Below are 121,032 nucleotides of genomic sequence, written 5' to 3' on the forward strand. Positions count from 1 at the left end.
AGTGTCCGGCAGTGGAGGATTTGAGCTCGGGAGCCCTGGGCCCTGGGTCCCGGTTCAAATCCCATCTCTGCCCCGCCATTGCCCTGCCTTCAGGAACCCCGTCGGGCCTGCGGGCTGTTACGAACGTTGATGTGTGTGCAGTGCCCGGAGCCTGGCCCAGGGCACGTTCAGGGTTACCCCTTGCTGTGGAGACTGTTTAAAAAGGGACTTGACGCAGAGAGTGCTTGGGGCTCGGCCTGGCGGCTGCTACCCTCACACCCAGCCTGCCTCCCTCTGCGGGGTCTGCTGCTGCCCGCCCACCTCCCTAGTGAGCCCCCGGCTGCATGGAGTTTAAGCTCCCGGCCTATAAACACGCGATCATGTTTCCCAGGCTTTGTCCTGTTACTTGCAGCCGCTCTCAGGCCCTGCACACTCCTCCCACCCTGAGTCCCAAGCCCCCCCTGATTCCCCCTGTCCCTCACCCATGCCTCAGTTTCCTCATCTGTGAGGTGGGAGAGGGGGGAGGTGGGCGAGAGACCAGCTGTCACCCCACAAACGGGCCTCACGCTGTGCTGGGCGATGGCGCAAACCCTTGATGGCGGGCCCCAGAAGACGCTGCTGATCCCCGCATCCTCCTCCACTCACTACCCGGCCCCCTACCTGGGACCCTCCCCCAGAACCCCCTCCCGCTCTCTGCTGTCCCCCTATCCCCCGGGTCTGACATTCCACACTATGGAACCCGGGACTTCACCCGCCATCTGGCGGGTGGACTGGGGCCAGGAAGGCTGGCAGAGGCAGGCCAGCCTGGGGGTTAGCTGCTCACGCGCCTCCACCTGCCTCGGTTTCTGCATCTGTAAAATGGGAACAGTAGTGCTCGCCCGCTCTTGCCGCTGTCCTTGTGGGGCCTGGCGCCCCCTCGTGCTCCCGAGGCTGTGTGACTGGCACTGCCATCGGTGAGAGACGGGAGGCAGCCCTGCCTTCTGCAGGTGCTGTCTGGCACCATGTTGGCTGTCAGCAGAGATGGAAAACCCACCGCCTCTGTCGCTGCCCACATGCAGCTACTTGGGTGGGGCGGCTGGGCACCTCTTGTGTCTTGTCACCCCTCTCCATGGAGGCCGGAGCGCGGGAGCACGGCTTCCAGCCCCACCTCTGAGCATCTCCTCACCACCCCTGCCCCACGCCCGGTGCTCGGGCCTGTGGCTCCCCCCAGACCTGCTCCCGCCGGGGCTCCAGCCCCAGACCTCCTGGGCCAGCCTGGCCCGTCACCTGCTGAGCTCTCCCTACTCCTGCCCCAGCACCTCAGGCTTTCTGGACAGGGCTGGGGGCCGGGGTCGGCCGGGCTTGGTATGGACCCCATCTCCACCACCCACGTGCTGCCCAGCCTTGGCCGAGCCGCCTGTCTTCTCATAGCCTCGGGCTCCCCCAGCCCGGAAAGACGGGGTCATGATGGAGATCAAGGAAGCGTGACTTACGGAGCGATCTCCAGGCACCCAGCCAGCATTTCGCCCGCATGACCTTGTTTTCCCTTCCCGATGTCGCCGTGACGTGGGCAACGCCTAGTGTTCATGGGCGATGGCGTTGCCAAGCACTGTTCCCAGCGCGTGAATCCATTTAATCCTTGGGACAATGCCGTGCGCGAGTGGCTAGCGTCATCCCGGTCACGCATCAGGGGACTGAGGCAGGGCGGCAGACTGACAGATCCGGGCAGGCGGGCTCCAGAGCACACGCCCTGAGCCCACGTGGGTGACATGACTTCTCAGGAGACCCGCAGAGGGGGAGTGGCTTGTCCACATAGGTGGGGCACAGCAGAACGGAGCTCAGGGTTGGGACAGTCCAAACCCTACACCTATGAAGCCGGGCACCTGGCTGAGCCTCTGCAGAGGGATTGACTGGGGGTTCCACTGACTGAGGGGAGGTCACTCCCCAGGAATCCGCAGGCTCCTCGTAAGGGCCCCGAGCCTTCCTGCTTGTGGTGGAAGTGAGCTGTGAGCAAAAGCCACCCCCCTACCCACTGGGGAGCTCCTTAACCATAGAGACTTGGGTTCATTCATCCATCCGCTTACCTACTGGCTCATCCTTCCACCCATCCACACACACACACACCATCCATCCGTCCACGCATCCGTCCATCACCCATCCACACACCTAAGCTCCCATCTGTCACCCGTTGCCCACGCTTCCTTCCATCTCTCCTCCCACTCACACGTCCGCCCAGCTACTCATCACTCCACCTCTGTGCATCTACTCACCCGTCCTTCCACCTGTTCGTCCGCTCTCCCTGCCTTTTTTCCTGCCTTCCTCCCGTCGCGCGTTCATCTCTTCATCTTGCCAGCCAGCCAGTGCCTCTTCTGTGTGAGACGCTGTGCTGGGCAGTGCTGAGAACTTGGGTAAATTGTCTACAGTCCCTCATATGCAGAACTTACTTACTCCCTAGGAAGGGCGTTTGACTTACAATTCAGCGTCACATGGTATGAGAAATGCCATAGCTGAGGCAGCATGAAGGGCCGTGATAGACCAGGGAAGCAGAGGACTCTGCTTAGGGATCAGGGAAGACTTGCTGGAAGAGGTGTCCTTTGAAGGATATTTGTATGAGTCAGGGCTCTCCAGAGGAACAGAATCACTAGAAAGTAGGGATAGAGAGAAAGATTTAAGAAATTGGCTCATGTGAGTATGGAAGCTGGCGAGCTCTCTATCTACAGAGTGGGCCAGCGGGCTGGAGTCCCAGGGAGAGACCGTTCAAGTGTGGAAACCATCTGCTGGAGAATTCCCACTGCTCAGTGGAGGTCAGTCTCTCTGTGCTCATCTGGTCTTCAACTGATTGGACGAGGCCCACCCACATAATGGAGGGCAATCTGCTTTACCCAAGGTCTGTTGATTTAAACGTGACTCTCATCCAGAAGCACCTAGAAGAACAGCTGGCCATATATTTGGGTACCATGGCCCAGCCAAACTGACCTAAAGTGAACCATTTCAGCACTCGACATGCAAAGGAACTGGGGTTTGAAGCACTCTAGGCGCTGAAAACGACTCTTCCATTGGCCCAGAGGTGGGGTGTGGCTTTGGGACAGTGGGCTCTGCTCAGGGTAGAGAATATGGGCACCGAGACCAGCAAGTAGGTGGTCCCATCCTGGCACCTAGGAGGGGGCAGGGGCTGAGTTCTGAAGCTGGAAAAGATTGAGGGCAGGAGGAGAAGGGGGCGACCAAGGGTGAGATAGTTCAACGGCATCACCGACTCAATGGACACGAGTCTGAGCAAACTCTGGGAGCTGGTGAAGGACAGGGAAGCCTGGCGGGCTGTAGTCCTTGGGGTCGCAGAGCTGGACGTGCCTGAACAACAAGAGGCAGATCTGGGGGATATAGGGTTGCTCAGATTTAGGGCAGGTTGCCCTGCCCCTCCATTCCCCTCCCCAACCCCATGCCCTGCCAGGCCCAAGCTGGATGTGGTGGGCAGGCCAGAGGGCCTGGCAGGCCGGGCTGCTCAGCTGCCACTTCCAGCTGCTCCGGCCTGGGGCCCCCGTGCCTGCTGTCTCCAAGAGGCAGCCCTGGCTGGGCTCCCCGTGCCCGCCTCGCTCTGATCTCGCTCTCACCCCCACCTCTGCGCCTCGACCCCTGGGCCTCCTCTGGTCTCTCCGCGTCCATGCCTGGCTGTGTCTGCCTCTCCTTCTCTCCCTCTGCCCATCCCTGAGATAGGCGGGGCAGACATCAGTGGCTCTCTGCCTCTCAGACATCCAAGCATCCCCAGGACAGAAACCAGCCTGGCAGAAGCATCTCAGAGACCACCCTGTCCAACAGCCGGGACTCCTGAGGCCTCTGCGTCCTGCCCAGCGTCGCTCACCAGTCTCAAGGGGGTAGGGAATGCCTCTCCCCACCCCCCACTGACCCCCTTCCCTCCAGCTCCTGCGGCAGCTAAACCTAGAAACAGCAGTTAAATCCCAGGCATGCAGGAGGGGCTGGTTGCCAAGGGCCAAGGACTCTGCTAGGTGAAAACTAGGCTCCTTGCAAGTCTTAGGGCAAGAGAACCACAGGCAGCCCGGGAGAGGTGGTCGGGGCGCTGCAGCCTGTGGGCCTCTGTCCCTCGGCCTTTGTGACCCTGACCACCCTTGGAGGCCAGGGCTGGGGCCTGGCTGGGACGTCACGACCCGGCCCCTCTCCGACCTGCAACGTCAGAGGCACGCCCACGCCCTGCACTTCTCTCTGCCTTGGACCCACAGTCTGCGGCCCAGGAACATGAAGCTCTAGCTGGGTGGCCTTGGGCAAGGCAGGCCCCCTCTTTGTAAGGACGGAGCCAAACCCCCTCCTGGGCAAAACTCTGGGGACCACCGGTGCCAAGTTCCTGGCATTAGTCTCCGTGTGCCTCGCTTTTCCTCATCTGTAAAATGGGGAGACTGGCACGTGCTTCCTGCTTTCCTAGAGGGGCTGTGAAATCGAGGGAGTCCGTGGTAGGAGTACCTCGAACAGTGATGCCGAGCGCGGGGGCCGTGGCCCTGATGCTGCTGTAATTCCTGCTCCTCCCCGACCCCGGGAGACACTGAAGAGGCTGATCCCATGTGTGTCCGCTCTGGAGAAACGTCTGATGCTCTGATCTCACCACCAGGGCCTCCCCACTGGGCAGGAGGCCTGGACGCTCGGCTTAGCTGTGGCTCGCTCCATGCCTCAGTTTCCCCCATCCGGGTCAGGATTGCATCCCAAAGCTTCTTCCAGCTCTGACATGATTCATATCTGGGAGATTCGGGCAGGAGTCTCAGCCCACCTATTAAACACGCATTGTTGGCCCCAGGAGTGGCAGCGGCAAGATCAGACCCAGGCTGTGTGACCTGATCCTCTCGGAGGTGGCAGGGAGGGTGGGCCTTGAATCGCCTCTCAATGGGTCGTTCTGAAGGCACTGGGGGCCTTGGGGGTGGAAGAAGACGGAGGCTTAAATAGACGAACCAACAGGATCGGGGTGGAGGGACCTTGGCACTTGGTGACGCTCCAGATAAAATTTCCCGCCGGGCCTGCTGCGGGCGGAGCCCCGAGCCGCCTCTGAGGGTGACCTGAATTGGCTCCTGGGCCCGGGTTCTGTCTGTGTCCAGGCAGCGCCTCCTGCCTGAGGCTCCCCTGGCAGAGGCCGCCGCTGACAGGATGCCGATGGCTGAGGGTCTGTGGTGGGCGGGTGGGTGGAGGGCCGTGGAAACTGAGAAGCCGCTGCCTGCCCCCAGGCCGTGGAGGGCGGAGGCAGAAGGGGAGGGGTTTCTCTGCCCTCAGCCTTGGGGCAATGTGCCTGAGCATCTGGGGCCTGAGCTCACTGACCCTGATGGTGTCCACGGCTGCGTCCCAGGGCCCGCCCAGTGCGGGGACCGTGCCAGCGGCCAGCGGCCCTGGGCACCAGCATGCCCACTGAGGCCTGGGCAGGGCTGTGCCCTCTGCTCAGATCAGAGGGGAGAGAGGTGGGCCGCCTTCCTGTGGGCACGCAAGGGTCAGGGGAGGAAACAGGTGCAGAGAGAGCGGGGCGGCCCAGCGTGGCACTGCCGGCACGCGCTGTCTGATGGAAGCCCTGTCTGCCGCGCCCTCTGCCCCCGTTCTCATCACCGCTGGCCCCTCACGGCTCCACCGAGCATCTGGCCCAGAGCAGGGGCCCCACGCATGTTTGAGGAACGAATGAATGATGAGCCAATTAATCAGTCTGGGAAAAACCGGAATAGAAGCACCTCAAGACCCTTTAAGATCAGACGCTCTGAACAAGGCTCAGGGCTCCCTCTGAGCACGTACCACGATGTCTGCGAAGTCTCAGTGGAGCTGGGTTCTGGGATGTTGGACTTGTGCTCTGAACCTGAAAGTGTTAGTCGCTCAGTCGTGTCCAACTCTTTGTGGCCCCATGGGCTGTAGCCTGCCAGACTCCTCTCTCCATGGAATTTTCCAGGTAAAAATACTGGAGTGTGTAGCTGTTTCCTTCTCCAGAGGATCTTCCCAACCCAGGGGTCGAACCTGGATCTCCTGTATTGCAGGCAGATTCTTTACTGTCTGAACCACCAGGGAGCAGGTACCATGATTATCCCCAAATTACAGGCGAGAAAACCAAGGCTTCAGGTGGAGTCTGCCTCAGGACGGGCTTCTTCGGCAATCTGGGCAGGAGGGGTCTTACGCAGCCAAACAGTGCCCCTGACTTGTGTGACTTGTGTGACTGGGATGGAGAGGGGCCCGTCAATGGGGTCGGGGCTGGGGTGGTTCCCCACTCTCTCTCCACTGTTCCAGTGAGCATCACGTCAAGGTTCCCTCTTGGCCACCTCCTGAGGGCTGAGATTGCCACAGGGCTTAGCCCGGCTGTGTGGTCTCTTCTGCTCAGGGAATTTTATATAAAGGACTCTGCTGAGCCCCATCATTTGGGACTCAGCAGGGGAGTTTCTGCCCCTTAGAAACGGACTATCGCCAGACAGACCCCTTAATCTCACTGAGCCTGCTTTCTCATCTGTGACATGAGAACCAAAAATCACATCCGTCTCAACCAGTGGGAGTGAAACAGGAACAGCTGTTTGAGTAAGAGCCTTTCCGCAGAGTTCTATACAGCAGTGAAGAAGGACTGTCCTGAGGTGCAGGTAGCAACTCGCTGAACCTCAGACACACACTGCGGAGGGAGAAGAGGCAAGCTCCAGGAGACAGAGCTCCTGCGGTCCTCTCTCTATAAAAACAGAAGACACAAGCACCCTTTGGTGTAACACAGACGCAAGTATTAACAGGTAAAGAGTAACAATACATTTGAACAAGAAACACCCAGTTCAAGACCTGGTTACCTCTGCGAAGGCCAAGAGGCGCCCAGAGGTGTGTGCTCAGCTTGCCTAGGGTGCCCGACGTCTCAGCGCCCGTTGTCCCGCCTGTGCCTCGTGCAGGCGAGTGACTCAGGAGGACTGGACCAGCACAGCGGCCAAGGAGAGGGAGAGCAGGGTGCTTCACTGCTCTATTTTGGCAGGCGTTGCTTCGCGGTTGCCTGAGCCTTTGGGCGCCTGGCCTGACCTCACTGAGCTCAGTCCTCTCGTCTGTGAAACAGGGACAGCCCCGCACGGAGGGTGGCACGGACTCGGTGCAGTCATGCCCCTAGGACCCTCGGGACGTTGCCTGCCTCGCCCAGGTGCCCGTTCAGCCCCAACGGCCTTGACCACTGCTTTCTCTGCAAATATGGGGCACAGAAGAGGGGAAAGCCTGTACAAGGCTGTAGGACTCAGGGCTCTGAAGCTGAGGCGGCCCCCAGGACCCCCCAGGAGCCCAGAGTCTCCGCAGCTCTCCCCGTGGAAGGAGGTCAGGCCTGAGGACATTTTGCTTCACTTCAATCCGCAAAAATCCCTTCCCATGTGACTCATGGGCCCCCATAATCGGTCATAAGGTTGACTGTAAGCACGGAGGCTGAGCCACACGACTCCACGCCACCCTCCTCCCATGGTGTGAAGCCCTGGGGGTGGGGGCGGTCTCCTGCCTGGTGGAGGACATGTCCACCAGCACATCCCAGAGAGCCAGGCCACAGGCACTGGGCCAGCATCTGCCTGGCCCCGGGCACCCACTTACAAGGCTCGGGAGTAAGTCTGGTTACAAGGACCTTAGCCAGTCCTTCCAGCCCTGAGCCTCAGTTTCCTCAGCTGTCAAATGGGGATACGGTTGTGTGCCCACGGCCATCAGATGATGGGTAGACATGGCTTGGCCAGAACCGAGCGACTTTACTGACCGTTAGTAACAATCTCAAGGGCATCTCCAGGCCCTGTCCCTGACTCAGGACCATACTGTGGAGCACCAGAGGTCTGTTTTGTCCACAGCTGGATCCCAGTGGCCAGCTCAGGCCATGGCACAGAGCGCAGCATGTGAACCATTGTGCTGGGGGCTGGGTGTCTCCGGGGGTGTGGGTCTGAGCCCCACATCTGCTCTGGCCCCTGTGTGACACTATCTATCCCCCACCTGCCCAGTTCTCCTGGACGTCAGAGCCAGCTCTCAAACGCCACCTCCTCCTAGGGCCCTCCCTGACTGCTGGGCCGGGAGCCTGCTCTCTCCTAGATCCTGCTGCCCTTAGTCCGAGGACTCCAGGCACATCAGCCACGTACGTGAGGCCCTTGCCAAGGAGGTTCTGTGTAGGGTTGGTAGCTCATTCATCCTGTGTGGCCCACAGGGCTTGCCCACCTAGCCTGCCCACCTCGTCCCTGCATGCCCAGGCCTAGCAAAGGGCCTGGCGCACACGGGCGTGACTGGACGGTGGGCGTCTAGGCAGAGGTTCTGCCCTGCTCATGGCAATCGATCACCCGTGTGCCTCCCAGGCGGGTTCCATGCTCTCCCCTCCTGACGGGAGCCCCTCCCACCACGCAGGGCTGTGCAACCCTGCAGGACATAGCAGAAAGGACAGTGCGAGGCTTCCGAGCTTGAGTCACCGTGGCTTCTCAGGGGCCACTTCCTCCAGGGTCGGCGGCCTGTGCAGAGGACCCGAGGCCTCTCGCCAGTGGCTGATACTGCCGGCCAGCCCTGTGGGTCGGCCACCAGGAGAGTAGGGCCTCCAGCCCTTGTCAAGCCTCCTGGTGACAGTGAGCTCATGAGTGAAAGCCCCCAAGGCCAGAATCACATGGCCAAGCCACTCCCTAATTCCTGGCTGACAGAAAACACGAGCTGTGACCCGTATTTGTTGATGACAGGGGTAATGTATAACAGTGATGGGTAACCAACCCAGGCAACCTCAGGCCAGAAGGATTCAGGAAGGCACCGCCCACAGGTCACGCAGGGGCCTGACCCTCACCCCTTGGGCCCCGAGCCAGGGAGGGGGGTGTGTGGTGTGAGCCTAGGGACGGGGGAGAATGTCTGTCTCAGGCACCATCTGGGAAATTTCCATCCCCAGGAGGCAGGTCTGACCCTTGTCAATGTGGTTTGTCCCTCTGGGGTGAAGTGAGTGGCGCTCCCCGAAAGCAGGGAGGCCTCTCTGGTGATTCCTGGTGTCTGCGGGGAGGGATGGGAGTATTAATAGTCAGAACCACTGCAAGGCCTTGCAGGGTAGCCAGTTCAGACTCTTGTTCTGGTTTTTGTTTGTTCTTTTCTTTTCTTTTGCAGCATCAAACCCCACAAGTCACTGTTGCCCCAAATTCAGGCACACCCACGTATGACTGGGACATCTTCTCTGCCAGGCCCCAGGCTGGGCACTGGGAGCTGGGCATGCAGAAGTATGCAAGCCACAGCCCCTGCCCTCTGGGAGTTCAGCCCAGACCGGCCCACGTGGGAGGCGGGGCTGCCAGCACCCCCAGGCCCTCCACTCCCACCCTGCAGCGCTGCTCAGCGCTGGGCTGTTGCCGTAGCCCCCTCGTCGGCCTCCCTGATCCATCCTTGCCCCCTACAGCCTCTTCTCCCAATAGAGCTCAGAGCTGTCCTTACAAACAGCGGATCAGACCACGTGACTCTCCTGCTCAAAACACTCCACTGACCCTGGTGGAAAACTTGCCTTAGCAGTGGGAAGTCCCGGGGCCATTGCCCAATCACCCAAGATCACAGTCAGGGGGACCACCTGCCCTCCGGGGATTCTGGGTGCGACGTGATGCCAGGGGCAGCTGCGAAGCCCTGACTCGGGGGGTGCTCGGCGTCTCGGCCACATGAGATTAGGATACATTAGCAGATACCATGAGGAGCCCGGCACTGCCGCTGTCCTGTACCCCTTACCCAGAGTCATCAGACACACCCCAAAGGCCCCCAGTGAGATGACAGGAAAGTGTGTTCCGCCCGGGGCTGAGGTCCCAGCCACACAGTACCTCCCGCAGGCACTAGGCTGAGCAGAAGCACGCCTGCCTGGGAACCACGTGATCTGGCCCCAGCTCCAGGGAGCTCCAGGACCCCCCAACCGCACAGTGAGGGATGGACCCGTGGCCTCCTCAGGTGGCATGGGATTGCTTGGAAAAACGGGGGGAGCCTTCTGGGATGGTGGGAATGTTCTCCCTCTAGACGTGAACACAGCCCCCAAGCCTCATCCTGGAGATTTGTTCATGAAGTGTGAGACAATGAACTTGAGCAAATCCCGGGACTTGGTGATGAACAGGGAGGCCTGGTGTGCTGCAGTCCATAGGGTCACAAAGAGTCGGATACGACTGAGCGACTGAATAACAATGATGAGTTCTTTCAGTTGCTCAGTCGTGTCTGACTCTTTGTGACCCCACCCACTGCAGCACGCTGGGCCTCCCTGTCCATCACCAACTTCTGGAGTTTACTCAGACTCATGTCCATTAAGTCAGTGATGCCATCCATCTCATCCTCTGTCATCCCCTTCTCCTCCTGCCTTCAATCTTTCCCAGCATCAGGGTCGTTTCCACTGAGTCAGTTCTTCGCATCAGGTGGCCAAAGTATTGGAGTTTCGGCTTCAACATCAGTCCTTCCAATGAATACCCAGGACTGATCTCCTTTAGGATGGACTGGTTGGATCTCCTCACAGTCCAAGGGACTCTGAAGAGTCTTCTCCAACACCACAGTTCAAACGCATTGATTCTTCGGTGCTCAGCTTTCCTTATAGTCCAACTCTCACATGCATACATGACCACTGGAAAAACAATAGCTTTGACTAGATAGACTTTTGTTGGCAAAGTCAGGTCTCCTTTTTAATATGCTTTCTAGGTTGGTTATAACTTTTCTTCCAAGGAGCAAGTGTCTTTTAGTTTCATGGCTGCAGTCACAATCTGCAGTGATTTTGGAGCCCAAGAAGATAAAGTCTGACACTGTTTCCATTGTTTCCCCATCTATTTGCCATGAAGTGATGGGACTGAATGCCATGATCTCAGGTTTTTGAATGCTGAGTTTTAAGCCAGCTTTTACTCTCCTCTTTCACTCTCAAGAGGCTCCTCAGTTCCTCTTCACTTTCTGCCATAAGGTTGGTGTCATCTGCGTATCTGAGATTATCGATATTTCTCCCAGCAATCTTGATTCCCGCTTGTGCTTCACGCAGCCTGACATTTTTGCATGATGTACTCTGCATATGAGTTAAATAAGCAGGGTGACAATATACAGCCTTGACGTACTCCTTTCCCGATTTGGAACCGGTCTGTTGTTCCATGTCTGGTTCTAACTGTTGCTTCTTGACCTGGATACAGATTTCTCAGGAGGCAGGTGGTCTGATATTCCCACCTCTTGAAAAGTTTTCCACAGGTTGTTGTGATCTACACAGTCAAAGGCTTTGGTGTAGTCAATAAAGCAGAAGTACATGTTTTTCCTGGAATTCTCTTGCTTTTTCTATGATCCAGTGGGTGTCAGCAATTTGATCTCTGGTTCCTCTGCCTTTTCTAAATCCAGCTTGAACATCTGGAAGTTCTCAGTGCATGTACTGTTGAACCCTGTCCTGGAGAATGTTGAGCATTTACTTTGCTAGCGTGTGAGATGAGTACAATTGTGAGGTAGTTTGAACATTCTTTGGCATTGCCCTTCTTTGGGATTGGAATGAAAGCTGACCTTTTCCAGTTCTGTGGCCACTGCTGAGTTTTCCATATTTGCAGGCATATTGAGTGCAGCACTTTAACAGCATCATCCTTAAGGATTTGAAATAGCTCAACTGGAATTCCATCACCTCCACTAGTTTTGTTTGCAGTGATGCTTCCTAAGGTTCACTTGACTTGAACAGCAACAGTAATGTGCAACAGACCCCAATCTCAAAGGGAATCTGATGAATAAATTTTTCACAAAGTCATGTGTCGGGGAAAACAGTTGGGAGACTGTCCCAGCTTAAAGAGATTGACCTGGTCGTCAAGTGCGACGTATACCCCTTCTCTAGACCTGGGTTCCAGGAACTTCCCGGCGGCCCAGTGGTTGAGACTCTGTGTTTCCAATGCAGGGGTTGCGGGTTCAGTCCCTCGTTGGGAAACAGATCCCACATGCTGCACAGTGCAGCCCAAATACAATAAAATAAATAAAAGGATCCTGGTTCTGGGAAAGAAAAGAGGAAGGAGGGAAGACCCAGCCACGTGGAATACCCGGGGGCAACTTGAGTGTGGATGGAGAATTGGTGGATCATTGTAATTTTCTCTTGTAATAATGGTGACATACTTATATGGAGCAAGGTCCTTGCTCTTAGGGGCCGCATGATCGAGTATTCAGAAGTCAGGAGACATGAAGTCCTCAACTTTTCTTCAAATTCTGAGCAGAAAAAAAAAAGGCACATGTATGTGAAGATAAGGAAAATATGCGAAAATATCAACAGAGGTTGAACTTAGGTGAAATATAGGCAAGCATCTATTCCATATTCTTTCAAGATGTCAAATTTTAGGACATTTTTATAATAAAAGTTAGGGGTGTGTGTGTGTGTATGTGTGTGTGTTAATCACTCGGTCATGTCTGACTCTTTGTGACCCCATGAACTGTAGCCGCCAGGCTCCTCGGTCCATGGGATTCTCCAGGTCACCATGCCCTCCTCCAGGGGATCTTCCCAACCCCGGGATCGAACCCGGGTCTCTTGCATTGCAGGCAGATTCTTTCCTGTCTGAGCCACCAGGGAAGCCCCAAAAGTTAAGGTTAGGATGCATAAAATCTAAAGCTCTGGTTGTGGTCCTGGGTCACCCAGCTCCTGCCATCCCTGACCTCACCCCGTCACTCTCCTCCTCACTGTCCCTACTCAAGCCACACACACATGTGCACACGCACGCATGCACACACATATGCACGCACGCACGTGCGTGCACACTGGCCCAGGACACACCGGGCTCCTTCCTGCCTGGGCCTTTGCACCAGCTGTCCCCTGTGCCTGGAACACCCCTCCCCTCGATTGCCACACGTCTGGCTCATGTCACTCAGGTCTCAGCTCTGATAGACCCCAGGAGGCTCAGTAGCTCAGTCCCTGTCCCAGGGACGCCAGCACCTTCTGACTGTCCACCGGCGGCGATGACACCATCCTCGGCATGTCAGAGGTGCCTTCCCTCATGGACACAGATGGCAGCTGCGGCTCCAGATAGCAAAGTGCCGTGAGAATCGAGAGGTGGGGCAGGGCCACGGCTGCCCACCTTGAACCATGAGGTGTCTCCCTCTCCACGAGGAAAACCTTTCCCCAAAGCCGCTCCGCAGCCTCTGTCTTACATCTCATCGGCTGGAAGCCGGTGGCTCACCCAGCCCGGACCCGACAGTGGCTGTGGGCAGAGGGAAGGCTGGGGCTTCCTCCCTCGAGAGCAGAGTCCTCCCAGCCAGAGCAGGTGGCTACCGCGAAGACCCCACGGGGGTGATCTTCCCACGAGTCTAGAACTTGGATATGACAACGCTCACCTCGCATCGGGGCCTTCTTTTCATTCTTCCAGCCAAGGGAGCAGCTGGTGGCCTCACGTCCCACTCTACAGATGGGTAGATGGAGGCTCAGAGAGGCACAAAGACCTACAGAGTCCTGGACGGTCCAACCCCAAATTCTCTGTACGTGGAGAGGCTGAGAGGACAGGGTGGGCAAAACGTCCGGGGTGTCCCCGGGGGCAAGGGGCGGAATTCCATGGGACTGGGAAACGCAGCAGGCTGCCCAAAGGGGGTGGCCCTCTGTGGCACCTGGAGAATGGAGGGGATTCGGCAGGGGCTACATGAAGCATCAGGTGGGGAGACCGGAGCAGCCAGGGTGAGGAGAATCCGAGCACGGGCACCTCTGGGCCCCGAGGATGGAGGGGACAGGCTGGGAGGGGCGGCTGGGTGTGACGCTCCTGGAGGACCGCCTGTTCCTTGTTCTGCAGGCGGCAGGGGACCACCAACAGTCCTGGGGGCCACGAGCCTAGCAGAGACAGCCCAGAGAGGACTGGAGGGGCGAGAGAGGGGCCAGGAGACCACAAGGACGATCGGGACCACTGCAGGGAAGGTCTTGGCTTCCTGGGTGCTGGGGCTGCGTCTGCCAAATAGCATCCGCAGTGCCCACACCCTGTGGGGCTCCTGTGAGGACTGAGGTCCTGGCAGCTCTCCGGGGCATCCCCCGCCCTGGGCCCTGTGCTGAGAACGGCGCTTGCTTCACCTCGAACCGAGTTCTGCAACTTCCTGTGAAAGTGAAAGTGTTAGTCGCTCAGTCGTGTGCGACTCTCTGTGACCCCCTGGACTGCAGTCCGCCAGCTCCTCTGTCCAAGGGATTCTCCAGGCAAGGACACTGCAGTGGGTTGCCATGCCCACCTCCAGGGGATCTTCCCGACCCAGGATTGAACTCTGCATCGCAGGCAGATTCTTTACCATCTGAGCCACCAGGGAAGCCCCCTGAGGGTCACATTATTTGAAAGGCCTCTTCCACAGCACACAGCTAGGGAGGGAGCCTGGCCACCGCGTCCTAGAAATCAGAGCATCTGTCCCAGCTGCCATGTGACCTCCTGCCTGAAGCACCACTGAGTCCGCCAGCCCAGCTCAAGGGCTCCTGGGACCTGCAGAGGCCTCCGATGACCTTGCCTCCCCTCCAGCCCAGCTCCGGGCAGCCCCTCAGGACCCCCAGCCTCATCTCCCGGCCCAGGGCTCCCTCCTGACAATGCCACCGCCCTAGGGATCTGAGCAGAGGGATCTGAGCCTCCTGGAGGCCAGAAGACTGGGCTCTGCGCCAGGCACCACCTGCCAAGCCCCGGGCACCGCAGTCCTGCCCTCAGGGCGACCTGCCCCCTGGAAGAAGCACCTGGAGTCGGTGAGCAGCTCCTTCCGCCATGACCGCCGTGGTATTGCAAGTCGTGGGAACGGGCGTCGGGTGCCGCTTCCCAGGGCAGAGCCCGCGCGGGCAGCGGCGGCCTCAGGTAAGCCTCTGGCCGGCGTCTCGCGGGCTTCGGCAGGTGCAGGACGTGGGGCTCCAGCTTCTCGGGTTCGCTCAGGGTCGGAGGCCCCCTGCGGCCTAGGCGCTCAGTCTCGGCTGCCTGACGGTCTCTGGTGAACAGCGAATCCCTCAGGGGCTCGCCGCCTGTGGCTCCTTGGGCCAAAATCCCACCGCCATCCCGCCCTCCCTGTGAGGGGGTGGGGGGTACAAGGGCTACAGAGAGGGCCAGCCTCTACGCACCCCCATCCCGGCCTCAAGGAGCTCGGGACTAAATGGTGCAAAATGTGCGGTGGTGAGACAGGGTGCTGAGCTCTGTCCCCTAATTCAGGAGGAGCCCTCGGCTTGGCCTGGGGAGCTGGGGGGCCGGCTGGACCCACGGAGGAGCTGCCCAAGCAAAGACGCAATAGTGGGAAAATCCAAAGGAAAGAGAAGCCTTCCGTGTGGCCGGTCGGAAGCGCCCAGTGCAGCCGGCAGGCTGTCCGGGGCAAGCGGCTAGGCTCTCTAGGTGAGAGCTTGAGGGCTGGACTGAGGGACTGGATCAGTTGGAGGACAGCAGGGAGCTGCTGAAGGTTGTTAGCAAGAAAGGGACGCGTGAGTTGGCTTTTTCCCTGGGGGCTACGGGAAGCCAGTGAGGAAGCTTCTGTGGAGGCCAGGCCTGCGTCAGGGACAGGCCTCCCGTGGACAACATCTCTCAGGGCGTGTGGGCCTGCAGGCAGGGGCTGACTGCGCGGGGTGTTGAAAGCCCCAGCAGAGATCAGGAAGAGGCCAAGGGAGGTGGGTGTTTCAGGACGGCCGGGCTCCGCCCCTCTCTGGTCCAGAGGCTCCCTGGTCTGCTCAGACCGCCACCCCCTTTCCCGATTGCTCTGGGATCCGGCTGCCAGGATTCCAGTCCCGCCCTGCTCCCCGGGGCCTGTCACACGGGGCGGATTGCTGGGCGGATTGCTTCATTTCCCTGTTGGCGCAGTGCCGATGACCGCAGCACCTGCCTCGCCGGGGCCGCCGTGGGGATTAAATACACTGATGCCATCAGAGAGCCGCGAATGGGGGCTGCGCTGGGGGGCGGGGGTGCTCTGGAGCCGCCCCCTCCCTCTCCCTCCCATCCCACCTCCCTGTCTCCACCCCACACCCCACCCGGCCCCATTTCCTCCTTCCCTCCTTCAAAACCAAAAACAAAACCTACGAGCCACTCACCCGGTCAGGTGTGTTTCATGAGAACGAGAGAGATCAAACACAGCTCCCAGGGGCTCTGCCAGCCGGGAAGAGCCTCTCACAGCCACGTGCTGACCCCTGGGCCGCCCGTCCATCAGGCCCCCGGCTCCTCCTCCAGAGAGCCTGATGCCCGCCCCCTGCTCCACAGTCCAGAGAGGTGCAGCCACCTGCCCAAGGTCACACAGCTTGTCAGTACGAGAACTGGGGCCGTCCGACCCCAGAGGCTGCGTGCCGGACCCCAGGGCTATGCGGGGCTGGGGGCAGGGCTAGCCCTGGAGGGCGTTTTCCCGAGAAAACCTCACCCATTCATCGGTTCATTCGTTCACTCACCCACGGTCTCTGTGTCTCCTCGCGGACCTCGTGTTCCTTGAAGATGTCAACTGTGCTGTTTACTTCTGTAGCCCCCAGATCCCTGGGGCTTGGAGGTGCTCCTCAGGGAAGGGGAGAAGTACGCACGTGAAGGAATATTTGGGGACAGGATGTGTCCACGCTGCAGGCCTTCACTTGCCCACCAGCTCACCCCCCTGGGCCACTGCATTCAGACTTCCGTTTCTTGCTCTCCATGGAAGCCCGTCCCCAGGGCCACCGGTGGCCGGGCTCCAGGTGGACACGTCCACTTGTCACTGTCAATCCTCATCCCTGGCTCCGTTAACCCCTCGTCCTTCATGGTTCACACGCTTCTCTCTGGGCTCCCAGGACGGGCCCTCTCCCCTTGATGCACCCGCTCATCTTGAGGCCCGTTTATGCGGTCCTCTTCCGAGAACCACCCCTTCCAGGCTGGGGTTCCCGTCTCTCTCAACATGCTCTCCAGAGTGTTTTGCTAGATTCCCTGGCATCTAAAGCACGGGTCGGTGAGAGTATGAAGGGTACCTGACGCCAAACCACCCTCAGGAGCCCCTCTGTAACCGAGACATGGAGAAGGTTACCAGGGGCAGGCGAGATGAAGCAGGTGGTAAAAATCAGCAAGTCCACAAGAGGCCGCCTCTTCTTTCTTTCACCGAATACTTTCGGCTCAGGGGCAGAAGCGCAGCACTTAGCGGGCGTCGTCTCTGTGGTGGGCACGGTCCAAAGTGTTCCTTGTTCCTTCCCAGGATTGGAACAGGGGGTAGTAGTTAGCTCTAGTTGCGTAACAAACATCCCCAAACTAAAGGGCTTAAAACACCAACAGCTTATTTGGCTCACAGTTTGGTGGGTTGGCAGTTTGGGCTCGGCTCAGCTGGGTGGTTCAGACTTAAACTGAAGAAAGTGGGGAAACCACCAGACCATGCAGGTGTGACCTAAATCAAATCCCTTACGATTATACAGCGGAAGTGAGAGAGCGCATTGACGGACTAGATCTGATAGAGTGCCTGATGAGCTATGGACAGGCTTTTTCACGTGGCAGGGGAGAGGTTCTGAGACAGCAAGAGCGGAAGGTGCAAGGCCCCTCACGAGGTCACTCCACCTCATCCTATTAGCACGAGCAGGTCCCAGGGCAGCCCCAAAGCAGGGGGTAGCAGCAGACCCCACCTGTTGATGGGGAGGATTTCAGAGAATCCAGGGCATTGCCCAGTCTGCTGTGGAGACAGCCTTCGTTTTCAAAGGAGGCTGGTGGGGATGGAGCCGCAGAGTGGACTCCAGCCCGCTGACCCTCCTGCACACCCAGGCCTCTGGGCCTCTGAGCTCGGGAAAGGCAGGCCCCACCAAAGAGGGTGCTCCAAGGGGTCCCAGGCAGGCCGGTGACAAGCAGGCGCTTGACTCAAGAGGAGGATTAAGGACACTAAATCCGTCCCCGCGGCTTGAAGGGTGGCCAAAGCAGCAGGGCACCGCTCCAGGGGCAGGCCTCCCAACCCGCTGCCTGGCTCCAGCCTTGGGGGCCCCTCCCTCTGGGAATCTGGGCAGCTGACATGTGCCAAGCCTCCGATGACAGGGGCCAAGGGGCCTGCCCAGACCAGCAGGGCACACAGGTGCCACCAAGAGCTCTCGGTGCTCCCCGAGTGTGTGTCCCGAGGGCCAAGGCACAGAAAAGCAGGGCTTCCGAGCCTGCCTGTGGGGAGTCCAGGGGGGTCAGGCCTCGGGCAGGCTCCTGCGCTCTGGGCCCAGGTCCCTCCTCCCTAATGTGGGGTAAAAGGTATGCTCACAGGGAGGGGACTAGGGTCAGAGAAGGCAAGCACGTCAAGTACTTCTCCCAGGCTGGGCCGCTGCAATGGTGTCCAGAAACGTTAGCCACCCACGGCTATAGCCCAGGGGCTTCCCTGCTGGCTTAGTGGTCAAGAATCTGCTTGCTGTGTAGGAGATGCAGGTGACGAAGGCTCGGTCCCTGGGTGGGGAAGGTCCCCTGGAGAAGGGAAAGGCTACCCACTCCAGTATCCTTGCCTGGAGAACTCCATGGGCAGAGGAGCCTGGTGGGCAACAGTCCATGGGATTGAAAAGAGTGCGCGACTGTGTGACTGAGCTGGCACACACACAGCTCTAGCCCAGGGCACTCAGTCCAAGTCCAAGAGTGGCTGGGGACATAAAAAGCCACGTGGTACCTATAGTACAAAGCATCTCCCCTGGGGGCTGGAGCAGCCCCCCCACCCATCAGATTGGCTTATCTCCACTAATGCCTGTCTATTCATAGCGCCTGGGTTCAGGTATCCAGATAGTTTCATAGAATTTCAGGTTTTCCCATGAAAAAACAGCCTGTTCCCCCCCACCCCCCATTTCATGTTTCAAAACATTGTTGGCTATGAGAAGTACAGATGAGAGGTCCTCTGGATCAGGGTAATAATTACTCAGCAGTTCTGCCCTGACTGCGTCTTAGAATGAGGTGGGGAGCAGGTTTTCTTCTTGCACCTCTCACCTGACTAAAGGAATCACATTTCAGGACTCTGATGCGTAGCCAGGCATGAAACATCCTCTTGAGATTATAAAACAGGGAAGGGGCTTTGCCGGTTTAGGAGGGTCAGGGGAGACTCCTCCAAAGCAGGGGGTAGCAGCAGACCCCACCTGTTGATGGGGAGGACTACAGAGAATCAAGGGCATTGCCCAGTCTGCTGTGGAGACAGCCTTCGTTTTACAAAGGACCAAGCTGATGGGGTAAGACAGGGGAAGGAGACGCTCCCCAGCAGGGACCGTGGGCGGCAGCATCCCTCGGCAGGGAGACACTAGACAGCAAGTCTTAAGGGAGTTAAGGGAGTGGAAAGGTCCCCAGGGGGCTGGAACAAGGCCAGCTGCCTCCTTGGGTTCTTTGGTGGGGTTCGGGGGGTGTTTTGAGACCAAGACCTCCCTGCAGGCAAAATCTGTGCAAAGAGGCTCTTTCTTCCCAGAGAAAAGGGAGCGGCAAGGCCGGGGAAGGAGAATAAATGAATATCAGCATGCGTCGGGGTCATATAGATCCAGTAACCACATGGCTTTTCAGCATTTTTACCTTTTAGGGTATTTTGGTGCCTTTTTGTTGAACTAAATACTTTGCCACTGTCCCTATAATGGTTGGAGCAAAGCGGTGGTCATGTAGGGAGTCTGGAGTCCGACCGCCTTTGACCCTTGGGACTCTGAGAAACCCAGGTGGAAAACCGCGGGACTGGGGCAGGCTGCTGGGTCCCTGGCTTCACTTCCTGTGCACCTTTGACCTGGGCAGAGTTTCCCGAACTTTGTCAGTTAGGGTTCCCTGTACAAGTTTTTCTTCGGCCACACAACTCATGGATAGAACTGTGTCCACAAAAAAGATATGTCGACATCCTGACCCCAGTACCTTACTCAGAAATAGAGTCTGTGCGGATGTCATCAAAATAAGATGAGGTCATTAGGGCGGCACGCATTAGGGTGGCCCTAATCCAAGTGACCGGGCTTCCCTGGTGGCTCAGCAGTAAAGAATCCGCCTGCCAGTGCAGGAGATGCAAGAGATACGCGTTCCATCCCTGGGTCGGGAAGATCCCCTGGAGAAGGAAACGGCAACCCACTCCAGGATCATTGCCTGGGAAATCCCACAGACAGAGGCGCCCGGCGGGCTTACAGTCCATGGGGTCGCAAAGAGTCGGCACAGCTTAGCAGATGAACAACAACAGTCTGAGTGACCGAGGTCCTGATGAGAAGAGGGAAATCTGACCGCAGAGGAGGGTGGCTGTGTGAACTCAGAGACGCACAGAGAGAAGGCCAGGTGACCCCAGAGGCAGAGGTCAGGGCGATTCAACGGCAAACCAAGATATGGCGAAGGAGGATGGAGACCACCAGAAGCTAGGAAGTGGCAAGGAAGAATTCTGCCCAGAGCCTCAGAGGGCGCACAGCCCTGCGGACACCTGGATCCCAGAGTTCCGGCCTCCAGAAACAGGAAGGGAAAAATGTTAGTGGTTTTAAGCCATCCAGTGAGTGGTGCTTCGTGACGGGAGCCCGAGGCGCTAACATACTCCCTAATTCATCGCTCAGTTAATTTCCCCCCTTCAAACAGACTCGTGTTTAAACAACTGGCACACATTTTGTTAAAAAGTAAATCTCCCACTGCTGCTATAAATGGAAGGCCACGCTCCTCTCCAGAAATAGAAGGCGCCTTAAACGTAAAGACAGTGGAAACCAGCTAGCGGAGCGCCGTGCAGTCGCCTGAAGGCTCTGATCTGGGGGCATCCTGGTTAGAAAGGAAGATGACCAGGTGAGGAAGGGCGCTGAAGCCACAGAAGCGCCCAGCAGAGACCACTCGACGTGTCAGAGGGAGGAAAGGAGGACGGAAGAGGGCAAGCTCCCTTACTGCCCGAAAACGTCTCACCCTGAGTCGTCTCCCAGCGCTCAGGATTCAGGAGTGGCCATCCATCGGCCCCCACCAAATCCACCCCCCTCTTATGTCCTGAGCAGCTCGAGGCCCAGAAAGCTTCAGTGATTGGCCCAAGGTCACACGGTGCTGGTGGGCAAGGCTGGACGTGAGCCGAGCTCCTAGGCGCTTTCCAGGAAATCACGCACGGGAGACTCCGTGGTCCCGTCCAGCGGTCCCAGGTCAGGCCTGGACTGCCACAGACCAAGCACAGTGACGAGGAGGAGGGCGGTAAACTCCGAGGGCCGAGCAGACAGACTCAGCCCGCCCTGAGCCCACAGCAGCCACGGCCGCTCGAAGGCCATGCAGACTCATCACCGCGCTTCAAGGCAGTCGGACGCTAGCACAGCTGGGCTCACGCCGAGGGCTATAATTCAAGTGACGATCACAGCCTCTTGCTTCCTGCTTCATGGGACTGTCCGTATGGAAAATCAGGGTCGGTGCAGACAGCTTTCCCGCTCCACACGTGTGCATGCTCAGGCGTGTCCAGCTCGTTGCGACCCCACGGACTGTAGCCCGCCAGACTTCTCTGACCGTGGGATTCTCCAGGCAAGCATGCTGGAGTGGGCTGCCATGCCTCTCTCTAGGGGAGCTTCCTGACCCAGGGACTGGACTGGCATCTCTTGGGTCTCCTGCGTTGGAAAGCGGGTTCTTACTAGTGCCCCCTGGGAAGCCCTGTGTTCCATGCAGCCACATGCTGAACAACGGCAAGCATGGGGCACATCCGCACGGGCATCTCCTTCCCCCTCATCTGGCCAGGGGCCACCCTCTTCCGCGTTCCCCCGCTACTCCTTGCCTCTTAGCTTCCACTGGCTGCTCTGGCCTGGGGGAGGGTTGGCAAGGCTTAGAACATAGAGTCTGATGCCCTCGAGTTCACACCCCAGCTCCACGGTGCGGCCTTGCGTAGGTGGCTCAGCGTCTCTGAGCCTCAGTTTCCTCATCCGGGAAATGGGTCCCTTCCTCCGAGGTCGTGTCTGTGAGCGTTTGGCTTGGCGCCTGCCACATGGCAGAAGCTCTGTAAACACTGGCTGTCTCCACCTGCCAGAGTGAGCGAGAGTCCTGCAACGGCCAAGGAGAGGCCCACACACAGGGCCGGCGTGCTCCAGTACCCCGGCCCCAAAGGCCCCCTCTCGGCCTCTCTCCCATCCATCCACCCGAGGGCGGAGAGGCCCGTGGTGTGCAGCAGGCCCAAAGTGGACAAGTGGGTTCTTTGAGGGGGTGCGAGTGTGGTTGAGCTGGCATGGGAGGTCGGGATGTCCACACAGGTCGTGTGCAAAGCTGCTCAATGGCGAGGGTGGAGCCAGGGGTAGCAGGAGGGGGGTGCGCTAGCCACGGCCGCAGGCGGAGGGTGGGTCCTCCCCTGCCCCCACTTGCGGGGTAGAACTCTGAGGAGACAGGAATTTTCACTCCAGCCTGGCCCCTGGGTCACCATGGCAATACAGCTGCTGGGGCATGGCAGCCTGGCGGGTAGCCTGGTGGTATCAGGACAGATGCTTGCGGGCCTCTGCCGGTGCGAGGGACGGCCTGGTGTCGTCTGGGTTTGCTTGGCTCCTGACCCTAGACGACAGGACATTCATCAGGTTAAGGGATGTCCTGGGCCCAAGGCTTTCCATGGGCTTCCCAGGTGGCGCTAGAGGTAAAGGACCCACCTGCCAATGCAGGCAGATGGAAGAAACGTGGGTTCAATCCCAGGTCAGGAAGATTCCCTGGAGGAGGGCATGCCAACCCACTCCAGTATTCTGGCCTGGAGAATCCCATGGACAGAGGAGCCTGATGGGGCTACAGTCCATGGGGTCGCAGAGGGTCGGGCATGACTGAAGCGACTTGGCACACAAGGCTTTCTGCACGCAAGTGGTGAAGACCAGGCTTAAAAGCAGCAGGTGGTGCACAAGCGCAAGCGACGATGACGCTGCTGGAGACCAGGCTCAGGGCCCACGTGGCAGCCACCGCTGCCTCGGGCTCTGCACTTGCGCGAGGAGGGCGCCAGCTTCTGTCCTCCTGCACGGCCTGGCTGGGTAACCTGGGCCTGTGTCCCCCTCCCACCCGCCAAAACGAGCCTCTCACGCCCGGTCAGGCCCCTGAGATCTGACCGGTAACCTCCTTTCTCACCGTCCCCAGCGCGGTGTGCTCGCTCGCTCACGCCAGCTGGTTTTGTCACCTTGACTTTGACCTTCACAGTAACCCCGGGAGGGACCCCAGCCCCATCCTCGTTTTACAGATGGAGAAAACTGCAGGTGTTAGGCGCTCAGTCTTGTCGAACTCTGTGCGACCCCACGGACTGCAGCCCGCCAAGCTCCTCTGTCCGTGGCGTTCTCCAGGCAGGGATACTGGAGCAGGTGGCCACACCCTCCTCCAGAGGATCTTCCTGAGCTAGGGATCAAACCTGGGTCTCCTGCATTGCAGGCAGATTCTTCACCATCTGAGCCACCAGGGAGAAACCAAGGCTAGTTTGGGACTGGTCCTTTGCCTAAGGTCACAGCTGGTAAGGGGCAGGGCCTAGAACCAAACACACATCTCTCTGAACCCCAGAGCCCACACGCCTGCCCTCCGGCCGGAAACCAGAGAGGAGAGAGGCCTTCTCGGCACCGCTGTGTGTCCTGGGACAAGCCGCTTGCCCTCTCTGAGCCTCCATCTCCCCAGAAGTGGCCACAGAGGGCACCTGGGGTCACCTAGAGCTGACGGGTTCTGAGATTCCAGGAGTGGAGCTGGGGCGGCCAGCACACCGGGGGCCCACCCCAGCTGGCTCAGACGACCAGTCCTGAGGACCCAATCAGGACAGCCTTGGATCAGGCCATAAGTGGGAACAAAACAGTCAGGGAGCTTGCCTCCTCGGCTTTGTTTATTGTCTGGGAGCTGGGAATATTTTGAATTGTTGTGTTTGGGGAGGGAGGGAAAAATAACCAAATATAAGAAGGCAGTCAGTGAGCGGCCCGGGCAGGAATGCAGAGGAATTAGGCCTGCCTGGGTATGTCTGGGAGACGGGGATGCTCCCAGAGGCCCAGCACCCTCTGTGGCAAGAATTCTCCACTCCGACAAGACGTCCAGATTGTCTGGACAATGTCAGTTAAAAAAAAGTCTCGTTTCCAATTAAATTAGGATTTTGGAGGGTGGGAGCCAGACAGGAAGGTTTTTAAGCTTCCTGGGTGAATTGGGAGGATGAGCACTGAGGCTGAGAGCCAGGGCCGCCCACAGCACCGCCCGTCCAAGGTCCGGGGGGTCACGATGGCTGGCCTGGCCCGGAATTCCAGGTTTGGGTGGGCTGGGCGGGGCCTGGGACTGGGCATTCCTCACAAGCTCCCGGGCACCGCTCCTGGTCTAGGTGGGGAGGGTCACCCTCTGGAAGCCTCCTCACTGTGCTCATGACTCCAAGTGTGGTCTGGGGAGCTGGGGCATGTGGGCTCGTCAGAAATTCAGAACCTCGCCCTGCTAGCGAAACTGCCTGTGAACCCGTCCCCAGGAGGCCGTGAGCCCCGCAGCTGAGCTGGCCGAGGCCACCGTGGCTAGCCCGTGGTGCCGTAGACAGGGAAACTGAGGCACAGAGAAGCAGGCCGTTAAGGACCCCTCGGGGGCTTGGATCTAGGTCTCTCTAGCGAGGGTCTCTCATGCAGGGTTGGCTGCAGAGTCTTCAAGACGGGTGCCGCGAGGGGCTTTAGCCCCAGCTCCACAAACAGTCAATTTTACAGCTTGTGGACCCGAATGTGTGGAAGGGTGGCCCGCTCAGGGGTGGCGGGGCGTCTGAGGGTGGCTCCGCCCCATTCGTTTGCTCAGCAGAGGCCTGGGGGCACACCCCGAGAACCGGGCCCCACTCTAGGCCTGAGACCCGGCAGACTTGGCTCCGCCACAAGAAGCAGGCAGCCTCGACGTGGAAGTGGATATGAGCAGATGGACATAAAAACCATCAAGGGGCACGACACGGTTCTCCAAGTTAGGGTGGACGTGTGACCCGGTCTTGAGGGAGGAGACGCTGGCCGGAAGGACAGGAAGGAGCCAGCCTGCGGAGGGCTGGGGTAAAGCCCTCTGCGAGGACAAGCGGCCAGCAAAGACCCTGAGCCTTCGCTTAGGGTTTGCAGGAGGCCTGGAGGGCTGTGTGGCTGGAGGGGGAGGAAGAGGCGCGAGACAGAGCTGGGGGTCTCAGAGGCCGCGGAGGCTGTGCTGCTGGGCCAGCCGGCCACGCGTGGGCTGCTTCGAGGGAGGAGGAACTCAGTGCGTCAGCGGCTCTAACTTCTGATTTTTTAAAAAATATGTTTAGTTCAGTTCAGTGGCTCAGTCGTGTCCAACTCTTTGCGACCCCGTGGACTGCACCATGCCAGGCCTCCCTGTCCATCACCAACCCCTGGAGTTCACTCAAACTCATGTCCAGGGAGGTGGTGAAGTTATCTACTTATTTATTTTTGCTGTGCTGGGTCCTCACTGCAGCACGGGCGTTTCTCTCGTTGCGGGTTCACGGCTCGCGGGCTGCAGAGCACACCCTCAACAGTTGTGGCGCCCGGGCTCGCTAGCGCTGCAGCTCGTGGAACCCTCCCAGATCGGGGATCAGGCTGGTGTCTCCTGCATCGGCAGGAGCGATTCTTCACCACCAAGCCACCAGGGAAGCCCTTCTTTTTTATTTTTATTGGAATATTCATCACACTGAGGGATAAGTTCAGACCCTACGTGTACAGCATGGGTGTCTGCAGAGGCAGACGCCCCCCGGGATGGGGGGGAGGGCATCACCAGATTGGGAGAGGGCAGCCTGCCAGCCCAAGACGTGGTCTTTCTGGCAACCCCTCCCTCACTCCAGGGGCCACCACTGCTCCTATTTCCAAGACCACAGCTTCACAGCACTGACCTAGAGTCCACGTGCATGGCCATTTAAATGGCAGTCTGTGGTGCCGGGTGTCTCTGCGACCTCCCCTCTAGTTTGGGGGTGTCAGGAGTGCCCCAGCAAGGTTTCCGTCTCGCATCCTCCTATGCGTGTCCCAGCCTTCGGCTTTCTCGGGAATAACGCTGCTGTTCACACGCTTGTACAGTCCTCTGCGGACCTCTGTTTCCTCTCTCTCTGGTCAGCGCCGCTGGCGGTGCTGGCAGTTCAGTTAAATGGATGTTTCACCTTCTGAGACATCGCTGAACTGTTCTCTGCAGCCTCTGTGGCATTCCTGCTCCCCACCACGCGGGGAGGGGAGTCCCGGACCCCTCTGGCTGCTCAGCGGAGAAGGGCTGGGCGGGAGGGCGATCGGGGAGGAAGCCTGAAGTCACCAGCAGAGGGGGCGGGGGAAAGGGTGGCCTGGCCTGGGGGGCTGGACAGCCGAGCTGCCGGGTGAGAACATGGGCGCACTGCCCCCTCCCTCGAAGGTCTGTCTGCCACACCAACACTCTCCCCTCCCCAGGGCAGACCTGCTGTTCCCACCAAGGGAGACAAGGAAGGGTGCCCCGGAGGCCTGCCACCCACAGCCCACAGCCCACAGCAAGGGCTTCCCAGGATGTGCCGGGCACGGCTGGGCACCTTTGCCTTCCTTCTGGGTGCTCCCAGTCTGGCTGAGATCCTGGTGGCGGGGAGGGCAAAGGGCAAAGCGCTCCGGGGGGGGGGGAAGGAACAGCATGGGGCAGGGAACTGCTCAGGCGAAGTCCAGGCCGTAGAGAAGCCCAGAGCGTGCAGGCGGGAGAGGGTCGGCGAGCGTCTGATTAACCAAAGGCTGGGCTCCGTGCCATCATCGCCCTGCACGCTCAAGTCTTCACTTACTCTTCAAGACAACCGGGCACAGGGGTTCTGCCCAGTCTGCTCTGATGGATCAGGAAGCCGAAGCAGAGAGGGGACACGATTCCCTCGGGGTCCCGCAGCCTGTGAGAGACAGAGCTGGGGCTTGACCGTGGGCCAGAGGAGGGTAGGCAGGCGGGAAGCCAATTCCCGAGGCTGCGATGTGCTGAGGAAGCCTCTGTGGTGCCACCATCTGTCCATCCACATCCAGAGACGTGGACACGGCTGCGCCCGGGAGAGAGGGACCAGGTTGGGGGCCGCTCGGCCGCTCCCCCACCATCCCTTCCTCTCCTCCGGGAATGAGGGGCACGGCAGCCCACCTCACGACCCTCGCGCTGGCCTGATGGCCCAGCATGGCTGGACCCCAGCAGTATCTCAACTCAGCCTGATACACGGATGAGACGGACCATTCCCTGGCTAGGAACGAAGGGTTTTGTTCAAAGCCCTGGATCGATTTGGCCTTATTATTGCCGGCTGCTGAGAGGGAAGCATTGGAGAACAGCCTTTTCAAAATCTCATCCAATCCCTTGGAGTCCAGGGCCTTCCGTGAGCTCTCCCCAGTCGATTTCCGTTCCTGGAATGGGAAGTTAGTCTCCAGGGAATTTCAGGCCAGAATGGGGCTTCCAAATGGAACCTCTGCCCGGGTTTCCTTGAAGGTCCCTCCTCCCGCCAACGTGTCCGCTTCCTTGGTGCTCACAGCCGGATCCCCGAGCCTCAGCTGCCCCCTGACTCCCCAGCCTCACACTCAGCCCTCCGCAGGGAACTGGCCCCTCGGGAGCCAGACCCCCTGTGAGGGGGAGGCCGACGCCTCTGAGCTCCAAGCGACCGTAGATAAGGGGCCCACGGTGGCTCCATCTTGCCACCTTTTCCAGAGAAGGCAGATGTTCCAGTTCGTAAAACTCTTGCAACTATTTGTTCACAGCAATTAACTCAAAATATTTTAAAGTCCAGTGGAGTCCAAGTCAGTGCAGACCTCCCCACCCCCAACCAAGTTTGAGACCTGTTGTCACAATGAGGCCAGACTCTGATCACCCCCTCAGGCCCAGACAACAGGCCCGCAGGCCCAAGGCCCACAGAATGCGGTGGGGCGGGGGGCACCTGAGGGGTGGACCCTGGGGGTCTCCAGGCTCCGGGTGGTCCTGCTTCGCCCTGGGTGGAGGTCGGAGCATTTCCCATCACCTTTCCGCCTCCGCTCCCCTCCCCCTCCCCCCCCTCCTCCCTCTGCCCTCTGGGGCTGGGTTGTGCCCAGCAGCCACTGAAGCCGCCCCCACCCGTCCACCCCAAAACCTTTCAGTTATGAGTGTGGCCTCTGGAACTAGGTGGCCTGGGTTTGAATTCTAGCTCTGCCTCCAGCCCCCTGGCAAGCGACTTCATTTCTCTGTGGCTCAGTTTTCCTTTCTGTAAAATGGGGGAGATCACTGGCGCCACCCTCACAGTGTGGTCTCGGGAGTCAGCAAGTTAAGATATTTAAATGCGTCTACAGTGCCCCGCAGGCAGTGGTGTGGCTCAGTGCCACCCAAGCGTTCCTTAGATAAACGCAACAAACATTTGTTGAGTACACTCTGTGTGCCGGGCCCAGGGCTTGACCAAGGCACACAGGACAAGGTCCTGTCCCTCAGGGAACGGGTGGGCCGGAGGGAGAAAGCAGGCGGTTGAAAGGGCCCCATCCGCGCTCCTGTGCCCATATGGGCTGCGCTACACTGACCCGCCCGGAAGTCAGCTGTCCCGACAGCCTTTCCAAACTGAAGCTCCGGACAGGCCACCGCCCAGCTCAGCGCCAGTGGCCCCCCAGCCCACGCTCACTGGCTCAGTCCAAGCTTCCTTGCAGCTCAATCCTCAACGCCACAGTCACCTCCCTGCACGGGGACCTGCCGCTGTGTGCAGTGACGGGGCTGCAGGGAGGCTTTGCGGGATGTCTGCTCCTTCCTTCAGCGCAGGGACAGCCCCGTGCACCCCAGGAGGGGAGCAGGGTGGGGACTCAGCTGCCCAGCCTCCAGACTTTGGTCTCCTCACCTGTAAAAGGGGTGCAGGTGCTCTGAACTCAAAGGAGAGAGCTGAGGGGGCCAAGAGTGGGCGCCACTCGGGGCGGCTGCCGTACTGCAAGGCACTGCCAGCCCCTGGGCGCTTCCTGGAGGAAGGGGCACCTGGGTCAGCAGAGGGGGTCAGGCAAGGCCTGGAGAAAGGCACGGGAAGTCAGGGGCCAGGGGCTGGCTGGGCTGGAGCTGGGGGGTGGGGGCAGCCTCTAGAAAGTCAAAATGGACAGCAGGGGCCTCAAAGAGCAGAGAGAGATCTGCCTTCTGGAGGGAGCTCCAGAGTGCCTCCAGGCGCTGGACTCGGGCTGGGCCAGGTCTGGTGTCAGGGGTGGCTCTCTGCGGGGCCCTTGTTTGGTATCTCTTCTCTCAACCTCGGTCTAAAAGGTTCTCTGCACACAGCCGCCCAGCTGCGGAGGCGGCCTGAGAGGTGAGCGGTCAGCGTTGGGCTCAGAGAGGGGAAGGGCAGGCTGGAAGCCACACAGCGCGGCCCTCAGGCTGGGCACGTGGTTTCTGCAGCCTGCCCATGCAAATAAGGACAAGAATAATGGCACATTCCCCATTTTCATTTAAAAATAGACACTTGCTTGGCACTTAAGTGCTGGGGAGCTGCTGTTCTGAGCCGTCTGCACTCTTCACCTCGGTCTTCCTGGCAGCCAGGGAAGATGTATCCCCAGATGTATCCCCGTCCCTCTTCCCCGTGTTCCCATTTGAGAGCTGAGGAAACTGAATTAAGAGAGGCAGCCTGAGCAGTGCCCTAAAGTCACGGATGCCCTAAGGTCAGCGAGCTGGGGCAAAGCCCAGAAGCCAGGGCGCTCTGTCCCAGGGTCACCCTGAGGCCCCCGGGAAGGAGGTGGGAGGGCAAAGTGGTCGCCCGGGTCTTTACTGGGGGGGTGGGGGGCATCCAGAGGCTCAGAGAACCTGAGAGGAAGCAGAGGCGTGGTTTGGACCCCACCGCTCTCTGGAAGCCCTGGCCGCATCCCCTGAGCCAGGTGGAGGGCTAGCTGTGGGCTTGGTGCTTCGCGCTGGGTTGGGCTCTCCGGCTCCTCATCGGAAGACCGGTGGAGGGGGCTGAAGACGCCCCTTCTTGGCCCCCCAACCCGCACCCCGCACCCCCGCCTCGCCCTCCTCGGCGTCAGGCGGTAACTAGGTGCCTCGAGCGGCGCGCTCCACTGCGGGGAGCAGGGACTGAGCGCTCGCCCGCCGCACGAGGCCGTGTGCGCGCGCTCGGCGAGCCCGGGGCTCTTTGTGTCCGAGCTCGAGCGCGCGTGCGTGTGCGGTGTGCGCCTGTGCGTGTGTGTGTGTGTGTGAGCGAGAGTGAGAGCGCGCGTGTGTCCCCCGTGGGGGCGTGGCCGGCGCCCCAGACCCGCCCCGGGCCCGCCCCCGGGCCCGCCCCCGGCCCGGCCAAGCTGGTATTTTTCCACCCAGCAGGATGGGTGATGCTGAGAGCTGCCTGCTCAGACAACAGACACGCGAGGTCAGGAAGAAGCCGCTTATAAATTACTGCTTCCTCCGCGCCGCCGCCAGCGCCGAGCTCCGGGTCCTGGCCGCAGCCCGGCTCGCTAGTCAGCGCCGAGCCCTGAGGACCGCGAGCTCCGAGATCGGGCCCCGCCGAGAGGGAGCCGGAAGAGCGGACCCCGCGGGCCAGAGATCGCGCCGGCGGGCAGTCCCTCGGCGCGCGGAAGCGAGCGCGGCCGAGCGCAGCGCCGTGGCCGCCCCAGGTACCGAGGGAGACGGAGCCGGGCGCGCGGAGCCCCCGCCTAGTCCCCGCGTCCCCCGCCAGCCCCGACCTCCTCCCCGCCCCCGGGGGTCCCCCAGTTCCACCAAGGGCGGGACGAAGGGTCCTTCGCCCCGTCCCCCAGCGGGGCTGTTATTGTTTCCCGGCGAAAGGGCTGGGGCGTCTCAGCAAGGAGCCAGGTGTGTGTGTGTGTGTGTGTGTGTGTGTGTGTGTGTGCGCGCGCGCGCTCCGGTGTCTCCATCTCACTGGGGGTCTGCAGATACCTCCGTGTCCCCGTGTGTGTCTGTCTGTGTGTTTCTAGGGGTGGCTGTTTCCCCGGGCACTCGCGTGTCCCCCTGTGTGTCTGCTGTTCCGTGCTCTGGGCAGTGCCTGTGAATGCTCGGGTATGTGTGTCTGTGATACCTGTGCGGCCGTGTCTTGGGATGCTGCCCTTGTGCCCCCTGGAGTGCGTCTGTGTGAACCTGTGTGTGTGTGTGACTGTATCTCTGAGTGCCTGGCTGTGCACGTGTGTGTCCCCAAGTGGGGCTTCTGTCTCTGGCTCCCCGTTGCGAACACTCGCGTGTCCTCGACTGTACCTGAGGGAGTGTCCCCGGGTGCCTGGAGGACCAAGCACCCAGTGCTGGTTCTCCAGGGCAGGGCCAAGCAGGTGGAGGTGACAGGGTGGAGCGGCTCCGAGGGTGCGGCGGGCAGGTGGCAGTGCCAACGTCCAGCCACCTGGAGCGGCAGGATGGAGGCCCCCAGGGACAGCCGGCGGGGCCAGCGGGACACATCCTTCTCGAGATCTCTCCCTTCCTGCTGGGGGTTCCTCTTTTGTGCTGGAGGCTCTGGTCCCCCTCCCACCTGGGGAAGTCAGAGGGAGGCTCTCAGGGGCCTTCGCCGGCTGCTGGCGGCCGAGGCTTCGTCCTGGACGGGAGGGGAACCTGTGGGCTGCCCTCCCGGGCACTCGGAGGGAGGTGTGTGCTGGGCTGGGCTATTTTGGTCACTGCTTGGGCTTTGCCAGATCCTGGCCTCCCCCAGGACCAGCCCCAGAGGCTTGGGAGGCAGCCCTGGCCCCCGTTTCCTGCCTGGGGAAATAAATCAGCTCAGTAACTGCCCGGACACTTGAACAGAGGGTCTTGGGGCTGAGGTTGAGTGGTACGTGGCTCCACTTGGACTTGGGAGAATCGGCCCCTGCTTTGGCACTGCTGCCGTTCAAATAAATGTCATGGGGGAGATCTTTTTTTAATTTCGTTTTAATTTTCTCTTGGCTGGAAAGGAGGGGAATCTCATCCAGAGACTCCCAGCCAGAAGGAGCTTATTTTTATGAGAGCGAGCGGGTGGTGGGCGCTTAGCAACCGGCTGCCTCCCTCTCGACCAGGGGGGCATCCGGGGAGTGTGGGGTGGGCACACAGCGAGCGGGCTGCTGTGGGGGTGCAGTGGGGGTGGAATTCCATCAGAATGGCGTGGAGTGACTGGCGGGCCCTGGAGGAGAACCCCCCGTAGCGTAGGAGTGGGAAACTGGCTAGAGGTCTTGGGCCTGGTGCAGTACCCCCTGCCCCTGTTGACCTTGGGCAGCCTTTTTGGGGGGCCTCAGTTTCCTCCTCTGTAAAATGGGTGGAGTAAACTGGTTAAGGGGTAATTGGAGAATGAGAGGCAGGAGCTTGTCCCCAGGGAGCCAAGTCCAAGGACTGCGCCTCTGTCTTAGCTGGCAGACGACCTTGGGTGATTTCCCCTGTCCACTCTGAACCTCAGCTTTGCAGTCCAGGCAGCAAGGACGCCAAGCCGGCCTCACGGCGTCCTTGAGGGGATTGAGGGAGATGAGGCTGAATAAGCCTGTGGTAAGCTGTAAAGCCGGGCTCGGCTTCGGAGCTGCCGATTAGAGGGTGTCACGAGGTCCTGGGTCACTGTGGTGTGTGGCAAGGGCCGAGTCTCGACCTCAGGCTCTTGTCCTCTGGGGCTGCCCTTGGACGACCTGTGGCGCAGCTTCGGGCGCCCTGCCCTGCCCCGCCCCGTCCTGCCCATCTCACCCTCAGGAGATCCGGCACCACCTGTGTAGTTGGAAGGCCCCAGTGAGTGGGCGGCGCCCATTTTACAGATGGGCAAACTGAGGGCTTCCCAGAGGACTTGGCCTCGATTGGACAGCGCCAGGGTCAGGCTTCAGAAGCATTCCCTCAGCCAGCCATGAGTCTGGGCTCTGTGGAGCTTTAGTCACTGCAGAGTTGAAATTGGACCAGCACCTGGGGAACATGAGGGACAAAGGTCCTCAGGGTTGGAGGGTGAGTGTGTGGGCCCCTCTGCAGCTTAATTCTGCCCCTAGTTACTCATTCTCCCTCCTCTGTGCCTCTCCGGGGGCCCCTCCTACCCCACTGCCAGCACCCCCCTCCCCACTGGCAGTGTAGGCTCTGAGGGTGGCATTTGCTCACTGTCTACCTGTCAGCTTGTCAAGGGATTCGGAACCCTGTCAGGCTTTATCTGAAGGCCTTTCCAAAGGTCCCGAAATGAGAAGACACTCGCGAGTCATTCAGCACGTTCCTGTATACAGGAAAGAGCTGGAAAATAAATGACAGAGGACACCTGGGGTGCAGCCAGGCTATAGCTGGGAGGGGTCCGAGTGGGAATCCAGGCTGGCCTTGGAACCCCAGGGTCAGCGGGCAGGTGTGGGCTGCCTCCCAACCTCTGCCAAAGGTCATCAGTGAGGTCTTCAGGGTCATGTCTCACTCCTCCGTGATGGCCAACTTATCTCGGCCAAAGTGAATTTACAGGTTCTCTGGGGAGGAGCCCTGTGTGCGGAAATTCCCGGCGGGGAGCGGAGGGGTGCTTTCAAGTGTGAGTGGGAGCTCTTTTCTTTTTTTTTAAACGTGCCTCATTTCTTTGGTCTGTTCTCACTGGGCTCTGGATTTGGAGTAGAATATTGGCCTTCAAAGAGCTCGCAGCCCAGAGAGAGGGAGCTTGGCAGGATGACCGCCCTTGGTGACCCCGCCGCCCGTGACTGCTCTCACTGGGTGTGAGACGCCAAGGGTGTAGGCAGGAGACGTTCCAGCTTCTCAGAGGAGGTGATGCCGGAGCTGGCAGAGGGACAGGGCGGGCTGGCATTCCAGGCAGGGGGGCATAGCAGGCGCAGAGGCACAGGGCAAGCAGTAGACAAGCCTCGCGGGGCACCCAGCTGGAGAGAGGAGTAGGAACCAGGCGGTGGAGCGCTGGGCACACGGGCAGTGGGGATAGAGAGAGCATCAGGCCGGGTTTAGGGGCAGCGGCGTAGAAGCCGGGTCAACCTGAGGGGGCAGGAGACCCTCACGGGGAGTTCGGGGACCAGGTAGAGGTCCGGGACCCAAGGTGGCCAGGCTACTGCTCGTCAGGGCATAAAAGCATTTTCCGTGCCAGCGAATCTTGCCTTGAGCTCTTGTCGTAAACACGGGGTGAAGGCCCGGACACACTGTTTAACAGGTACACAGGCCATTAACTGTGCCTCTGACCTCCTCAGAGCAGGTAGCCCTGGCGCCTGGGCTGGAGGGCATCCGCCCTGGACAAGGCATGGGTCAGGGCGTCCCTGCCCGCCTCACCTGCTCCAAGGCTTCGTTTGGAGACCATGGCTGAGGGGCAGGGGTTGGGGGAGGCAGGGAGAGGGCAGAGAGGATGGAAATTGCTCTTCTGTCTCTAAACACCAACTTGCAGATGAGAAATCGCCCAACACAAGCAAAGGGGAGGGGTGTGCAGGCAGGGGGGGGCGGGTCACCTTAACCGGAGTCTGGCAGCAGAATTAACCTGAGGGACTTGGTACACATTCAGGTTCCCAGGCCCCAAGTCCCCAGGGGATGGAGCCTGGGCATCGGTATGTTTCCAAGTTTTCAACTGTGGCTGTTTAAAAAAATCTATTAAAATCGAGATATGATTTGCATTCAGTGAAATGCAAAGATTCTGTTACGGTTTGTTGAGTCTTGTCAGATTGCTACACCTGTGTAGCCACCATTCAGGTCAAGCTGGAGAACATTTGCAGCTCCCTTGGAAAGTGGACGTGTGCCCTCCCGCTCCCGGAGACAACCAGTTTCTGATTTCCATCACTGTTAGGTTTGCCAGGCCTAGAGCCGGGTGGATTTATATGGTACCTACCCTTCTGTGTCTGGCTCCTCTCCGCTGGATGATTTAAGGTCCATCCGCGCTGTCGAGGGTGCCAGTGGTGCTGCTGAGGAGTGGACTGCTGCGGGGACGCCCCTCGGTTTGCTGTGTCCACTCTCCTGTGGAGGGACATTTGGCTTGTCTCCAGCCCAGGGTGGTTATGAATGAAGCTTTTATGAGCCCTTGTGTACAAGTCTCTTTGGGGGCATATATTTTCATTTCTCTAAGAGTGGAACGGCTGGGGCGTAGGGTAGATATTTGTTAACTTTATGAGAAACTGTCAAGAGGGGCTTTTAATTACAGAAACAGTAGAACTCAAGCAACGCAACACTGTACGAAGTAAAAGTGGTCCTTAAAGGTCCTTTTTTAAGAAGTGCAGTCTAGGCTTCAGTCTGTGCGTCTGGCTGACATTCTGTCTCGTCTCTGCCATCTACCCCCTCGTAGAATAACAGTGAGGCCTTTAAGAGTACACGTTGCCCTCTGCATGCAGCTTTGGCTGTACGCCTCAGATATCTAGATGGACGTGTATTCCTTCTAATCCCATTTTAGATCAGTGTTCGTTTCAGTTCTGCTTTCCCCTTGGACCCAGGGTTCGTCAGGACCTGTCTGGCGAGCTAGCTGCAGTTTTGTTTTGTCGTTAATGACAAGGCCATCATCCCGTTCTCGGTTCTGCCGTTTTCTCTATTCAAAGAGCAGACCGCTGTGGAGCCGACGCTCGTCCGAACATGCGGGCCTCCTGGCCATTCTGAACAGCTAGCCTGCCCCTGGGAGTCATTGACTGAGCCTGGCCTGTCTTATTCACCCCGAGTGCCTCCACTCAATGAATGAAATGCCCCCACCCGACGGCTTTGAACTTCCCTGAAAGTGGGCAGAGAAGCCGCCGAGGGCCGGAACCGATGCTTATTCAGCCCCGATGGGTCTTAAATCCCTTCCTGCATTTAAACCCTGTGCCCGACTCGGGGCTTCTCACCTCCATCTTCTGGAAAACTTCGTCCACCCTCAGAAAAGAGCCTTCTCGCCTGTCACACAGCTGGGACCTGGAAGGACAACCAGCGTCTCTGCCCCTCCTTCCACTGCACGGGCTTTTTTTTACTGCGCGTCTTCAAGGCGTCCGGCCTAGGAGAAAAGCCGGAGGGAGGGATGGTACATAGACCAGCCCCTGGGCTGAAGGTGCTCCCAGTCTAGGGAAAGAAGATCTGTATCAGAAAGGAGTTAATGAACAATCGCAGGGCGTTACTCCAGGGGCTAGGAACGCTAGGGAAGGTGGCTGGGGGTGTGGGGACTTTGGGGTCAGGGAGTTAAGCGGACCCCCCCCCCCACCCATTTAATGGATGGGGAGACTGAGGTCTGAAGGGAGCCTCCATCGGCAAGAGGCCCTTGTTCACACACTTGTGGTTCTGCCTGCTCCCTCACCAGCTTGGCCCTCAGCCTACCCTCCCTGAGCGGAGGCTGGGACGACGTCTCTGTGGGCTCCCTGGTGGGGACATTCTGCGCGTCTTCCCCTTCCCACCACTCTCCCCTCCGTACAGGATGGAAGAGCTGCAGCGGCGTCCCCGCAGAAAGTCCTTAACGCCACCAGGGTGCTGCTGCCTGCTGGGGGTGCAGAGTGCGGCTGGCCTTGGGTTTCAGCCGAGTCATGCTCCTTTGGGGCAGGGCTCAGGAAGGGGGCGGTCCTGAAGGCTCTGCCCTTCCGCCCCACGGCCAGTCGGCACTTGGAGACCCAGGGCCGCTCATGCCTGGTGGTGGACTCAGGCCTTGATCTTCAGAACAGCCGTTCTGTTACCCGATGGCACCTGGTGACTCCTCTCGGGGTGAACGCCACCCCAGCCCAAGACCGCAGCCTGCTCACCCAGATAATGCCTCCTGGGCTTCACTTTCATCTGTGGGGTTGCCAGGAAAGAGGGGGCTGGGGAGTGGGGGTGTCAGCTCTCACCAGCTCATCGCTGTCCGGCTCCCAGGCCGGCAGGGGCTCTCTAGTGCTTCGTGAAATCAGGTCCAAACTCCCCAGCCTGGCATTCAGGGCCTCACCTGATCTGGCTCCCATCCAGCACGTGTTCTCACCTGCTCCCGTATCTCAGCGCCCCGCGTGATCCGGCTGGTTTCTGCTCCTAGGCCCAGCCTTGGGCTCTCAGCCCACCCCATACCTCGACCCAAAAGGCCCTTCCTTCCTTCCTTCCCTCCTAAGTCCCACTCCCCCAGGGCCAGCTTTGAGGCCACCTGCTCCATGAAGGCTTCTTGCAGCCCCTTAATGATGCTGGCACATCATAAGCCCCCCCAAAAGATGATCCGCCTCCAGGTGGGCTTAATCTCGCCTTCCTCTGAGCCCCAGAGGACCTCTTCTCTGCCTGGAACCCAGACCTGCGAGGTCTTGCCTTTTATCCAGTCACCTGACCGAGGTCATGACAGGCTGCAGCGGCCATCGGTGCCCAGCACACAGATAACTGCTGCCTGAGTCCCTTTGTCCTGAAATAAGAGCCTGCAGTTTGACCGTCTGAGTGGGTCCAGGCTTGGAAATTACATCCACCCATCTCCATACATCCCTCCAACAAATGTTAGTTCCAGACCCTGTCCTGGGCCCCAGGCAGGTGGCAGGTGGACAGGGCAGACCAGCTCGAGCCCTCATGGGGCTGACCACAAGAGTTAAAGGACGTGTTAAAGGGCACCACAGCATCAGGGTTTGAGAGCCCTTGGCCACTGGCTTGCTATGTGACCTAGGCAAGCCCTTCCCATCTCTGATTCTAACCTGTAAGGAAGCGTCACTTCCAAAGGAAATGCCTGCTGAGTGAAGCTGGGAAGGACCCTTTTTTCTCTCTGTTGGGGAGCACACATCATCAGCACAGGGGTGGTGGTCCTGTGGGGCCCCCTATAAGGATTCAGCTGTGGTCCCATCGGTTTTCAGGATGTCCAAGCCCTCGCTCTGCAAGGGGCCACCTGATCTGGGGCCTAGAGTTCAGAGATGCTCTGTTCAGAGCTGTCGCAACAGGTCTTTAATGAAAAACTCTTCCTTGGGGGAAGAAAGTGGGGTTTTATTCCATCATTGGTAGAAGAGTATGTTGTTGTTCAGTTGCTAAGTCGTGACTGACTCTTTGCAATCCTATGGACTGCAGCCCACCAGGCTTCCCTGTCCTTCACTGTCTCCGGGAGCTTGCTCAAATTCACGTCCACTGAGTCAGTGATGCCATCCAACCATCTCATCCTCTGTCGTCCCCTTCTCCTCCTGCCTTCAATCTTTCCCAGCATCAGGGTCTTTTCCAACGAGTCGGCTCTTCACATCAGGGGGCCAAAGTATTGGAGCTTCAGCTTTCACCATCAGTCTTGAGAGTCTGTTGGACAGCGAGGAGATCACACCAGTCAAGCCAAAAGGAAATCAACCCTCAGTATTCTTGGTAGAAAAGTATAGGTCAGAATGAATCTTTAAAAAAAAAAAAAAAGCCCTGTCTTCCAGCCTCTGTCACTGGGGACTGAGCAGAATTTGTTGCTGCTTCCACTTCTCATCAATGGAAGTTGTGAGTTTGCAAAGATTGCATCCCAGGCCTGAAGAAAAGGGTACAAGTCACTGCAAGATGGTCTCCAAGGGGCAGCTCCAGGCTGCCTGTGTATTTTAAGTTGTTCACTCGGTTTTATAAAATCGAGCCAGTATTTTTTCAAGGTGGATATGTTTTTATTACCGCTGGCAGCTCAGTTTCTCTGAAGAGCCCCTCCGTCTCACCCAGCACACCCCTGGGACTCTGAAGCCTGCCCAGCCCACCGCCCCTTCCTAGGTGTAATCCAGCTGCTGGTGGGTCCCAGGCAGGTGGGAGCCTTCCTGCTGGATTCCTTCAGCAGGGCTGGCGGGGCGGCAAAGGGTAGAGGAACCCCCAGCCCTTTCAGGGGCCCCTTAGTGCTTTTGAGGGGGTGTTTCAAGGCTGGAACTGGAGGAATCCAGCCACCCCCACCCACCCGCCCACTTCCACCTGGGCACCATTCCATGGGTCCTGGGGGCAGGGTTGGGCCTGGCTGCAGCGGGCACCTCTCAGGGCAGCCTCCCTGCCAACTTCTGCTCTGACTGAGTCTGATCCACCTCCTTAAATGTAAAACATTCAACCTTCTGCAGAGAGGACCAGACAGCCAGTCTCTGCTGAAAGCCCCAAAGCTGAGACCTGGGATGCTGTTGCTGTGTTATTACCTAGGTTGAACCATGAGTTAAGGCTAGTGGTCCACTTGCTAAGCCTCAGGTCCCCTCCCCTCTCCTGAGCCATCCAGGGGCTTGTCATTCGTTGGGAGGCTGGGAGAACCCGGAGGATTTTTCTCCCCTCGCTTACCCTTTCATGACCTCTGACCCCTGCCTGCCATCCCCCAGGCCTCTGGGGGTTGTCATCTCTGCCCTGGGATGTTCCAACGACCGGGGGTGGTAGCTGAGCCCTGTGCCAGCGCTCAGACCCGGAAGGCGGAGGCTTCACTTGGGATCTTGTTAGAACGCCCCTTTCCCGGCAGGAGGACAAAGGTGGGGCCTGAGAATCTGCATTCCTCACCAGCTCCCAGGTGCTGGTGAGGCTGCTGATCTGGGGTGGGTGGGGTGGGCACGCTCCTCAAGCCAGGCCCTGGGCCTTATGAGAATCTGTCTCCCTAATCACCAGAGGCAGCTTCCTTCCCCTTTGCACATGGAAAGCGCAGGCCCCAGAGAGCGCAGGTAACTTGCCTGAGGTCCCGAAGCTGGGAGCTGGGAGCTGTGAGCCAGGCCAGGCCCTCTGGGCCAGTGCCACCTTGGAAAGGCGGTTAGCGGGGAAGCCGTGTTCTGATGAACAGTGTCCCTGGTCCAAAAGCCACAGGAGGCTTTTCAAGGCAGCCAAGTCGGATGTAAGTCAGGGAGAGCCAGGGCCAGCCAGGCTGCACGGTATGGGGTGCTGGCATGTGGCCTGGTCGGGGGAGAAGCCGGAGACGGGGTGCTCACAGCTCCTGGCAGACCAGCGTGGGGCCTGCCTGGAGCCCAGGGAGGCACCAGGTGGCATTTTCTGCCTCCTCGTTGTTTAGATAAATCCCAGGGTGGAGAGCTGACTAGAAGGGTCAGCAGTGGGACAGGCCAAAGCTGAGACCCGGTGCATCAGTCGTTTAAAGGCTGGCCTCTCCTTGCAATCGCAAGGGCGCTTTTCCTTAACTGGGGGTCTGCTTTGGGGACTGAAGGGTTATGGTCTCCTGCCTGGCTGGGCCTTCACTTTTGCACTGGGCACCTGCTCCAAGCAACTGGGAAGAGTGGAATAGATTTAAGGTCTGGGTCCTCGAAATGTGGTCACTGGCAGGAGCAATCTGAACTTCGAGGGGAGCCTGTTAGAATGCAGAACCTGGGACCCTGCCCCGAGCATCTCCACCCCAGCCCTGCTGACTCAGAACCTGGCGGGAGTGCCCAGTCCTCTGGGTTTTAACAAACCCTCCAGGCTTCACTTGGGAGAAGGGCTGATTTCTCTGTCTCCAGCCAAGTACCCGGGGGTCGGGGAGGGTCAGTCCTAACCTTTGCAACTGGCTAGAGTACCAAGGCTGCCAGGGGACCTCAGACATCATTTCCTCTGTGGGTCCCTTTTCTGATGGCCCGGGTGTCAGAGAGAGAAAGGGATATGTATAAACTCACACTGCAGTTTCAAGGCAGATGGAGTCTGGGATCCTAGGGCGGCAAGTGGTAGAAATCAGTTCACACATATTCTGACTCCTTTAAGGGAAGAGCCCAGAGTCACACTTCAGGTGTGGCTGGATCGAGGTGCTGAGAGAGGTCACGGGGCCCCGTTTCTTTCTCGTTTTTCTCTGTGCTCCGTGTCGCCCCTCTGGTGGCCCCACTCTCCCTGGGGTGCCCCCAGCTGCACAGTGTGTTGCCCACCCCCACCCCCGGCAGAGCCACCTCAGCCTAGAGAGAGCTTTCCTTTTTTCCCAGGGTTTTCCGCACAAGCCGCTGTCGTCCTTCTCAGCGTCCAGTCTTGGTCCTGTGCCTGTCCTGGAGTCAGTCATGCCAGCCCTCTGATGGGCTCAGTCCAGCTTGCATGCCCCCTCTGGAAGTAGGAGGTGGGCTTAGCCCACCCAGAACCCCGGGGGCTGAGAGGAGCGGGGTGGGGTGGTCTCCAGGGAGAACAGATGCAGGGAACAGACAGACCCAGAGAAAGGGGTCCAGGTGCCTGCACACTAGCTTGATGCAAAGGGGCTTGGTGCCATTTTTCCTCTTTTCCGAGCTGGGCTGACCTGCTAAGGTCTCACTTTGGACCCAGTTATCCTCCTCTGTGTCTGGTTCCTTGAGCATTGCACCTGTAATTGTACACTGAACATGCTACCTTCCTCGCCCCCTTTGCGTCTCTTCCCTGGGCATGGTCCTGGATAACAGCCGTGCCGTTTCCACCGCCCGCACCCGCTGCAGACATTACTAATCCACCCAGAGTTCACAGAGCCACGTGTCCACCCGGAGAAGGAAGCCTCGATGGCATCCTTGTCCGCCTTCGCCATGGGATTCCAGGCTCCAAGAGAGCGAGGCCCTCAGCTTTCTTATTCACTGCCGGGCTCCCAGGGCCTCCAACAGTGCCTCCCATGTAGTCGATGCTCGATAAATAACTGACTCGGCCTTCCTACGCCCAGTGCCCGGGACACAGCAGGGGCCCGTGTGAGCCTGTGGGGACGGGGGCCCCGTGGACTGCTGGAACCCAGCTCTGAGTCTGGGGAAGAGGCCCTACGGGCAGGGCTGCAGGTACAAAGAGGAAGTAAGTGCCGAGTCCTGGAGGCCTCTCTGCTCTAACAACCCCTCCCCACCCCGACCGCCCCCACTAATCCATTTTACTGCTCATCGAAGTGTGAGGCCTTCCTTGATAAGGAAGCACTTCCTGGTTTTCTGCATTTTTTTAATCCAGGAAACCTGGAGAGCCTTCCAGCACAGCTCTGCTGGTGAAATGAGAGGCAGACGTGATCCACCCCCACTTGCCTTGTTTCTCAAAGCGAGTCCCAAAGAACCGAAGGGGTCTATTTAAAAAAAAAAAAAAGTGTTGAGGGTCAGTCACATCTGGGGACCACTTGACTCAGCCCAGTTCAACAGGTGTCCCTGGAGCACTGAAGCTTATCCTCTAACCAGAGGATGAGTGTTATTAATACATTCTTCATCTAGACAGTCACTCACAGCCCTGGGCGCATGGCTGAGCCGGGGGGGCAGCTCGTGGGAGCGCAGGTTTTGGGGTTCGAGCTGGGGGTGGGGGTCGCTTACCCCTTCTCAGACAGCAAGAAGAGCCTTTCCCTCTCTTGACGGCTCCTCCCAGCTCTGCTTCCCGCCCCTGACTATTTTAGGGACCCTGCACCCGGGCGAGGGGTGTATGAGCGTGCGCCTGTGTGTGAACATGTGGTATGTGTGTGTGTGCACTCGTGTGTGTGTGTGTGTGTGTGTGGAAGCACCAAGTGCCCCCCGGATGTGGACGGGTTCCCAGGGCCTAGAGCAGTGCCTGGCATGGTAGACACTCAATAAGGAACTGACTCCGCGTTGCTGCCCCCAGCGCTGCGGGCTGGGTGGCCACGCGGGGAACAGACCCCAGGGTCCTGCGTGCCTCACAGCCTGACTAGACCTCTTCTTCCCTTCTCTGCTGCCTCTCCTCGCCACAGGTCCAGAGCAACAGAGCTTTGTGAGAAGCCTCCAAAACGTAAGTGGCGTCTGACCTCCCCGCGGTCGCGGTGTCTTGCCATGGGTGGCAGGGACCTGTGGGGGTGGCGGGGGGGTGGATTGCAAGATTCCAGATCGAAGTGCCAGGACCCTGTCCGCAGGTCAGCTGGGGATGGCGGGTCCACGGCCCAGCTTGGCCACCAGTGTGCGTTGGTGGCAGGGAGACGGCCCTGCAAAGCTGCTGTACGCTGATTCCAGAGTCCTGGCCCGGCTCCCTGCCTGGCTCCGCACCGGGCATGGAGGGGGCCCTCGCGGGGTCGATGCTGAGGTTCAGGGTCAGGCGCGTGTGAAAGGGGCTCCCAGCTAATGGGATGCTCGAGAAATCGGGCTGCCGTCCCAGGCATCTTTTCATTGCATTTTCTCTTTATTAAAAAAAAAGGAAAACCTTCAGGGAAGTTGCAAGAATGTTACAGTGAAGCCCTGTATGTCCTTCCATTGCATCTTCCCACTGGGAGCAGTTTCGTCCTGGGCTCCGTGGCTTTACCGTGAGCCGTGAAAACAGCCGCGTTTGCGTTTACTGGGGTTGCCTCTGCGGGGAGTTCTGGGTGGTGCGTTTTCCCTCTAATCCTTCCACCTGCCCTTCGTGAGAGCAAGGACTTTCGGTGCAAGCCCTCAGCGATCAGCCCTGGAGCATCTCACGTTGACACGGTTCTGTTATCTAATCGACGTTAATAGCGTTTTGCATTTTGCCAATTGTCTAGTGTGTACAGAACTCCCCCCCACCTCCACTCCAGTTCAGGGTCACAATAGGCTTTTTTTATTATTTCTTTTTTTTTATTGGAGGACAATTGCTTTATGGTGTTGCGTTGGCCTTTGCCGTATACCAGCATGAGTCAACCACAGGTATACCTATGTCCGGTCCCTCCGGAGTCAGCCTCCCGTTCCACCCCCACCCCACCCCTCTTAGAGCACCCCGCCCCTACCTGTCGCACAGCACTGGCTTGAGCACCGTGTGTCACACAGGGCGTCCCACTGGCCGTTTATTTTGCATGTGGTGAGGTGCATCTTTCCATGCTATTCTCTTAATTTGTCCTACCCTCCCCTTCCCCTGGGCTTCCCCTGTGGCTCAGCTGGTAAAGAGTCTGCCTGCAATGCGGGAGACCTGGGTTCGATCCCTGGGTTGGGAATATCCCCTGGAGAAAGGAAAGGCTACTCACTCCGGTACTCTGGCCTGGAGAAGGCCCAGAGAATTCCTGGAGTGCCGGGGTCCAGCCCCGGTGGATCCAGGGTGATTCGAAGGTGGGGACGGAGTCGGCGTCTTTGGAAAATTACATATTTAATCACAGATATAGAGAGATTGGAAATGGATAGTGCAGTAGGAAGATTAGTGGAGAAAAAGAGGCTGAATAACTTGGATTACGTGCAATAGCATCCATGCTCCAGATGGGAATTCAGCCAGAAAAACGGGAGCAAGAAAGAAGCGACATGGGGGAATCAGTCTTTCCGGAAACTGATCCGATTTCTTTATTTTTGGGTTTGCTTATATACCTTTTGTTACACATAGGGATGAATACAGAGTCACGCGGGGGTCAGCAGACCTGACCTTTATCAAAATCAGGTGCTTCACATAAATGTATAAAAAAAGGTCTTAGGGATATTACATCATCTTCTGGCCATGAGTGAGACCTGCTGACATTTTATGATCCTTTCTTTCTGATAACCAAAAAACTTATTTCTTCCAAGGGTGTTTTTTCTTAAACCAGGCACCACCCTCCAAATAAAGTTACATTCCTATGGGGTGAGGGTGTAGTGAGTTACAATCAAGAAAGGAATTTATTTAACCCAAGGTTAACATGATTAGTCTCAAAGGTTAATACTTATTTCTTCCTATATGCTTAAAGGTTAATACTTATTTCTTCCTATATGCTTAAAGGTTAATACTTATTTCTTCCTATATGCTAGTTATATTCATTATAAGTGTAGGGAACATGGAGATTTAGCAGCAAACATCAGCCCAACAAATGAAAATCCTTTCACCAATGCTCCCCTTAAGATCTATTTAGTCTGAAGATATGGTAAAGTTACATTTTTACATAGCAAGGACACAGTGATTTATAACAAAGCACAGTGATCTATTACAAAAGAGAAAATCCATTAACTCAAAAAGTCTAGTATTGCTAACATCAAAAACTACTATATTTCCTTTGCTATATTCCAAATACATTGATTAATATATTCCCAAGTGCCTAAGGGTATGGAGGCCTGGCGGCAATCATTGACTCAACAAGAAGAAAAAGCCCTATGCTAATTAAGACTCAAAATACTCCAAAACTCTCTGTGCTGTTTACGGTTGAGAGGTAGTAAACAATCATGTGCCTAGTGGCAGGAGTATGGATAATCCTGTCACACAAGCTAGTCTGTCAGCAGAGAGGTTTGACCTGAGACATCCTTGTCCCACCCAGAGCAGGGGATTAGCAACAATTATTGACACAACAAATGAAAAACCCTTCACCAATATAATTCCTAACCAACCCATTATACTAATAATTTCTAACTCCCCAAAAGAATTTGCCTTTAGTAAGTCTAAAACATCTCGTGCCTCTCAGGTTGGGAGGCTGTAAACAATCACATGTGGCCAGACAAACCTATACAGGCGGGCTAGATAACCTTCAGAGGAGTCCGTAAGCTGCAACACTCTTGTCACACCCAGGAATTTTTGTTGCCTTGGAGATGCACGTTTACTCCTTCTCCAAGAGAAACGGTTATGGGGGAGAGCCCCCCGTAAAGTCAGAGGTGTAGGAGAGAGCATAAAACAGACTGGTTTTGGGGTAGATGCTCGGGAACAGGGGGTTCCTGAGGCTTGATCACGCCTTTGCGTATGCCAAGCCTCCTTCCTCATGACCTTTGCCATGGGCGGAGTTCCTCACGCTGGCCCCCGGCACTGGAGAATCCCATGGACTGTGTAGTCCATGGGGTCACAGAGAGTCGGACACGACTGAGCGACTTTCACTTTCACTCTTTCTCCTTCCTCCGCTGTGCCCGCAAGCCTGTTTTCTACGTCTTCATCTCCCTTGCTGCCCTGCAAAACGTTCCTCAGTACCATCTTTCTAGATTCCAATGTGCACATTAATGTACGATATTTGTCTTTCTCTTTCTGACTGACTTTAGTAGTGCTTTTAATGTGTTTGTTAAAAGGGTTTGATGGGGGCAGGAACCTGACTGAAGCCACTTTTCTGCAGCTGCCTTCTAAGCCTTGATTTAAACATCCTCACTGTGTGTGTGTGTGTGTCCAGCTTGTTGTGACCCCACAGATTGGACCCTGCCAGCCTCCTCTGTGCATGGGATTCTCCAGGCAAGAATACTGGGGTGGGTTGCCATGCCCTTCCCCAGGGGATCTTCCCGACCCAGAGATCGAACCCAGGTCTCCCACACTGCAGGCAGATTCTTTACCATCTAAGCCACCAGGGAAGCCCCTAGGGTTTTTCAAAGAAGTCTTTGAGTCGTGACATTCAGTAAGAAGCACGCTTCTTGACAGGATGCGGCGAGTACTTACACACGCGTGAGACTGAAACCAGTTTCACAAAGTGATACGCGCAGCCTCCCCGTCTGCAGGACTCTCTTCTGTCCTGTTCGCCTTCTTAACAACCATCACCCTGACCCCCTCGGTTGATTTCATGACCCACTAGTACATCTTCATTTGGAATTTGAAAACCTGGCTTCCTAGGCAGAAATTTCTCCTGTGCATCGAGCTCCCCAGGGCTGGGTTTGGTTGACTGGGGTCACCTGGGAAGCCAGGACTGGGAGAAACGCCCGAAGACCCTTGGTGTATCCGATTGCACCCCGCCATCAAGCCCCCAGCCCTGGGTCTCTTACCACCGGCAGCCACGGGCCCTGGCCCCACCCAAGACCTGTCCTTCGTGGTTTGACTTCAGGTGCAGAGAGCCAGGCTGGCACATCCCTGGCGGCTCCGGACACCTCCCTGACCAGCTGCCAAGTGGCACGGAGCTGCCCCCGCTCTGGGTCAGCCTCCGGACTCATCACTGTCATAAACAGAAAGAGGAATCATCTCGAACATTTACGGAACTCTTTAGCAACGTTCGCTGTGCCTCCGAGGGTTTGAATGACAGTGGGTTTTCTCCCGCGGTGGCCCTGTGACGGGCACGGTGCTACCTTGCGTAGGGACAACCACCAAGCGCTGCGTGCCATCTCTGTGTCAGACTCCGCTGGCACCGCAGATGCCCGCGGCCCTCACAGTAACCGTGCGTGCCGTGGTGGTGCTCCACCCCACAGATGGGGAAACTGAGGCTCAGAGCGGTGGTCCGACTGCCCCTTCACCCCCAGGTCACACAGGACGTGAGCCCTGGTCAATCTGACTGGTGCCCACACCACCCAGCAGGGCCCTCCCCTGCCCGCTCCCCCAGGCTGAAGCAGACTCTGGTCCAGCCCTTCCCCCCTGAGGCCTCTCACTGGTTAATGAGTAGCCCAGAGCAGCCTGGAAGCCAGGTGCCTACCGCCCTGAAGCTGGAATGTGCATTCTGCTCCAGATAAAGACACTCTTGTGCAAGGGGCTTGGCCCTTAGAGGCAATCCACAGAGGCAGGCCACGTATTCCTCTCTTCCAAGGCTTGCTGATCCATCCACACTTGGTGGGAGCCCATTTGACAAGAGAGGCTTATCTGATGCCTCCTCTGAGCAGCCCTCCCGGTTTCGTCTTCCTGCTGGGTCTCCCTGGTCCCCAGACTGGCAGGGAACAGGGTTTGGAGGGCGGTGTCTTTACAGAACAGTTGCCTTCTCTGACATCTCAGCCCCGCTGGGTGTCTGGACTTCAGTTCCCACCTGAGAAAGGGGACGATGATCACTCAGAGGCCCCCACAGAGTCGAGGATGTGATCGATGTGTGTGTGTCTGTCGGCTGATCAGCAGACCCTGGGTTACTAATGAACCCACCAAAGGTAGTATTCCTGACCCGGAGGGCAGCCCGTGTGGTGGAAAGTCCATGGAGCTGGAGAGTCAGCCAGGCCGGGCTCAAATGCCAGCTCCAGCCCTGGCCAGCTGTGTGACCTCGGGGGCAGTCACTGGCCAAGCCTCTCAAAGCTTCCTCTTCCCCGCCCAGCTGTGAAATGGAGCAGTGAGAGCCCGGGAGGAGGAGACAGTGGAGAATCAGGGGAAATGACCAGTCCTGAGTCGGACACAACTGAGCCCAGGGGGTTCGGGAGGCTGGAGCTCCTAACAGAGTTGGTGCCAGCACCCAGAAGCATTTCTTATCTCCTCTCCCAGGTGGGATCCCTGAACAACACCCCGCCTCCGTCACCTGAAAATCAGATCCACCCTCTTGGGTGCCCCGGAATCTGAGGAAGGGGGAGTCTCTTTGGGCTTATCGTAAGAGTTCCCGTGGGCCTTCTCCACCTGCGCCTCCTCAACCACCCCCACCCCACCCCGCCCCAGCTTGTAAACTCTGACAGGGGTGGGGTGTCAGTACAGGCACCCGGCGATCACCCGCCAAAGGACTTGCTGCTTCGAAGGGCCTAGACAGAAACTTACTCGTCTGCCCTGACTATGTTGCACGCCTTTTAAAAAACTGAGATACCTTTGACATACAACAGTAGTGTGACTTTAAGGTGTACAGCGTCTTGATTGTGTCTGCTGCTTTTGCCCCATGAGCGTCACCGTAGCATTTAGTTAACACCGCCACTCCGTCACTTAATGATTTCTTCTGGTGTTGAGACGTTATATGCTTTTCATACAGAAGCTCAGAGAGCACAGAAAACTCGTAAGAAGAAAATCAAGTCCATCTCTAGTACTGCCATCCAGAGATAACCGACCTAACGGTGCGTTTATCAGCATGTGGGTAATGTACCTTATTTAAAATTTTCCAAACCGAGCTCTTAACGTGGCTCTTTAGGAGCCAGTGTCTCCCACGACACACCCACTGCCCCCTGCACACTATTTCTAGGAGTCTTTTGGGGTCTTGGATCTTCTATCTCCAGGGTTGGCAAACTTCTTAAAGGGTTGGCCAGGATGTGCTGTGGGCTTGGGGATCGTGTGCTCCCGCCTCTGCTCTTGCAGCTAGAACCCAGCCGACACAACAGGCAAAGGGTGGGTGGAGCTCTGTGCCAATAAAACTTTATTTACAAAAGCGGTGCTGAATCTGGCGGGGGCAGGAGGGGTGCAGTTTGCACACCCCCTGTTCTGGTTTGTTTTCATTTGTTTGGGTAACCTATCATTTCTTTAAGTAACCCCCTAGTGAGGAGAGACAGGCCATGTGCAGTTTCTTTCTTGAAAACTGCTCTGCTGTGAACACCTTTTTTTTGTTCTTCTATTTTTAATTGTGGTAAAATACACTTAACGTAAAGTCTGCAGCCCTAACCGCTTTAAGCCGACATTTCAGTCGTGTTAAGTCTGTTCACACTGTCGGCAGTCTCCAGAACTTTTCATCTCGCAAGACTGTAGGCAGCAGACATTTTGCACGTTGGTCTGGTCAGGAAATTGGAATGTCTAGCCTGAAGGGGCTGTGCATTTTTAAGATGCTGGCACTTGATGCCAAATTATTGACTCGCCAGAAACTACCCTACTGTCATCAGTGACAACCGCAGTCCTTGAGAGGTGGCACGTCCCTGGGGAATGTACCTTCAGGGTCTTAGGGGACAGAAGATTTAGACCAGTTCATCCCAGAGGAGGGGGCTTCCCTGGTAGCTCAGCTGGTAAAGAATCCGCCTGCAATGCAGGAGACCCCGGTTTGATTCCTGGGTCAGGAAGATCCCCTGGAGATGGGATTGGCTGCCTACTCCAGTATTCTTGGGCTTCCCTGCTGGCTCAGCTAGTAAAGAATCTGCCTGCAATGTAGGAGACCTGGGTTTGACGCCTGGTTGGAAATCTCCCCTGGAGAAGTTTATGGCTCCCCACTCCAGTATCCTGGCCTGGAGAATCCCACGGACTGTGTAGTCCATGGGGTCCCGAAGAGTCGGACACGACTGAGTGACTTTCACTTCCGCTCTCACTTTCATCCCAGAGGCGCTGCTCCCAGTCTACCAGCTTCCTTTTTCGGGGCAGAACATAAGAACTCAGGAAACAAAAACGCTGTGAATCCTAGACCTCCTCCTCCAAGGCTGATAAATACACTCTTTAGAGAGAGGAGAGATAGGTTTAAGACCTATTCTCACAGCGAGTCTGAGTGTAAATGTCTTCATATATATGAGATGGCACTGTGGTAAGGAAATCCAACCAGTCCATCCTAAAGGAGATCAGTCCTGAATGTTCATTGGAAGGACTGGTGTTGAAGCTGAAACTCCGGTACTTTGGTCACCTGATGCAAAGAACTGACTCATTGGAAAAGACCCTGATGCTGGAAAAGATTGAAGGCGGGAGAAGGGGACGACAGAGGAGGAGATGGTTGGATGGCATCACCGACTCAACAGACATGAGTTTGAGTAGACTCTGGCAGTTGGTGATGGACAGGGAGGCCTGGCGTGCTGCAGTCCATGGGTCACAAGGAATCGGACATGACTGAGCGACTGAACTGAACTGAACTAGTGGTAAAGAACCCGCCTGCCAATGCTAGGAGACGTAAGAAACGTGGGTTCAGTCTCTGGGTTGGGAAGATGCCCTGGAGGAGGGCACAGCAACCTATTCCAGTATTCTTGCCTGGAGAATCCCATGGACAGAGGAGCCTGGCAGGCTACCATCCATAAGGTGGCAAAGAGTTGGGCGTGACTGAAGCGACTTAGCACATACAGCACACTTGTATTTTAAAATATTTGTTGTATTTACTTGGCTGCACGGGTCTTAGTCATGGCGGTCAGGCTCAGGTGCTCCACAGCGTATGGAATTTTCCTGGACCAGGGATCTAACGCATATCCACTGTATCGCAAGACGGATTCTGAATCGCCGGAGCCCTTGTAAATGTCTTTTGGCCTCTGCCTTGCTGTGTGACCCAGGGCCTGTCGTTTAACCTCTCTGGGCCCCAGGGTCTTCAGTCAACATAGAGGTGATATAGAATCTCCCTTCTCCGGTTGTTGGGAGGATCAGGGGAGAAAAACCGGGAAAGTTCTCAGCACCGCAGCCCACGCAGGGCAGTGACTGCAAGTGGCACTTACTGTAACTGGTCCTCCTCTTGCGACTACTATTGTTGATACATCAGGGCAGGCTGAGCACATGGACAGTCGTGTGTGCAGCCTTTTGCAGTTCTCAGAAAGGCCTCCCACCTGTAATACTTGCGTTGTCATACCGCGTAGTTCTTACTGTCCCCATGCAGCAGGGGAGAAGACGTGGGGCTGAAGGCGGCGGTGGCCCGCTTGCGGTCAGCGCATTTCGGGACAGAGCCTGGGGTGAGCCACGGCTTCGGCTTCTAGTCGAAGTCAGAGCTGCTGGGAAGCCCCCGGACCTCGGGGTCTCAGGCTGAGAGGAGATTCCTTGGATGCATCTTCCCGTCTCAGCTCTGAGCCCCACCAGGGATCACACTGGGATTTCTTCCAGGAGAGAGCTGATTCCTTTAACATGTGCGGTTCTTCCCCCAGCAGCACCAAGCAGTTCAACGCCTGCTGAGCATCCCGCAGCGTGAGTCAGTACTGACGCTGCTCCGGTCGCTCAGTCGTGTCCGACTCTTTGTGGCCCCATGGACTGCAGCACGCCAGGCGCCCCTGTCCTTCACTGTCTCTTGGACTTGGCTCAAACTCCCGTGGTAGACGCTCAGATTGCCCAGGGAAGGGCTCAGTCCCACCAGACGCCCCCCCCACCAAAACACACACCCTTCAGCCTGAATGGCTAGGACTCCAAGGCTCCTACGACCCCCTCCTTGAGTTGGGTTAATTGGCTCCAACAGCTCAGCGACCTCAGAGAATCACCGTTTTCAGACTGAAGGTGTAACACAGGAAGCAGATGAGAGAGACCCACAGGCAAGGCGTGGGGAAAGCGCAGGGCTTCCATGCCCTCTCCGTGCCCTTTCTGTGTCCCCAAATCTCCCTGTGTTCACCAACCAGAAGCTCCCCAAACCCTGTCCTTTTGGGATTTTCTGGAGGCTTCATCACCTAAGCGTGATTGATTCCACCTCTAGCCCCTCCCCCCTCCCCAGGGCTGGGGGGTCGCGGGACTGAAAATTCCAGCCCTCTAATCACAGGCGGGTTCTCCTGGCAACCAGGCCCCCTTCTTTAGCCGCCTCCGAAGTCGCCTCATTAACATAACAAAAGACACCTTGATCGCTCTCACCACTTAGGAAATTCCTCGGGTTTTAGGAAGTCTCTGCTGGAACCTGGGATGAAGACCAACTTTATCTTTCCAATTATACATCGCAAGATCACAGAAGCTGAGGGGGCCTTTCAGACACCAGAGCCTCTCACCGCGGTGAAACCTGAGCAGTTTGTGGAAGATACCGTTTTCTGTTAGTCTGTGCTCAGCCAGCAGACAGCAAGTCCAGAAACCCAGGCTCCTAAAGCAAAATGGGCACCTCCCAGCCCCGGGCCCGGTCGGCCTGGCTCCCCAGGGGCAGTCCCGTCTAGCACCTCCTTTATTTACCCATTTGCTGGGAACCTCAGACAAGTCCCTCCCCTTCTCTGGGCCCTGGGCCTGCCCTGTAAGACTGGGGGTCTGGAATCACCTCCCTGGGGTAGCTGTGCTGAGCTTTGCTGGCGGACGTCAGCTCTGCCGTTTCAGAGCTGGTGGCCAAGTGTGAGGGGTCCCCCTCTGTGAGCGGGGTGTTCTCTGTGAGAGCTGAAAGCACGCTGCCCCTCGGGGTCTGCATCCTCAGGAAGGGGGCCGCCCCCACGGCAGCCTGGCCCGCCCTCCATGGGGCCTCATGTGGGGACCCCTCCCCTCCTCACCCCCCCAAGTCTCCCCCCACCCCTGCCTCTCCCCCTCCCCTGCCTCTCCCCCTCCCCTCTCCCCAGCTCTGAGAGTCCCCCGGGACCCAGGCTGCCTTGCTCAGGCCTGCCACAGTGAGGGCAATGCGGCTCTCAGGTATGTTTTCAGGGTCAAGTACCGTGAGCTTCTGCTTGTCTCGCCACCAGCTGATTCTTTCTGGCATCTGCCCGCCCCTGACCACCTTCCTACCCCGCCTTTCTCTCCTGTGTTAAGTCCCTGAGGCCCAGAGACACCTGGTTCCGATGAGGAATCCCAGGCTGAGTCCTGCTCAGTGGGAAGGAAGCCGTGATGGGTTAGTTATGTCTGTCGGGGGCGGGAGGGGAGAAGGCCTGCACGTGGGCCATCCGGACCCCTTTCGGAGCAGACACGTGCTTTGGAAAAACTAGGGGAAAAGACGGGAGGCTGAGAAGACTGGGAAAGGTCTCTGCAGCCACCGGACAAGAGGCTTCCTCTGGGTGGGAAGAAAGGACCAGGAGTGAGGAAGGTGGTGACCGTTGAGTCCCAAGTGGCACCATTCGTGTCTAGGTGGTTTTCAGACCAGCGGGCTCCCCCAGTGGCTCAGACAGTGAGGAATCCACCTGCAATGCAGGAGACCCAGGTTCGCTCCCTGGGTCGGGAAGATCCCCTGGAGGAGGGAATGGCCACCCACTCCAGTATTCTTGCCTGGAGAAGCCCATGGACGCAGGAGCCTGGCGGACCACAGTCCACGGGATCACAGAGAGTCCACACGACTGAGCGACTCACACTTCCGCTTTTCGCTCTTCCCGACCAGGCGCCCAGCATGTTTGATCCCGTATTTCCGGGGTCTCGTGTCTTGTGCTGTGTAATGAGTGGAGGTGGGCGATCACACATCAAGACCCTCCAGAGGAGGTCGCCAGATAAAAGGCAGGTGCATCTGAGGGGCACGGCACCCTGCCCAAGGTCACACAGCACGTTGACGTTGGCGTCTCCCCCTACCGCTGCTTGCTGGCTGTGCGACCTCAGGAGTGTCCCATCCCCCTTGTGAGTCTCCGTTGCCTCATCTGTCAAAGGGGGGCTGAGGTGGGGATGCCCACTGGGTGAACTGGCGCATGTAGGAGAAAGCAGCCCGGTGTGTTAAAAAAGTTGAGGTAATGATTTATCAGGGTGACTTCTGAGTACCGGCTGTGATAGAGGACACTCCAGCTTTCAGGATGGGGTTAGTCACACTAAATGGAGCAGACACAAGGTGATGTCTCTTGCTCTAAAAGAGACAGAAGGGGAAATGAGTGGAGTGTCCCAGGTGGCTGCTTCCAGGCACTGATTCCCGACACCCTGGACCCCCACGTGGCTGGGGCTGAGCGCGCCATGGCTGGGGACCCAGCCTGCAGGGCTTCTGGGGAGAAGGGTCCCCCTGACTTTATTAAATAAATTACTTTCATGTCAGATTCATAAGCATCATGACAAGTGCTGGGGATACAAATATAAGGAAGACATAGCGTCTGTGTTTTAGAATTTTACAGTCCAGTAGGTAAGCCTGTGCGAACATGTAAATTGCATTAAATATTGCTGGGGTTTTTTTCCCAGTTTTATTGAGACTAAACGACATCAGTGTATGAGTTTCAGACGTCCGGGGTCATGGCTTGATTTAGGCGTATTATGAAACAATTATGAAGATTGGTTCTCTTAACGTCCATCACTTTGTGTAGGTACATCAGCTCCCGACTTAAGGGCACAGAGAGGGGCAGACCTTTGTCTTCTCTTTGCCCCTTCTAGTCCATTTAAGAAATTTGCATGCTTTGCAAACCAGCTCTGCCGAGTCAGGGGAAGGCCCAGGTAAGAACGTGTTATGTCAGGGAAAGTTTGGGGAAAACCTGTAAGCATCTGAAAACTGAGAATTGAAAGTCTGCTCATTCAGTTGTCAGGAAGTGATGGACTTTTCCTGTGGGTCAGGGACCATGGTGGGCCTTGGGTCCCCAGAGATGAGCCTCGCTCTGCCTAGCTTAGGAACCGCCTGGCCAGCGGGGAGATGCTGCAAGTCAGGCGTCCATCGGCGGGGTCTCTTGAAGATGCTCGGGCACTCAAAGTTCAAAGAGCTTTCCCAGAAGCCTCGAGTGACAAAGCATGCCAGGTGGGCACAAGACAGGAAGGGTGTGCCTGGTGAGGAAGCCGCGCATGGAAGGGTCGGCTGAGTGTGACGTGGCATTCGAGACCCCGGGATCCTGGGGGCTGGGCGGCTGGGCTGCGTGTTCGGGGGGCCGGCAAGGAGCCGCATGGGTGATGGTCTCGCCTGGTGACCCCAAGGGCCCTGCTGGCTCTTTGCTCACTTTGGGGACCAGCCTGGATCCGATCCTTACTTAGTGTTCCCCGATGGCCCTTCAAGGTGGTGACTGTGGAGTTGTTTTCACAGCAGGCTTCTGCACAGAAAGAGAAACAGACAAGACCAGCCCTCACCCAGACCCGCTTGTAGGAGCCTCACTGGCATGGTCAGAGGTCCCAAGAGGAGACCACTCTGATGAGACATCTAACCTGGTTCTGCTGACTCACAGGGTTTTGGGATCGTGCAAAGTGCCTTGGGAGGGAATGGTGGTGCCAGGCGGGCTCGGCTCCTGGCTGGACATAGGACACCCGATGGAGAAAGTGTTTATTTGGTGTTTTCTCTGCCTGACAGACCAGCCCTGGGTGTTCACTGCTGCCTCTCCCAGCATTTCACTGGATGATGCTAATGAGGGGTGCAGTCCGTGTTTGCTGATTAGCTCCATGCAATGCAGGGACAAACTGTTTCTCCTGCGAACAGAGCCAGGCACACACTGAGGCACTTCCTGGTACCTGCCCTTGGGTAACGTGAGGTGACCCATTTTACAGATGGTGCAGCTGAGGCCCTGAGGGGAAGAGATGAGGCAGACTTGCAGCTGATCAGGGACAGAGTTGGGCTCCAGCTGAAGTCTCTGACAGTGGCTCAAAATAGGCAGAAGTAGAATGAGGCAAAGGGTGTTTGGGGAACAGAGTCTTATGGGCGGGGCTGGGGCGGGGGAGGCAGGAGGCTCACTCGTGGGGAATTCAGAGAACAAAGCTGGAGAGGCCACGTGGGTCTTTCCTCTCCACTGACCGTATATACACCTCGGCCAGCTGGGGGTCAGCAGGAACCGACTGATGGAACAGAGAGGTGAGTCAGGGAAAGGGGTCAACAGGTGTCTCAGGCATTAATAGCTCTGGCCCTGATCTCGGCTGTCCTTGCCCCTCCAGGAGTAAAAGGAGTCTTTGTCAGATGGCCCAGGCTCTGCACAGGGTGAATAAACTGAGTTCCGGACTGCAGTGCTTGGGACGCTTTGCGGGGGAGGGGAGAGGGTGAGCCTGCTCAGAGGAGGTGAGGGTGGTGCTCTCAGGGCTGAGATGCAGGCAGGTGGGGGGGCACCACGTCCAGAAAGGGTGAGGGCTAGCAGACAGCGCCCCTGCACACCCTCCTCTTCCTCTCTTCAGTTCACTGAGGTTAGCCCGTCCGCGGACCTTAGATCAGGACAGTCTGAGTTTAAAGGGTTAAAAGCTGTTGCTGGCCTGAGGGGCTGGTATTTCCCCAGCCCAGCAGGTGTACAGGATTAAATGGGAAGGTCCAGACTCAGCACCCTGCGAGGTTGTGGTCACTGCGATTCTGTGGTTGAGGCCACTGGGTCCTAGTCATGAAGACAGGTGTGACCTGGGCCCACTCAAGAGACCTGGATTTTAATCCTGTTGTTATTCAGTCGTTCAGTTGTGTCTGACTTTTTGTGACCCCGTGGACTGTAGCATGCCAGGCTTCCCTGTCCTTCACTGTCTCTCAGAGTTTGCTCAAACTCATGTCTGTTGAGTCGGTGATGCCATCCAACCATTTCATCCTCTGTTGCCCCCTTCTCCTCCTGCCTTCAATCTTTCCCAGCATCAGGGTCTTTTCCAATGAGTCAGCTTTTCGCATGAGGTGACCAAAGTATTGGAGCTTCAGCTTAAGCATCATTTCTTCCATTGAATATTCAGGTTCCTTTAGGATTGACTGGTTTGATCTCCTTGCAGCTCAAGGGACTCTCAAGAGTCTAACCCTAGTTCTAATCCTAGCTGGTGAATTTTCAAAATGACATCCCTACCTCTTACTGGCCTCAGTTTCCTTCTGTGTCAGGTGAAGAGGGGTCCCTCCTAAAATTCAAGATCATGGCCAGGAGATGCCCCAGAGCCCTGTGGTTGAGGACTCGGGGCCCTCAAGTCCTGCCTTCCCTGGCTGGGCAACCTGGTGAAATCGACCCATCTCTCTGAGCCACAGAGGTGGGTAAGATCCTTCATCCCATAGGGTGGTTGGTAAGGACCAGATAAAATACAGAACCCAGGTGCCAGGTGAAACCCCAGGCGCCCGGGAGCTCAGCCCAGGGAGCTGGTATTTCTCTCTGGAACTGACTGTGCAGCTGGAGGATTTTTTCCATACATTTGAGTCATTTCAACAGCGCATCTTCTTCTCTTAGGCTCTCTGAAAATGCTTTAAAGTCCCATTACCTTTGGACTGGCTATAGAAGAAAAGCGAGCAGCGATAATCAGTGAAAAGTGATTTAAAGAAGAAAAATATTTAGCATGATTTTTTAAAGTTACTGTTAGCTGGAATCATATCAAGTGCCCAGCAGTGCCAGACACATAATCAGTTCAGTTCAGTTCAATCACTCCGTCGTGTCCGACTCTTTGTGACCCCATGGACTGCAGCACACCAGGCTTCCCTGTTCATCACCAAATCCCGGAGCTTGCTCAAACTTGTGTCCGTTGAGTCAGTGATGCCATCCAACCACCTCATCCTCTGTCGTCCCCTTCTCCTCCTGCCTTCAATCTTTCCCAGCATCAGGGTTTCTTCTAGTGAGTCAGTTCTTTGCGTCAGGTGGCCAAAGTATTGGAGTTTCAGCTTCAACATCAGTCCTTCCAATGAACACCCAGGACTGATCTCCTTTAGGATGGACTAGTTGGATCTCCTTGCAGTCCAAGGGACTTTCAAGAGTCTTCTCCAACACCACAGTTCAAAAGCATCAATTCTTCGGTGCTCAGCTTTCTTTATAGTCCAACTCCCACATCCATACATGACTACTGGAAAAACCATAGCTTTGACTAGATGGACCTTTGTCAGCAAAGTCATGTCTCTGCTTTTTAATATGCTGTTTAGGTTGGTCATAACTTTTCTTCAAGGAGCAGGAGGCTTTTAATTTCATGGCTGCAGTCACCATCTGCAGTGATTTTGGAGCCCCCCCAAAATAAAGGCTCTCACTGTTTCCATTGTTTCCCCATCTATTTGCCATGAAGTGATGGGACCAGATACCATGATTGTAGTTTTTGAATGTTGAGTTTTAAGGCAGCTTTTTCACTCTCCTCTGTCATTTTCATTATGAGGCTCTTTAGTTCTTCTTCACTTTCTGCCATAAGGGTGGTGTCATCTGTGTATCTGAGGCTATTGATATTTCTCCCGGCAATCTTGATTCCAGCTTGTGCTTCATCCAGCCTGGCGTTTCTCATGATGTACTCTGCATATAAGTTAAATAAGCAGGGTGACAATATACAGGCTTAACATACTCCTTTCCCAATTTGGAATTGGTCGTTGTTCCATGTCCAGTTCTAACTATTGCTTCCTGACCTGCATACAGATTTCTCAGGAAGCAGGTCAACTGGTCTGGTAGTCCCATCTCTTGAAGAATTTTCCACAGTTTGTTGTGATCTACACAAAGGCTTTGGCATAGTCAATAAAGCAGAGATAGATGTTTTTCTGGAACTCTCTTGCTTTTTCTATGATCCAGAAGATGTTGGCAATTTGATCTCTGGTTCCTCTGCCTTTTCTAAATCCAGCTTGAATATCTGAAGTTCAGGGTTCACCTACTATCGAAGCCTGTCTTGGAAAATTTTAAGCATTACTCTGCTAGTGTGTGAGATGAGTGCAAGTGTGCCGTAGTTTGAGCATTCTTTGGCATTGCCCTTCTTTGGGACTGGAATGAAAACTGACCTTTTCCAGTCCTGTGGCCACTGCCGAGTTTTCCAAATTTGCTGGCATATTGAGTGCAGCACTTTAACAGCATCATCCTTTAGGATTTGAAATAGCTCAGCTGGAATTCCATCACCCCCACTAAGTTTGTTTGTAATGATGCTTCCTAAGGCCCACTTGACTTCACATTCCAGGATGTCTGGCTCTAGGTGACCGATCACACAACTGTTGTTATCTGGATCATGAAGATCCTTTTTGTATAGTTTTCCTGTGTGTTCTTGCCACCCCTTCTTAATATCTTCTGCTTCTGTTAGGTCCATACCATTTATGTCCTTTATTGTGCCCATCTTTGCATGAAATGTTCCTGTGGTATCTCTAATTCTCTTGAAGAGATCTCCAGTCTTTCCCATTGTATTGTTTTTCTCTATTTCTTTACATTGATCACTGAGGAAGGCTTTCTCATCTCTCCTTGCTGCTCTTTGGAACTCTGCATTCAGATGGGTATAGCTTTCTTTTTCTCCTTTGCCTTTAGCTTCTCTTCTTTTCTCAGCTATTTGTAAGGCCTCCTCAGACAACCATTTTGCCTTTTGCATTTCTTTTTCTTGGGGACGGTCTTGATCACTGCCTCCTGTACAATGTCACGAACCTCCGTCCATAGTTCTTCAGGCTCTCTGTCTATCAGATCTGATCCCTTGAATCTATTTCTCACTTCCACTATATAACCATAAGGGATTTGATTTAGGTCATACCTGAATGGTCTAGTGGTTTTCCCCACTTTCTTCAATTTCAGTCTGAATTTGGCAATAAGGAGTTCATGATCTGAGCCACAATCAGCTCCCAGTCTTGTTTTTGCTAACTGTATAGAGCTTTTCCATCTTTGGCTGCAAAGAATATAATCAATCTGATTTTGGTGTTGACCATCTGTTGATGTCCATGTGTAGAGTCTTCTCTTGTGTTGTTGGAAGAGGGCGTTTGCTATGACCAGTGCGTTCTCTTGGCAAAACTCTATTAGCCTTTGCCCTGCTTCATGTTGTACTCCAAGGCCAAATTTGCCTGTTACTCCAGGTATCTCTTGACTTCCTACTTTTGCATTCCAGTCCCCTATAATGAAAAGGACATCTTTTGGGGGTGTTAGTTCTAGAAGGTCTTGTAGATCTTGACACATAATATCAGCCACAATTATTGTTTCCAGGATGTCAGAACAGTTGGAATTAGCACAAAGGGTTGCTATGACAGTGCTTTTCCAGGGCCCTCATTCGCTGCTGCCTGGAAGAAGGCGGGTCGCTTGCCCTAGAGCATCCAGACGAGGGGAGGAAGAGGCCAGGATTACAGCTGAGGAATGACCACCTTATTCCACTGGAGATGGGCAGGGAGGGGATGGTCAGGGAAGTCTTCCTGGAGGAGGTGGCATTTTGAGGATGGAGAAGCGGTGATGTGCGTTCCAGGGCCTGGAATGAGCTATAGAAATGCACCAAGCTGTGACAGTCTGGAGCCTCACAGGTGATGCTGTACAGAGATGGTGAGTGCTGTGATGGAGGAGACCCCTCTGACCCTAGTTTTGCCAAGAGACGTTCCCAACTGGTGGCATTTTTCTGGAGCACGTAGTCTCCAGGCACCTCGGTGGTGCTGGAAGGGCCATTGTGACCTCACGAGCAGATATTCTGAGGCCTGGAGCCAAGGTGCCGGACATCTGTACCATCTCAGATTGCCGATGCGTCCTATTTTCCAGTGCCTTGGGTGAGTCAGCCACACATTTCCGCCTGCGTCTCTGTTTGCTCACAGAGCCTCTGTCCCCTTAGAGCCACGCTGGGCTGCCTTCTGTGGCCCAGGCTGGTGAGGGTTCCAGCAGCGGCAGTTGCCTCGGAGACGGTGTTCAGGGAGACTGCCTCGGAGGGGGAGCGAGGGACACATGTGGGAGGCCTCCGGGTCAGGTTCCAGCCCAGTGGTCCCACTGGGGGCCTGGCGGGAGCAGGGTCTTCCTCAGAGGCGTCCAGCTTGGAGCAGGCCATGGCCCCCCTGCCTGGGACTCACGCGGGTCACCCACCCCAGACCACCAGTGGGACCCTCTGTTTACCCACCTCCTCAGCCCAAATCCTTGCATGATGGAGCCTCTTGGCCCCTGAGCTGACCGCAGGTAGGTCACTGGGTGAAGAGGCAGGGCCTTCCCTTGGGGTCAGGTGCCTCTGTGGGACTCGGGCTCTGGAATTCCTGAGCCTAGGAAATGGGTCCCCGAATCAGTAAGGAGAGGAGCTGGTCCTGGTCCCCCAAACAGTAAGGGCTGGAGGGAAAGGGTGCTAGCTGTGCAGAGTGCAGAGCTGAAACTTGGGAGCCTGAAGCTGGTGCCCCCTGGACCTCAGTTTCCCCACCTGTAAAATGGGCACGCTAGGTCAGATGCTGCCACTGAGTTTCACAAACTAGTACATGTCAGGAGCCGAATTGGCACTAGGAATAGGAGTGGCCCACCCTCAGGCCAGCACACTTATTTCACTTCAGGGCAATTCTGTGGAAGTGACCATCTGCTCTTACCATAATGTTGTGAAAGAAACATGCTTTTAATCCCCACCTCCAGACAGCAAGGCGGTAGTGTCAGAAGGTGCTGTGTCTGAGAGCGAGTCCTGGGCACCCTTCCGTTGCAGGCCGGGCCTCCCACCGTGCCGTGGGCTGCAGGCGGCTCTGTCCCGGCTGCCCGGGCCTGACGTTGGGCAGCTCACAGTAGGAGCTCGGGACCACACCGGGGCCCGCGCCCTGCCTCACCTCCCTGCTGCCGGGCCCTTCCTTGAGGCCAGCCCCTCCGCTTCTGGCCTCAGCCTCCTCATCTTCGGGCAGCAGCTCCCAGGCTGACCTGTCTCTCAGTGTTGGCCAGAAGGGGGGTCTTGGATACCCAGGGACCTCCAGCTAAGACCCTTTAGGTTTCTAGGTTCTCAGGAGCTGAGGGATCACAGAATCTGATTTCTGCAGCTTCAGCCATCCTGAGGGACACCGGCGAGGCCACCTCTCCCTCGAGAAGATTTTCTTCTCAGCTGCCCAGGGTCTCCGACTGTGATCGGAGTGTGGAGGGGGCTGCTTGGGCCCCGTTTGAGTAGCTTGGTCTGCAGTTCCTGATGTGGTGGTCGGGCGATGCTGCAGCCCCTTTCTTTTCAGCAGCAAAGGCCGTGTCTGCTCTCGGTCGAGTTCAGACCCCTCCCCTGTGACATCTGCCTCCCCTGCTTGGCAGGCGCCCTCACCCCAGGGTCCAAAGGGTGCCGCCTGAGATGCACTCCAATCCCACCCCAGTACTAGGCCAGGAAGGTGAGGAGGTGTCCACAGCCAAGCTCAGATCCCAGGGAGCACCCACACAGGGCCCCTCAGTCCCACCTTCCACCTACGGAATGGAAGAGGAAGTTGGAAGCGGGGTGGTAGGTGATGCCCCGAGCCTCAGAGCTGGCTGGCCCTGGGCCTGGCTCCTCGGCGTATCTGTCAAATCCCCAGCAGGCCTGGGAGACAGCCCGCAGGGCCCTGGCCGTGAGTCTAGGCTGCCTCGGCTCTCAGGGAGGCTGTGGATGGCTTTGCTCACCGTCCTGACCACGTCCAGCACGCACGTGGTCCAGGTGCTGCTCTGAGCGGTCTGCACATACCTGCCGTTCATCTCAGCGGCCCTAAGAGGCAGGCCCCGCCGCTGCCCCCGTTCTACGTGTGGGTAAACTGAGGCACAGAGGGTGTGTCGACGCTATTTTCTGCTTCCCTGAGGGCAAGAGGGCTATGTGTGTGCACGTGTGTGGGGAGGGGCAGGGCACTGCTCCTCCAGGCGGGGTCTCCTGCTCGGAGGGTTTAAGCCACACCCTGGAGAGGGCAGGCCTTGCCTTGATCAAGCAGCTGTCAGAGGCCAGACTGGCCCCACAAGGCTCTGGGCTTGACTGGGGGAGAGGGCAGTGGCACCTGAGGGACTCGGGGTTCTTTCAGGCAGGCCCCACCTGCCGCCTCCACCTTGGAAAAAATGGCTGCCAGGGCGATGGCCAGAGGGGTCCCCAAGTCCTAGGCAGCGTGCCTTGCACGCCCTGTCCTCGGAGAAGCGGCCCAAGGTCCGCTCAGCTGGACTCTGCCCTTCACCAGGCCTCAAAGCCAGCTCCCAGCTTCCTGTGTGTGTGCCCCTCGCCCACATGGGGGGCTCTCGGAGGCTCGTGCCACCCCAGGACCCCATGTGCCCACTCAGCTCCCTGCCCCAGAGGCCCCAGCGATGACCTGCCGGCTCTCACCTGCAGCTCTCAGGCCCCTTTTCACTGAGCCAGCGGGCAACACGGAGCGCTGGCCTTGCCCTGGGCTCAGGCCCGGCTGCCTGCCACTCACTGGGTCATCTTGGGCCAGTCCTGGCTCCTCTCAGAGCCTCTGTTTCCTCCTCTGCAGGACGGGGCAGAAGTACCCGTTCCCCAGAACACGGTAAGGAGCGGTGCCAGTAGGAAATACCAGGTCTGGGGCAGATGGTGCTTGGGGTGGCCCAGGGCTGGCAGAGATGAGACCCAGCCCCCAGCTGCTCCGTCTGGCAGAGGAGATCACACACACGTGCAGAGGCTGAGTCCATTTCATAGGCTGCTTTTCTTTTGCATTTTCCCGAGAGCCTCCCAGTCCATTAGCACCGCTGTGCCTGGCCTCACATGATGCCAAGATTCACCTGGGGGCTGCTTCACCGGCTTTGAAGATTCAGTCACTAGGGGGGCCGGGGAGGTGCCTGCCTGTTCAGCCAGAGCCCCGGGTGCCGCCGACGTTCACACACCTGTGAGGGTTCCGGGCATCTGTTAGCCCTGCCCGAGAGCCCAGAGACATCACCCAGGGATGGCTGCACAGATTAGGAGGCCCATTTTACAGGAGAAGAAACTGAGGTTTCCTGAGAAGACCTTTGAACTTTGTCCAAAGCTGCACAGTTCTGAACAAGAGCCCAGTGCCTGGGGAATGTGGGTGTGGGGGCGGGGGAGGGTGACCCTGGCCAGAGGAGGGGAGGGAAAGAGTGGGATGGGCATGAAGGGCTTCCTGGAGGAGGTGACACTTGAGCCGGGTCTTTCAAGGCAGGTGGGATCCACCTGAACATGAGGGAACCCACAAGCAAAGTGCAGAGTGGAAGTGGGTATTGCTGGGGAGAACGAGGCGGCCCCCGGGATCCATGCAGGACCAGAGAGGGGAGGTACGGTGTCAGAGACTGGGGATGGGGCAAGTATAACAGGCCTTGGGTCCCGGTGGGGAAGTGTGGATAACAGTGAGTCCCCTGCGTACCGACCTGCCGGCTGCAGACCTCCACAGGGTCAAACGTGCGTTCGCACGTCTAGTCGCGTGAGTTGAGTTCACGCGTCTGGTGAACGTTGGCACAGGCGTGCATCCTTCACAAGCGGCCGTGCTCCCATGCCCTTTACGGCCCTGCACAGACCAGGCCGCCTTCGCCCCCCTCCACACCCATAGCTCTTCTTGCCCGTTGGCTCGGTGCCCACTCCTCTGTGCCAGCTGTTGCCCTGGGCTACTGTACCTTTCAGGGTACTGTACCGTAAGATTAAAAATCTCTCCTTTATTTTTTTTTTGTGTTTTTTTTTTTTTTTTTTTTTTTTATGCAGTATCTGTGTGAAAAGTATCACAGGCCTATTATAGTGTGGTTCCGTATAGCCCATTATGTTAGCTGTCTTCCTAGGCTAACCTCGTGGGACTCACGAACAAATTGGACTTGGGAACGCACTCTCAGAACTGAACTCCTTCATAGGCAGGGGACCTTGTTCTCCAAGCAGCTGGGAACCACCGATGGTTCTTGAGCTGAGGGCAACATGGCAGGCCGGGTTGTGGGGAGTCGGGGGTGGTCTGCCGGAAACAAGCTTGGCTAAGCCGGTTAGAACAGAGCTCCGGACACGCCTCTGGGGAGCCCCCAGTGGCCGGCGGGGAGCCTCGTCTTGGGGCGCTGTGTGAGCTGAGGCCTAAGGGGATTGCAGTGAAACGGTTGGGGCTGTGGCGGCTGTCTGTCTGGGCTGCCTGGGAGGTGGCTGGCACATGTGGGAAGGCCACAGGGGAGGGTCAGCCCTCCCTGGAGCCCGCCGCCGCCCGCCCCGGAGTGGATGCTAACGCTGACCTTCTCTTGTAGCCCAGCAGTAGCTGCTCACAGCCACCATCTTGTAGCCCTGGAAGTCGCCACCGCTGCCGCCGCTGCACCAACATTCGCCAACCTGACATTGTTAGACGCGAACGCGGTCCATCCAGGTTTGGAATAAGGCCCTCACCCTCTGCCTCTGGCCTCCACTGGATTGGGGCTGTGAGGAGCCCGTCTGTGTCTCCTGCGGCTGATCCGCTGTGGGTCCGGGGCCTCAGTTTCTCCATCTAGAAAGTGGGCTCGCTTTCACGCCTGCCACGACCCCTAAGGCCCCACCCGGAGCCTTCGACGTGTGTGCAGGGTCCTCCCGTGGGACCCCCAGCACTGGGGCAGACCCTCAGGGGGACCAGGGAGAACTCACTTCAGATCCTCTTCAGAACATGTTCAGAGAAGATACCGTTTAATGAAAATCGGTATCCTGCAGGCTTGGGGCTCATCCCTCAGTGAAAAGCAAAGCTTTGTGGGGTTCTGGCCCTTTGGGGGGGTCCTGTGCTCAGATGCTGGGGACACACCCCTCTCTGTCCCTAGCGGAGGGTGAGTGTGGCCCGTCCTCCCCTGTCCACGGCCCTGCCCGTGTCCTCAACACCTGCTCCTCGTGTTTTTTAGCTTTTATTTATTTTGGTTGCGCTGGGTCTTCGTTGCCGGGCGGGCTCCTCTCTAGCCCTGGCGAGTGGGGACTCCTCCCTGTTGCAGCTCCCGGGTTTCTCATCCTGGTGGCGTCTCTGTTTGCGGAGCACAGGCTCTGGGAGCACGGGCTTCGGTAGTGGTGGCACACAGGCTTCGGTTGCTCCAGGGTGTGTGGGATCTTCCCGGACTGGGGATTGAACTCGTGTTCCTGCCTTGGCAGGCGGATTCCTGTCCACCGCACCGCCAGGGACGTCCCTGAACGTCTGCTCTTGCCCTTTGCTCCGTCTTTGCTCCCTCACCCTCGTCGAGGCGGCCACACCGCTGCAAAGTGGGAGAGCTTTACTCCCGCACCGAGGGTCCCCCGCGTCCTGAGCCGCAAATGTTTCATCTGACAGATATCCGTGTTTGTCGAGCCTGGTGCTGCGTGCGGGGGAGCAGGCCCAGGGAGTGTGGGGCAGAGGCAACGTGGCCTGTGCCATCCGGGAAAGCGCCGGGGGGAGACCGGGGGTCCGCCAGGCCGTCGTCTGGGGAGGTTGCCTGCGGGTTACGCGGGGAGCAGTGTGCCGGGCCAAGGGAGCCGCAGGAGCCGAGGTGTGCAGGCTGTGCGGCTCAGAGGCCCTGGGCGTCCTGCTGGGGACTCTGGGTGCTGGGAAGTGGACGTGTCAGCTGCTCAGTCGTGTCCGACTCTTTGCGACCCCGTGGACTATATGAAGCCCACCAGGCTCCTCTGTCCATGAGCTTCTCCAGGCAAGGCATTCTGGAGTGGGTGGCCATTTCCTTCTCCAGGGGATCTTCCCCACCCAGGGTCCAAACTCACATCCCCTGCCCCGCAGGCAGATTCTTTACCATCTGAGCCTCCAGGGAAGCCCTGGGTGGTGGAGGATGCTCAAACGCGACTTCCAGGCCCAGGAAGTGAAAGCGCAGGCAGCCAGCCCCTTCCCTCTGCACTGGGGGCGGCCGTGCTAGTGGGCCACCCCCTCTGCCGAGCTGAATCGCGGGCTGTTTCATTCCCCGGGGAGCAGCCTCTCCTTGAAGTGAGGCAGAGGTGAAGTGTGGAGCTGGGCGAGGAGGAGAAACGTGATTCAAAGAGGCACAGTGAGGACGGGGAGCTTGTTTACAGACATGGGTGAGCTGGGAGTTGTCCACCCCTGCAGACGGCACGTGATAGCCATCCTTCACGCGGTGACGCTGAGGCTGATGGCCGTGACTTGCTTAAGGCCTTGCCACAAACACACGGCCCCGGTGGGTGTCCCCAGGGCTGTGACTTCCGGCAGAACCCTGGGGACGGAGTCGGGGTGGCCGGCTCTGAGTGGGCAGGGGGCCACAGGCGAGCCCTTAGCTGGCCCTGGTCTGTCTGTCTGTCCCCCCATCTGTGCAGAACCGGGGAGTGGCTATGTGCGCTCTTCGCTGGCAGGGCGAGATGCAGGCGGCTCTAGGGGTTCTTCCAGCTTGAAGGGGGAAGTTTTTTGAGAAAATGGAAACCGAGCCTTTGTTTTCTCTCGTCTCCTTTTCCGTGGCCTCCAGCAAGGATCTCTGGTTCAGCAGCGCCCGTTTAGGGATCGTGGTTGACCCGCTACACCCCGACTTCCGGCAGAGCCTGGGGCAGGGTGGGGGTGGGGGTGGGGTGCAGGGAGGCAGGCGGGGGAAAGAGTGACAGGCTTGTGGCGGGTGAGTCAGGGCCAGGAGGCCGTTGCCTGCTGACTCACCGCCCCCAGGCGCCAGGACAGGCCCCCCGTGCCCCTGTAGCAGCAGCGGCCTCCGCTTTACCCGAGCAGCAGTCACTGCCCGTCCTGGCAGTCTCCAGGGTGGCACTGGGGCCCGAGCCCCTCCACCCCACCCCCAGACAGACCCCTGCAGCCTGGCTGTTCCCGGAGCCCCGCCTTCCCCCAGGGGGTCCAGTCCAGCCGGCCACGGGTACTTGGAGGCTCGCTCGTAGCAGACACCAGACTGTGTCCTCCTTGACCACTGTTTCTGCGACATCATGACAAAATGAGCCCCCGCGTCCCTGGAGACTAGCATCCTGAGGGCAGGAAAGGTGGTCGGGCTCAGTCCTGGCGGGGCCCTTCCTGGAAGGGGTCCCGGGGAAGTGACATGTCCCTGGAACCTACAGATGGTGTAGGGTCCAGGCTAACCCTGGTTCTTGCCAGTCCCGTGAGCTTTACCCACCACGGAGGGGACAGCGGTCCAGCCTCACAAGGGTGAGTTCTCCCCTGGGTCCCCTGCGTTATGGCCCTTGGCCACGGGGCGGCAGTTCCAGCCGCCCACCCTTGGTTGGCCCCTGTTTGCAGAAGACGGTGTCAGCCTGTCTCAGCGGTGCTCCACTCGGCCCGAGGAGGCCGGCAGCTCTGGGGCTTGCGGGCTCGGGACTCAGGACCCCACTAGAAATTCCCTCCTGGGAGCATCTTACAGAGGAAAGCCCAGCACAAGCTCGAATCCCTCTCAGGGTGGGAGGGGGCCAGGCCATGTCCCTAGGGCAGCCCAAAGCTCTCTGCCCCGGGCAGTTCCACATTCCGACCTGGCCTTCACCATGCCCGGTGTGGCCCTCTCCACACACACCGTCCCTGCTCAGAGAACCCCGCTCACTCCCCGGATGTTTGCCACGCAGTTCCCAGCTTCGGTGCGGTTAAGGGCGCAGACCCTGAAGCCCATTGCTGTGTGACTTTGGGCAAGCAACTCTCTCTCTCTCTGAGCCTCATACCTTCATCCAGGCTCGTAAGAGGAATAGATGCCTTGGTTCCAGAAAGGGCTTAGCACAGGGCCTGCCCAGAGAGAGCCAGGCTTCAGGAAGCGTCTGCTGTTACAAAACCTCCCCTGCTCGGGGTGAAGGGGGCGGGCCCTAACTCCCCGTGTCCTCATCCTCCTGTCTGTCTTCTCTTCTGCAACCCAGGCCCCGTAGTAAATATTTACTCGTGTGTGTGGGTGTGTTTAGCGTCTGGGTCCCCTTCTGGAATGTCAGCTCCAGGGCTCACCTCCGGGCCCTGGGCCCTGAGCAGCGCCTGGCACCCAGTAGAGGAGGCGCTGGGTCAGTTTCCTCCCTGTTCGCCAGAGCTGCCCGCACTTCACTCCTCCCCAGACACTGTTTGGCCCGCAGAGCTGGACCTAGAACCAGCCCCGGCCCTCTTGACTCCTCGCCTACTGCCCGGCGCCCTGACTCAGCGGCCTCCAGGGCCAGTGCCTGGGGGCCCATGTTTGGGGCATGTTGGGTGCCCAGCGGCCCTTCCCCTCGAGGGCAGCGCTAGCTGTCCCGCCCCTGCCTGCCCGGCCGCAGAGAACGGCCTGCCCGCAGCGCCTTCCGCCCCCGCCCCCTGCAGGCCTGGTGATGGGGAAGAAGGCTGTACCTCGGGCCCACATCCTGCCTCCCCACCACCCCCGGCGTTGTCCTGGAGGCCAACCCTCTGCAGAACCAGCTCACCCTCGCCCACTTTTTCCTCTGCAAAGCACAGGTGGAGAAACACTACCCGCCCTACATACAGGCCTCTACCCTGTGCAGAGGCCGCCTTGTCCTGGGGTGGCACCGCTCGCCTGGAATCAGGGGCGACTCTTGGCCTGGCCTGGTGGCCCTGTGCCCCGGGCACCCCCCTCCCCACCCCCTCCGCCCTGTTCTGAGCCTCAGTTTCCCAATCTGTGAAATGGGGAGGCTCCGCAAGGCTGGGGACAAAGTCAGCACTCCTGTAGGTTGAAGGCTGAGGCTGAGCCAGTCTCGGGGTGCTCTCAGCAGCGTGGGGGATCTCCGGTGGGGTAGATGTGAGTCTCCGTGGTGGGTGGGGAGGGCCGTGCCCACAGACGCTGAGCCCAGGAGGTCACAAAGCCTGTCCCCGGGAGCTGCCGTGCTGAGAACAATTCTCCGGGCAGAACTCACTTTCACTAGGACCACAGAGTCCTCACTCATTGTTTCGACCTGGTTCCTGGCAGAACAATGCTGGGCTTCCTGGATGACCTCACGGGGGCGAGCCATCCGACCTCGGAGGCCGGGCCGGTCAGCATCTCCAGCCGAGCCTGTCCTGCCCTTCACCACGGCTGCCTTGGGTGACCAGGAACAGAGGTCTGACCAAAGAGGACAGACTGGGCGCCGGGCCCCCAACGGTGTGTTGTAGACATTGGAAGCTGTATGTGCACAAACGCCTCAGATTCACTACCTCTTGAGAATTTGGAGGGTCTGGCCCCAGTGGCCTCAGCCCCAAAAGCCTCGACTATGGTGGCTGAACTTGGGAACTGCCGTTTGGAGCCCAGACTCCCATATTCTGCAGGCCCTTTCCCCCTGGACCCCGTCCTTTGCCTGCCAGGTCCCCGGAGGCATTTGAGCCCCTGTCATGCTTGAGTTAGCCTGAGTTAGGAATGGATAACCAAGACAGAAGGATACAGACTACAGGATTCAAACAAACGATTGGATCTTTAAAAGGTGTAGCTCTTCATGGAAAAGAATTTTTTAAAACCCTTTAAAATTTATTTTCACTTTCTTTTCAAAAACAGCTATCCCTAGTATTGAAATAGTGCTCTCAGCACGCCTCTTGGTTTGTTCTGGCGCTTAGTTGTAAACATGCTCTAGGGCCAGGATGGTATGTATGCAGCGTACTTTAACTGATCCCAGGCCGTCTCATCACTGAGCCCATGGGGTCAGTGCTGAAAAGAGCCCCTTCAGAGCTTATCAGGGATGTTCAGGAGACTCTTCCTGTCTGCCAGAGGAAGCCTGCAGTCCGTGGCTCAGCTCGCCCCGCCCCAGCCTCTGAGCCGAGCCCTGTGACCCTGGGCGCTGACTGTTGCCCCAGTCCCCAGGCCTGGCCCCGTCAGTGTCTGTCCTGTGGCCCTCACTTCCCCGTTCGTCTTCACCTACTTCCCTAATCTGTCAGCCCGGCCCGGTCGCTTGAAGCCGGCCGTAAAAGCACCGGACCCGATTTCCCGTAGTGACCAATCCAGAGCGAGGGACCCGAAACAGCTGAGCGGCTGAGAACGTGGACTTGAGAGCCCAAAGGAGCCCTGGGGCCATGGGAGGCTCCGGCGGCCTCTCACTTGCTGTGTGACCCTGGGCGAGTAAGCTCACCACTCTGCGCCCAGTCAGCAGAAGGCACCCATGGATGGGGCCAACTCCGAAATGCTTGCAAAGCGCTTCGCACAGTGCTGGATAAATGTCCACGCTAGCAAGTGTGCGTGCCGCCAGCACCCCGCCAGTGGGGCTCCCTCTCTTTTCCTTTCCTTTGAACACTCAGGATGTCACATAAGGGAATAACGTGCCAGTGTGGCCAGATGTTCTCTTCAATAATGGCTAATATGTATTAATCACTTGTATGTCCAGGCACCGTGCACCCATGTTTGACAGGCGTCGTTCTGTTTGATCTCTATGAGGCGAGTTTTAGGTTTAACCCCCAGTGTTTTAACCAGTGCGGAAACTGAGACACAGAGAAGGCTGTTAGTTGCCCCAGGTCACACGGCTGGGTCGTGGCCTCTGTGAGTCCAGAACCGGGCTCTGGAGTGGTCGGGGGAACGAGGAAGGGAGAGAGCAGGCGGGACCCCTGCTCTGGAAAGGGCCGGCAGGGCGCCCAGTCGTGTGCTTCTTCCCACGGTTTCCCAGTGGGCTGGGGGCCGTGCAGCTGGCAGCTCCCGACCTGTGACATGAATGGCTCTGTGTCCAGCTCCCCACCTCGTTCTGCGGTCCTGGGAGTCGCTGGCCTAACCCCCCAGAGGTCAGGCCCAGAGATCAATCAGATAGCCTGGTTGTGCACTAGGCCCTCTTAGGGTGGGGGAAGTACCCCAAAAAGTAAAGAGAAGAAGTCCCCGCTCTCTTACTTGAAAAACCTGGTAGGGACTCCTGAGGGGTTAAGTCTGTGATAGCAGGTCAGGTCTGTGACCTGGCTCACTGTCCTTGACAGGAGAGAGCTGGGTGGGAGACTGTTTACTTGAGAAGGTTCCGATTCTGCAGGGAAAGGTGAGGCAGAGTTGAGGGGAGGGCCCACAGCAACATCTCAGTTCAAGATACAGCTGGCTGGCGCAGGGGCACTCGCGGTTGCCAGCCCCCTGCCAGCTCCGCAGACCTTTCCCCCTGGCTTCACTGTCCCTGTCGGCAAGCCTTGCAGAGGCCCCCGTAACCTTCGCCCCGGTGCCTCTAGCACCGGGCACACCAGCTGGGCACTCTGCCACCAGCCTCCTTCCACTCACTTCCCTGCTTGAGTCTCTACTCCCCATTAAGAAAACGGCCCTAAAAATTCCTGCTGCAGCGCTGAGGGTGTTTGAGGAAGGAATGCTGCTGCTGCTGCTGCTGAGTCGCTGCAGCCGTGTCCGACTCTGTGCGACCTCATTGACGGCAGCCCACCAGGCTCCCCTGTCCCTGGGATTCTCCAGGCAAGAACACTGGAGTGGGTTGCCATTTCCCTCTCCGATGTATGAAAGTGAAAAGTGAAAGTGAAGTCGCTCAGTCGTGTCCGACTCTTAGCGACCCCATGGACTGCAGCCTACCAGACTCCTCCATCCATGGGATTTTCCAGGCAAGAGTACTGGAGTGGGGTGCCATTGCCTTCTCCGGAGGAAGGAATAGAAAACTGTTTATAGGCAGCTCAGCCCAGACTTCAAGGACCCCAAAACCTGGTAGCTTGAAATTAGGAGGAAGCCAAGGAGCGTCTTGGAACCCCACAGCGTTGCTGGCGCAAGGTGAGATCTGAGCGCGTGCCGCAGCGGCCAAGGTGACGTGCAAATCCGTCTTCAGGTGCGTCTGGTTCTGGCTTCCACCCTGGCAACACGGGACTAGGAGCCTCATGTGGGAGTCTGGTCCCAAAGCCTCTGTGTTCGAGCGGATTCTCTGATCACTTGTAGCTGTAATGAGCAAAGAGGAAGCTCTTAAAATGGGGAATCATGTGTCACGGTCGCTGCAGAATAGCCCTGGGCCTGGCGCCAAGGGAAACAGCACTTGGCCGGCAAGGCGGCGGGCCGCCGGGCCGCCCGCAGAGCAGGCTCGCCCCCAAGTGCTTCCTGAAGCAGGGGGCGCGCTCTTGGCGGGTGACGAGCAGCAGTGAATGAGCCGCATGGCGAGTCTGCCAGGATGGACGGGCTGGACCGGCCAAGCGACGCTGAGGGCAGAGCTGAGGGCCCCGGAAAGCCGCAATTGCCGTCGTGCCCGGCTTCATGACCTCAGGAGCTTCGCTTGGCCTCTCTGGGCCCTGTTGATCTCGCCCTGTGTAGGCCCAGCGCCTTCCATACCCCAGGGGCAGTGGACCCCGTGATAGTTATAGTGGTGACGACGGCGGTAATACTGGCGTGCACGCTTGTGCGCAGTGCTGTCTGCCGCTTTGCAGCCGCATGGACTGTAGCCCGTTGCCCACCTGGCTCCTCTGTCTGCGGGGAGTCTCTAGGCAAGAATACTGGAGCGGTTTGCCATGTTCTCCTCTAGGGGCTCTTCCTGACCCAGGGATCGAACCTGCGTGTCTAATGTCTCCTGCGTTGGCAGGCAAATTCTTCACCATTGAGCCACCTGGGAAGCCCAGGAATACTGGCAGATAACTAGTGAAGGGGTATTTGCTCTGGGAACCCCCTTGTTCAGTCCTCACAGCATCCCTGTGAGGTGGCCACAGTTATCCCTCTTCACACTTTGACACACTGAGGACCCAGAGGGGTTGCGCAACTTGCCTGAGGTCACTCAGCTGGGAAATGGCCCTCAGCTTCCAGGCCAGGGCTCACGCTCTGATTCCTGCAGGGGCCAGGCTGCCTGCAGAGGGCCTGAGGCCTCCGTGCAGGGAGCCTGAGGCTGAGGAGTGGGCTGAACACAAAGCAGTTCCGTGGGGCCAGCGTCCCAGAGAAGGGGCCCATGCTGAGATCCAGTAGGCTGTGGCGGATGTCTTCTTCTGCTGGGAGAGACGGAGCGCTGGGTAGGAGGGCATTGGGATCTGAAAGTGCTTTGTGAGTTGCTTCCAGCTGGGGTTTTGAGAACAGAGTATAGGGGTGGGGTGGGCAGAGTAGCAGCAGGGGGGACCCAGGCGGAGGCTGCAGGGGATGTCCGTGGAGGGCTGTGGGGCCTGTGCCAGCTGGTTGCCGGGGTGATGGAGACACGTGGGTGGATGTCAGGAACGTACCGGAGGCCACATCTGTGGGTCGTGCTGCTGTGGGCTTCCACGGGTACGGGGCCGGTCGGACGCTCCAGAGGGGCTTGGAAGGAGCCTCCCCTCCAAGGGGGAGTCGGGGTTGCCTGCCCGCGGGTCTGACCTCGTCCGGGCATGTGTGCGTCTCGAGTAAAGCTTGGGCAGGGCTGGGCTGTGCGTTCCCGAAGGCCAGCGAGCTTGTGACGGGGCGGCCACAGATGGGGGGGCGTCCCTGAAGTACATCTCTGTGGACACCTTAGAAATGAGGAGTAGGGGCAACGCAGACACCAGGACATGACAGGCTCCTGGTTCAGCTACAGGCGTCAATAAGATGAGTTCCTGAGTGTGGGAAAGAGGGGCTGAAGTCTAATCTTACGTGGCACCAAAGAGCCTGGAGCCGAGGGGCTCAGGGAGCTTGTATTTTGCCCCCTGGCTCACGTTTCAGGGCTTCCCGGGGGGCGCTAGTGGTAAAGAACCCGCCTGCCAATGTAGGAGACATAAGAGACGCGGGTTTGATCCCTGGGTCGGGAAGATCCCCTGGAGGAGGGCATGGCAACCCACTCCAGTATTCTTGCCTGGGAAATCCCATGGACAGGAGCCTGGCAGGCTACGGTCCAGAGGGTTGCAAAGAGTTGAACACAACTGAACTGACTTTGCACGCACATGTTTCCCGAGGGTTCTCTAGGGCCAGAGGGGGCCATGGGCCTGGGCCCAGAGCGCAGAGCCAGGACTCAGGGTGGCTTTCGCAAGCGCCCACAGGCTGTATGAGCAGCCACCGGTCACCACCCCCTCCGCCTGGCTGACCTGGTGAAGCGCCTTCCGGCCCCAAGATCCAAGGAGAGCCTGAAAGGGCGGCACCAGCCCATCCTGATGAGGAGACTCCAGGGTCATTCCCTGGAAAACATCTCTACCAGGAGGGAGTGGAGTCCCACATCCTCCAATTATGCTGCCGTCCAGCCGGGCCACAATGGGCCCAGAGATAACCATCGGGGGCTGCAGAGCTCCGTGCTGGAACAATGCTGGCCGCTCGGGCTATTTTTACAGTAGCCGTGCGCTCGGCAGAACCCCGCGTCGCCCCAGGGGAGCAGGCGAAGAAAGGCCTGCGGATGCCCCGCCGTCTGTGCTCCGGGAGACAGAGGAAGGCCCGGTGAGCCGCTGGGCGGCTCCAGGAAGCCTTTTCTCGGTCTGCTCACTGCCAGATAGCGAAACAATCGGGGTCCCCCACCCCGAGCCAGGGAGAGGAAGGAGGCGTGGGGGAAGCGGGGATTCTGTGTGCTTGCGTGCCTCTCCTCCTCCGAGCACGGCCCCCGAGGGCCTGGCTGCAGGGGCCGGGGCCAGGGCCAGGCCAGCGTGCCCTCCTTGCCTCCCTTGGTCGTTGGCAGTTGTCACCTGGCCCGGCCGGACCTCCTTCAGGCCCCACGGTATCACAGGGTTGGGAAGCAGCAGAGTTGGGGGGTGCCACTGGGCCCCAGCTACCTGCGTACCTACTCTGGGAGCCAGCGACCCAGCCGTTCTTAGCTGACGACCTGTGCACCAGCTCAGGACACCCAGCCATGGGCAAGGCAGGTCCCGGCACCCTGCAGACTCTGTTCTAGTTGAGGAGGAGACTGTTAGCAAGGAAGCAACCAAGGCATTTTCAGCTCATGCCACTGTACCTCAGTGCAGACTCAGATGCCCCTGGACAGGTCCAGGTGGCAAGCTGCCCTGTGCACCAGGGCGATGGCCCCCTCTGGTCCAGCGGATGGCCGCCATAGGGGTGAGTCCAACGTGCGGTCCGCCTTCTGGTTTCTCCAGGAAACCTAGAAATCTCGGCTTTGCCCCGGAGTCTGAGAGTCAGCACTGGCCACCCTTTTGGCTCATAAAGGCAAGCAGCTGGCTCTGCATCAACACCCTCTGCCTTCATCCTTTTCATTCTGAAGTCAGGGAGACCGAAGCTCCCCGGTCTTCATGGTCCTCTGGCACATGGGGGTAGGAGGCACCTTCTCCTGCTGGGTGGGACCCGGATGCTGTTGCTCTCAAGGTCAAGCTGCCAGGAACACTGAGGACTTGGGGACCAGACGCAGTACAGAGAGGGGGTTGCCGCAGTGGCCGGTTGTAGACTTCTGGGATAAGGTCCGAGCAGGGGGCCACTGAGGGTGAGCATGAGCAGCTTAGAGGTTTGATAACCCTGGGCCCCCCCCCTTGCTGAACCCACAGGGCAATCAGCAGGCCGGGGCCTGGGTGGTCCAGGGGTTAGGGTGGACCCGAGCACAGATGACGAGGGCTGGACTCGTGGGAACTACCAGGAGTCCTTCCAGAGTCCTGTCCCGGCGCAAATCCCTGTCCTGATGCTGCAGGCATGCGACTGGCTAAGAAGACACCAGTGTATTTCATAAGCTCCCGTGGTCTGTATTTGATGGAAACCCTGTTTCCAAGTACTGAAACACATGCTTGGAAACACTGGAGCTTGAAAACATGCCAGCCTGAAGCTCCGTTCTTTAAAACCGTGAGGGGTGAGCACCTCCGCTGGGCCAGGGCCTGCCCCGCGGCACCAGTTTCTCTGCAAACCTGAGATTCGGAGACGATCTCTAGAGGATGCAGGCAGGCTGTGATCTGGAAGCGATGCTAGACCTGTGTGGAGGGTGTTGTGTTCTGCGGAGACACTGCCAGGGCTGGGTGGTTTTGCGCTCATCTCCCTGCAGGTGCAGAATGAGGGGGGTGGCATTCGGGGCTGGTGGATATGGGCCCCGGTGCTTCTGTTGGACAGGTGGCTAGGGGATGGCAGCTGTCGGTCCCCAGATCCTCAGGCTCCCGATCACCTGGGGTGGGGGGTCCGAGGGGGTGGACGGACAAGGGGGTGGCAGGCCCTCTGCCTCAGACCCAGCAGGTCAGAGGTGGCCCGCAGGGTCGTGCCAGGACGCGCAGCCTGCCCCTTACTGACGCATGTCGGGGTCTGCTCTTTCCGCCATAGAAAGCGAGGAGGAGGACATGGCCACCAAGGAGAAGCTGCAGTGTCTGAAAGATTTCCACAAGGACATCCTGAAGCCGTCCCCCGGGAAGAGCCCGGGCACCCGGCCGGAGGACGAGGCCGAGGGGAAGCCCCCGCAGCGGGAGAAGTGGGCCAGCAGGATCGACTTTGTGCTCTCTGTGGCCGGCGGCTTCGTCGGCTTGGGCAACGTCTGGCGTTTCCCCTACCTCTGCTACAAAAACGGTGGAGGTGAGCCTGGGCTGGGCAGAGGGCGGGCTGGAGGGGTTGCCGGGGCACAGCGAGGGGGCTCCCCCGCCCAGCGTTTCAGGCCTCCGCCTCGACCTCCCCCAGGTCAGCCTGCCTCCGCTCCCACCGCGATCCTCGGAGGCGGGAGATGAACGTGGCCGGGATGGCGTTCTATCAGAGCCTTCCTGTGTGAGCTCGAGCAGATTCCTTACCCTCCCCACCAGTTTACCATCTCTGAAGGCCGCCACAAGGCCAGGCTCAAGCCTCCAAGGCCTCGTAGCTCTGCACCTCCCCACTCTGCCTGACTTTAGAACTTTTTTTACCCTTTGGTCTTGCTTTTCTAACTTAAACCAGTTGTAGTTCAAAAACAAGTTTCGTGTTTCCCACTCTGAATAGAAAACCAGTGTCTTTTGCAGTAATGGATAGGTATCCAGGACAAAAAAAAAGTACAACGAAGATGTTTTTAATTTTAATTTTTTCAGTTTTATTGAGATAGAATTGACATATAGCATTGTTTTAGTTTAAGGCATACAAGATGACTGATGTCTTTACTGTGAAATGATCACGGTAAGTCTTGTTGACATCCATCACCTCATATAGTTACATATATTTTTGTCTTCTTGTGATCAGAACTGGTAAAGCTTTACACTCTTAGCAACTTTTTATTTTTTTCCCCCGCATGCGGGATCTTAGTTCACCAACCAGGCATCAGACCTATGCCCCTTGCATTGTGAGTACAGAGCGTTTGCCACGGGACTGCCAGGGAAGCCTCTTAGCAACTTTCAAACACACCATCCGGTGTATCGTGACTGGTGTGCAACCATGCTGTACATGACACGCCCAGGACGAATTTATCTTCTAATGGGAAGTTTGTGCCTTTTGGACCCTTTCGCTTAGCGATGGTATTTTCTAAACATAAGTTCTCTGTTTGGTCAGTTGGTTAGTTGGTTGGTCTGTTCTTTCAGTTTTTGTTTGCTGATTATTCTTTACTTGCTGGAGGCCCTGAGTCAGCATCATCTGACGTCAGAGGAGTTCAGGCTAGGCAGCACGTCCTGGAGACCTGCTGGTCAGTAGGAGCTCAGCAGTAAGAACGCCCTCCCTACTCCTTGTGGTGGTCTGTGACCTGGCTGGTAGCCAGCGGAGCCGGGCACACGCGTGCTGCCCGCCCGCCCGCATCAGAACCACTTTGCAGGAGGTCCTGCCCTTGAGCCTGGTTTCTTAACCTTCTGGAGGCTCAGGTGCCTCTGGGACTCTGATGAGTGCCCTAGACACTCTGGAACAAAGCGCATACCCATCGGCCCAAGTCACCCACACTTTCAAAGTGTGTACGGACCCGCTGAAGCCAGTAGTGGACGCCAGGTGGGAGCCCTTGCTCGACTCTTCGCTGCCCTCCTCGTACCCTGGCTCCCACCCCCGGCTGGAGAGGCCCATCTCTCACTTCCCAGCACCCTTCCCAGCTGGTTCTCAGCTTCCTGCCCTGGCCGGGCCACAGAAGGCCAGCTGAAGGCTGCAACCAGGAGGCCCATCTGAGCCGGGTGTGAGGGCTGGGTGGTCCTTCTTCAGAGGGACAGACCTGCGGAAGACAGGCAGGCACAGAGCTTCAGCAGAGGCTTGGAGGCTTCACGCAACCGGGTAGATCGGAAGAAGACAAGAGGGCAGCCTGGAAGGGTGTTGCTGGCTGGACGAGAATTTTCAGCCAGGTCTGGGAGTCTGCCCTTCACCCTCACGTCCCCGGGTCGGGAAGATTCCCCTGGAGAAGGAAACGGCAACCCACTCCAGCATTCTTGCCTGGAGAATCCCATGGACAGAGGCGCCCAGCAGGCTGGCTGGGAGGGTTTGGGACGGAGAATGTGCAGGCCTCGGCCAACCTGAGCCTCACCCCGCTCTTCTCTCTCTGCAGGCGCATTTCTCATACCGTACTTCATTTTCCTGTTTGGGGGCGGCCTGCCTGTGTTTTTCCTGGAGGTAATCATAGGCCAGTACACCTCTGAAGGGGGCATCACCTGCTGGGAAAAGATCTGCCCCTTGTTTGCCGGTGAGTACGGGACAAAGGCCACCCGGGGCCTGGCGTTCCTCGGCTCAGCAAACGCTTACTGTGCACCTACTATTTGCCAGGTACACTGGAGCCTCACGCAGGCCGGCTTGGCACACGGCGGCGGCTGTTCACTCCTCTCTGGGGTGTCAAAGGACGGGAGGCCCAGTAGCCGCTGAGCAGTAGGGTGTAGAAGAGAAGGCTTTCAGGAGCCCGACTGTCTGGCTTCAAGCCCCGCTCCCTCATTATGCTAACTCTCATGACTTCGGGGAAAGTCCCTTCATCTCTTTGTGCCTCAGTTTCCCTCTCCATAAAATGGAAATAACACGCATACTTCTAGGCAAAGCAACAGAGCCATGTAAAAGCGCTTTGTACGCAAAGGAAGCCCCAAGCAGCGGCGGCAGCTTTGTTACCGCTGGGCTTCCCTGGTGACTCAGATCGTAGAGAATCTGCCTGCAACGCGGGAGGCCCAGGTTCGATCCCTGGGTTGGGAAGATCCCTTGGAGAAGGGAATGGCAACCCACTCCAGTGTTCTTGCCTGGAGAATCCCCACGGACAGAGGGGCCTGGCGGGCTACAGTCCACGGGGTCGCAAAGAGTCAGACACAGCTGAGCGATTAACACTTGTTATTGTTGTAGCGTTTAGTCCTGTGCCTAGTTCCCAGTATGTCCTCATAAGATAATACCGTCCTGATTATAACTGGCAGGGGTGGGAGAATGTGTGAGCCTGTTCACTACTCGGTCATCCATGTAAATCTACCCACCTGTCTATCCATTAAACCTTCCTTTTATTAAACTAGTCGATAGTTACCCAATCCATGTGTCCATTCAACCACGCTCTCTCTACTTATCCATCCATCCATCCATCCATCTACCTAACCTTCCGATCAACCACCATCCATCCAACAAAGTGAGTATCCATCCATCATTCCAACATCCAGCCATTCACCTGAGTCCATCCAGCCATCCGTCTATGCGTCCATCCATTCATCCGTTGATCTGTCCATCCATCCCTCCATCCATCCACCCATCTGTCCATCCGTTCATCCAGTCATCGGCCTACCCCTCTTCCGCACATCCGTCAGTTTGTCCAGCTGTCTGACTCATCTGAGCATCCGTTATTTTCCTATCCACCCGCACAGCCATGCGTTCCCCCGACACTTGCTTGCTGGTCCCTGTTGAAGGGCCCCTGCTGGCCCCAGGCCTGCAGACCCCAGGGGCTCCTGGTTGAGGGTGTGGCCTGGCGGGTCTGGCCTCCCTCCGATCCCCGTCTCGCTTGCCCCCGCTCGCAGGCATCGGCTATGCCTCCATCGTGATCGTGTCCCTCCTGAACATATACTACATCATCATCCTCGCCTGGGCCACGTACTACCTATTCCAGTCCTTCCAGTCGGAGCTCCCCTGGGCAAAATGCAACCACAGCTGGAACACGCCCCATTGCCTGGAGGACACCTTGCGGAAGAACCGGAGCCTCTGGATCTCCAATGGCACCACCAACTTCACCTCCCCTGTCATCGAGTTCTGGGAGTAAGGCTGGCCTCGCGGAGGAAGGAGGGGGTGGGGTGGGGGCAGAGGGCAACCCTTCCCTCATCTTCTCCCTAGGGGTGTGGGAGCCACTCCCTTGCGGTGGGGTGGGTGGAAGAGGGGGTGCAGATTTGGAGATAAATCCATGCCTTTGGTCTCAGACAGGCCTGGACGCGAATCTCAGTTCTGCCATTTTATTGGCTGTTTCACCTCCAGCAAGTCACTGCCCCTTTCTGAGCCTCAGTTTCCTTAACTGTCAAATGAGGGCAATGAATCGTTCCTACACCCATGGGATCTCTGTGAGGATTGTTTCCCAAAGGCAGGTATATGTACTTATGTTGTCTGAAAATGATATAGTTTTCTTAATGTATTTTAGAAAAATATATATACAGTTAGCACATCAAACCTGTTATTGCCCAGAGTGGGGGGAAAAAAAAGCATATATGAAGCTTGAAGTAGTTACGCAAGTGAACAGGTGAGTAGATAGAGTGAAACATATGTATCAGTTAGCGTTTGCTGTGTAACACCCATCCTCACATTGGAGCAGCCATTTGTTTTCTTTGACTCATGGTCCTGCTGCTTGGCAGTTGGGGCGAAGCTTGGCTGGGCAGTTCTTCTGGGCTTTGCTGGGCTCCCCCCGGTAGGTCAGCTGTATGGCATTGGGGTCACTCTTTTGGAGACTGGCTGGCTCCTGGCTGGGGTGCCACAGGCAGCTGGTCCCTATAGTCTCATCACCCTGCAGGCTAGCCTGGGCTTGTTCCAAGGCAGCTCAGCATCCCAAAACAACACACGGGAAAGCCCCAGTGTGAGAGCACTTTTCCAGCTTCTGCTGGTACCATTTTTGTTAAGGTCCCGTTGGCCAAAAAGAGGCCTGAGACTAACCCAGACTCAAGAGGCAAGAGGTGGGGGAATAGGCTCCGTCTCGTTAGGAGAGGAAGGAGAATTACGGGCATGTTTTGAAGTTGCCCACGCTATAGCCAGTGAGATGCGTACACACGGGCCAGTCCTGGGGAGGGCGGACCGCGGAGGCCTGCAGTCGGGTAGCTCTTCGCTGACGTACAGGGTCGTCCTTCTAACCCAGTGCTGGGAGCCCATCAAAAACGGATGAGTGCCTTGCTTTCCCTGCTCTCCACAAGCTGTTAAACGGGTACTCAGCAGCCCCTCCGACCCTGAAAGGAGCAGGCAAGGCCCTGCGTCGGGCGAGAGCCAGGGCAGGGAACGGTGTTAAGGGACGGCCTTGTCGCCGCCAGACAAGACCCCCTCTCCTTCGTGTGTGGATTTGCTGCATCGAGGAGCCTCTCCCCCTCTTAGAATCTGGCCCCGGCGCCGGCCCACAGAAGAGGGAGCTAAGCGCTGGCTGTTCCCAGTCGATCATCAGGGCCGGTGGGGGGGACTCAGGCTGGAAAGGGCCACTCGGCCACTCCCCCAGGTAATCCACGTCCCCCTCCTGACCTCAGGCCTTCAGGATGTGCTCACGTCCCGAGGCTCCTGCAAATGGGTTCTTTCCTCAGAGGTGTTTTCCGCTTGCAGACAAAGACCTTTACAGGCACAACCCCCCGCCATCCCTTGTTCCTCACACCCTGGACAGCTGAGTTGGCAGACAAAGAAATGCAGGCATTTCTTTCTTCTCACTTGCATGGGGCCAGAGGCCAGGGCTCTGTCCGTTCTCTGCTGTGCCTTGCACAGCCTGAGCACTCAGGGCCTGCCCCACCCAGGATGCCGGCACTCCACCCAGCCCCTCCGGTGCCCGCCAGGGCCTCACTGCCTCGGGCGCAGGTTGGCCGCCTGGGAGGGAGCCGCCGCTCTGCCAGTGCTGGCTCGGGCTGGTGCCTCTTCCTCTCTGAGCCTCAGCGTCCTGAGCTGTACTTGGGGAGGTCATAATCCTACCCTCCCAGGGCGGTAGGACACCCCCCACCCCCCACCAACAGAATGTGACCCTGCATGGCCATCCCTGTCTACTTAGTGTCCCCGTTGTGGATGAAACTGCCCCCTGCCCAGGGACACGTGAGGCTCAACTTCAGGGGCACTAAGAATGGCCCCTTCCTGATGCCCATGTGACCCCCCCATCACAGAGGGGCTGTCCCCTCTGTCTCAGGCCTGAGCCCTCGTGATCCGTGAGGTCCTCTCCCGTGCCTTCTCCCCTGCCTATCCCCCAGCCTGGGCCCTGCTGGGGAACCCCAGGGCTCCCGCCTTCCAGAACCCCCATCCTGAGCACCCCAGCTCCCTTCCCTGGCCCGCATGGTCCACAGAGAGCGGCTCCGTCCAGAGACTGCCCACCGCCCACCCGGCCTCCCCACCCCACTGGCCTTTGCAGCCTCCATGGGCCCTGGCTGAATGTCCACGGATACCCGGGGGAAGACTGTAGTCCCTGAAGGAGGAGGCTTGGCCGAGAGGACCTGCCTGCCACCGGAGGGGCCGAGGCTGCCTGCCTTCAAAGGCCTCCCCTTCTCTTGGGTGTGAAGAGGGCGAAGGAGAGAGAATGCCCGTTAGCATCGTCCCAGGGACCTGCTCTCGGCATTTCATCCCCTCTTCATGGAGGCCGCTTATGGAGGGAACTCATCTAGGAGTCGTCCCCAGCTCCTTTCAGCTTCAGCCTCAGACCCCACCCCTGTCTGGTCCCCTAAGCTCTCTGTGTAAAGTATAACCAGATGGCCATCCTCCCCACCCCCAGAAGACCCCCGTCTCCCCCCACCTCACCCCGTTACAGGTGCGTCTCTGCAGTCAGCTGTGAAGCCAGACACGTCATCTCTCAGTTTGGAAGCCTCTCCTGGCTTTTCCGTGCTTGTAGGCTTGCCCCAGCCAGGGAGGGTTAGGGTTAGCCTGGGGCAGCACATCACTCCCTCTCTCTGGCCTTGTTTCCCCGTCAGCAAACAGAGGGGCAGGTGAGCTGGGCTTTGGGGGATGAGTAGGAGTTCACTAGACCAGAAAAAGAGGGAAAGACAGCCTAGACAGAAGGAACAGCCATGCTGAGGCGTGGCGGTCGTAAAGCTCATGAGTGGCAGCACGTCCTTGGTTTGGCCCAAGCGTAGGACGTGCGGAGCCGGGGAGAGGGTGGGGCCTTGGGCGCTAGGCAGAGGAGGCTGCACTTTGTTTTCTGGGAGGAGGAGCCACGGGAGCTAGAGAAGGGGCGGAGAGTCACGTGATTGCATCTGTGTTCTCTGGACCTGCTCAAGGAACATACTAGGGAGAGACAGGCTGGGACACATATATTAAGCACCGACTGTATGCAGGGCCTCAGGGGGCTTGGCCATCAGAAGATGGGTTTCCCTTTAGGGTGAAGCTCAGCTTGTACGATTTCCCCTCAGAATAGCCACCGGCCTTGCAGTGACTAGCTCTGGGGTGTCCACGGAGAGAGGCTTGCTGGGACGGGACTGAGGTGTCACTGGCTGGTAACCACTGGGCTGCCGAGCCGTGAGCATCTTCTCAAGGCCGGTCTCCCGGTCCTTGAAGCCAAAGCCCAGCCCTGGCCTTCGCTTTCTTCACCCTCTCAGCTGCACCAGACACCTGGGACCCTGAGCTGGCTGCTCCTTTTGCACATGAGGCCTGGCAGTGCTCAGGAGCCACCTGGGCTTCTAGATAACCAGGCGCCGTGGAGCCGAGCCTTCCTCCTGGCCCCGGACAGGGAACGGCCTGGACGCTCATCCCTGCCAGGCCCCCCTCCCCCTCTGGTTTTCCACGAGGAGCTAGTGGACAGCCGCCGGCCATGCTGCCATCCCCTCGATCCTAGAACAGGGACCCTGACTCTAGCCTGGGGGCCCAGCTGCCCGGCCTCAGGGCGGTCACCCGTCTCCAGGGTTCTCAGAGGTAGCGAGGTCCCCATCACCTCATCGCCTGGCTGAGGGTTAAAGAGCATGGGCCTCAGGCCTGGCTTATTAGGTGGGACACTGAGGATCAGAGTGGTTAAGCAACTTGCCCAAGGTCACACAGGCAGCTCGGCATAGCAGAGAGCTCAGCCCTGAACACCTCCTCTCGTGACTGCGTCCCCACCGGCCGTAAGTCCAGGGCAAGTCTGCAGGCACAGGTAACGTTGTGCCACGTGTGTGTGCGTGTGACCCCACCCTCAGGTGACACCTGGGATCTCCTCTTGGCCTGGATCCCCACACCCACCCCGTCTGCAGCACACTGAGGCGCCAACCCCGGTGGGAGCCGATGAGATGCCCTTCTCCCTTGGAGGGTGCCTGGGACCCTGAGATGGTCATTTCACGCCAGCTTTAGAATTGAACTCTTGAGTCGCTCGGAGATGCGAAGGCAGAGCCTCTGCCTGCAGCCCGCCCCATCCTGCTCACCCCTGCCCTGAGGTCACCTCTGTCCCGGGGGTCCTGTTTGTTGCCCCCCGGCCCTGGAGGACAGGCGGGGTCGGATCTGGCCAGATGCCCTCCATCAGCCTGGAGCCATGCCTTCCTCCCCAGTTCCTCCAGGGCCCCCTGGGAGCTCAGCACATATCATTAGACTTTATTAGAATCAAAGAAATGAGTCATATTTGCAAACAAGCCCTGCTCAGCCAATCTCCCCCTGCAGCTGTCAGAAGGTGGAGGCGGTGTGGAGAGAGCCGTGTGCGGCCTCCTTCTCGGGGCGGATGGGCTCTTTTATAATTGTTGCCTCCGCCAGTCTCCAGGGAAGAGCTATCGCCAATAAATGGCTGGCCAGCATTCAAAAGGAAACGATTTGGCCCACTCGGAGGACGTATTTACATCTCTGAGTGCCGGCTGGACGGCAGCGGGGCAGCCGACTCCAAACAGACGTCCAGGCGATTTTTTTTTGGATCCCACCCTGGAATGAATCAGTCCTATTCTGGGACAAGAATGCAGCTCACCTCTCGATCCCCTCCTCTCTGTGTGAGGGGTGCGGAGAAGCCTGGGCTGCTGGGGCCTCTCACCGAGGATAGCATCATACCCAGTGGTCCGCAGGGTGGCATCAGAGAAAAAGAACCAGGCCTAGGGTTGATTGTTTTTGTTTTTTTAAAACCTGGGTAATTTCAGGTGAATTCCTGAACCTCTCTGAGCCTCAGTTTCCCCATCAAGCAAATGGGTGTAATTAATCGACTCTGCTCATGTCTGTTGAGCACTCACTATGTGCCAGGCACTGTTCTGGACCCAGCAACGGTCTCCATGAAGACGACGCTTTTGTGGGACAGACAGACATGAGACAGATGGTGCGAGCAGCGTTGTAATAAACGAGCGATGATACGTGAAGGGAGATAAAGCCTAGAGAGGGAGGGAAAGAGAGTGACCGGGAGTGCTTTTCCCATCGGGTGGCCAGGAAGGGCTGCCTTGGTGAAGGGGTGGGGCGCAGCCAGTTCAAAGGTCCCGAGGCCGGGGAGGGCTGGACCTGCTCAGGGCACATACCAGAAGCCAGTGCGGCTCAGGGAGGAGGGGCGGCAGCCCTAGGGATGAGGAGGTTGTGCACGGAACTTGTCCTGGATGGGTTCCCTGTATGCCCGTGGCCCCAGCCTCTTCTTAACAGGCACCACCCTGTCTCTTTAAGATGTCTGCGGCTGACTGTCAGAGTGCTTGGCCAGCCTATTCAGGGAGGCAGGAGGGATTGGGGCAGGTAGGTGGGAGCCTCGGGAGGTGTGGGCAGAGGCCGAGCATCACCTGCCTTGGGCATTGCTGGATTCTGTCTTCATAAGAACAGAAAGGTGAGAGTGGAGGCCGGAATATCACCGACGAGGCTGCTGAAACAGTGCTCGGGAGCAGAAGGGGCCAGGACGGGTGGGGGCAGGGTTGGGGCGATGCAGCCAGATTTGGGGGAACTTGTGCAGCCTCTGGGGAGGTTGGAGGCACTGGCGAGGGGCAGGGCACCACGGCAGGCCCTCCCTCCCTCTGGGGCCCGGCAGTCTACAGTTTACCGAGCAGTCCCATGCACCAGAGAGGGAATACCCAACAAATCCTGGGCCGTGCCTCGTGGGCATCCGATAGGAAAGGATCCTTCAAACTATGTCCCCTCAGGAGGGATTCCGATGGGCCTGCATGCTCTTCGGCCTCCCAGCTACCCCCGAGATGACTTTGGAAAGGATGTTGGTTACTTTGGCTGTGAGCCCACTTCGGGTTCTGTTATGACAACCCCTGATTGATGGGAGGACTTTCGTTCCGTTCCTAGAACGTCTGCACGGCTGGCCCCTTGCAAGCCTTTGTAAGAACCTTAATTTTTGTGAAGGTGATATGCGCCCATTAACAGCATTCAGATGATTTGAGAAACACATTCCCTGGTAAGGCAGCCCCCCTCCCCTGCACCCCCCTGGGCCGGCGACTGCCCCACCGTTTCGTGTGTCCCGGTCACTTGCCTCCCCCCTGGGACATCGCCCCTGATCAGCGCGCAGGGAGATTCCTGAGGTCCTGTAGGCTGCGTGATGCTCCGCCACGCGCCTGCTGCACACCTGCTCGGACCCCTCCCACGGCCCTCTGGGTGGCTGATTTCCCATGTTTGCTCCAGCAGACAGAGCCGAGGTGAAGAGCTCGAGGTGTGTGCTAAGTCGCTCAGTCGTGTCCGACTCTTTGGGACCCCATGGGCTGTAGCCCGCCAGGCTCCTCTGTCCATGGGATTCTCCAGGCAAGAATACTGGAGTGGGTTGCCATGCCCTCCTCCAGGGGACCTTCCCAGCCCAGGGATCGAACCCGTGTCTCTTACGTCTCCTGCATTGGCAGGCGGGGTCTAAGGCCACCTGGGAAGCTCGAGCAGCTTGGGGTGGACCCTGTCATTGGCCGTATCCAGGAGAGTCTTGGGATAGAATTGCTGGATCACAGGAAAGGTGCCTTCAACGGTTACTGCTGGCGCTTCAGAGGGGCTTTGCCACCAGCAGCGGAGAAGCAAGTGCGTGACTCGATTTCCCCGTTGTGGCCTCTGTGGCTGGGCGGCTGCCAGAGCAAGGCCGTGCGGCCCCCTCCCATCCGTAGTGGGCACCACAGGTTTGCCCAGCACGGCGGTGGGAGCCGGCAGGAGGGTACCTGTGACCTGAGCATGGGGCGGGTGTGGTCAGGATGGGGGCTCTGGGGTCTCGGGCCCCTAGGTCAGCTCGCCCCTGAGGAGAAAGAGAAGACCTCTTGTGCCTGGACACGCTGTGGCACTGGCTGAGCACCTGCCGTGTGCCTCATCTGCGGGGTGTCTGGAGTCTGGTAGACAAGACAGGCTCCCCTGAGGGCGACATCCAGGGTGAGGGGGCGGCCGGGGAGCCGGAAGGACACCAGGCATCTGGAGCATCATGGTAGACCTCCCCGGAAGCCTGGCGGCAGAGAGGGGCCTCCCCGAGGCCGCCCATTCACACGGAAGCCTTGGCCGCTGCCCAGCAGGCCCCGGTTTCATGGAAGGAGCCGAGCCCTGGAGGCCGCGCCAGGAAGGGCCCTGTTCTAAAGCCAACGCAGGGCCAGGCCCATGTGCTTGTACTTGACCAGCTGCACAGCCTGCCTCGTGAAGAGGCCCCCGGCCCTGAGGGTCCCGTGAGCCTTGCCGAAGCAAGGCCTGGAGCGATTCTTGTTAAAGTGAAGGCTCTGATTTCTGTATTAATCAGAAAAGGTAGTGGAGCCAGGAGAGCACCGGCTTTGGGGATCAGACAGCCCCGATGTAGGGTGGCAGCTCTGCCACCTGCTGGCCGTGTGTCCGTGGGTGATTGGATCTCCAAGCCTCAGTTTTCCCCATCTGTAAAACAGGACCAGTGACTTCCAGCCCTTGGACCAGATGAGGTAAATTAGAGAAGCCTCGCTGATGTGGCCTCGGTGCCTGGGGGAGCCCTGGATGTCGGGGTGAGCTGCAGAAAGGCCTTGCCCGAGTGCCAGTTGAGGTGGGAACCTTGGATTTATTCAAGGTCCTCGCTTTGAAGCATCTTTGGAGAAAACTGAGAAGCAATGAGGATGTGTCCTGGGCCAGTGGGCCCTCTGAGCCCTGAGCCTGGGGATCGGCCTGCTCGCGGACTGGCTGAGAGCTGCGGGTGGTCTGGGGGCCAGAGCTCATGTTTGCGTTCTGCGGAAGAGGAAATGGAGGGCGGGTTCAAACGCCCCTCTTGCCGCTCCTGCCCAAGACTGTGGCTCTTGAAAATGGAGCTGGGTCTCTAGAGGGAGCCGGCTTCTCGGGAACAGGAGCCTGTGACAGCAGAGCTCACGGGACCAGTGTCCCTGTGCTCAGCCTGGCTGCCCTGGGTCACTGCCTCAGCAGTCGGAGCTCCGGGACCACGGGGTCAGTTTCTGGGCGTTAAGTTTCACGGTCTCAGCAGCCCGGGGCCCCAGCCCAGTTCCAGGAGGCATCTGCCCCTCAGGGGCGTGTCTGAGTAGCACTGTGGGCGTCTCCCCTGGTCAACAAGGCTCTGGACCCCAGAGGCCCAGGCTCTGACATGTGATGCTGAGTGGAGCTGCTGGCTGTGCTGATTGTCCTTCAGACGGTTCACTCACCTCCTCCCAAGCCCGTCACAACCCCGGCCGGGGGCAGGTGAGGAAGCAGCCCTCCCTGGGTGCCCGGAGCTGCCCTGGGGTCTCAGCCCCAAGACAGCAATGGCCACCGCGGTCTGCTGGCCGCTGGCGGCGTCCAGGGCCAGTGTATTTTGCGTGGCTTTTATCCTCCCCCTCGGAGAGGCGTATGGGTGTCCTGCAGCCCCAGAGAGAACCAACACCCTGGAGACCTATCTTTCAGTGAGATATCCAGATAAGGAATGGGGGCAAATACAAAAACAGGGACAGGACAGAGAATGTGGGGGTGGCGGGGTGGGGGAAGCAGGTGGTTATTCCCATTTTAGAGATGAGGAGACTGAGGCAGGCAGTTGGATACCTAGCCCCCAGTGGTTAAGTAAGTTAAGTGGTTAAGTCAGTGGTTGGACGCTGGAGCCCAGTCGGAACCCAGTGTCTGGCCCACAGGGAGCACTGCAAAGGTCTGTGAGAATCGATCACACAGGAATCAGTACCTAGTTCACAGACGAGGAAACTGAGGCTTAGGGGTTTAACGTAACTTGCCCGAGGCCTGGCTGGATAGAACCCACGTGCGCCTGACTCAGGAGTCCAGACCCATCCCCTGGTTGGCTTCCCTAAGACTCTGTGAAACTGGTGTTACCTAAGATTTCCCAAGACCAGCGGGATTCCGCAGCTTGGAGGCACGGTTGAGCCCCAGACTGCTGGAATCCTGGCGCCGGCTCTCCCAGCCCCGGTCCGGCCCGTCTGACCTGGCGCTCTGTTTGCTTGAAGGCGGAAGGTGCTGAGCTTGTCTTCTGGGATTGACGAACCGGGCGCTCTGAAGTGGGACCTTGCGCTCTGCCTCCTCCTCGTCTGGCTGGTCTGTTTCTTCTGCATCTGGAAGGGCGTCAAGTCCACGGGCAAAGTGAGTTGTGCTCCCCTCCCGCCTCGTGGAGCCTGGCCCTCTGCAGGGTCGGCTCCTGCGCCCCTGGGGCCCTCCTGCTCAAAACTGGTCCTGATTAACCAGTTCTCCTAGCAGCCCCCTCGGTTGTGGCGTTTGCCCATTTCACGATGTAAATCTGCCCAGCGGGTCCAATTTCAAGTTATTGATGGTCTGACAATCAGCCCGCAAGATTCCTGAAATGGGGTGGTATGCTCTCCAAGCACCCACACACCACTGGTACCCCATTAGGGAGTGATGGACTGTGTGGATGTCCAGTTCAGTTCAGTTCAGTCGCTCAGTCGTGTCCGACTCTCTGCGACCCCATGAATCGCAGCACGCCAGGCCTCCCTGTCCATCACCAACTCCCGGAGTTCACTCAGACTCACGTCCATCGAGTTGGTGATGCCATCCAGCCATGTCATCCTCTGTTGTCCCCTTCTCCTGCCCCCAATCCCTCCCAGCATCAGAGTCTTTTCCAGTGAGTCAGCTCTTCGCATGAGGTGGCCAAAGTACTGGAGTTCCAGCTTTAGCATCATTCCTTCCAAAGAACACCCAGGACTGATCTCCTTTAGAATGGACTGGTTGGATCTCCTTGCAGTCCAGGCTACTGTTAGCGGATAACAAACCCTGAGATACCTCTGCAAAGTTAACCGGTAACGGTGTTGTTAGCTACCAACTTGCTCACCAGCCACGGGGACCCTTGCGACCTCAACATCCCCTGTCGACCCTTTAGAAATGTAGACCCATGGGCTGACCCCAGACCTACAGAATCAGAAGCTGCATTTGAACACTTTCCCCCCAGATAATACAAATGTGCACTGAGGTTCAAGAAGCAAAACTTCTCAATGCATTTTTGCCGCTAAGTCAGATTAACTGAATTAACTTAGGCCTTACGTTTCAGCTGTTAACTAGGAAGTTAGTTACTAAGGAGAGCTCTCACCGATCATTAAGTCGTTTGCTCATAACCGAAGTGCTGGCTGTCGCTGAAGTATCTGCTGCTGGTTAATCTGTTACATAGTGACCAAGACATTAGCTGTTAACAAAGGTGGTAGCTGAAAATTCGTGTTACCTTATTCATGCAGGTTTTAGGTGTACCTGGTATATTGTCAATAATGAAACTGTTAGCCTGTAACTGAAATATTACCTGTTAACAGAGCCGGGCGATGGATAACCTGGTAAGCAGAACACCAGCCAGTATAATACCATAGTCATCCTGGTGGCGAAAAACCCTCCAGAGGGTTCCCTTGGGCTCACCGGGCTGAACCCAGGGCACTAACAGCCACAGCGTAGGTGTTGGCTGGTCTACCCTTACGTGACCCCCTGTCTGCCATCCCCCGACCCCCATCATTTGCATCTCCATCCGGGACAATCTCTTTAAGACCAAGAAGTCCTCAAAGGTCAAAGAGTTGAGTTAAGGTGGCATTTGAAGGACAGTGATGGGCAGTGGGTGACGTCATTGGGAGAAGGGACTGTCACTGTGAGTTCTCCACGGATGAAGGGCCTCTTAGGTAAAGTGATCTAAGGAGACGAGCTAAAGGGGGCGCATGACGTGGTGGAGGAAGACAGGCGTGCCGGGTGTGGTTTCAGGCAAGGCTCACCAAGAAGGGCGCTTAGAGGCGTAGATTTGGTGGAAGTGAAGGGTAAGCCATTCAAAGGCCCAGAGATGTGTCCGACCAGACCCCCTGGGAGCCCCTGGTCCAATGGAGGAGCTGATGTCCACCAGGAACCGTGAGCCTCGCCCGAGACACGTGCAGGGGCAGGAGACCAGAGTCGAAGCGAAACGGAGAGGGCGCAGGGCTGTCCCTCGGCGGCTGATGGACGTGACTGGCTGGAGGTCCCTCTGCTGCCCCCAGAGAAGAGGCTCCAGGCCCCCAGGGGCAGGCGTGGCCCCCAGAACAATAGCAGGGTTGGGCCAGCCCCCGGGGAAGCCAGGACAAACACAGGGAGGATCCGAGGACTTCCTCGAGCTCCTCGGCGGCCGCCGCTGGCCGTGACTTCCAGCCCTGGCCATAGACCAGGTCTGCAGCCGCCGTGGGGGCCGGATGGCCTCGTCCTGGCTGTGGCCTTGCTCAGTGGCTGACCCCGGCATGGCCGGGCTGGGGAGGAGGGAGCTCCTGGGCCTGGGGGGCTCAAGACCCAAGTTCAGGTCACTTGGCTTCTCTGGATGTCAGTTCCCTTGTGTGGAACAGCATTCGTCCTTCCGAGGGTCTGACGCTTGGTTCAGAGCTCACTGCTGCTCAATTCATCCAAGAGATTGTGACCGTGGTGCAGACGCTCTGTGCCTTGCTTGTGTGCCAGGCACCGTTCCCAGCTCCGATTATCAGCCCCTTTGGCCTCCTGATGTCTGATGTATGCGTGGTTCCTACTCCGCTTTGCAGAAGTGGTAAGAGGAGATGTTCTTGGGGAAACGGTGGGGCAGAGAGGTTGATCTGTTCACGTCTACACGGCTTGTCGGTAGCCCAGGTGGCATTTGAGCTTGGGCAGCCCAGCGCCCAGCCTCGGGGCCCTGCATTCTCCCGCCTCCTGTGGCTGCCTGCTCTCACAGCACGTTAGGTCGCAGGGGGTGACAGGGACTCCAGACCCTCCCACAGGAAGGGTGGCCTCATGAACCCCACTGGCAGTTCAAATCCCAGATGCAAGCACAGGCCAGCCTCTGCAGACCTGGTGTGGGGTCTCGGCTCTGCACCCACAGCCGGCGTGACCGAGGCCAGTCCCTTCCCCCAGGAGCCTCAGTTTCCGCCTGTGTGAAATGAGTGGTGGTGTTCTCCTGCAAACACACACGAGGTGCTTGGGGCCTGCCAGGCCCTGGGTGCAGACCCACGGCCCTGGGCCTCTGGGGTGAGTGACCCACGCTGCCCAGACGACCTCCCCAGAGGAAGCCCAGGGCAGCAGAGACCAGCACGTCCCCCTGGTGCCTGGCCGGCCACCCTCTCCCCGCCGTCCCGGGGGGAGGAGGAGGCGCTGGCTTTGTAAGTTTCCAGGGCACTTGGGCCACAGGGCTTTTGGGTCGCGGGCTCAGAGCAGCCACGGAGGTTTGCCAGCAAGAGTGGAAAAATACCGCATCCTGGCGCAGGGCCCCCGCCAGAGCTGCTCCCACGGGGATCCCGAGAGTCACCGGGAGGCTGGGAGTTTGGCGCTCAGGGGCTGGGCCCCCGCCAGAGGCCCACTGGTGACGGCTGGCAGAGCCGCTCCCACGGGGACTCCGAGAGCCAGTGGGAGACTGGGAGTTTGGCGCTCAGGGGCTGGGCCTCGGCAGATTCTGCAAAACAAGGGTGTCCTGCCAGAGAGGCTGCCACGGTGGCGTGAGCAGGTGGGCTGTGCTGCCCTGGGCTTGGGGAGAAAGCGTGCACACACAGACACACACTCAGACACAGGTGTACACACAGACACACACTCAGACACACATTCAGGCACAGACACATAGACACACACAGACACAGACATACACACACAGATACACACACACACAGATATACACACAGACATACACACAGACAAACACACACAGACACACACAGACACACAGGCACACACACAGATACAGACATACACGCACAAACACACAGACACACAGATACATAGACACACACAGACACAGACACACACACAGATACACACTCAGACACAGACATACACACAGACACATACAGACACACACAGACACAGTCACACACACACAGACAAACACAGACACACACTCAGACACACAGATACACACAGATAGACACAGACACACACACACAGATACAGACATACAGACACACACAGGCAAGACACATAGACACCTACAGACACAAAGACAGGCCGGCCGGCCTGGCCCACATCCTGCCCCTGCTGCCGGCTGGCCCTGGGCCCCTGATGAGACCCCCCCTGGGCCTCTGTTTCCTCATCTAGAAAATGTAGGGGAGAGTCTGCTCCTTGCAGTCGGGAGGATGAGTGAGTTAATAGCACCCGGCACACAGCAAGCGCTGCAGAAGTGCTAGGGAAGCGAATTAAATGTGTGGAAACAGGGAACCCACCCCCCACACACACCCTGGGAGGCGTCCTGTGTCCCTGACACAAAGCCCCCAGGCCCCCGCCTGCCTGCCCAGCCCGGGGCCCCCGTGCGCTTTGAAGGGCGGCCCTCTGCCCTCCGCCCTCGCCCGCCTCTGTCCGAACCATTGTTCTCCGCAGGGGCCGGGCCTGGGGGCCGGGGCTGAGGACCAGAGCAGCCTGCGGGCCAGCCATCTTTCTTTCGCTCCTTTGGTGGCTTCCTGGCCGGCCCCGCCCTCCACATATGCCCACTGGTCCCCGGGACGCAGAGGGCTCTCCTGTCTTCGGGAGCAGCCTGTAGGGCGGTCGGGGAGAGGGGCGTCCAAGGAGGGCACGGTGGAGGCGGCAGGAGGGCGGCCCTTCTACCCCAGGTCCTCTGGGGGGCCTACCGCTGGGCGACCCAGGACGCGGAGGCCGAGCCACCCCTCTGGGAGGGCCCCAGATACGGACTCCTAAGCAGAGCTGGAGGGAACTTCAGAGCCCGGCTGGTTCAAGTGGGGACACGGAGCCCAGAGAGGGGCCGTAGCTTGCCCAGGGTCTGCGGCCAGCCTGCTGCAGAGCCCGATCTGCGGCCTGAGCCCTGGAGCCCTCGGGAGCCTGCTCTTGGGGAGGACCAGACAAACCGCAGACTCGGGGGCTCTTCCCTGCTGAAGCAGGTTCTAGACCATCCAGCTTTGCCGCCTGAGTGCTGGGTGACCCGTGGGCAAGGGCCGGCTCTGCGGGCCGCAGTTTCCCCGTCTGCAGGACGGGGTCAGGGCAGGACCCACTGAGTGCTGGAGTTACTGCGCAGGCATCCGCAGCCGGCGCACAGGAAGCGCTCGGGAGACCTCGGCTGCTGGCACTGGCCCAAGGCAGCCGAGCCCAGCGGGCCCTGAGAGCTTCCTTCGCGCCCTTTTCAAAGCCCACTTCTAGTTGTTTCTACTCAAAGGGATGGCGGCTGCATCCGAGAACTGGCTCCATCCAGGCTTCCCGCGGCAGCTGGGCGAGGTTCAGGGCTCTGTCCGTTACCTGGGTCCCGGGAGTGCCCCATACTGTCCTGGCACCGTCCCCTCCCCCAGTGCCGCAAACCTTCATCCTGTTCTCTGGGCCTCAGTTTCCACACCTGGAAAATGGGCGCATTGGCCAGGCAGCAGCCCCCTCCCTGGTCCCCTGGCTCCTTCAGAAGGAGCTGGGGGCTCTGTGAGCTAGTCTCAGCGTTTCTGCTGGTCACCACGGACTTTCACACGTCCTCCACCACGCACCAAGATGCCCTGGGTGCAGTGGTGGTTTGAAGATGTCTGGGAGCCCCACCCAGCCCGTTTGTCCTCCGACAGCAAGGCGGCCAGCACACACCGATTTGGGGACGTGCTGAGCACGGAGTGGGCTGCTGCTCGGGAGACCTGGCTCAGCCAGCGCCTGGGCAAAGTAGCAGGATTTCACTGTCCGTGCCCCTGGGCACCTTCGAGCCCCGCTCAGGCACACGCCCACTCCTGAGGACTTCTTGTGTTGGAGTGAAAGTTGGGAAAATCCAATCTGTAAACGGAGGCCACAGGAGGTTTGAAGGCCGGTGCTTTGGGGAGAGGCCGGGAGAGGAAGTAGGGCAGGGCCCTTGGGGGTGGAAAGGCGTGGCCTGGGTCGTCTGTGGTCCCCGCCCGGCGTTGACCTCACCCTGCCTGGGACGTGAGGCACGACCCATCCTGGTTTCCTCTCCAGAAGTTCCCCGGTGCTTCCTGCACAACCACTCGGCCAACAAAAGACCCCCTTTTTTGCACGTCTAAGCAGCTACCTGCCTTGTGCTGTTTTGACCACGTTGTGAGCGTCATTCCGTTGAATCCTCGCCTTGCCCATTAGTGAGCAATTTTGTTTCTCTAATCCCCGTTTTACACATGAGGCGACAGGCCCAGAGAGGGTAAGCATCATGCCCAAGGTCACACAGCACACGAGGGGACGGTGCGAGGATTTGAACCCACACTTAACTGGTTCTGAACCACAAGTCATACTAACGCTGCGAATGTTTGGTCACTCATTGGTGTCCGACTCTGAGACCTGGTGGACTGCAGCCCTCCAGACCTCCCTGCGAATGTTAGCTGATCCGTACTGCGTGCTGCGGGCCACCCCCTGGGCGTTCACCCGCGATCGTTTGCTCTCTTATTGTGCACTTCCCTTTTGTCACCTGCTGGATTGTCGGTTCCATGAGGGCAGGGACTGGTTCTCTGTATTTCCAGGGCCCCGTAAATATTTGCAGGATTCGAATGTCAGTAAGCCTGTGTGTGACGTGGGTGCTTTACACCCAGGTTGCAGGTGAGGCGCCTGCAGCCCAGAGAGGGTGGGCACCATGCCCCAGGTCCCTCAGCAAGGGTGGCGCCGAGCCCGGCTCTGGAACGCCTGCCTGGGAGCGGATGCTGGGGCTCGACCGACAGCAGGCTGGCCTGCTGAGCGGCTGAGTGGCTCCCGCCCCCTGCAGGTTGTCTACTTCACGGCCACGTTTCCGTTCGCTATGCTGCTGGTGCTGCTGGTCCGTGGGCTGACGCTGCCCGGCGCAGGAGCAGGCATCAGGTTCTATCTGTACCCCGACATCAGCCGCCTGGAGGACCCAGAGGTACCGCGGGGCACCATGGCCTTCCTACCCCCTCCCCTCACCCCCAGGGCCAGCATGGGGGAGCCGTGCCCATGCTTCTGGCCCCCAGATGGAGCCGGGAGGTACTCAGCCCTGGTACTTTTCCACTGGGCCCCGGCGGGTTGCTCATGGTGCCCGCCGGCTGTCCCGGCAGTGTGTATCTTTTTGTGTCGAGGCCTCCCGAGGTGGCCAATTATAGAGGCTGCTTTAGGCACTGTGCCAGGTAAGGCAGAGACGTCTCCGGAAGCTGGTCGCCTCCTCTGCTCACAGCAGCCTTGAGGCTGCATCGTGGGGGCGCCCTGGGCTGAGGGCGGAGTTCAGAGTTGTGACCTCTTAGAAGGTTGGGGGGCAGACACTAATGGTTCCCCCCGCCCCAAGGCACTCAGCCACCTGGCCGCGGGGGGTCGGAACTCTCACTGGCCCGTTTCAGGACCTTTTGTCCCCAGGGGCCTCAGCCTTTAGGTTGTCCCCAAGGGCCTCACAGGCCGCTTCGGGTCTCTTCCCCACAGTCCTCTCGCCCTGGGTGGGAGGTGGGGGACAAGGGCTCGGCCATCATCAGAGAACAGCTGGGAGACGGTTGGGCAGCCGTCAGGAGCTGCCTGCCGAAGGTTCTGGAGAACGGCTTTGCCTGCATAATCCGTGTGGGAATTCCTCTCACTTCCAACTCAGGCGGGGGTCCCCAGACAATAGCAGTGACCATAAGGATAGCAGCCTTGACTTGCAGGCTTACCGTGTGTCTGGAGCTGGGCTAAATCTTAACTCTTTGAACCTACCAAAAAAAAAAAAAAAAGCGCTGTGGGGCAGGGGAACGGAGCCCACTTTACAGGTGTGAAAACTGAGGCTCCGGGAGTCGTATTTACTTGCCCATGATGATTCCGTGGTTGGACTTGAGGTCCCTCTGCTTCAAAAGCAGGGCCTGTTAACCCTGATGCTCAGTGAGCTGGGGTGGGGGGCTCTTAGACGTCTGGGGTTCTGCTTGCATCCTGGATTCCAACACCGTGCTCCAATCGCATGGTGAATCTGCACACCTTGAGGCGGAGCCCTTGGGACCCCCGCCGCCGCCTCCAGGAAGCCGGCTCTGACGACCCTTCTGTCTTTTCTTCGCCACCTTCCCCCACCCCCACACCCTTCCCAGGTATGGATCGATGCTGGGACCCAAATATTCTTTTCCTACGCCATCTGCCTGGGGGCCATGACCTCGCTGGGGAGCTACAACAAATACAAGTACAACTCGTACAGGCAAGTGTTGCGCCGGCAGGCCTGGTGGGCCTTAGACGTGATGATGTTTAAAGAAAAGAAAAAAAAAAGAGAAGTTAGGGAGCGTGGCTTCCTTGTGTTGTGAATTAACTTGCTCCCTGACATATGTGTAACATAGGGACTGTATGCTGCTGGGATGCCTGAACAGTGGTACCAGTTTTGTGTCTGGCTTCGCAATTTTTTCCATCCTGGGCTTCATGGCACAAGAGCAAGGGGTGGACATTGCTGATGTGGCTGAGTCAGGTATGGTGGTGTCGGTGGCAGTGGTGGTGGGCACTGCCACCTAGTGTGTGAGCCAAGTACTGCAGGCATGAAGCCAGACCCCCCCGACCCAGGGGGCTTTGTGGGGGGATGAGCCTGGTTTCTGAAATGGACCCCCACCCCACCCCCTTCTCACACCACAATGTCCCCCAGGTTTCAAAGAGTTCAAAAGCTAAATTGGAAACATCTTCACTGCGGTTTTGCCCCAGGGATGGCAGAAACACGGGGGCTGGTCAAACTGGGAATATTCAGCACTTCTCAAGTGGTCTTTCCCCCACACCACCCACTCCCTGTCCTTCCCTATAGCAAACTCCTGGTTTCAGCAACAGAAAGCACTTTCCTAGCTCAGGGTCAGGGCAGCTGCCCGTCGGCAGCCCGTCGCCACCTTCTCAGCTTCGGTTTCTGTATTTAACTCTTTGCTCTAAGCAACCCCCTCATTCATCCCACCACCGTCTCCTGTTTGACTGGGTCTCTGCCCTGTGTCAAGCACCCACCGTTTTTGCCCAGGCTGGGGAAGGACCAGGTGTGACAGGTCGCCCTCTGGGACGGTGACAGGTTCAGTTTGGGGGTAGGTTGTGGGGACCCCTCCACCCCTCGGGGGTGTGGGCTCCATGGGTGGGACGTCCCCCCCCAGACAGCTGCAAGTGGAGGTGGTCTTAGGGTCAGAGTATGCAGAGCCTGGAGGCTGAGGCTGGGATCCTGGGGTTCCAGCAAGATAGTTCTGGAACCTGAGAATTGTGAGGGCTTCAGCTACCAGGACCCCAGAGCCTCAGAAGCCTAGGTGCCCCAATTCTAAGAGGTGCCCCCCACGAGCTCCGGGTCCTGGGCCCACAGCTCTGAGCTGCAGGGCTTCCATGTGGCGCTGAGAACCTCACTCCCAGGACCCCCGCTCCTCTGCCCTCCTCCCATCCTGCCCAGGTCGCCCAGAGGGCGGTTGTTGCTCTTGTGCCCAGCCTGACCTCCCAGCTTGCCAGGACCCCTCGGGTCCCCGAGGGGCAGGTGAGGGCCCTGGGCTGAGGCTTCTCCCAGGGCCAAGAGGAGACCGCGAGGTCCCGACTGTCAGGGCCCAGACCGGAGTCCTTGCCCTTGTTGGAAACACAGGGTGGTGTCCTGGTTCCGCAGCCGGAGACCCTAGTACTGGGGCTTGGGGACCTCAGCATCGTGTACTCAGAGGTCAGCTCCCCCCTGCGACCAGCAGCTTGAGAGCAAGGGCTGCTCAAGGTTGGATCTGCGGTGTCCTGAGCAGGGTGCCCACCAGAGGCTGGACAGACCCCTCTCACGTGAGGAGGTGCCCCCTCCGGCCTCCCCATCCCACCCTGCACGTATGTGATGACCTCTGGCCCGTGGTATGTGAGCCTCTCAGAGCCCCAGGCCCCACTGCCCCCCACCTCGGCCCCCTCCTCCTACACCTGGGGCTGCAGGGCAGTCCTGGAAAGCCCATGCTTTGGTCCCATGCTCCTCTGTCCTGTCCTGGGCCCCAGTCAGACCTTTAGACAGAGCGTTCCTTCCCTGGGAGCCCCCAGAGGCAGGCCAGAGACTGAGGGACACAGGAAGTAGCTGCAGAAATGAAGACGCCACGCCCATGTGGGAGTTTGGCAGAGTGACCGAGGGGAGACAGTTGACACCCCCTTTGCAAATGGCTTTTCTTCAGCTGAGGGCTTACCAACCAATTCTGATTGGAGGGGAATGGCCAGGAGCGCGGAGGGAGTTCAGCAGTGGGAGGTAATCTGTCGGTTTATGAAACAGATCCTTCTCTGCGGACAGCTAGGTACCGTAACCTACGTCTTCACTGTCAAGCTAAGTGGTGTCTTATTCCCGTCCACTTCTAAGACCTTGTCGTTTATTCCCCACGGTGATGTCTGAACAGCCGACACATCAAGGGTGATTATGTCGCTAATAAGCGTTTTAACAAGTGCCATATTGAGCGAAGTGCATTGGAACAAGATGATTATTTAGCCACGAGGAGCGCACATTGCGAAGGAAGCATAGCGTGGGCGTCTCTGCTGCCCCAGGGGCTCCGGCGGCTGCCGCGTCCCCTGCCCTCTCTCTTCAGTCCCCTTGCTTTCCGAGAAGGATGCTCACACCCTCTCCCTGAGGCTGGCTTGAGAAAGGCAACACACTGAAATACAGAAGTAGCTGTCAGAAGCTTCAGGGCCCAGCGGGCGGGCGGGGGTGGGCTGGGGTGGGGGCCCCATTTTACATCTGTCTCGCTGCGGCTGGGTTGACCGCTCCCAGTGCCGCCTACAGTCAGGCCGGAGCTGACGTGGGGGTCCCAGGGGGCCCCAGCCCCGTGGAGACGAGGGTCCTACTGCAGCTAGGGCTTTGGGGTCGGGACGAGTGCCCTTGCACCCCTCCTGGGTTTTCCACCATCGCCTCCAAGGACACGGTCACAGTCACGGTTGGACTTTGCTCACATCGGGGCGGACTCCGGACGTACAGGGACTCGCCCTCGCCGCCACGCGTGTGCTCAGCGCCGTGCGATGTGGTTTCTGGCTGCAGTTTGTTTCAAAGTTGTTTTTTGTTTTTCTTTCTTAGACCATTCATTTTGTTCCAGACCCCTGTTTTACTGTTTTAAATATCCTGTCCTCCAGCCCTGTTTGTTTCACATTTCTCGACTTTTTTTTTTTTAGTTGTGGATTTTACTTTATATTTTTTCTTTAGCCCAAGCCCTTCTCTCTTTTGCGGCCCCCAACCCTCTGGGAGACCCACAGGTCTCAGTTACAACTCAGCCCTTCCCCCGGTTGTCTTCTCTCAGGCCCAGCTGCAGGTGGGAGGGGACGTTTGCAATTGGAGGCACCCCCCAGAGCTGGTGGGAATTCTCCCTGAGAATATGTCAGAGCACCCTGTGGAGACCAGAGCCCTTTGCCAAGGAAGTGGCCCCAGCACCCGATAATCTGAGCAGGAGAAGCCTCCTTGGGGTTCACTTACGGGAGCCTGCCGCCGACCCCTGCAGGGAGACTGCCCCCTGAGGGCGCGTGGTGATGTGGAGAGAGGAGGTGCTGGGCGGAGGACTGCACAGCGGCCAGGGGGCTGCCCCCCTGGGGTCTTACCCTGCTCACCCCTCCCCCAGCTTTGGGCCTCAGCTGTCATGGTGCTCGGGTGGGTGCACAGATGCACCCCGAAGACACGTGGGCCCCGCAGGGCGTGGTTCCGGGTTCTTTTTTCTGGCCACGCGTTCATTGTTTCAGTGGAAAGCTTTTCTCTGCAAACCGGGATTGGTGGTCAGATAACCGGAGCGCTCCCTGGTTTTGCTTCCTTCCAGCAAACGTTGGTGTGGGTCTCTGGGTTTGGGGGAGGGGGAGCCCCTCCTTTCCCCAGCTGGCAGACCGAGTCCCAGCTCGGTCCCGTCTGCCACTCCCATAACCGGTGTCCGCTCAGAGCCTGGCGCCTGAGGAGGCCAGCAGTGCTGCTGCGTAGGAGACAGATGCTAAAACGGGCCCCCGCCTGAGCCCCGGTGCATCCCATCCCAAATGAGAACAGGCCTGGTCTCTCACCCCAGGCGGGCCCCTGCATCGGGGACTGGGGAGACCCGTCCCGGACCCTGAGTGTCTTGTATGGCTCCGGGGCTCGGGGCAGCTCGGGCACTGATGACCCCCTCTCCCCGCCCCCCCATCTTCTCTCCCCTTAGGTCCTGGCCTGGCCTTCATCGCCTACCCAAAAGCCGTGACGATGATGCCGCTGCCCACATTTTGGTCCATCCTTTTTTTCATTATGCTTCTCTTGCTTGGACTGGATAGCCAGGTATGTGCAGAGCGAGGGGATGGTCCCCAGGCGGGTCTGCCCCTGGGCGAGGGAGGAAAGGCCCCCCCAGAAACCTGGTTCTGGCAGAGCCTCCCTCTGTGCTGTGATGAGCTGGTGGCAACCCCCAACACACACACACACACACACACACTCACACACACTCACACACACAGCCTGCAGCAGCTGCAGCCAGCGAGGGTTCCTGGACCCCGGGGGAGGGAACGGCCAAGGGGGGCAGCAGGATGTCATCTGCGCCAAAGCTCGAGCCTTTGACCTCAGCGGGGGAGAGAGAGACAGTCTTGGGTGTGGGCCCAGGGGTACAAGGAGAAGGGTGAGACCATAGTCGGTGGCACGCGCCGCAGAGCACAGAGCCCCCGGGCAGGCCCCAGCGGGACCCAGCACACAGGCCGTTTGGGCAGGCGGCCGACACGGCTGTCCGGGGCGTGAGTGGCCACTGACAGTCCTGAGCACAGCCACAGAAGCTGGAACCGGGCTGTGCTCACCACCTCCTGGGGCACGTGGGTCAGTGAGCTTGGCCCCCACAGGGAAACCGAGCCCCCAGAGCCTTGCTTAACCCCCCCACCCTCCCCACACAAGCAGGGCCCCCCGCTACCCTGTCGTCATTCCCTGCGCCTCCTAACCCCCATGTCCCAGCCCTCCAGGGCTTAAGCCTCCCCCTCCCCGGGGTGTGTCCGCGTGCGTCAGCCGGGGCTGCGTCTGCCTTTGGAGTAACTCAGTTCCCAGGCCCACTTGCCCCCACAGTGTTGCTTTGTTGAACACGTTTCTTCCACCCTTGCCTCAGTTTCCTCATCTGGTAAATGGGTATGATTGTATCTTCGCTGCCTTAGGTGAAACGCCAGGCGCGCTTCCTGATTGGAAGCAGTAAGTGGTACCCGGAGGACGTTAGAGCGAGCCCCGGGACACCTTTCCCTGGAAATAGGAGGGGGCAGTTAGGGTGTGCAGGGCAGGCTAGTCCTGTGCCCAGGGCCACCCAAGGGCCTCCATCCGAGGTCAGTCACTGATAGGCAGCCTCGTGTGCCAGCTGGGGGTCCAGATGCCTCACAAAAGTCTGGTCAGCTGGGGCCCTTCGATCAGTGGGGGCTCTACCCCTTGAGGAGACAGCCTTGCCCACCGTCCGTCTCCCAGGCAGCGGCCTCAAAGCCAGTGAACAGATGGGCCCCCGGGGACTCAGGGCCTGGGAGGTGGGAAGTCTCAGAAGGTCAGGCAAGGGAGAGAGGGTGGTCCGCTAGCAAGGTCCTGAGCAGAGCAGAGGGTTTGCCAGAAAGAAGACTAGGATTAGCAGAGAAGACTGAAGGAAAACATTTGGGAGACGGGAAACAAAAATAACTTGAGCAGTTGTTGATGAACTGAGCTGTGTAAACAGCGAGAGGGCCCCATCCATCAGCCCTGGTTAATGAGCTTGGCCTTCGGAGGCCCCCAGCAGCCAGCTTTTATAACCTCTTCCAGAGCTCTCAGCAAAACCCAAAAAAAGAAGACAGAAAGAGGTTAATAAATGACAAAGCAGGCCATCTCCAGACTGGCCTCTTGGGCTGCGGAAGGGGCCCAGGTGGTTATTCATTAGATTTCCCCTGGGAGGCAGGTGGGGCCTGGTGGAGGCTGCGCGCCTCGGAGCCGGGCCCCCCACGGCCCTTCACTTCGGGAAGCCTGAAGCTCTCCAGGGCAGCGTCGCCCTGAGCAAGCTCTCCTGGTTCAGAGCATGGAGCTCGCAGCTCCGAACGACCTGCCTAATTGACGCACCAGGACCGGGCGTGGTGGGGTTTGAGCCCTGGGATCCCTCTGCTGCACCTGTGTGAACCTGGGGACGTGGGAGAAGGTTTTATAGACACACCACCACCAGCCATGATAAGGGCCTACCCTGCGAGGTGTCCACTGGGACCAGGCTCCACAGGCCACGTGTGGGAAAATCCCATGATGCGAAATTGACCCTCTTAGCCATGTTTGAGGGCTTCCCCAGCGGCTCAGAGGGAAAGAACCTACCTGCAAAGGAGGAGATGCTGGTTTGATCCCCGCGTCAGGAAGATTGTCTGAAGAAGGGAATGGCAAGCCCCTCCAGTATTCTTGCCTGGAAAAATCCCACTGGACAGAGGAGGCTGGCGGGCTACAGTCCATAGGGTCGCAGAGTCGGACACGACTGAGCGACTGAGACCCATTTGTAAGTGCTTGTTTGGTGCATTAAGGACACTCACGTCGTCGTAGCCGTCACCAGCATCATCTCCAGAGCTTTCTCATCTTTCCAAACAGAAAGTCTGTCCCCACCAAAACCCCCCTTTCCTCCAGCTGCCACCTGGCTTTTCAGCATCAGCAGGATGCGCTCACTTTCCAGCGAAGGAAGCGGTGGAGGCTCTGAGAAGGCGGGGCTGTGGCACTATTATCTGAGTCAGGTCTGGAGAGGCTGGCGGAGGGGGCGTGGTGCCCCCAGGGCCGCAGCAAACTCGAGAGGGGCTGGTGCTGGTATTGGCCCTCACTCTCAGTGACCCTGGATCTGCCTGTCTTTGATTTTCAAATCTCAAAAAGGGAAAGAACCTCTGTCTCTGACTCCTTTACAAGGTTAACATCAGAGCTGCTGGTCTGCTCTAGGTCACCGGCAGTTTAGACCCCGCGCCGCTTGGGCTGAGACATCGATCAGAGGTCTGAGCACCTGACCCCTGTTCTCTTGGGACCCCTTCCAAGAGCTTCTCGGTCATCGTTTCTCTGAACTCCCAGCCCCTTTGAGCTCACGGGAGGGACCTGCTGCCGTGTGTGTGTTCCCTGATTCTCCCGTGATGCTTCCCAGAGAAGCCAGCGGTTGGCCGTGTCTTGCAGGAAGGCTGTGGGAGCAAACCTCCCAGTGTCTGTCCCAGCGGAAAGAGCCGACGGGTTGAGGTTTTAGCTTTTGGATGTCGAGTGGACTCCGATGACCTCAGAGGGCGTGTTGGCTGGCCGAGCCATTTGGCTGTGGCCACTCCAGTTAAAATGTGTCAGCGTGCCCTTTCACCCCAAACTGCACCTCTAGACTGCTGTGCTACAGATGGTGGTGCCTACAGACAGACATGGTCCTGCCCAGGTCGGCCGCCACGGGAGCTGGAATCGGTCTGCGGGGCACCTTCACTTGAGGTCGTGAAGCCACTAAGATCCTTGCGATATGCATCCACGGGATGGGGTTAGCACCCCCGTCTGAGAGCCGAGGCGGCTCCATGGACTGATGTGGAACGTCCCCCAGCCCAGGATAAATTGTTAGGTGCAACGATGGGAAGGTTTAGAAAGACTGAGGGTCACCCTCGAAGGTTACCTATGGACTGGCCTTTCTATCACCTTTGGGAGCCCAGGGATGAGTTCCGGGGGTCGCAGGCAGCATTGGACTCATGCACATAGGCCTGTGGGCGTGCATGCAGCGTGTGCGAAATCCTCCCATGGAGTCCACGGTCCCCGCAGGGTTAAAGACCACCAAGTGTCTTCAGTCTGGGAACTGAAGCCCAGACCTGCCTGGGTCACCACCCACAGCTCACGTGCTGCTGTGTACCTGGCCGGGCTGGGTTGCCCAAGGCCCAGGAATAGGAGTGCACCACCTTCTGCTTCCAGGAAAACCCAGACGCAAGTGGGAGGTTGCCCGCGTTGACACACCGGCCAGCAGGTGTGCCGGGCGGAGGGACCTCAGGGGCGTGGACTATCTGGAGAGCCCTACAGGGCCCACCAGGCCTGGCCCGAGGGGCGGGACTCAGCACGCTGAGCCCCTCCACGGCGTGGTCGCGACCCCACCCCTCTCTGAGCCAAGGGGTTGCTGGCCTGCTGCTCATGGCTCTCCTTCCCTCCCCAGTTTGTGGAAGTGGAAGGACAGATCACGTCCTTGGTTGATCTGCACCCATCCTTGCTAAGGAAGGGCTTTCATCGAGAGATCTTCATCGCCTCCATATGCTGCGTCAGCTACCTTCTGGGGCTGATCATGGTGACCGAGGTAGGTGGCTCCCGCCTGGCATGAGGGGACCACCCCCGCCCCCAGGAGGGCCCTAGGTGCTCTGTGTGTTTCCCAGGTCAGTTCAAGGCCACACCGCCCCCCTGTCCCCCCCTACCCAGTGGCTGGATGAGAGGGCCCGGCCGACTGAGGTCGTCCCTTCTTTGGGGGTCCCACCCCACCCAGGGGCAGCAGGAGGTGACTCACCACCCCGCCCTCCAGCCAGAAGCCCCTCCCCACTTCCCTGTTACCCTGGCCACATCATGGCCACCTGCCGCCCTCCTGCCCTCCTCGTCCTGAGAAGGGAAGAGGCGCTCCAGCTGAAATCCCCTTTGACGGCAGCTCCATCCCCACCGCTGTGGGCAGTGGCCCTTCTCCGGCCAGTCTGCAGGGGAGCCGAGCGTATGAGCCTAGCCTGGGCCGTGGGCTCATCTCCCCAGCTCTCACCACCCATGTCTCCCTCTCCAGCACAGGGTTGCGTTCGACCCCCAGATCAGGATTTCACGGCCCCAGTCTTCCTTCCCGGAACTCAAAATAAATGCATTTCTCGAAGTGTCCGTAAGAAACACCCCCTGAAAGGCAGATCACAGGTTCACACACCGAGCAGCTCGGTCTCACTGAAATCTTCTCTGTTGGCCACCGAGGGTTTTAAGCCCCTCTGTTGGAAACAAGCTCCAGCGAACCCATTTGTTTTTGTGCTAGGAAAGACATGTTTTGCTTTCGTTTCTTTCTGTGTGTGGCTTTTTAAATTAAGTTTTTACTTTTTGAATTAAATTAAATTTGTCATGCCTGGAAAATCCCATAGATGGAGGAGCCTGGTAGGCTACAGTCTATGGGGTCGCAAAGAGTCAGACACGACTGAGCGACTTCACTTTCTAATCATCTTTTAACACAGTTATTTGGTCCTCACGGCCTCTGCCCAATTTCCACCCCCGACCTTGGGCTTTCTGTTTCTTGTTGACGGACCAGAACTCTTTATATATGGAGGGACTTAGAGGCCAAATAGCAAATTCTCCTCTGGCTTTCTCTTCGCAGGGTGGCATGTACGTGTTTCAGCTCTTTGACTACTACGCAGCTAGCGGTGTCTGCCTTTTGTGGGTGGCGTTCTTTGAATGTTTTGCTATTGCCTGGATATACGGTGAGTAGAGACGTTTGCCTACTTTTCTCAAGTCTCCCCTTCGGGCTTCTTTCTTTAGAAGCTCCAGAAACAGAATTCTCATGGGAATTTCATTTTGAGTCAAACACAAAGGCCGTTCCCTGCCTGGACCCTTCCTCTCCAGGCTCCCCTTTCACCACAACTGAACGTAGCCACGTGGAAGCTTCTCCCCAGGCTGAACGTTCAAGCTGTGACCTTGACACTCACAGAGCTTGTCCTTGCAGGGGTCTGTCTTTGATGAACCACCCCTGGGGTCCAGGAATGGTCCATTCTGACCTTCTCAAGTCCTTGGGATGGCCACAGCAGGCTTTGGGACTCTGCCTGAGGTGGCTGGTATCTACCCAGTGACCCGTGAATTTCAGATCCTTTCAGATAAACGCGTGCCGGGTCTGTGTGGTGTGGAGGTACACACACCTGGGTGAGGCCCTGGAGACACCCCCTCCTCCTCGCCCCACCCCGACCCCACCGCCCTTGAGACCCTGCCGTGAGGTTCCCGGGGCGGATGCCACTTCTGGGACGCCGGATCACCGTCTGTCCGCCTCTGACTCTTGCAGGCAGCGATAACTTCTACGATGGGATTGAGGACATGATTGGCTACCGGCCGGGGCCCTGGATGAAGTACTGCTGGGCCGTGGTCACCCCGCTTCTCTGTACTGTGAGTGTCCTTCCACGCGGCCATGGGCAGCCGTCCCTACCCCAGGGCTTGACGGTTTCACCCGCCCACCCATCGGGAACTCGGCGTCAGCTCAGTGCTGGCCTCCGACAAACCCGTGTCAGCAGGGCCTCGGGGCAGGGGTCGGGCTGCCGCTGTCCGCTCAGACCACGGGGAGCTCAGAGGGTAGACTGTCCCCCTTGTTTAGGAACCGGGTGCCGGGGGATCCCCTCCAGGGATCTCTGCCTCCAGGCCACTGTGTCCCTTTTTGTGGGGCCCCTGTGTCCCCATTTGTTAAACAAGCAGGCTGACCGACGTGGGGCTGAGAAGCAGTGACCGCGTAGGCCGTCACTTTACCCCCGAGAGCGGCTGTGCCCTTTTTTCACCTGAGCTGCAGACTGCCCCCCACAAAATGCCAGCCGCTGTAGCAGCCAGCGGGCTTCCCAGATGGCACCAGTGGTAAAGAACCCACCTGCCGACACAGGAGATATAAGAGACACGGGTTCGATTTTCCCCTGGGTCAAGAAAATCCCCTGGAGGAGGGCACAGCCAGCCACTCCAGCATCCTTGCCTGGAGACTCCCCGTGGACAGAGGAGCCTGGCGGGCTGCAGCCCGTGGAGTTGCACAGAGTCGGGTGCAAGTGAAGCGACTTGGCACCTGGGCACACGCGCACACGTGCGTGTCTGCGGTTCATCGTAAGGGCACCCTGAGGGTCCTGCCCAGCTCCGCCCCGGTGGGCAGGGGCACAGCAGGAGTTCTCTCTACCACTCAAGTCACGTGGGCAGCCAGGATGCAGAGACGATGCGGGAAGGCGGTCCCGTGGGCAGGAGCAGCCTGCCCAGAGGTCCCGGGGGTGCGGGGTGAGGGGCGCTAAGACGCTGGAAGAAACCGGGCAAGCCGGAGCATGGCCATGCAGGAGGGGCAGTGGGCAGGGGGCCGGGCATTGCTGGCCAGAGGAGCGGCTCGCGTCCGGGAGGCCCTGGGGGGCGGCAGGGGGTTCTGAGCAGGGCAGCCGCTCCATCAGCAGAGGGGAAAGAGTGTAGGCCCCTCGGGTGGGCCCCGCCCTGGCCCCGGAAGCCCCTGACCACCGCTTGTCTCCCCACAGGGATGTTTTATCTTCTCTCTCGTCAAGTATGTGCCCCTGACCTACAACAAAGTCTACAGGTACCCCACCTGGGCCATCGGGCTGGGCTGGTGCCTGGCCCTGTCCTCCATGGTGTGTGTCCCGTTGGCCATGATCATCCGCCTCGGCCAGACCGAAGGGCCGTTCCTCGTGGTAAGCACCCGGGGCCCCCAGCCTGGGGGATCTGGGCCGGGGGCAGGATGCTGAAGGCCAGCCAGCTGGCAGTTTGCTATGTGACCTGGGGTACCGCGCTGGCCCTCTCTGAGCCCCAGGCCCCTCCCTGGCCCTGTGGCGCGGCTGAAGCTGTGGGCAGGAGATTGCATGGTGGGAAGATGGGGCAGCAGCGGCACCTTTGGGGGCCAGGCAGCGGGCCAGGGGCAGCGGGCCAGGGACAGCGGCTTCAGATGCCAAGATGAGAGCCAGGGCTTCACCCCCAGAGCAAGGGGGCCAGGCTGTTTCTGAGACAGGAGCTGGGGGGAGGGCTGAGCCCAGCCCACGCTGGTGTCCCCCTTCCCAGACCGGTGGCCCCAGTTGCTGCCGGACCCTCGGAGAGAAGCCACCTCTGCACCACGCAGAAGCTCTGGCTCCAGGGTCCCTGCCCCCACGGGTCTCCCTGCCAGTCCCCTGCCCACCCCCCGGACCCTGCCGCCATCCTCTCTGAAATTCCTCCAACAGTCCTGGAGACTGCAGGCCCTGGCTCTTTCCAAGAAATCCTCTTCTTAGACTTGCCCTTAACCTTTGGGCTTGGGCTGGCTCCAGGACGGCACTGTTTTGTTCTGGGCTGTTTTTATTGTTATTCTCTTAAAAATCTGGAGCCAGGATGTCCGGGGGCCCTGGCTCCCTCCTGGGCTGGGCAGTTTCCTTGTGGGCAGGGGACTGGTTGTGGGGGGAGATGTCGTTGGTTGGGGGTTGGTTGGGGGAGGAGGGGCCAGGCCTTCCCGAGACAGAGGAAGTAGGCAGGGGTGTGCCAGGGAGGAAGCCGTGCGGCTGGGGTCTGTCTGGGCCAGGAAAGCCTCTGGGGTGTTCCTGCCGCACTGGGTCCATTGTGTTTCCTCAGAGGCCACAAGGAAGGACCCCAGGATTCAGCCAGAATGCTGAATATCCCTCTCATTTATCAAAGCACCGACATAATGTGCCTGGGACAGATCCAGCCCCTCCCCCAGGATTTCCAGGAATTCCTCTTGCCACCCAGAGGCTGAAGGGTTAATTGGCTGCATTGGATGGCAGTGCCGAGTGCTCAGCGCTCATAGCCGCCCCAAGAGATCACTGCCTTCGGTCCCTTGGAAGTCTAATTTTAAAATCCTGCTCCATCTCAAGTTTAGAGGTTGGGCAGAGTGGGGTTGGTGTCGGGGAGGAATTCGAGTCCACCCCCCGGGTCACATCCGATCCTCCCCCCCCAGACCCGACCTGACAGTTCCCCGAAGTCCCCTCCTCTGAAGGCAGCCGGCCTCCACCCACCTGTGTTGGCCTCCAGTCTGGTTCCTCCCAGGCCCAGGCAGCCGCCCCAGCTGGGGTAAGGGGGGACCGGGGGCAAGGGCTCGGGCACCATCCCAGGAGGTGGTCAGGCTCCCAGTTCTGGCGTGCCCCCCACCCCGGGTTATCAAGGAGATATGGGCCTCGGCTTGCCAGATCTTGTGGTTTTTAAAGAACAGGTGGAAATCTGGATTTTCAGATGAAATATTGTAGCTTTTACCAAGCAGCTTTTGAGCCTTGATATAAACCTGCAGTGAATGTGGGTGCCGAGACAGAGGGTTTCCTGTTAACCGCTGCTTCCTCTTGAAGCCTCTGAATGGCCACCTGGCAGGAGGTGGGCTGGGTGGCGGGAGCCCTGGGTCAAGTCTCAGCTCTGCTTTGGTTTTCTGGGTGCCCTGAGAGGGGCTTTTTTTTCCCCTCACCCATCCCGTGACCAGGCAACCTGGGGAAGGACCAGCTGCCCTGCGCCGGGCGGGGGTCCAGCCTCTGGCCTCTCTGATGGGCAGGGCAGCGCAGACACAGGCAGCATGGTCCCCAGGCCTCCAGCGGGGACGCGGAGAGGGAAGGACCTGTAGCTTGTGGAGATGGGGGAGTTTGGGAAGGTTGGGAGCCATGGGAGGCTCAAGAGAGTCATCCAGCCTCAGGCATACGAACTGCAAAAACTCAGCTGCTTCGCAAAATCAGGGAGATAGCGGGGACAAGAATCCCAAGGAGGAGTATTTCAGCTCTATGGGGGAAAGAGTGTGGAGGCATGAGTCCGCTGGTGCTCAGGTGTGTCAAGCAGGACTTGGCCAAGAAAGCTACCCGCCGGGAGCTCTGCCCTCATTCAGGGCCTGGGGCACCTTGGTTCAAGGCCCCTGTTTGCCAGTGGATGAAAAATGGGAGGTCCAGAGAGGGCAGGGGTTTGGTGAAGGTCACACAGCACACTGGCAGGACGCAGGGTGAAGAGGGAAACCGCAGGGCCTGACCATCGGCCCACACCTGCCCCCTTCCTTCTCCAGAGACTCAAGTACCTGCTGACCCCGAGGGAACCCAACCGCTGGGCCGTGGAGCGCGAGGGGGCCATGCCCTACAGCTCCCGCACGGCCGTCAACAACACGCTCAGGAAACCCACCCACATCATCGTGGAGACCATGATGTGAGCTCTCTCCGGCGGACAGGCTGCTCTCCTGCTGTTTACTAACATTAGATTCTCGTAGGACCAGGTTTACAGAGCTTTAAATTTGCACTAGGGTTTTTGTTTATTTTTTCAATTGTCACAGAAAATGTTACTCTGTGTGTGTGTGTGTGTGTGTGTGTGTGAGCGTGTGCATGTGTGCGTGTGTGGTGTTGTGTGTATGTGTATTTCCTTTTGATTTGGGGATGTTTTGTACAAAAAAAAGCAAACCCACGGGCAGCTGTCCGGGGCAAGGCAGAACTTTCATACGGAATTAGATGTATTTTATGGGGACTTGGTAAAATTTTCTTTGTATTTTTTTTACATGTAACTGTGTACACACATAGAGATTTTCAAACACTTTTACCACTTGAATAGCTCTTGCCAGCAATAGATCTCGTTTTTAAAAGCAATCCTTTGGTGCTTGTGCAGCTGGCAGAAGGTTCTGCCACCCACCCCCCACCAGAACACTGGGTGGAATTTTAAAGGTGTTGTACCTGCAGACCTGGTTCAAGTGAAGCAAACAGCTATCTGGCCAGACCCCGGGGGGCTGGAGAGAGGAAGGCGCCTTGTGACGCTTATCTTAGCCAACAAGAGAGATGCCCAAACCGTAAACCAACCCCTCAAGTAAAGGGACTCAGAGTCCACAGAGGAGGCCCAACGGTGAAAGTCTGATGCTAAGATGCAGGGAACCCCTGCCTCGGGAGGGTCCCTTTTATTTCAGGATTGAGGGTGGATAGTCAGGGCGAGAGGGAGAGGCATCCTTCCCTGGGGTGTCCCCTGGAGTGAGTGGAGGCTGGCCCCGTAGGAACTAGGGGTCTTAAGGCTCCGGACCTCACACGGATGGGTCTGTTGCCTTAGAAAGGGGCTCCTATCAGCTTCCGGCCGACCCCGCAGCTGGCATCTCTCAAAGCTGCCTGTAGGAGAAGAGTGATGTATTTGGTGAGGGGCGAGGGGTGAGCCAGCGGACCAAAGGATGTGCGCCCAAGTGCCCGGGAGGGGCCCGGTGTCAGGGGAGGGGATGCTCCTCCCCTCCTCTCTCCACCCTCAGCTTGTCCTCGTCTCCCAGAGGCTCTTGTTGAAGACCCCGGCCAGGGGCCACCCTGGCGCCTAGCAGGGAGTGCCAGGAGCAAGCTGTCACTGGGGCGAGGTGCTCCCCAAACTCTCCTGCGAGCTCGGGCACGGGTGCAGCCCACGCGGGTCACGTGGGAGCTAAGGTAGCGCTAAGATAGCGCTTTCACCTCCTCCCCTGCAGAAGCCGGGGTCAGGCGTGCAGTAGGTGGGGACTGCAGGCAGAGGCTGAGTCAGGGCAGGCACCCTCCAATGGGCGCCCCTCTCTGAACCAGGACGGAAGGCACCCCACCTTTAGAATCCCGCCCAGCCCGCATCTGGACCTAAACTGTGCCATTTAAACAGACACTTCCAAGCCCAGAGTCTAAAGCAAACCCAAACGGCATCGTGCACGAAGGGCAGTGACGCCTTGGGGGCTGTGGAGTGCTCAGTCCAGCTCAGCGTTCAGAGCAGGGGCTCTGTGAGTCCTGGGACCCCCCCTCCCCAAGCCCGGGCAGGGGTGGGGCCTCAGGTGTCGCCCTCCCAGGGGGCAGGGGGCACTCTGAGCCTCCCATCTCCGGCGTGTGGTCGCAGTCCCCTGTCTCCACGGCGTATACTCTGCCGAAAAGCGCCCCATCCTCTTCCAAACTGTCGGCGAGTCTGTGTTCCCATCTCCCTGTGTGTTTACGGTTGCCACTGTGTCTGAGTCGAGGGTGGTGTTTTTGTTTTTTCCCAGTTTTATCGAGTAGCAATGTGACCTATTCTCCTTTGTCTTATAGAACTTTAGTAAACTAACCACTGTCAGTGACTGGGGACACGTCACGTGCAGGGGGTCGGGGGGCCTCAGACCCCGGTGAAAGGCCACAGCGTTTTGGGATGGTTGGCAAATCGCAACATTCTGGAAATGGCCTGAAAAAGGCCCCTTCTTCCACGATTCCCAGACCAAATTCTAGACCAAAGACACACGCAGACCAAGTCCCCAGGCCCTGCCTGGAAGGAAGGTCAGCCACTCTCCCAAACCGGGTCCAGGGCGCCTGGCCCCAGTCGCGAGCCTCCTGCCTGACCCCCTAGCTCCTGTGTATCCGTAGAACTCAGCTCTGTGAGTACCTTGCGTAATGAGGTGTGCCTCTGACGTCTCCGCATAAAGGAAACTTGTCATTGGAGCTCATGAGTCTGGTTCGCCTGTCTCTGGGCAGCCCGCCCCCCACCCCTCCGCCCGTGCTCTGCCTGGGACGGAATTCTGATGTTCGCAGCCAGATCTGGAAGGGAGGCAAGAGGGAGGCTTAAAGGATGTTTCTAGGGGTGCGGAAATGGGGACGGGCCCCAGGACAGTCTCACCTGGGGAGATGCTCTGCGGAGCTGGGCCTGCCTGGGCCCTGTTCATCACTGCAGCCCCCAGTGATGGAGAGGCTTCCTGGGTCCCCCAGTCAGCGCCCTCATTGGCAAAGGGGCACGTTCGCCTTGAAGACCAAAGACCAGCCTTATGGCAAAGGGCATGCTCCGTGCCCAGAGTCCGGAGACCCTGTGAGTGTCCTCAGGGGCCGGCTGGACCCCAAGCTGCAGTTCAGTGGGACAGGCAGCCCCGGCCCCCCTGGCCCCCAACCCAGCAGGCCTCTGGGAGCCAGGCGTTGGGAGCCTGGGATGCAGGAGACGGAGGGATCTAGCCTGAGGCCACGTAGGACATTCGCAGCCATCACAGAGCAGCCTCGGATGGTTTCTGGGCCCTGGGCAGCTCCCTCTGCAAAGCCTCTGGCCCCACATTCTCACCCCAGGCCCCCAAGACGGTGGAGGAGGGCAGTGTAAGGGGAAAGGGGGTCCTACTCAGCCTGGCCCCATGTCCCCAGGTGCCACACAGTGGTCAGGGGCCCAGCCAGCATCTCCCAGCCCTCCCCACCCCCCCACCATCCCTCCCCACCCCCAGGCCTCAGAGACTGGCCAGGAAAGAACCCAAGGGAACCCCCTCGAGGTGGCCAGAGGTCCCATCCAGCCCTCAGACCCAAGGCCAGGGGGGCCAGGCCGTCCGCGTGGACGCCGAGAATATCACTGTGCAAAAAACCCAACAAGCACAAAACGACACAGCTCAGGCATCAAAACTCGGAGAGGGGCATGGACACCAGGCGCCAGGGAGCAGCCTCTGTCCCCGAGGGGCGCCCTCTCCAGGGGTGTCGCTGCAGACACGTTCTGCTGTGTTCCCTGGGCAGGGGGGCTGCTGAAGCATCTTATGTATGTGACTTCAAATTGAGATGTCTCCTTCATTGTGGTTTTTTTTTTTTTTTTTACCCAATTAATTTTCAAATCCCTAGCAACTGTGACTGTATTTAGCACAAGAGAAAGCTGAGAACGTGGGTCCTTGCCTCCTTCCAGAAATGTCTGGTTCATCAGGACTTTTTTTGAAACTTCAAACTATTTTTAAGATATTTTAAACTTTTGTAAAAGAAAAAAATATATATCAAGCAACAAGAGAGTCTTCTGAGGAGCATTTGTATTTGAATAAGATCCTTGGTGTGTAATTCAGTCTCGCTGTATACAAGCTTTTGTGTATAAATGTTTTCTGATACGAATCCCTGTATTTTGCAGGGTGTTTCTTTTCCTCTTTGGCTTTTTAGATAACTATGTATATCAATATTTTAAATTCATCTTTGCTTTTTTTTTTTTTAGAGGAGTTTGTAATCACCTTATAACATGAAAATAAAATTTCCTTTTAAAATCCGAAACGTGTGGGTTCCATTCTGACGCAGCCGTTTCTCTTTACGTTTAGCAAGCTCTTTACCATTTACGGAGGGCTTTCAGCCCTGCCCCGGGGACATTCCTCAGAGCGGGGTGTTTTTCTCTCAGGTTGGAGACACTGAGGTGACTGTTCTGGAGTCCCAGCTCTGGTTGGAAAAGAATTTCCAGGCACGGAGTATTTCAGAAAGGAGTGGGTTTATTGAGAACAGATAGCAAAGATAACGAAGGCAACAGACCAAGAAGAGCCGAGGCAAGGTTAGCAGCCAGTTCTTACAGTCTCAAGACAGAAAATTCCTGCTGGAAGGCTGGCATTAGGTGATTAGTTGGGGCTTCCCTGTGGCTCAGACAGTACAGACTGCCTGCGATGCAGAAGACGTGGGTTCGATCCCTGGGTTGGGAAGATCCCCTGGAGGAGGGCAGGGCTACCCACTCCAGGATTCCTGCCTGGGGCATCCCATGGATGCAGGACCCTGGCGGGCTACGGTCCATGGGGTCACAGAGGAGTCGGACACGACTGAGCGACAAACGCTTCAGAGCAACCTAGGCTGAGTGCCAGGGTGAGCATTTCTGCGTAGTTTGCAGTCAGGAGGCCTGCTGGTGGTTCCCAGGGGGCTTTTGGCAATCGTGACGAAAGGGCTCCGCCCGCCTCGGAGGGGACCTCGGTTCTGGGCGCTGCTTCTGTGGCCGTGGGGCGAGGCTCCGCAGTAGAGTGAAGAGGGGACAGTCTGCCTCAGGGCGCAGGGGTCCCTGAAAGTGTGGGCGGTGGGACTCGGGCCCCCGAACCCCTGGTCGGCTTCAGCGGCTTCTAATAATAGGGCTCGGCCAATCACCTGGGCCCAGGGGGGCCATCTGATCGAAAGCGCCGCGGGCCCACCGGAGGTGCTGCCCACCACGCGCCGGCACCAGGCACCCCCGGCACTAACGCCCTGGCCGGGCTCTGATCGCCACGGCCCGGGGGTGCTGAACGTGGGGCGGCTGTGAGAGACCAGCCCCCCGGGACGGGGCCGCGGACACTGGGCCCTCAGAAGGGACAGCCATCAGGACCCCGAGGCCAGGGTTGGCGTCGCCACGGTTGGCCTCAGGAACTGTGAGCCCAGCCCGCTGGTACAGATGGGAGAACCGAGGCGGGGAGACCAGCTGGCTGCCCTGCAGTCATGGGGCAGGGGGTCACCTGGGGCGGCATTCACGCCCACTGGCCCACCCAGCTTTCTGAGTGTGCGAGGTCATGGGGCTTGAGGGCTCTTTCCCCCACTCCCGAGACCAAAACAAGAAGTGAAACCCAAAAAACAACGCTTCTGCCTAACTCCTGACACAGACACAACGCTGGAGTAAAACCTCGCTCCCCGCCCCTTCCGGGCACCGAACCACGTGGCCGTGTTCGTGTCCTGGTCCATCCCTGACTACCTGTGTAAACTCCGTAACCTCTCCGCTTCCAGCACCCCTTTCTGTTCCTGGCGTGACGATGCAGCCACCTCCAAGGCCGTTGGGAGAATCTGGAAGGGAATTTGTTTTTTTTTCTTTAGGTGGCTCAGTGGTATGGTAAAGAGTCCATCTGCAATGCAGGAGACAGAGGTTCCATCCCTGGGTGGGGAAGATCCCCTGGAGGAGGAAATGGCAACCCACTCCAGGATTCTTGCCTGGGAAATCCCACGGACAGAGGTGTCGCTAGGGAGTGGGACGCTTAGCGACTAAACAGCAACAACCCGTTAATTTGCAGCACTGTGTTAGTTTCAGGTGTAAAGTGACGTGATTCAGTTATCTGCACACGTGCTTGCTGTTTCTGATTCTTTCCCACTGTAGCTTATTACAAGATACTGAGTACGGTTCCCTGCGCTGTGCAATGAGTTAGTCATTCAGGCGCGTCCCACTCTCTACAACCCCACAGACCGTAGCCCGCCAGGTTCCTCTGTCCAGGGAATTCTCCAGGCAAGAATGCTGGAGTGGGAAGCCGTTCCCTTCTCCAGTCCTATACAGTAAGTCCTTGTTGTTTATTTTATGTATCGGTGTGTGTGTTAATCTCAAACTCCTAATGCGTCGCCTCATCCCCTTTGGTAACCATAACTGCGTTTTCTATGTCTGTGAGTCTATTTTTGTTCTGTAAATAAGTTCATTGGTATTCTCTTTCTTTATTCCACAAATAAGTGATATCATACGCTATTTGTCTTTCTCTAATCTCTAGGTCCGTCCACATTGTTGCCAATGATATTATTTCATTCTTTTTATGGAAGGTTCCCTTTTCTCCGCACACTCTCCAGCATTTATTATTTGTAGACTTTAAAAAAAACAAAACAAAACTTTTGGGGGAGTCTTAGTTGCATCCTGTGGGATCTTTCTTTGCAGCACGTGGGCTCCAGAGCCTGCAGGCTGGGTGCTTGGCGGTACACAGGCATGGCAGTTGAGGCCTGTGGGGTCCACATGGCCCAGCAGTTGGCTGGTTGCACAGGCTCTGGAGTTGCATGGGCTCGGATGCCCCGTGGCCTGCGGGGTCCTAGTTCCCCGATTGGGGGTGGAACCTGCATCCGCTGCATTGCAAGGCAGAGTCTCAGTTGCTGAACCACCAGGGAAGTCCCTAGACTTTTGAACGATGGTCATCTTGATGCGTATAAGGTGATACCTCATTGGAGTTTTGATTTGCATTTCTGTCTGACAGTTAAGGATGTTGAACATCTTTTCATATGCCTGTTGACCACCTGTTTGCCTTCTTTGGAGAAATAACTATGTTTTCTGCTAAGACTGATTGGATGTTTTGGGGGGTTTTTTTTCCCCATATTAAACTGTATGAGCTGTTTGTATATTTTGGAAATTAATTAATTAATTCTTTGTCAGTCACATCGTTTGCAAATATTTTCTCCCAGTCCATAGGTTGTCTCTGTTTGTTTACAATTTCCTTTGCCAGACAAAAGCTCTTCAGTTGGATTCACTCACTCACCAAGTCGCTTCAGTCGTGTCCGACTCTGTGCGACCCCAGAGACGGCAGCCCACCAGGCTCCCCCGTTAGGTCTCATTATTTATGTTCGTTTTTATCTCCATTACTCTAGGAGATGGATCCAAAAATGCCCTGCTGCGGTTTACGTCAGAGTGTTAGGCTGATGTTTTCCTCTAGGAGTTTTATAGTATATGGTCTTATTTCGAGGTCTTTACTCCATCTTGAGCTTATTTCTACATATGGTGTTAGAGAATGCCCTAGCTCTATGCGTTCTTGCCTCCTCTGTTGTGTGTTAGCTGACTGCAAGTGTGCGGGTTTATTTCTGAGCTTTCCATCCTGTCGCATTGAAGGTCACGTCTGTTTTCTGTGCCACTATTCCTGTGTTTTGAGACTGTAGCTTTGTAGAACAGCCTGAGGTCAGGGAGCTTGATTCCTCCCTTCTGCCCCATCCTTTCTCGAGATCGCTCTGGCTAACTTTTGTGGGTCTTTTGTGTTTCTATATAAACTGGAAGGAAAAAAAAAAAACGGTTGTTCTTGTTCTGTGAAAAACACCATTGGGAATTTGAGAGGGATTGCCCTAACTCTTTTGAACTGTGGTGTTGGAAAAAACTCTTGAGAGTCCCTTGGACTGCAAGGAGATCCAACCAGTCCATCCTAAAGGAGATCAGTTCTGGGTGTTCATTGGAAGAACTGATGTTGAAGCTGAAACTCCAATATTTTAGCCAGCTGATGTGAAGAGATGACTCATTTGAAAAGACCCTGATGCTGGGAAAGATTGAGGGCAGGAGGAGAAGGGGGTGACAGAGGATGAGATGATTGGATGGCATCACCGACTCAATGGACATGGGTTTGGGTGGACTCTAGGATTTGGTGATGGACAGGGAGGCCTGGCGTGCTGCGGTTCATGGGGTCACAAAGAGTCAGACATGACTGAGCGACTGAACTGAACCGCCCTGCCTCTGCAGATTGCCCTGGGCGGCGTGGTCATCTTAACAAAACTGAGTCTTCCAGTCCGAGAACAAGGTAGACCTCCCCATCTGTTAGAAGCAGCCTTGCAGAGCACTCAGACATGCTGGGCTCACAGCCAGGCTGTAGGACCAGGGTCTCCTCTCCGTCTTGCTGGTCCAATCCACACCTCCTTCCCATCTCAGATGTTTCCCTCGCCTGTCCCCGCCCCCAGCACTAGGGAGAACCGCAGTGCTCTGAGCACGTCTGACCCCAGCCACGCCGGTCCAGCCACGCAAACGCACCTGGTGTGACCCAGGGCCTGCCTGCACCCCTCCCAGACACAGGGCTCACGCCATCCTGCGGAGCTGATGGCGGGGCGGCACTTGCTCTGCCCACGCAGAGCCGTGGTTCCCCCAGCCAGGTCCATGCTGCCCCTGGGCTCCTCCTGCCCTGGAGGCCCGGGAGAGACTCAGGGGCATCCCTGGGCCCCCGCCCCCGGGCGAAAGGGGCTCCATGCAGCAGACCCACTGCTCACCCGCGCCAGCGGCTTCCCCTGCACACAGGGTAAAATCCACAGTCCCCAGCCAAGCCTCACTACTGGGCCCTGCGACCTCCAGCCCTGCACCCCTCCCTGGCCTGCTTTCTCTTCCTGGGCCCACCACCTGGGCTCTATCCACCTGGGGGTCCTTGCACTTGCTGTGTCCTCTGCCTGGACACTGTTCCTCCAGATCTGAGCATAAATGTCACCTTCCTGCTCCCTGAGCTAAAACCCCCCGGTCACTTTACCCTTTGACCCTCTGTTGTTCCAGCCTCCAGGGCCTCCTCTCCCTCCTGGAATCATTAGTGGCCCACTCACTGGTTCACTGTCTTCCATGAGAATATAAGCCTCCCGCATGAACACAGACCTTCGTCTGTCTCGTTTATGCTGTTGGCCCAGGTGGGAGAATGAAGTGGTGTGTGTGCGCTTAGCTGCCATCTGTGTCTGAGTCTTTGCGACCCCATGGACTGTAGCCCACCAGGCTCCTCTGTCCATAGGATTCTCCAGGCAAGAATACTGGAGTAGGTTGCCATACCCGCCTCCAGGGAATCTTCCGGACCCAGGGATCGAACCCAGGTCTCCTGTGTCTCCTGCAATGCAGGCGGACTCCTCACCTGTTGAGCCACCGAGGAAGCCCGAGCACGTTACTACTTCCTGAGTTCACGAATTACTCAAGAGCAGGTGAGCTGTGACAAGATCCAAAATAAAGATGACTCTTGCCAGGCTGGGATGTTCCTCCTTCGTTTTTTTCTTAAAGAGTGTTTTTTGGATGTGGACCATTTTTAAAGTCTTTACTGAGTTTGTTACAATATTGTTTCTGTTTTATGTTTTGGTCGTTTGACTGTGAGCCCTGTGGGATCTTACCCCCATGGCCATGGACAGAACTGGCAGACCCTACACTGGAAGACGAAGCCGTAACCGCCGGACCACCAGGTGGGTCCCTCTTATTTAAGTTGACGTATATTTAACTTCTATACAGAGTACATCATGAGAAACGCTGGGCTGGAAGAAGCACAAGCTGGAATCAAGATTGCCAGGAGAAATATCAATAAACTCAGATATGCAGATGATACCACCCTTATGGCAGAAAGTGAAGAGGAACTAAAAAGCCTCTTGATGAAAGAGGAGAGTGAAAAGTTGGCTTGAAGCTCAACATTCAGAGAACGAAGATCATGGCATCTGGTCCCATCACTTCATGAGAAATAGATGGGGAAACAGTGAAAACAGTGTCAGACTATATTTTTTTGGGCTCCAAAATCACTGCAGATGGTGACTGCAGCCATGAAATTAAAAGATGCTTTTTCCTTGAAAGGAAAGTTATGACCAACCTAGATAGCATATTCAAAAGCAGAGACATTACTTTGCCGACTAAGGTCCATCTAGTCAAGGCTATGGCTTTTCCTGTGGTCATCTATGGATGTGAGAGTTGGACTATGAAGAAGGCTGAGCGCCAAAGAATTGATGCATTTGAACCGTGGTGTTGGAGAAGACTCTTGAGAGTCCCTTGGACTGCAAGGAGATCCACCCAGTCCATTCTGAGGGAGATCAGCCCTGGGATTTCTTTGGAAGGAATGATGCTAAAGCTGAAACTCCAGTACTTTGGCCACCTCATGCGAAGAGTTGACTCATTGGAAAAGACCCTGATGCTGGGAGGGATTGGGGGCAGGAGGAGAAGGGGACGACCGAGGATGAGATGGCTGGATGGCATCACTGACTCGATGGACATGAGTCTGAGTGAACTCCGGGAGATGGTGATGGATAGGGAGGCCTGGCGTGCTGCGATTTATGGGGTCGCAAAGAGTCGGACACAACTGAGCGACTGAACTGAACAGAATACTTCACTTACAACATTATGTGAGTTTCTGAGATACACCAGACTAATTCAGATATATACACAATAGATACAGATATTCTTCTTTAGATTCATGTCATTATAGGTTATTACATGACTGAATGTAATTCCTAGAGTGATTTCCTAGAACACTTGATTATCTGTTATATGTTCAGTGTTGGTGTTCGGTCGCTCAGTCAGGCCCGGCTCTCTGTGACCCCACGGACTGCAGCACGCCAGGCTTCCCTGTCCTTCACTATCTCCCAGAGTTCGCTCAAACTCAAGTCCATTGAGTCAGTGATGGCATCCAACCATCTCATCCTCTGTCATCCCCTTCTCCTCCTGCTTCAATCTTTCCCAGCATTAGGGTCTTTTCCAATGAGTTGGTTCTTCGCATCAGGTGGCCAAAGGGTTGGAGCTTCAGCTTCAGCATCAGTCCTTCCAGTGAATATTCAGGGTTGATCTCCTTGCAGTCCAAGGGACTCTCAAGAGTCTTCTCCAACACCACAGTTCAAAAGCATCAATTCTTCGGCGCTCAGCCTTCTTTCTGGTCCAACTCTCACATCCATCCATGACTACTGGAAAAACCATAGCTTTCACTAGGTGGACCTTTGTTGGCGAAGTAATGTCTCTGCTTTTTAATATGCTGTCTAGGTTGGCCATAACTTTTCTTCCAAGAAGCAAGCGTCTTTTAATTTTATGGCTGCAGTTACCATCTGCAGTGATTTTGGAGCCCCTGCAAATAGTCTGTCACTGTTTCCGTTGTTTCCCCATCTATTTGCCATGAAGTGATGGGACTGGATGCCATGATCTTAGTTTTTTGAATGCTGAGTTTTAAGCCAGCTTTTCCACTCTCCTTTTTCACCTTCACCAAGAGATTCCTTAGTTCTTCTTCGCTTTCTGCCATTAGGATGATATCATCTGCATATCCAAGGTTACTGCTGTTTCTCCTCGCAATCTTGATTCCAGCTTGTGCTTCATCCAGCCCAGCGTTTCTCATGATATACTCTGCATATCATGTATGCAGGTCAGAAAGCAACAGTTAGAACTGGACATGGAACAACAAACTGGTTCCTAATCGGAAAAGGAGTGCGTCAAGGCTGTATATTGTCACCCTGCTTATTTAACTTTGATGCAGAGTACATCATGAGAAACGCTG

General features: G+C 57.8%; 1 protein-coding gene across 1 annotated transcript; it reads left to right on the forward strand.

Annotated features, from left to right (window-relative positions):
- The first annotated feature begins 29,847 nt into the window (after nt 1-29,847).
- Nucleotides 29,848-111,053, forward strand: SLC6A6 (solute carrier family 6 member 6). Its single transcript, XM_052653033.1, has 14 exons — nt 29,848-30,136; nt 75,347-75,592; nt 77,490-77,624; nt 78,913-79,147; nt 88,306-88,438; nt 94,932-95,066; nt 96,220-96,323; nt 96,460-96,584; nt 100,231-100,343; nt 104,158-104,295; nt 105,328-105,430; nt 106,003-106,103; nt 107,207-107,377; nt 109,699-111,053. Exons 1-14 carry the CDS (start codon nt 29,848-29,850, stop codon nt 109,837-109,839), a joined length of 2,169 nt encoding a protein of 722 aa, XP_052508993.1. The 3' UTR covers nt 109,840-111,053.
- Nucleotides 111,054-121,032: the final 9,979 nt, after the last annotated feature.

Source organism: Budorcas taxicolor, chromosome 1 (genome assembly GCF_023091745.1).
Source record: "Budorcas taxicolor isolate Tak-1 chromosome 1, Takin1.1, whole genome shotgun sequence".
Lineage (NCBI taxonomy): Eukaryota > Metazoa > Chordata > Mammalia > Artiodactyla > Bovidae > Budorcas > Budorcas taxicolor.

Coding starts and splice junctions, on each gene's coding strand:
- SLC6A6 (XM_052653033.1), top strand. CDS start 29,848: ATGGGTGATGCTGAGAGCTGCCTGCTCAGACAACAGACACGCGAGGTC. Junction 77,625..78,912: donor GATCTGCCCCTTGTTTGCCG/GTGAGTACGGGA, acceptor CCCCGCTCGCAG/GCATCGGCTATGCCTCCATC. Junction 88,439..94,931: donor GCGTCAAGTCCACGGGCAAA/GTGAGTTGTGCT, acceptor CGCCCCCTGCAG/GTTGTCTACTTCACGGCCAC.